Genomic DNA, 144,179 nt, shown 5'->3' on the forward strand with positions numbered 1-144,179 from the left:
TAAAACAATGGCTTGGCTGGTTTCCGGTGCGCTGCGACAGCGCAGCGCAGTCAGTGACGTCATAACTGATTGCCGCTCGATCGCTCTGTTTGGCAGCGTCCCACACCGGAACACAGACCATCGCACGCCCAAAACACTGACGAGACCAGACAACATCAAACAATGAACAGTGTGAGTGTGTGAAATGTCCGGGGTTATGAATATTGACGGACGTGGAGGGGAAGATGATATAATGTCCAACGCGTATGTGCCATGGGGACCGCGTGTGCACCCGCGCTGCTGACGGCGGAACAGCAGGAGGGAAACGAGCATGAGTTATTACAAAGGTAAGTATTTCTGCTTAAGTGTAGGTGTGTGTGTGTGTGCCAGTGTTGCCCAGCAGTGACAATTAGGTCAGCTTTGTCACATTACCTCCCCCCTCTCCAAGCCACGCACTAACTGGGAACCGGGACAGGTAGTCGGCGACAACATTCTGTTTGCCAGGTCGATGTCGTATCTTGAAGTTGTATGGTTGCAGGGACAAGTACCATCTTGTAACTCTGGCATTATGGTCTTTCATCGATTGGATCCAGGTCAATGCTCTGTGGTCAGTTTCAAGATTGAATTCTCGCCCAAGGAGGTAGTACCGTAAGCTGTCCACTTGTAAGGGCCCACTTGATGGCAAGACATTCCTTTTCTATGGTAGAGTATCGGGTTTCCCTGGGCAACAGCTTACGGCTAAGGTAAACAACTGGTTTTTCTTCTCCTGAACTTCCTTGTGCCAACACTGCACCAATTCCTGTCGCTGAAGCATCCACTTGTACAAGGAACCGTTATGAGAAATCTGGACTCTGTAGGACTGGGCTGGAACACGTCTTTTCTTTCAGAGTGTTGAATGCTGTCTCACAATCCTCAGTCCAAGGAACTGGATTGCTTACTGACTTACTCAGTAAGTCCGTCAAGTGTACTGTAATTGAGGCAAAGTTTGGCACAAATCTTCTGTACCAGCCCACTAACCCTAGGAAAGACCTCACCTCCTTCTTTGTTCTGGGTCTTGGGCTCCGCCGAATTGCCTCCACCTTGTCCACCTGTGGTCGCAGCTGGCCATTGCCTAGGTGGTATCCAAGGTATCCAGCTTCTTGACGCGCCCACTCAAATTTATTTACATTCAGTGTCAACCCAGCTGCCTGTATCTTCTCCAAGGTTTGTCGCACATGCTGAAGATGCTTAGGCCAGGAGTTACTGTGGATCACCACATTGTCCAAATAAGCAGCAGACCATTCCTCGCAGCCCTGGAGAACTCGATCCATTAACCTCTGGAACGTGGCAGGTGCCTCATGCAGGCCGAACGGAAGGACCGTAAACTGGTATAACCCCAGTGGGGTCCGGAACGCTGTGTATGGTCTGGAGGCTGGATCGAGGGGCACCTGCCAGTAGCCCTTGCACAGATCCAAGGTGGTGATAAACTGAGCCTGTCCAATTTTCTCCAATAAATCATCCACTCGTGGCATTGCGTAGTCATCAAACTTTGATTGCGCATTCAGTCTACGAAAGTCGATGCAGACACGCAGTGTCCCATCCTTCTTTGGTACGATGACCATGGGACTACTCCATTCACTCACCGAGGGCTCAATTAATCCTAGTTCCTTCATCATCTTGATCTCTCCCTTTAGAGGTTCCACCAACCTTTCAGGAACACGGTAAGGCTGCTGTCTTGAGGGTGCTGGGTCGGTCAGGTGTATGGTGTGTTGCCACATTTCAGTCCGCCCAGGTCTCTGGCGGAACAAAGCAGGAAATTGGTTCACCAGCTGCTGTAGCTCTTCCTTTTTCACGTCATCTAGGTGATCCAAGCTCACCACTGACGCCTGTCTCTGAGCTCCTGCCTCTGAACCTTCATCCTCCACATCCTCCACCTTCCGTACTAGAAGTGACGTCTCTGTTGCCTTACCGGTCGACTCTCTCCACTCCTTCAACAGGTTTATGTGGTAAGTTTGTTTAGCTTTCCCTTTGTCAGGGTGGTGGAGCTCATAGGTCACTGGCCCCATCTTGCGGACTACGGTTTATGGCCCTTGCCACTTGGCCAACAGCTTATACGATGATGTTGGCAATAGGAGTAGAACTTTCTGCCCCGGCTGGAACTGTCGAAGTCTTGCATGCTGGTCATACCATCGTTTTTGGCCAGTTCCCTATACCGCTCAAGTCGATCTCTCATCTCTAGAACATACTGCAATATGCCTTTCTCCTCAGTTCTGGAGGCAGGGTCTTCCCACCCTCTTCTCAGTAGGTCCAATGATCCCTGCACTTGCCATCCATAGAGCAGTTTGAATGGTGAGAACCCAGTTGAGGCTTGAGGTACTTCTCTGTAGGCAAAAAGCACAAAAGGCAGCCACTTGTCCCAATCCCGCCCTGTGTCGGCAACAAACTTACGTAACATGTTCTTAAGGGTTTGATTAAAACGCTCCACCAGACCATCTGTCTGAGGGTGGTATGGAGTCGTTTTGATGGCGTTAAGACCCAGCTGCTGGTATAGTTGCCCCATTAACCGTGAGGTGAAGTTAGTTCCCTGGTCTGTCAGGATCTCCTCTGGAATGCCTACTCTGGAGTACATTTGGACGAGGGCATGGATGATTTTCGCCGTTGTGATGGATCGGAGTGGAAACACTTCTGGATATCTTGTAGCGTAGTCGCTGACCACCAGGATGTACCGATGTCCTGCACTACTTCTTTCAAGTGGGCCTATGATGTCCATGGCGATGCATCTGAAAGGAGAAGAGATCACAGGGAGAGGATGCAGGGGTGCTTTGCCCCGCTGGGAAACAACACTGGTCTTTTGACAGATGGCACATGTATTGCAATATGTCTGAACATCTGTGTATAGTGTAGGCCAGTGGAACCGTGAACTAATGCGTGCATATGTTTTCTGCTGTCCTAGGTGGCCAGCCCAGAAAACAGTGTGTGCTAAATGTAAGACATTATGGCAGCAACATGTTGGAACAACTAAACGTGTCACATCATTTGTCTGCAAATACAACACTCCATTCAACATATTTTTCATTGCACAGATTAGCTGCATTTTCACACCCTGCCTTCTCAAAGAGTGATTTTAAAGACTCATCGTCCCTTTGTAATTTCGCAATGTCCTCCGGAATCCTCCAGCCACTAACATGAAGACCATCCACAGAGGTCTTAGAGACTGGGGTGGCCATGTACTTATCTAGACGCCGCTGTCGGCGTGACTTCCTAGGGCCCTTAGTGCCGCCCTGCAACAGACTACTGTCCAAGTCCGGCAGTGGCTGCAGACCTGCCTTGGCTTGTGCCCGGGTGACAACAGGACATGACACTTCAACAGTGGGAGAGGGAGTAGCAGTTTCAGAGTTTTTGGTGGTTTGTAACAGATCATTTAGTACTGGTAAGTCTTGACCCAAAATCATGTCAGCTGGTAAGTTATCAATTATGGCAACATTTAACAAGTACAATTGATCATACACCTCAACAACGACTTCAGCTCTAGGGTACTGCTTTACATCCCCATGTACACATTGAACAGCGGTAGTGTTTACATAATTTACATTTGGCACAAAACATGGTTTTAACAGAGAAAGAGTGCTACCAGTGTCCAAAATAGCTTGTAAAGAATGTCCATTAACTGTCACCTTACACATATTTTGACTCTCTTCTACAGAGTCTCTAACATTGTCTTCATCTCTGGGAACATAACAAAATTCAGTCAATTTTGCTTTCCACACAGGACACACTGATGCTTTGTGTCCGGGCTGTTGGCAATAAAAACAAATTAGTCCCTTGCCCACAGATGATTTTTGTCCTTGTGCATGGTCTATACGATCAGCACGACTTTCTCAGCTTCAGCCCCAGAGTGATCAGAAACAGAACGTACAGTACCTCTTGGTGGTAGAGTGCGCAGGCCTCCCCCGTGAGCATTCATGTATTGTTGAGCCAGCTTTGCTGCCGCCAGGCCTGTCATCGGCTCATGCTCCTGTACCCATGTGCGAGTATCATACGGCAGTACACGAAGAAGCTGCTCCAGGATAATAGCCTCACCGATCTCCTCTTTAGTATGCTCCTCAGGTCGTATCAATCATCGATACAGATTCCTCAAGCGATGGTAAGTTTCTGTTGGTGACTCTCCCGCTGGAACAGAGGACACTCGGAAGCGCTGGCGGTAAGTTTCTGGTGAGATGTTAAATTTCTCCAGCAGTGCCTCCCTTAGATCAGCATACACCTCCGCCTTCTCCTCATCCATCGCTAAGTATGCCTCCAGTGCCTGCCCTGTCAGCAACGGGACAAGTCGAAAGCTCCACTCCTGCTCAGGTCACCCCCAGGTCCTGGCAAACCGCTTGAACTGCTGAAGATAGTTTTCGATGTCTTCCCCCTGCTGGAAGGCTGGCATCTTTGGTTCAGACCGCTGCATTGGCTGACTTGGTGCTGGGACATTTGTGGAGTCTAGGACATGTGCTTGCCTGTCTCGTGTAGGCCCTCTTTGTGCTGCCGGAGTTGGTAGGTCCATCCGCAGATCATCCATGTCATACGAGGTCGTACGATGGATTCTCGTAGACCACGGAACTCTCGCAGATATCTCTCTTCCCTCTCCTCTTGTGTGTCCAGGAATTTGCGCATCAAAGACACCATTCCTTCACCAGACATTTCACCGGCTGTGAAGGGCTTGGTCTGTGGTGAACTGGCCTTTGCTGATGCTTCAAGAAGCCTTGTGGCTGCCTCTTCATCCTCCATAGATTCCATTGAATCCCAGGCCACATCCTTTTCAGCCATCACCTTCCCCTGGGACCGCAAACCCGTCCTGGGTTTTTTACCTTTTGGCGCTGTCTTTCGGGTTGCCATCCCACTGCTGCCACCAAATGTGATAAAGCGAGAACCACCACTCACTAGGATACGTTGCAAATGTCCGTAAAAGATGTTAAATGATGGCTCAGCCCACAATAGCACTTATGTGCAAGCGAAATTTATTTACAGTGCCAAAAATAAATACATTCCAATAATGAAAAAAAAAATATATATATAGGTGCACAAAGTACCAAAGAAACAACAAACAGAAAATAAAGAGGGAATAATCCAAATGGAAAAAAGTCAATATACCGGTAAGTATCTACAATATGCAGGAGTTGGAAAGATCGCTTGAGGCAGCACAGTTGCTCTCTCTCTCCGGCTTGGTAAAACAAGTCATGAGTTTTAATCTGGCCTGCCCTTATATAGGCCAGACTCCACCCCCTTCACATGGGACTTCTCAAATGGGTGATAACAGATAGTAAAAACCCACTACTTCAGGCATTTCTACTTCTTTTACACAAATAATTAATACTAAACACAAACTCCAACACATAATCAACAAATAAAACATTAAACACAAAAATAATACATTTAACCATTTAATTTATATACACACAAAAACAAGGTACCCCCTACTAATATAAAACAATGGCTTGGCTGGTTTCTGGTGCGCTGCGATAGCGCGGCGCAGTCAGTGACGTCATAACTGATCGCCGCTCGATCGCTTTGTTTGGCAGCATCCCACACCAGAACACAGACCATCTCACGCCCAAAACACTGACGAGACCAGACAACATCAAACAATGCGCAGTGTGAGTGTGTGAAATGTCCGGGGTTATGAATATTGACGGATGTGGAGGGGAAGATGAAATAATGTCCAACGCGTATGTGCCATCGGGACCACGTGTGCACCCGCGCTGCCGACGGCGGAACAGCAGGAGGGAAACGAGCGTGAGTTATTACAAAGGTAAGTATTTCTGCTTAAGTGAAGATGTGTGTGTGTGTGTGTGTGTGTGTGTGCCAGTGTTGCCCAGCAGTGACAATTAGGTCAGCTTTGTCACAGACATAAATTCAACTAAACTGAACAGACTGGGGCTTATAAACAAAGGGAAATGAGGATAATAAACTAAACACAGCTGGGGAAAAAATGCAGAACTAATCGGGGAACATAATGGGAACTGGAAGGACTAAATAAGGGCAGCATAAGGGAACACTTGGGGAGCAAAACAGGGAACAGGGTCTGACCATAGTCTGTATAAAAACAGGGGTCTGACACGTGTTCCATTATGCACAAAAACATACAAATTATGCTTAAAAAATTTGGTTCAAAAGAATCTCAAACTGAACTGAGTCAGTGCAAAGTAAATGATCAATCAACAGAAATGTTAACATAAAAGCAACCAAGAATATATTATTGATTACTGGGGTTCAAAAGTTGCTTATATACCAACAGAAAAAAAGTGATGCAAATGTTTTTATAATCTATTTCCAAACCATTGTATTTTTATGTCAGTCATCAGTCTTCAGGGGCGCTGCTAAGGATTTTGGGCCCCATGAAAAGAATCTTGACAGGGCCCCAACACAGCTGAGAGTTTTTTCATATTAATTTACATAAAATCATGCGCTTTTATGGTATTTTGACTATCATTCTCATATATTTAAGTCAGTCAGACAATTGAACTCCATCCCATGTCCACACCTGTAATTTGTTCCTCTGTAATACTGTCACGCTGTCTAGTCTCTGTTTCCCTGGGTGTCCACTAGTGGGCTCACTTCCCCTTAGGCACTTCACCGTAGGCACTAGAATTCCTCTAGTCTGGTCCTGTCTTCACAGTAATTGCACTCCGGTTAATTGCACCAGGTGCAGTCACTTGATTGTCATTAGCCTCCTTATTAATACCTGTCTTTCCCTGTTGTTTGTATGGAGTCCTTACCCTTCGTGTATGCAGCATTTCTCGTCATCCGAGTTTCCCCTTCATCTTCTCGTCTCCCGAAATTGACCCTAACCTCTCGTCTTCCGAGTTCCCTTTTCTGTTCCCTCCTTTGTTTATTTGTTTTGTTTATTTTTTGGACTGTCAGTTTGGCTTTGACCTCTGCTTATATTGACAACGATTTGGATTACCCCTTTAATAAACATCTGCTATTGGATCTCGCTCTCTCCCTGTGTCTCTCTGCTGCGCGAATCGTCACAAATACTGCACTACTTCAGTACTGTATAATGTATATACTGTGCATAGCTGTACATGTGTCATATAGTGTATTCACATATATTTATATTTGTATGAATGTACTGTACATATTTGTACTGTACACTGGCAATGACAATAAAGATAATCTAATCTAATCTAATATTTTTAACATGACAGTTGAAATGTGAAATGAAATGAGGCATCTCAGGAACCACACTTCAATGGTTTGAGTCTTATCTATCATATAGGTCCTTCAAAGTATCTTGGAGAGGTGAGGTGTCCAAGTCACAACATCTAACTACTGGGTGCCTCAGGGCTCAGTTCTTGGACCACTTCTCTTCTCTGTCTACATGGCCTCATTAGGTTCTGTCATTCAGAAACATGTCTTTTCATACCACTGCTATGCTGATGACACTCAACTCTACCTCTCATTCCATCCTGATGATCCGACGGTAGCTATTCGTATCTCAGCTTGTCTAACAGACATTTCTTGCTGGATGATGGACCATCACCTTCAAATCAACCTTGTCAAGACAGAACTGCCTGTGATTCCAGCAAACCCATCATTTCAATTCAATTCAATTCAATTCAATTCAAGTTTATTTGTATAGCGCTTTTTACAATACAAATCGTTACAAAGCAACTTTACAGAAAATTATGTTTCTACAATATTTAGTAGTAGCTAGTAGTTTGTGCACGTTTGACAGGATTTTAGAAAAATAAAAATAATAATAATAATACAAGACGTAGTCAGCTAGATGATGAACTATCAATTTTATTAATTAATTGTAATTATAGGATGCAGTCACACATGTAGCAATAATTGTTAGTTCTGTTTGTTGATTCAAGATTTCATCACAATTTCACCATCAAGTTAGGCACATCAACCATAACTCCTTCAAAAACACACTGTTAAAAATATTCCGTAAAATATACGGTAAAAAACCGGCAGCTGTGGTTGCCAGAATTATACCTTAAAAAATACGGGAAAACCGTTTTTGGTTTAACGGTTTTATACTGTAAAAAATACAGTTACACTGGTGTAGGTTTAACGGTTTTACTTTATATTTACAGTTTAATACCATAATTTAACTGATATAATATTAATATACGAACTTATTGAAGCACTGAAATCAGTTTTGTACCTTTGTATTACACTGGTAACCACCAAAACCAGGTGGTGATGAGAGAGTCATGTGGTGAAACAAAGCCCATCACAAAGCAGCTTTTAAATAATAAGATACATAGAAGGTGCACAGTGGTTTGGGGAGGTGCTCTCTCGCCTTGGGCACCAAATAACCTAGAGCCGGCCCTGCTTATCAGTCACTTGACAAAATTGGCTGTTTGCAATTAGGTATAACTGTAGACCGGTATAACTGGCGTGAACACCAAAATTGGGCAGATCCTCCTTCGCAAAGACTTTCACCATTGGCTGTGGCTTCAGCCAATCGTTACTGACTTACATGTACATTTCAAAATAAAACTTTTTTAAAATCTTTTTTTTTTAATTATTTTTTTTTTTTAATTAAACATTGTTTATACTATATCTAAAATAAAATATGCTATATAAATAAATGTTCTCCATGAGAGCAGAGCCCAAAGCTTGTGGCCAGTGGTGTTTGGACCCAAGTTTGAACCTCTGCTATGTAAACGGGAATCACTCAGGAGCCGTCCCAGCAGAGGGGAAAGATAATAATAATAGTAATAATATGATTAATTAATATAGCGCATTTCAGAGCTCAAGGACGCTGAACATTGTACACCAAAACAACAAAAATTGATAACAAGGAACAATTTCATTGGACATTTGCGAAATGCAAATAATGCAGTTGCATATAACACAGATTACGTAGTGAAGACAAAAATAGAAAACAAAACGGACAAATACACATGTAAATTAGTGATAGTGTTGATTAAACAAATAAGTTTTAAATTTTGAGTTGAATTTACTAAAAGAGGTGACTGTTCTGAGTGCCAGGGGAAAATGACCTGCCGCCAATTAAAGATAGGCGGAACCTAGGTACAGAAAGAAGTTCAGAATTAGAAGACCGGAGTGTGCAAGAAGGTATATAAGAAGAAAGTAGGTTGGAAAGAAAGGCTTAAAGGTGAGCAGAAGAATTTTGTATTGCACACGAATAGATACAGGTAACCAGTGAAGATTAAATAAAATAGGGGTGAACCCCACCAGGGCGGTGCCGAAGAACACCACATCCGTGCGGTCGAGACAGAAGCCCACCAGGGCGGCGCAGAAGACCACCACAGCCGTGCGGTCGAGACAGAAGCCCTCCAGGGCGGCGCAGAAGACCACCACAGCCGTGCGGTCGAGACAGAAGCCCACCAGGGCGGTGCCGAAGACCACCACAGTGGGATCGATGACACAGGAGAGCAAGTCTGGTTAGGCAAGTCTGAAACAGAGAACATGAACAAGTTAAGGGTGGTCTCCGTGGCCAAGACAGGATCAGTCGAGAGCGCTCAGAGAGTTCGGCTGAGACGTGGCTCTGGAAGTTCCGCAGAGACGAGGAGAGGCTCTGGTAGTTCAGCCGAGACATGAAGAGGCTCTGACAGTTCAACAGAGGCGTGGAGAGGCTCTGGTAGTTCCGTGGTGTTTAGACTGGATTTAGGAAGATCAATGGTGACTTGAGTATGCTCATGAAGATCATTGGTGACTTGCCTTTGCCCATGAAGATAGTCAGTGACTTGACTTTGCCCATGAAGAACACTGGTGACTTGCCCTTGCCCATGAACAGCAATGGTGACTTGCCTTTGCCCATGAAGATAGTTGGTGACTTGCCTTTGCCCATGAAGATAGTTGGTGACTTGACTTTGCCCATGAAGAACACTGGTGACTTGACTTTGTCCATGAAGAACACTGGTGACTTGACTTTGTCCTTGAAGATCACCGAAGACTTGACTTTACTCCTGAGGTCTAACTGTGGTAGTGTCAATGGTGACTTGACCTGACTCTGGAGTGTCAACGGTGACTTGACCTGACTCTGGCGTGTCAACGGTGACTTGACCTGACTCTGGAGTGTCAAAGGTGATTTGACCTGACTCTGGAGTGTCAACGGTGACTTGACCTGACTCTGGAGTGTCAACGGTGACTTGACCTGACTCTGGAGTGTCAACGGTGACCTGACCTGACTCTGGAGGGTCAACGGTGACCTGACCTGACTCTGGAGGGTCAACGGGAACCTGACTCAATTCTGGAGGGTCAACGGGAACCTGACTCGACTCTGGAGGGTCAACGGGAACCTGACTTGACTCTGGAGGGTCAACGGAAACCTGACTTGACTCTGGAGGGTCAACAGGAACCTGACTCGACTCTGGAGGGTCAACTGTCACTGTCATCTTGTGCAGAGGCGCTGGACAGGTGGCCATCTTGTGCCATGACTCTGGACCGGCGGCCATCTTGTGCAGTGGTGTTGGGTCGGCGGCCATCTTGTGCAGTGGCGTTAGGCCGGCAGCCATCTTGTGCAGTGGCGTTGGGCCGGCAGCCATCTTGTGCTGTGGCGCTGGGCTGGCGGCCACCTTGTGCTGTGGCACTGGGCTTGCATTCACCTCTTGGCGGAGGGTGGTTAATTTGATGAATTTCGCCCTCCGCTCCACCATACTGGCTGGGGAACGGGAATGAAGTCCCACACCGCTGGATCTCGACATGATGGAGTCCTTCTGTTACGTTCAGGAACACAGGAGACGAGAGATCCAAACACAGTGTGAGTTTAATGGGTAATCCAAAATCTGAATCCAACAAGCAGAGGGTCAAAACCAAAAATCAATCCAATTACAGTGATGAAGGGACAAGGCTTAGTGGGAATTGTAGTGCCTGCGGTGAGGTGCCTATGGGGAAGTGAGACCACTAGTGGAGACCCAGGGAAACAGAGACCAGACACCGTGACACCCACACCAAGAGTAATATCTTATGATAAATAGTATCAAAAGCTGAGCTAAGGTCAAGTAATACAATAAATGATAAACTGCCTGAATCGCCAGAAAGTAATAAATCATTGACTTCCTTTACTAGCGCAGTTTCTTTACTGTGCTGTGTGCGAAAACCAGACTGAAAAATATCAAAGAGATTGTTGCGAGCTAGAAATGACTGCAGCTTAGAGGCAACAGTCTTTTCGATGATTTCAGATACAAATGGCAGGTTAGAGATTGGATGATAGTTGGTTAGATTTACAGGATCCAGATTCGTTTTTTTAAGAATAGGAGTAACAGCAGCAGTCTTGAGTGAGATAGGAACAGTGGAAGAAATGAATGACATGTTTATGAATTGTGAGATATGGGCAGAAATAACTGGGATACAGTGCTTCAGGAGAAAAGTAGGTGCAGGGTCTAGTCGGCTTAAAGAGGAATTCGATTTCTGTATTACATCAGCAATTAGACATGGATTATTTAAGTCAAGGTAGTCAATGATTGGGTAGACTGAGTTTGACTGAGAAAGATTTTGCTCTATCGTTCTATTCCAAGCAACGGGGCCGTCCCGGGGCATGGCATTCGCAAGCTAGGAGGGGGTAGTGATGCTGGGTGTATCATGGATGCATAATCTTATTAACTGTTTATCTCCTGAACTTCAACTTTCTTTACCACACTATTCAGCGCCAATCCCGCCATCCAGTCAATTTCAGTAGTTAAGGTAAGGTGTGGGGTAGGTTTAGGGGTAAGCTTTTTTTGTTGCATAGTGTAGGAAACACTTTAACTGATACAACCAATAAAAACTTCAGAATGAGCTGTGGGGGGGAGTTTGCACTGAAGTGGACTGGGGGGGAAATTGTGCATGCGTGTCATGTCTCTCAAATGGGAGGAAGCCATGCCCTATTTTGGAGCTCCCACCCCACTTTGGAGTTCCTGCCCCTATTTGGAGATCTCCAGGCTGCAGTTATACCCTTCTCGCTGTTTAGCCCTAAGTGTCAGAAGTTAACGAAAATTGGCATGTTGAAATTGGGATTTCAAGATATATAAAAAAAATATATATATTTGTCATGAGGGACGATGCATGCAATTTTTTGTTCAATCTGGACGAGGGGCCTTGGGAATAAGGCTCTGAGAAATTAATAAATAATAATTAATAATAATAATAATAATAATTATTATTATTATTAGTAGTAGTAATATTAGCATTTTAATATGAAGAAAAGGCTCAAGAGCATGTATTTTATTTAACTGACTGATGAGGTAGTAGAATGACGTCAGTTCTATGGTGAATGAGGTAGTGAGCAGACCAATGCTGCACAAAGTGACTGGTGCATGCCATCGTATATTAGTGGGGGGGGGGGGTGGAAGGACCTGGGGATCTGGTATCTGGATGGGGGGTCTTGGGGGGGTTTATAGTTCAGTGGTGCCTGGGGCAGAAGAGGGAGGGGGGGGGGGCAAATTAGGGAGCGAGTTCAGCTTCTTGACAGCCTGATGGATGAAGCTGTCCTTCAGTCTGCTGGTCCTGACCTGGAGATTCCGCAGTCTCCTCCCTGATGGCAGCAGACTGAAGCAGCTGTGTGATGGGTGGGTGGGATCATCTGCGATGCAGAGGGCTTTGCGAGTGAGACGGGTTCCATAAATGTCCTGGAGGGAGGGGAGATTGACACCAATGAGGAGGGGAGAGTGACACAAATTATCTTTCGAGTCTTTCGGCAGGATGCATTGCAGGCGCCATACCACACAGTGATGCAGCTCGTCAGGATGCTCTCGATGGTGCCTCTGTAGAAAGTGTACATGATGCACCATCCGGCCAGGCGGCTCACCTCGATCCTGTAGTTTGTCTCATCTCTGTTGCTAATGATGTCACAGTCTTCTGTCTTTTTGTCACTGTCTTCTGTGAGTGTATGTTTGTTTGGTGCCATGTGCTCTCTCCTGTCTTTTTCTGACCCCACCCACCTTGTCACCTCATTATTGTTTAGTTGCTCCACCTGTGTTTCTCAATTGCTCCCGGACTCATTCCCCTTCACTCCGCACACCTGTTTCACCCATTAACACACACACACACACCTGGGGCCCATTGCCCTTGGCTATATATTCTCAATATATGCAGTTGAGTTGCTCAGCCGTCAGGGTGGGGGTGTCTACCCAGGAGGTTCCCTACGAGGCGGCGGTGTCCGCTCGCGAGTCCCCCGAGGTGGCGGTGTCCGTTCGAGAGTCCCCCGAGGTGTCGGTGGCTCCTCAGAGAGCTCCAGAGGCGGCTTTGTCCGCTCACGATGTCCCCGAGGCGGCTGTGTCCGCACAGGATTCCCCCGAGATGGTAATGTCCACTCAGGATTCCCCCGGGGCGCCAGTGGCCGCTCAGGATTCCCACAAGGTGCCGGTGGCCGCTCACCTTTCCCACGAGGCACCGGTGGCCGCTCAGGATTCCCACGAGCTGCCGGTGGCCGCTCACCTTTCCCACGAGGCGCAGGTGGCCACTCAGGATTCCCACGAGGCGCCGGTGGCCGCTCAGGATTCCCACAAGGTGGCGGTGTCCACTCACGATGTCCCAGAGGCGGCGATGTCTGCTCACGATGTCCCCGAGGCGGTGGTGTCCACTCAGGATGTCCCCGAGGTGGCGGTGTCTGTTCAGGATTCCCCCGAGGCACCGGTGGCCGCTCAGGATTCCCACGAGGCGGCGGTGTTCGCTCACGATGTCCCCGAGGCGGCGGAGTCCGCTCACCATGTCCCCGAGGTGGCGGTGTCCTTTCACAGGCCGCTTACCATTCCCACGAGGTGCCGGCATCCACTCACTACCCTCTCGGGCGGCAACGTCCGCTCTCAGTTCCCCCAAGGTGGTGGAGGCATCCGCTCACAGTTCCCCCGAGGTAGCGGCCGCGGCTGCTCACAGTCCCTCTGAGGCGGTGGCGGCGTCTGCTCACAGTTCCCCCGATGCGGCGGCGGCATCTCATGTAAATTCCCCGAGGCGGCGTCCTCTCACATTTCCCCCGAAGTGCCCCACATTGTCACCTCATTATTGTTTAGTTGCTCCACCTGTGTTTCTCCCTTGCTCCCGGACTCATTACCTTCACTCCGCACACCTGTTTCACCCACTCACACACACACCTGGTGCCCATTGCCCTTGGCTATATATTCTCCCCTCTCACACCACTCTGTCAGCCTGTTTAATGTTAATCTTAGTTGTGTTGGTTTATTGTGTTTTTTGGATTCCTACTGCTCTTGTTCCTGTGATTTGCTTTTGTTTTTGCCGTGTTGGCTTTTTTGTTCTCTTTTATTAAAAAGTTATAATTTCCCTGCATTTGGACCCAGACCCTGTTTCTTCCTCTGCACGTCCTACCGCGTCTAGACAAATGAGACCCACCACAGTCGTGTCATCCACAAACTTAATAAAGAGGTTGGAGCTGTGTGACGGTGTGCAGTCGTGGGTCAGCAGAGTGAAGAGGAGGTGGCTCAGCACACATCCTTGGGGGGCCACAGTGTTCAGTGTGATGGTGCTGGATGTGTTGTTGCCGACCTGTACTGCCTGAGGTCTTCCAGTCAGAAAGTCCAACAGCCAGTTGCACAGCGAAGTGTTGAGCCCCAGCTGGACCAGTTTGTAAATGAGCTGTTGAGGGATGATTATGTTGAATGCTGAACTGAAGTCTATGAACAGCACTCTAAAGTATGAGTCCTTTTTGTCCAGATGTGTGAGTGCTGAGTGGATGGCAGTGGAGATGGCATCATCGGTCGACCGGTTGGACCAATATGCAAACTGGAAGGAGTCCAGGGAGGGGGGGGGGGGGGGTAGACTTGATGTGGCGCATGACTAGCCGTTCAAAGCACTTCATGAGGATGGGAGTAAGTGCAACAGGACGGTAGTCATTGAAGCAGGATGGAGATGGCTTCTGCAGAACTGGAATGATGGTGGTAGTTTTGAAACATGTGGGAACAACAGCCGGACTAAGTGAGATGTGGAAAATGTCTGTGAAGACATCATTGAGTTCTGCTGCAAAGTCTCTCAGTACACACCCAGGGATGTTGTCAGGACCCGGAGCTTTGCGTGCATTGATCCTGCTGAAGGATCTCCTGACACTCTCAGGGGTCAGCGTTATCACCTGGTCGCCAGGAGAAGGTAGAGTCTTCAGTGCAGTGGTTCTGTTTTGTTGCTTAAAGCAAAATGTTCAGCTCATTCAGCAGAGAGATGTTGCTGTCACAGGTCCTTGGTGGGGGCTTGTAGTCCGTAATGGTCTGTATCCCCTGCCACAGGCTCCTAGTGTCTCTGCTGTCGCTGAATTGATGGGCTATCCTCCCGGAGTGCTGTCTCTTAGCCTCTCTAATGCCGCAGGACAGGTTGGTCCTGGCTGTTCTCAGACCCACCTCATCTCCAGCTCCGAAGGCAGCATTCCGTGTCTTCAGGAGTCTGTAGACCTCCCCTGTCATCCACAGCTTCTGATTGGCCCGGACAGTGATGGTTTTTGTGACTGTTACATCATTAATACACTTGTTGATGTAGGCAGTGACAGTCTAGGAGTACTCCTGGAGGTCAGTGGAGTTATTGTATGTTGCAGCCTGCTTAAACATGTCCCAGTCAGTTGTGTTGAAGCAGTCTTGAAGAACCTCTGATGATCCTTCTGGCCACACTTGAATCTGTTTTTGAACTGGTTTGGTGACTTTAAAGGTGGAGGTGTTGCAAAGGTGGAGGTGTTGCTTCAATTTATAACAACGTTTTCAGGATTTCTCAGAGGGCAGGCTACAAGTATAACTCGTTTGAAGTAATGGTACTTCATATAACATTATCCAAAGAAACAAATGTTAATGATAAATCCCCTGTTATGTTTGTACTGGCTACTGTATACAGGCCACCAGGGCACCATACAGACTTTATTAAAGAGTTTGGTGATTTTACATCCGAGTGAGTTCTGGCTGCAGATAAAGTTTTAATAGTTGGTGATTTTAATATCCATGTTGATAATGAAAACGATGCATTGGGATCAGCATTTATAGACATTCTGAACTCTATTGGTGTTAGACAACACGTTTCAGGACCTACTCATTGTCGAAATCATACTCTAGATTTAATACTGTCACATGGAATTGATGTTGATGGTGTTGAAATTATTCAGCCAAGTGATGATATCTCAGATCATTATTTAGTTCTTTGCAAAATTCATATAGCCAAAATTGTAAATTCTACTTCTTTTTACAAGTATGGAAGAACCATCACTTCTAACACAAAAGACTGCTTTTTAAGTTATCTTCCTGATGTATCCAAATTCCTTAGCATATCCAAAACCTCAGAACAACTTGATGATGTAACAGAAACTATGGACTCTCTCTTTTCTAGCACTTTAAATAAAGTTGCTCCTTTACGCTTAAGGAAGGTTAAGGAAAACAGTTTGACACCATGGTATAATGAGCATACTCGCACCCTAAAGAGAGCAGCCCGAAAAATGGAGCGCAGCTGGAGGAAAACAAAATTAGAGGTATTTCGTATTGCTTGGCGGGAAAGTAACATATCCTACAGAAAAGCATTAAAAACTGCTAGATCCGATTACTTTTCTTCTCTTTTAGAAGAAAACAAACATAACCCCAGGTATTTATTCAATACAGTGGCTAAATTAACGAAAAATAAAGCCTCAACAAGTGTTGACATTTCCCAACACCACAGCAGTAATGACTTTATGAACTACTTTACTTCTAAAATCGATACTATAAGAGATAAAATTGCAACCATTCAGCCGTCAGCTACAGTATCACATCAGACAGTGCACTATAGACCCCCTGAGGAACAGTTCCACTCATTCTCTACCATAGGAGAGGAAGAATTGTATAAACTTGTTAAATCATCTAAACCAACAACATGTATGTTAGACCCTATACCATCTAAGCTCCTAAAAGAGGTGCTTCCAGAAGTCATAGATCCTCTTCTGACTATTATTAATTCCTCATTGTCATTAGGATATGTCCCCAAAACCTTCAAACTGGCTGTTATTAAGCCTCTCATCAAAAAACCACAACTTGACCCCAAAGAACTAGTTAATTATAGACCAATCTCGAATCTCCCTTTTCTGTCCAAGATACTAGAAAAGGTGGTATCCACACAATTATATTCCTTCTTAGAGAAAAATGGTATATGTGAGGATTTCCAGTCAGGATTTAGACCGTATCATAGTACTGAGACTGCTCTCCTTAGAGTTACAAATGATCTGCTCTTATCATCTGATCGTGGGTGTATCTCTCTATTAGTTTTATTGGATCTTAGTGCTGCGTTTGACACAATTGACCACAACATTCTTTTGCATAGATTTGAACACTTGTTGGCATCAGTGGAAGTGCATTAGCATGGTTTAAATCGTACTTATATGACCGCCATCAGTTCGTAGCAGTGAATGAAGATGTATCCTATCGATCACAAGTGCAGTATGGAGTACCTCAAGGCTCAGTACTAGGGCCGCTACTCTTCACGCTTTATATGTTACCCTTGGGAGATATCATCAGGAAACATGGTGTTAGCTTTCACTGTTATGCTGATGATACTCAGCTCTATATTTCTTCGCAGCCCGGTGAAACACACCAATTTGAAAAACTAATGGATTGCATAGTCGATATAAAAAACTGGATGACAAGTAATTTCTTACTGCTAAATTCTGAAAAAACAGAGGTGTTAATTATAGGACCTAAAAACTCTGCTTGTAATAAACTAGAACACTGTCTAAGACTTGATGGTTGCTCTGTCAATTCTTTGTCATCAGTTAGGAACCTAGGTGTGCTATTTGATCGCAATCTTTCCTTAGAAAGCCACGTTTCTAGCATTTGTAAAACTGCATTTTTCCATCTCAAAAATATATCTAAATTACGGCCTATGCTCTCAATGTCAAATGCAGAAATGTTAATCCATGCATTTATGACCTCAAGGTTAGATTATTGTAATTCTTTATTGGGTGGTTGTTCTGTATGCTTAGTAAACAAACTACAGCTAGTCCAAAATGCAGCAGCAAGAGTTCTTACTAGAACCAGGAAGTATGACCATATTAGCCCGGTCCTGTCAACACTGCACTGGCTCCCTATCAAGCATCGCATAGATTTTAAAATATTGCTTATTACTTATAAAGCCCTGAATGGTTTAGCACCTCAGTATTTGAATGAGCTCCTTTTACATTATAATCCTCTACGTCCGCTACGTTCTCAAAACTCAGGCAATTTGATAATACCTAGAATATCAAAATCAACTGCAGGCGGCAGATCCTTTTCCTATTTGGCGCCCAAACTCTGGAATAACCTACCTAACATTGTTCGGGAGGCAGACACACTCTTGCAGTTTAAATCTAGATTAAAGACCCATCTCTGTAACCTGGCATACACATAACATACTAATATGCTTTTATTATCCAAATCCGTTAAAGGATTTTTAGGCTGCATTAATTAGGTAAACCGGAACCGGAAACACTTCCCATAACACCCTATGTACTTGCTACATCATTAGAAGAATGGCATCTACGCTAATATTTGTCTGTTTCTCTCTTGTTCCGAGGTCAACGTGGCCACCAGATCCAGTCTGTGTCCAGATCAGAGGGTCACTGCAGTCACCCGGATCCAGTACGTATCGAGACCAGATGCTGGATCAGCACCTAGAAAGGACCTCTACATCCCTGAAAGACAGTGGAGACCAGGACAACTAGAGCCCCAGATACAGATCCCCTGTAAAGACCTTGTCTCAGAGGAGCACCAGGACAAGACCACAGGAAACAGATGATTCTTCTGCACAATCTGACTTTGCTGCAGCCTTGAATTGAACTACTGGTTTCGTCTGGTCAGAGGAGAACTGGCCCCCCAACTGAGCTTGGTTTCTCCCAAGGTTTTTTTCTCCATTCTGTCACCGATGGAGTTTCGGTTCCTTGCCGCTGTCGCCTCTGGCTTGCTTAGTTGGGGACACTTCATCTACAGCGATATCGTTGACTTGATTGCAAATAAATGCACAGACACTATTTAACTGAACAGAGATGACATAACTGAATCCAATGATGAACTGCCTTTAACTATCATTTTTGCATTATTGACACTGTTTTCCTAATGAATGTTGTTCAGTTGCTTTGACGCAATGTATTTTGTTTAAAGCGCTATATAAATAAAGGTGACATTGACATTGACATTGACTTTAATGAGTGGTCTGCATGCAGGCATTAGCATGTCAGTGATGTGGTCTGAGGCTCTGAGGTGGGGGAGGGCTTTGTAAGGTCCTCTCTGTGTGGTGTAAACAAAGTCCAAAATGTTATTACCTCGTGTTGGAAAGTTAATGTGTTGGTGTATTTTTGGAAACACACTCTTTAAGTCAGCATGGCTGAAATCCCCAGCTATGATGAGAAAAGCATCAGGGTGTGCTGTCTGCTGCTCTCTGATATGCTGGTACAGTTAATTTAGTGCATCGTTCCTGTTGCAGTTGATGTTGATTGGGCCAAATGTAAACCAAAATGAGCAGTATGGCAGTATATTCCCTCGGCAGATAGAACGGTTGGCACTTAATAATCATAAACTCCACCAGGAGTGAGCAGTGTTTGCAGATCACAACATCATCACAGCACCATGCATCGTTGATGTAAACACAAAGCCCGCAGCTCCGGGTTTTTCCTCTGGTGGCGAGAGCTCTGTCCGCTCAAAAGCACGTCAGCTGGTCGAGCTGAATAGCGCAGTCTGGAACACTGTTGCTAAGCCATGTTTCCGTGAACACAAAAGCACAACAGTCTCTTACAGTCCTCTGAGTTGAACGTAATAATTGAATGTAGTCCAGTTTTTTGTCCAACGAGCGTACTTAGCCAGTACAATTGTGGGGATAGATGGCTTGTGTGGGTTAGCTGTTAGCCCTATTCCGGATACCTCCGCGCTTACCCCTCTTCTACTTCCTCTCACACCGCTTGTGGCGCCTCTGCTGTGGGCGAGATGCAGTAGTGTGGGTCGGTGATGGTGTAGGCCTCCGTAGCAGACCGAGATCCCACAGCTGTTCCACGTGCACGGAGTATAACTGTAAAAATGCAGTTCTTCCGACATCGAGCAGAAACTCGCGACTGTTTGCACGCTTACAGACAGGTAGACGCCATGACGACGTACAAAAACACTGTGACTCACCAGACAAAAAAACACGAAAACACCATTCTGTCGGGACAGAGAGAAGCCGATGCGTGTGGACGCGCCGCCCTTGTGTCCCACTACATTGACACTATGTTGATACTGGACTATAATTTTCTACTAAATTCAACTTTATTCCTTGTAAACTGTTTCACATTTTAAATAATTGATTTCATAAGTTCTTAAGTTATCACAATTTTATGTGTACTTTAACATTGCCTATTTAATAACTTTATAGAATATGACTGGCGATAGGAAACAAAAGGCAGCAAAGGACCTGTGGGCTTTAGCAGGAGGTTTCAGTGTTGTTGTGAAAGAGTTCTCAAAACAGAAAAGTAGGACATACCATTCCATATAATTCTGAGATCTGGACCAATCTGTCTCTGTCCATTTTTGGAAATGACAACAAACAATACAAACATTGGTAGTGGGTTATTTGGCATGACAACCGCAGGGGACTTAAAGACCAAGTGCTGCTATCAAGGAAACTAAAAAGGAGCCATCTGAGCCAGCCTCCAGATCCTGGGTTAAGATGGTCTGATACTGAAGAAAAACTCCATGGTGACACCAACATGACAAAGGAAAGGCCTACAGAAAGTGGAACACTTTGCACTTCACAAGACTCAACACACAGTAACAGTCAAATACATGTCAGTGAAGATGACGTTGATGATACATCATGGGAGATTATATTGAAAAACCATTGTTACAGGGGATTGACATTGACAAAACAAGCATCAAGAAGGCTGCTCAATCTTGTGCTGTTGTTCAGGAAACTGTTGGGACTCCAGTAAATGAAAGTGAAATTCTTGAAGAACTACTCAGCGAAGAAAGTGGCATACATACTACTACGATAGAGTTGATTGAAATGGTGACAGATTTTGCCAAGTAAAGTACGGATAATGAACATGTGTCAGTAACAGTCAAATATTATTTTGACTCATTGGTTACAGCAACATAAAATGTTGAATATGACAGTCAACCACAAAGAAATACAAAGATTAGAAAGGTTTATTCAGTTCCAAAAACCATTAAGATTTCACTCAACAAAAAGAAATGGCTGAGCAATAAAACCAAAAATAGGTTCAGTGCAATTAGTGTCACGGTTCGTGAATGCACCGTCTCCAGCTGTAGTCATGTTATGTCATGTTGATTGGTTCATGTGGGTGTTGCCACTGATCGCCTGATCAGCGGCAGGTGCATCTCATTCCAACCGCCTATTTAACGCCCTGTCTTTCGTCTCCTGTTTGTCAGATCGTTGTTTGAGGTCCATGTGTTGATGTCTGTTCGTGCTCCTGTGTTCCTGTCCTTGCCCTGTTTCGGTCTCCTTTGGATTATCACAGTCACTCACGGATTATCACCACGGATCACCGATCTACCACCACCGTCATCGCTACCAACGCACTCAAATCACCTACCCACCTGTCTGTGCTGCCATCGTGGTTCCTGCGTCACTCACCAGCATTCATCTATCACAACTCCTGTCAATAAACTACCTTTACTTGCATCTGCCTCCTGTCCTCCATTGTTAGCGTCACAATTAGGGAAACCATGGACTCGTATCATAAATGAGGCATTCAGCAAAGCGAACCCTAACTGTGTACTTGCCTTCAAGTACCAACATGTCAGATTGATGCATGGCAGGAAAAGGAGTTCTGCTTTTGTTAAAATCTGTGCAGTTTGCACATTTCCAACATGCAATGCTCACTACATCTTTCTGATGAAGAGAAACTTCAAACATGCAGAGAAAGGTTTTCATGACTGTTTATCGCCATGGACAAATCTGCCATTTAAAAGAACACACTCGAAAACGCCAGGCATCCAATATCCATAGAGGAAAAATTGCAAAAGTCATCCATAAAGGAGTGAGCCAAGTTTACTACAGTAAACTCAGGAGGACTCCTGTGGAAGAAATTATGGCAGGAAATGTAACGAGGTCTCTTAAAAGAGATATCTTAAAAGTAATTTCCTCTGAGGTAAAAAAGGCAGCATCACTACATGACAATGTCTTGTTAGAAATGCGTTTAACACTAAAAATTATGAAGGAATGTGACACCAGTTAACAGACACTTGCCAGGTTACATTCAGAACTTCCAGGTGGATCCTTTCAGCTGTCACATGTACACTGAAAAGGGAATTTCAATCTTAGTGACACATATGAGAAAAAAGTCAACAGTAACCCTCTATTTGGATGCCTCTGGTAGTGTGGTGTCTAAAATACCAGAACAGAAAAAGAGAGTTTTGTACTATGGCCTTGTTTTGGCAGGTCAGGGCCATGGCACAACACCTTTGCCCATTGCTGAAATGCTGTCAAATGACCACACTGTGTCATTTGTTTCTTTCTGGCTGATGCAGTTTGTGCACAACCTGTCAAAGTTCACTACACTGACAATCAGGTATTTGGAAACAGATTATAGTTGCCCACTTATACAAGCTGTTCTATTGGCTTTCAATAAAGAGAGCGTTCTGTCATACCTTGACAGATGTTTTGATGTTTGCCAGGGCAAGAATGATGTGATGGACAGCAAAAGCTTCACACCTTTGTTCAGCCCATGTGCTTAAAGCTGTATCCCAGGCAATTTGCAGACATGTGACAGACAAGGGACACAGAGAGTTTGTGATTTTTGTGTTCGCAAGATTGCAAAATAGCCAGACTCTAGATGAAGCAATTAGGATCTTTCAGGCTCTTTGCATTGTCCTTAATACAAGGACAAATACTGCTTCTGTAAAGGACAGTATTAAGGCTCTTTAAGGACTCATTCAGTTCTTCATCCTGGACATACCCATGCCTGATAACAGAGTCCAGATGAACACTGCAGATGATAAGAATGAGCAGTCTAGAACAACTGTGGGAAGGTCTCGCTTCTCAACTGTGTTTAGAAGAGCGTTTGATGAGACAACCAAAGCAGTCACCGAAAGCTCGTAGACTGCGGCCAAACAACTTTTTTCGCAAAATGTACTCTTCTTTGCAAGGAAGATACATTGAGCATATAATTAAGCATGGCTTTTCTCTAAAACTTCTCCAAAAACCTCTGAATTTAAAGGATTTTAATTTGCAGAGGAATGATGGGCCAAAAAAGAGAAACTACTATGTTACGTTATGTTTGTTTAGGATTTAGTGTTTGTAGTACTGATTAGACTACTCTGCACATTAAATATGTTACTACAGCCTGTTAATCTGCAAATGTATAACTGCTTGTATTTCATTCACTGTAAATGTTTAAACTGCTTTACAGGAAAACTTAGAAAATTATGATGGTGGAGTGGGATTTGTAAATGTAAATAGCAATCACTGGAAGTTTGTGCTAAGCAAAACCAGTTGTAAGTTGAACATTTTAGTCATTCCTTAGTTTTAGTAATGTTAATTCAATGCTAACAAAAAAACTATAACAATAACAAAATACTGTAGAGAACAGATGAAAATTGTGTCATTTAGGATTGACTATGTGGCAAAAAAATAATACATTAACATATTTTTCCTTCTAACTTTCTGTTATGGGACCAACCTGGGAAATGAATCTGTAGTTCCTTCATGCCATGTCAAAGAAAATATCTGTTGTTGACCCAGCTGATGTCTCGAATGACCCTCAAGGACTCAAAACTAGCCGCCACACGTTTTCGGTACGATAAATGAGACAAAAAACATCATGTTTCCACATATGACACATTTCTTTTTTCATTTTTCCTTTAAAAATGTTTTCCTTTTAGACAATATTTCAAGACACGGTTCAGTCTACATGGCAAAAGGGACTGGTTGAAAATAAAATGGAAACGAAGCACCATTGTCCACACAGTGCAACAAGATGCAAAAAATTGTCGGGTGTTTGTTGCACAGGTGATTTTTATTGTTTTGTAAATGCAATTATGAAGTCAATACAAATGATTTATTATTTACATTAACAACATTTTTATGATGAAATTTAAATGTTTTATTTGTCTACAAACAATATGAAACTTCCCCCCAAAAAAGCTACAAGGTATATTTAACCTGGTACACCAAAGTTGACCATTTTTCATTTAACATTTGCTGATTTTAAGATGGCAAGAGAGGTGATTGAAATATTTCCAGCAATCCCTGATGCTTTCAACATTGATCCAAATCAAGATAGCTGAGATGACAGATGGCCACAATATTCTTAATGGATCAGGTAATGTATACATGCATACATAAATGCATGCAACATGCATAACTAAATAAATAAATATAATCTGGTGTAGAATCCAAGGAGGAGTACTGTTGTTCGTACTGTGGATGTAAGGAAGCCAAATCCAACATCAACACATTTGAACTAAAATTTGATTAAACGTACTAGCAATCAACTGTCCATGTGTTTACTTTTTAATGGTACATTTCTGTTAACTTTTGAAGATACAATGTGAACAGTGCCAATGATGGTTTCATGCATGCTGCTTTGGATCTCAGGACATTATACTTGAACAGGATGCCCAGTGGTATTGCGCAATGTGTGTCTAGTTAAAAAAAAAAATCCACTTAAATATTTGTGATGTGTAACAATATGGATATTTGAAAGGTAACTTAAACATTGTGTGTATATATATATATATATATGTGTGTGTGTGTGTGTGTGTGTAATTTCGTTCTTAAAAACTTGAAAAGGGTGTTATAGAGTATTGTTTTTGTGTATCAATTAAAGAAATTTGTAGAAGCAACAGCAGTTCCAATACCTACTTGTGCCTAATGTATTTACCAAAAAATATTCAGTAGAGTGGCCAATAGACAGTATACAGTATATACAGTATACAGTACGTGTGATACTGGCAAAATTTCACCTGTAGTAAGTCTGTCTGGTGACTAGGAATGTACTACAAACTTTGGGACATGAAAATCCCTTTTGGTGAATTCGTTTTTCAAAGAATAATGATGTACTGTATGTTTAAATGTATGTACTGTATGGACTCAAGTTCAAATGCAGTCAGCTTTGCTTATAGTTTAAGACATGGTTTTGGGACATTCTAAAATGCTTAATGTGGATGTAGCTACTATAACAGTGACATTGAAGGCCCAATTCGGTAAGGCCTAGTAAATACTATTAATGCTAATAACAATGATTGAGATATTAATATTACAATTGTTATTAGCATTAATAGTATTTACTAGGCCTTACCGAAAAACAAGCCAAAACCTAATGTAAAGCAAAACTGAAAGTATGGGCTCACGTACCGATCTCATTCATCACAAATCCAAATGTTTCCATATTCGCAATGTATCTGAAGCTAAACCATTATTGATGAAATTAACTCAGTTTGAAGATTCAATAATATAGACGGTTTTATCAGGCGCATGCGCCTGGCCCCAAGTTAACTTCCGGTCTGTGTTGTGTATATCGGTCTGGCTGCGGTGCCTTCTACAATGCCTGATAATGCAGAATTTGTGAGCGTAGCTCTGCTTTGTTTATAGCTGTTACTGGGGAAACCTCTATTTCTCGCGCTTTATGCATCTCCTGCTCGGAAATAATTAATTTGCATTTTCATTAAGTCCACCTGATTTACGCAGCAAACATATTTTGTTTGTTATCAAAAAAAATATCTACTCTAGAGCGACTTGGCTGTTGTTATTGATTCTATTTGGAAGTCTACCGGTGTTCTGTCTACCTATCGATATAGCCTACTTCATCGAAAAATCCTACTGCGTACTACTGCTTCGCTCCTGTGACTATACGTAAAGTAACTTTATCGAAGATTCTTATTAGGCAATGGTATAGGCTATTTAGTACCAAGAACATCATCAGATTGTCCTACCACTATAAAATAAACATGTAGGATGATTTTACAGTGCAAAATACCTTATTAAAATAAACAGGATGATTTTACAGTGCATAATACCTCATCAGATTGTCCTACCACTATAAAATAAACATGTAGGATGATTTTACAGTGCAAAATACCTTATTAAAGGTTCTGCCTTTTTGGATCTATCATACCCTGATGGGTACGATCCCACTGACAGGAGATTACACAGTGATTCATGAGAGGGAGTGTCAGCCACATTAAAAAAAGTTAACAGCTTAAGTCATTTGTGGATTAATGCGTATTAGAGATGCGAACCGTTTAAAACGATTCAGTTCGATTTGGTGAACTGAATGATTCGTTCGTGAACCGGATATCCAGCTGCTTTGTTTTGAACTCTCTCTCTCACAACAGACACGGAAGAGAAGACAATGCTGAATAAAGTCGTAGTTTTTGCTATTTTTGGACCAAAATGTATTTTCGATGCTTCAAAAAATTCTAACCGACCCTCTGATGTCACATGGACTACTTTGATGATGTTTTTCTCACCTTTCTGGACATGGACAGTATACCGTTCACACAGCTTCAATGGAGGGACTGAAAGCTCTCGGACTAAATCTAAATCTCGGACTATATCTTAAACTGTGTTCCAAAGATAAACGGAGGTTTTACGGGTTTAAAACAACATCAGGGTAAGTTATTAATCACATAAATTTGCTATCTGGGAGAACTAACCCTTTAAGTTAATTTAAGTTGATCGAGTTCAATAGGTTGTCTATTTATTTATTTATTTATGTTAGGTAAACTGTTTGTTTGATTTTGCAGTGTAACTATAATGGAGAAATTATTCTTTACATAAACATTTTTCGAAATGGTTTACTAATCAGATTATCATATAACCTAACATATAGCCTAACTTTTCAATGAAAAATGATCCCTGGTGCTAGCTGGTTACGTAATGTGACATTAATCAGTTCTCATTACTACTAGCTGTCTTGGTATAATCAATACTAACAGAAATAGTCAAAAACTTACCTTACATGAAGAAATCCACGCGCGAGTAGTAAAAAAATTATCGGCATGTTGTTCAGCGTGACAAAAATGACGCAATATCGATGTGCGCATGCGCGGTAAGCCCTTGTAGAAAAATGTGATGGGTAGGATAAAATGTTTTTTTTTAATTGCAAAAAAACAGATATACAATAAGGCAATACAAGATAGTAATGAGATTCACCAGAACAGAGTACCAAAACAAAAGATGAAGAAATAAGAAAACAGAATAATAATAATAAAAAAAAAATTTAAAAAAAGGAATTTTACAATAGGGTCTTCTAATAGATTAAATTTCTGCAATAAACCAAACAGTCTTCTTCCTGGTTTAGATTTTAACTGTCTCACAGATTTAAAGTACATCCAAAATTCCTTTTGAAAAACAGAAAACAATGGCTTTGTTTTAAGGCACTTAAATTTATGAATATAAAATTTGCCCAAAATGAGAATATTATTCAGAACGACATGAGTATGTACATCTTCAATTATTAAACCAAAAATTATGTCATTTTTAGAAAATTGAGAAGACAGTTTGATTGAAACTTTAAGCCATTCGAATGTATCAGACCAAAAGGCTCTACTGAATGAACAGTCAAAGAATAAATGTACAGTTGTTTCAATATTAACATCACAAAAGGTACAATTATTGTTATCAATATTGAATCTATATCTAAGAAACTCTAAAGATGTCTAAAAATTTTAAAGTGTACTTCCTTGGCTTTGCGGGGTATAGGAAAGGAGATATACATGGTTCTTAATTTAAAAATAGAGCTCTTGGGAAAAAGATTATTAACATTATTTCGACTAGCTTGATTTGGAAATTTATCTTGGGTCAATAAAGTCCTTATTAACTTATTTGGCAGGCGGTTACTAATAAAATCTTGCCCATTTATTTTCAAAGAAGGTAAATGAAGAGCTTCGGTTACATTAGGCAATGTGTTACTTACCAACAATACAAAGGCCTTTGGAATACAGTTCAATACTCTGTTATATTGCTTGTAATCACAATCAGTGTTGGGAAGGTTACTTTGGAAATGTAATAGGTTACAGATTACAAGTTACCCTATTTAAAATGTAATAGTAGTGTAACTTTTTTAATTACTTTAATAAAGTAATGTAACTAATTACTTTTGAGTACATTTTGATTACTTTTATAAATTTATAATGAATGTTAATTTGCAACTGTTAATCATCTTCAACCATTTTACACCATGCAGGTTTAACCTTACAGTAGTGCTCAATACTGTCAGACTTTCATCATTCTTCATCACCTGAATTAAGATGATCACATTTGAACACATCCACCACACAATCAGACTTTAGTACTGCCTTTTACTTAGAGATTGATCTGAAGTTCAAAGCAGATTTAAAATCAAAAGAAATAGTTTATAGATACTGTTTTTAAACCAAATCTTTGCATAACTACAGGCATCTAACTGCATCTAACAATGGTTTGGGGAAAAATAGTTAATAAAAAAATAAAAGCATATACATCAACTCAAATACGGTTATCTAATAAGCATGTGTCCTATTTTGTGTACTAAACTCCTGAAACATTGGTGTCTTTTTGAAACACTGCTGTCTCTTTGTATATGATATGATGATAGTTTCTCAAAATAAGTAAAAAATGCTCATGAAGTGACTGTTCTAGAGATTAATTTCCATGAGGGGCGGACTGGGAAAAAAATAGGCTGGGAAATCTCCCACTCATACACCCACAACCCATTCTGAAACATGGACAACCCTATTATTATTTTTTTGGACCTGACATGAAAAAATGTGAATCCTTAGGTTGGGGGACTTGCAACGTAATTAAGAGTTCTCTCCTGAACTGCACCTTCACTTCCATTATCCATCCATCTCTCTCATGACTTTAATACTGAAGATTTTTATTTGACTTTTACCATGTTTTGTAAGTGCAATTTTGTTTTTTTGGCAAATGAATTACCACTTGTATTTATTTTTACTACAAATTCCATAGTTAAACCACGGTTAGTGCCATACCATAGGCTATATTAATTTTCCTAAGGGTTGTGTTTTTGTATCCACTAGCTCCCCCTAAACCTACGATAAAATATGATGATTTATCTGCTAACTTACTACTGTAACATTACAAAAGATAATAATGACGTCGTTTATACAGTATTTTGAGTGATTGCGAGCAATGTGCTGCTGCTGCTTGACTAAGTAAACAAAGACAAAACTACATTAGCATATTTACAGATGAAACTGACCTGCACCTGAAACCCTGAACAGAAGTGTCGCTTCTCTGCTCCAGCTGTGCGCTTACACAGTTCACTCCAGTCTCTCTCACTCGCATTGATTACTCGGAGTCTGATCCAAACCGCTCGGCGGAGGCGCAGAGAGCGCGCGAGCCCAACCATTGCCAGTCACGACTAACCGATTCATGATTTATTAGAGATTTAATTATCGAATGGCGGATTCGGAAATAATCGCTTTAGTATATTCGGCCTGCAATTATACAATAACAATATTAAAGTAGAAGGCCAAATCGTCTGCCAGGCCACCGGGAATAGTCCCGGTTCTCCCGGTGTCCAGTCAGCGCCTGATTTCCACAGACACGCAGAACGTGCAGGATTCATATTCAGTCTTTTTGCGGATTAATATTCACAGACATCAGTCCATATCGGGTTTTGATTCAAGTGTACTGACCTACTTTTGATTTATTCGTCCTAAATGTGGCATATTGCGTCCGCGTTATAGGCTGAATTCCATTTTTATGACTGGATTCTACGAATGTGTTTTCCGCGTCTCGGAGATTATGGGTCATATGTCTTAGTGCAATTTGGTAAAGAAATAAGCTGTATGTGGATGTGTGTAAATATTCAAATGTAATCCTCTTTGTAATCGTTACAATTTTCATAAGTAACTGTAATTTAATTACTCATTTTTTCTTAGTAACTGTAACTGATTACTGTTACATTTATTTTGTAATTAAATTACGTAACGCCGTTACATGTAACTAGTTACTCCCCAACACTGATCACAATGTATACTATTTTTTCACAGAAAGTACTGTGATCCAAAAAATAACCATCTTTCCCAAGCAGGTGAGCAACAGACCAGACACCTCTCTTCCACCAATCTCCTATAAAAAGTGACTAATTCCTAAATAAAATGTTAATAACTATTATTCCAAATAGGTGAATTATGTGGGGAAAATTATGTATATAAATCATCTTCCAATATAAAAGAACCTGTTTGTGATATTCTGATAATTTGAGAGGAAGTTTTGGTATTGAAAAATCACATCTTAATAAGAATTCTATTCCACCAACACTTTCAAAGATATTTCTAGGGGCGCAACACCAGAAACTATCATACTTTGTTAGAAAATTTTTGAGCCAGTTTATCTTGAAAGTTCCATTCATACAGTCAAAGTCTATGGCCTGCAAACCCCCTTCTTTGTAATCCTTCACTAGTTTCCCTTTTTTAACATAATGAGCCTTACTCTTCCAAATGTAATTAAAATGAGTTTGATTAATTAACTTAATTTTCTTATTAGAAATGGGAAGGGATCCTGCAGGGTAAATCCATCTAGATAGAGATTCCACTTGTCAATAAAATTCTTCCAAATATAGAAATATCTCTCTGCATCCATCTATCCAATCTGGCCTTACATTCATCAATTCTATTAGATATATTAAGTGATTCACTTAGGTTACGTTCACACTGCAGGCTGAAACGACCCAATTCCGATTTTTTTGCCCCTATGCGACCTGTATCTGATCTTTTCATGACAGTCTGAACAACACAGATCCGATCTTTTCAAATGCGACCCAGGCCACTTGGGTATGTGGTCCTAAATCCGATACGTATCCAATCTTTTGAAATGCGACCTCCGTCTGAACGGCCAGGTCACATGTATCCGACCTGTACATCATTGATACGCTACAAATGTCATAATTCTGCGTTGAAGTAGGCGGGAATGAAAAGATAAACAACAACCATGGCGGACAATGCTGCTTAAATAACTTTAATATTGCTAAACGAGCTCCGCTGTTGACTAAACTGTTGTTATGACATCCATGTTTAGCTACTTCCGCAAACAATGAGTGACGTCGTTGCCCGTTGAGTACTCTTCTGCGCATGCGGATCACTTCTGGGTCATTTCACGTTCACACAGGAGATCACAAAAGGTCGCATTTAATTGGAAATGTGAACAGCCTTGCAAAAAAATCGAATTTTTTCAAAAAATCAGAATTGAGCATTAAGCCCTTCAGTGTGAACGTAGCCTTAGTTCTTTCTCTTTGGTAATTAGAATACCAGGATATTTGATCCTCGATTTAACTGGTACATTGCAAATTTGTGTGTGCTGAGATTCTTTAAATGTCAATATTTCACATTTACTTAGATTAAGACATAAGCCTGAGGCATTAGAAAAATGATTAATAACTTTGAGAGTTTTTGGAACCTAATCAGAATTCTTTAGAAATAAGACTGTGTCATCAGCTAATTGACTGATCACTATGGAATCATCAAAAACCTTCAAATGCTCAATGTCAGAATTTTTAATTGCAAGAGCAAGCATTTCAGCAGCCAAAATAAAAAGTAAAGGCGAAATTGGACAGCATTGTTTAATACCTCGGCTTATATTAAAGCGTGAAGTGGTCCCTTCAGTCAATGAAACAGAACGATTTGTATCCCGATATAAACTACCAATTATACTTCTAAATTGTTTCCTAAACCCATACAATTCTAAAGCCGCAAAGATAAAAGGGTGTTCAACCGTGTCGAACGCTTTGTAGAAATCAAGAAAAAACATGATACTGTCGTCGTTAATCTTGTCTTTATAATCAATCAGATCAAGGATCAAACGTAAATTATTATGAATCGATCTACCCCTCATAAACCCTGACTGCGTATTACTTATAATCTGAGATAATCCGGTTTTCAAACGATTAGAATAAATGTGTGGTAACAATTTATAATCATTATTTAATAATGTAATGGGCCAAAAAATATCTAAAAATTTAGGATCTTTGCCTGGTTTAGGAATGAGAATTATAACCCCTGGCTTCATAGTATGGGAAAGTGAAAGACATTCAGTAACCTCTGTTAAAGCCTTGAATAAAATACATTTTATAGAATCCCAAAAAAATTTGTAAAAGTTGTCCGTTAAACCATCGGAGCCAGGAGATTTGTCAGAGGGTAAAGATTGCAAAGCATTCTCCAACTCCTGTAACAAGATTTTTGCATCACAAATCTCTTTAAACTGATTTGTGGAATAAATGGCTTAATACTCTCAAAAAAAGCATCTGCATTAATTTTAGAAAATTTCGATTTATATAAGTTACTATAAAAGGAAAATATTTTTTGTGCAATATCATGAGCGTTCGAAGATTCATTGCCATCGATAATTAAGGATCATATATTATTTTTCTCCTGCCTGCTCTTTTCCAATCTGCAGAAGTACGCTGAATTTCTCTCCCCCTCTTCTATCCATTTGGCCCTTGAACGAATATAAGCAACATTCACTTGTCTCTCTAATAAGATTAACTTCTTCTAAATGGATCGATTTTTTTAGCTGTTTACCAAAGGAAATAGAATAACTACGAACTCTAAATTTAAAATATTCCCATTTACTAATATTTGAGGAGAATGAACAATCTTCACTCACTTCTGTAACAATATTTTTTAACTCCTTGACAAAAGGCCTCCGAATTAAGAAGATTGGCGTTTAATTTCCAATATCCCTTATTACGCCGCCGTGCAGTCAGAGACTTTAAATTTAAACCAATCATGCAATGATCAGAAATTGGTGCGGGGGATATTAAACAATCTAAAATATGTTCCTTAATGTGGAATGAGATAATCCAGAAGTCCAATCTTGATTTGCTTGACCCATTTGGTTTTAACCAAGAATACTGACATAAATTGGGATTCAAATCTCTCCATGGATCAAACAGGTCAAAAGAATTACAAAAATTACATAAAATAGGATTGTAGTGATGGCTATTAAATTTAGATGGAAAACGGTCCAACCAATCATCCTGCACCATGTTAAAATCCCCTCCTAATATAATATTGTCTGTGGAATATGCAAGTTTCAGGCCCATTATAACTTCAGAAACTTCTGATATCATTACCCTGTTTTGATTAGTATTATTGTAACAATATATGTTCCCTATTATAATAAACATGACATCAATGGAAAGCACACAAATTAGCCAGTGACCATTGTCACTGGATTTATATACAATTACTTTTCTGGGGCAATTATAAAACAAAATGGCAACTCCCGCTGAACGAGTAGTTCCATGACCAAATAAAATTTTGTCCCCCCACTGATTAGTCCAAAATTTCTCATCTAAAACACTTGAGTGAGTTTTTTGCAACATATAACAGTGTGCCTTTTTTACCTTTACAGAATAAGAAAAGAGCTTTGCGTTTCATGCTATCTCGAAGACCCCTAACATTGAAAGAAGAAAAACAGAAATCCGATTTTAAAGAGAACATTTGAACAATAATAAAGTAAATAAGAACGAATTAACTTTGCTGTGAAAGAAATGCTTAACGTCCCTTAAACAGACTTTATAGAGTCCTTCTTAAGTTCCTTATTAAAGACATAGGCCTGCCGCAAAAATCTTAAGTAGCAGAGATTCTTTTGCCGTTGATGTAGCCATATGGACCTCTAAAATAAGCTCGGTGACCTGCTTCTCTTGCCTGCCTTATCTGCGGCCACAGTAGTGCTCTTGCCTCCCTGTCCACTGGAAGGATGTGCTCGGCGAAACCGATGCTCAGATCTTTACATACTGAGGAATTCTTCGTAAGACGCCCGAACTCATCTCTGTAGTGCCTCATTGTGAATTGGATAACCACCTGTCGGTTTCGCACCATCTCCAACTTTCCAACGCGATGTACCGAATCCACCATACTTTCCAATTTTGTGGACCACTGTGGATTGATCTTCGCCATGATACCAAGTACCTCGTCCCATGTTCTTTCTTCTGTTTTCTCTTTTAAACCACGAAGCTTGAGATTCCAGCGTCGCTTATAACGCTCCAATTCCTGAACCCGTTCCTTAAGCTCTGCATTATCCTTTGCCATCTTAGACAGTTCTTTTCCAAGGTTACTTGACGCAGATTTGCAGTCTCTAATCTCCTTTGCATTAAAGTCAACACCTTTTGCCAGTTCAGTAATCATTACCGTATTCTGCTTTTGTTGCGTCCCGAAACACTCCATCATGGCTGTCAGATTATTTATGGCATCAAGAATGGCGGCGTTGGAAACCTCAGGCTGACCATCCCCTTTTACTTTTTTTTGAGGTACTGGAATTTTAGTAGGTGTAGATTCCAGCGGTCTCCTTATACTCACTGATTGAGTTTCCATCATCTCTTCACTAGTAGGGACAGCGTAGTCATGAGACATTAATGTGTGTGCACCCAAAGAAGCATCATATTCGGCATATTTTTTGTTTAAACAGTCCTAAAAAAAACTACCCAACAATATGCAGTTATGCACCTTAATTACACATGCAGCCGAATCAACTAAATAAACTAAACCAGAAGGACATTCAATGCAAAAATTTGGGACTAATGATCAGAGTCACAACAAAATACGTGTGCTCAGTTCGCCATTTTGCCGAACCCCCCCGGGTAGGATAAAAGGACACCGGACGTTAAGTTAGGGCCACAAAAGCATGCATGTGCAGTAAAATTTGTTTATGTTGTTGCCGTTGAAACCGTCTATAAAAGTTAAGTTCTCATTTCGACTGGAACATATACGAGAATGCAATTTTCCCTGAATATCCAAATTATTGCATATGTGGCATTGATTTTATATAGGCCTAAGGCCAGTGACAAACTGGCTGCGTGGCATGAGCGTGGCAGCTGCCTCGCATTTTCTTTGTCTTTACACACCAGAATCGTGCCGGACGCTGCGCTGGCAAACTGCTGCTGTAGGTGATAGAGGGAGGCCGCCGACAGACCAGGCTCTTGTCTTCATGACAACAATATCTATATTTCATGTTGAGCATAAATATAAAGCCTACTGATAAAGGACACCGTTGACAGTATTGACGGCAAAATAGACTATGTTTGACAGGTGCAATATTTGAAAATCGATAATTATTTATTTTTTAAATTACATTTATATCTGAATTTATGTCAACCTATAGACTTTCAAACATCAAAATGTCATGAATTAATATGTATTTATGTACAAAATGACGTATAAACATATTTTCCTATTCTATTTTGCCTGGAAACGCTTCCAACACGCTTGCGTGTTGCGTGAAAAATAGGTGTCACGGGCCGAGCCGGGGATGTGGAGGCACTCCCTGTCGGCCGACACCCCCACCACCACCCTCCTTGAGGAGCTACCCCGCAACAGAGAAAAGGCGGACCACAGGAATTCAGAGTTAACACGTTTATTTAATTAAAAGAAATGGCTCTAAAAGCGGTACGAGCTTCCTCCCTCGAGATCGAGTGACAGTGTGTGTGGCTCTAGTTCCCCACCTCCACTCACGACACAGTAAGGTGAATACAGCACGAATGGCTATGGCGCCAGATGGCGATGGCTTGGTGGTAACTCCGTTCAGTGGCTCAGTGGGGTTTCAACACCAGTTCAGTGTCTCTGCAGGACTTCAGCACAGATTCAATATGAATGGTTGAGTCAGTAGATACTCAATTCCATATGTCCCGGGGTCCTACAATGGTAGCAGATCGACAACGGCAGATAACTCACTTCAGTAACTCTGCAGACTTTTCACTAAACTCAGACAGAGAGAAAGGAGGTGCATATAGGTCACGGCTTTAACAGGCTCTTCACTGGGTTCAGACAGAGAGAAGATGGTAATTATACTTCACCGCTTCAGCAGGTCCTTTACTGGATTCAGACAGAATGGAGGGTACATATACTTCACTGCTTCAGCAGGTTCTTCGCTGGATTCCGACAGAGAATAGAGAGCAATATGTACACTTCACAGCTTTAACAGGCTCGTCTTTGGATTCAGACAGAGGATAGAGAGAGCCAAGTACACTTCACAGCTTTCACAGTTTTAACAAGCTCTTCAACTTCACAGCTTTAACAGGCTCTTCACTGGATTCAGACAGAGAGAACAGAGGTAAATACACTTCACCGCTTTAGCGGATTCTTCATTCACAGCTTTAGCTGATGCTTCATTCAGGGCTCAGACAGAGAGTAGAAGGTATATATACTTCAACACTTTGCAGGTTCTTCATTCACAGCTTTAGCTGATGCTTCATTCAGGGCTCAGACAGAGAGTGGAGGGTACATATACTTCACCACTTTGCAGCTTCTTCATTCACAGCTTTAGCTGATGCTTCATTCAGGACTCAGACAGAGAGAAGAGAGGTAAATACACTTCACCGCTTTAGCGGATCCTTCATTCACCGATTAAGTTTATCATCACTTGATTATAAGGATTTCATTGCTTTTCATAAAACTGTGAACTGATTCTATGTATTCTTTTTTCTTCCCTTTTAGCAATTTGCAAACAGGACAAAGACAGCCTTAAGGAAAGCTGTTCTCTGCATTTCCAAGAGACAAGACTATACCTCCCTAGACTAGTGTTGTGTTTGTACTAAACCCAGAGCAGCCCTGAATGAATCGACAGAATGACCCATCTCATATTCTAAAACTATAGACTGCATTTAAAAAGCTTTGCACAGGCTGTTTAATGCTGATCATGTACTGCGTGTCTTTACACAAAAACTACATGATGTAAATAGCCTAGAAATGAAAAACACAGGAACTCATAGTGACTCCAGCGGCAATATCAATATGAACTCATTGTGATGTTGTTATAATGATTATTAATTTTGATTAATCTAAAGTTTTTTGGGGGGAGCATCTCATATTCTGGTCTGTGATAAACATAACTATACTTTGAGATTTTGTTGTGCAAGGTAAACCTCACACACTCACACCCAAACATTCATATGTGTTAACATACATGGAAAAATAAACCACTGTTTCAAAATCTGTGTGTTTTCTGCATGAGTGTGTGTAATGTGCATTATAGAACAAAATGTCAAGCATCATCAAGTTTTTAACATTATTTGACTCATTAATTGAATAAAATAGAAAATCTTGAGGGAAGCGGCGAATAATTAATCTTTATTAGTCTGGTTTTGTCTTCACAACTAAACCACTCTATTCCAAGAGAAAGACAGAGTGTTTCTTGAGCTGAGATTGATTCAGAGGATTTTTATTTTTATATATATATATATATATATATATATATATATATAATGTATGTGTGTGTACATGTATATATTATACTTAAGGAGCTCATTAATTAAACACAATTTGGAACTCATGTCAACAATTTTTTTGTGTTGTGTCATAAATTGTGTCTTAATTTGATTAATAATTATTACACAAATAATATTTTAAAATTACATTTCAAAATATTTTATTTTACTCTTTAATTTACTATTAATTTATTCTTCATTTTTGTCTATTCTGTATTATTCCACCCTTGATATTACATATTCTTCTTGCTATTATTAACCTATTGTTGTTCAGTTATTTATTATGGTATTATACATATAATTGTATGCCATTATAAATCTATTATATCACATACCGGTATGTTATTGTACCGTTGTACTCGCTTTTCATATTATTCACTTTACTTTAAGTTGTACTACATATACTTTTTAATATAACATCACTTTTACTAAATTTCTACTGTGCACTGTATCAGTGCATATTTTAATTTTCACTGAATCCATAAAGCCTCATCAGTTACATGTGTTATTATTTGTTCATCTTCATCTGTAGACTATAGTGCTATCAAAATGAAAAGCAGACTACAAGTGTGTCACTTTTTTATTTGTATTTACTTGTTTTAATCAATTTTCTCAACGATAGTAAATTATTAGTATTTAAAGATGTATTAGACATTATCCCAGTATTTCAAAGGGAATGAGCTGTGTTCTGACCTGAGACACAAGAAAGAGAGAGAAAAAAGAAAGAAAAATGTTGGGATTGAACACAGAGAAAGCAATAAAACAACTACATTTAATCTAATGTACATTCAAATTACATTACATGCATGTGTCACAGTTATACTAAATTAACATTAGAATTGTAAACCCGAAAAAAATCAACGAAATCAACAAGTGAGACAAAAGTTAGCTTTCACAATTCCTTACGAAAATTAATAATTTTCCAAACCTAACTAAATAAGGAGGCAAAGTTTTTTTTAACTGCACGTAGATCACAAACCTCTGAAATCGGTTGATAAATGTGAACGTTATCTGTAGCTAACGCCTTAGCCAACACTTGTGATGCTGATCGCCCGACACTCATTTTAAAACTTTTAAAACTGCATCTTAGACAACTAACGTTAGGCTAACTGAATCATAACATAATTGTTTTCACATGTAAAAGTACATGTAAAAACAATTATGTTATGATTCAGTTAGAAAATATGTAACGTTAATGTTAACCTACGTTTATGTATATTAGAAAACTCATTCTAATTCATTCCCACTCTTCTTCGGTGGTAACTTAACCCAACTCCGTACTTCCTGTAATGAGAGCTGTCAATCAAGGTGCAAGGATGTCCCTGTGTGAAAGTGACCAATCATAAGAGGGTCAGTGCCCTCCTTGGTTTCCGCCCCCAAATTGTCAAAAGTCATGTAGACTCGATGGAGCAGAAATCAGCTGAGCGAGCAGAAATCCACTGCGCGAGCAAAACAGCACTTCGCGAGCAGAAGCCCGCTGCGCGCGAGCAGGATTCCACTGTACACGCAGAGTTAACCTATGATAGTATGCCAGGCGCTCGCTCGCAGCTACCTGTACACCTCTCGGTTGTTGAATTTGTGCGCGAGTACTTTTATCATGCCAGCTGAAGGTTCATTTTTGCGCGTGTGAAATAACATAATGTGCTCGTGAGCATGTCTTACACGCTCATAACTTTTGACTAAAATATAACGCCATACCATTCGTTTGCACGCTGTTTCAAGGACACGCCCACAATAAGGGAACTAATGAATATTCATGTTAATTCCACCCACGGGAACAGTTTTTCACGGGAACCGAATATTACACAACACCGGGAACCCACTCGTCACAACGACATAGCCCACCAACACTAATAACGAACTGCAATATCCTTAGTGAGATTTTCGAATTGCAATACAGTACGCGTGCTTTGCGTGTTTTGAAGCGCAGACGCGCACGAGTTGTAATAACTGTGTCATTAAAAGGTTCAATTGGTCCGCATTATTAAAAGAGAAAAAAACTTGCTCACTTCAATACACTATATTCTGCATGAGATTGCATACACCAGAAAGTTCAGGTTTCAGGTAAGCCATGTTCATTCATTTCTATCGTCCGTTTTAACTATGCACTTTTGTCGTTCGGGAAACGGTTTGTAAAAAGCATTTCACATGTAGGTACAGGGTGAGCAGGGCACAAACGCAGGGTTAATTGTAACTATACAAGATGTAAACATTTCCACATAAAATGTACAAAAGTTTCCTTGATATATCATCTCTGTTTAGAGAAAAAAACTGCCAAAGTTCAGAAATCTTTTGAAGATATTTCTGAACATTTCTTTAACCATCGCAAAAATATATCTGACTGAACTACACGTCATCCATTTTTTTTTAAACGAGACACATCTGTTTATTATATTTTTTTTAACTATTTCATAATTATTTTCATCTCCAAACTGTTTTAGATAGTTCTGCTTTGTTTCTTATGCTTTTCTAAAAAAAAAAAGTGTTGGATTGCAGCGCAGATTACAGTTCACTGGAGTGAGCCTGTTTCACGTTTTTATATTTCTACATATTTTAACGTCTGTAAGCAAATATTAATATTAAATATTAGTAGTGAAATTTTTCAAATAAAATGCTTATTTTTCTTAAATACTTAATTTCTGTCATCAAACTTTTGCGTTTCAAGCATGAGCCCCGTCAGACTGGTCGTGGCGGAGGTGTTGCAACAATATATAGTGATATTCTCAATGTTACCCAGAAAACAGGATACAGGTTTAACTCATTCGAAATACTTCTGCTTAATGTTACACTGTCAGACATGCAAAAGAAATCTAATGTATCTCTTGCTCTGGCTACTGTGTATAGACCACCAGGGCCGTATACAGAATTCCTAAAATAATTTGCAGATTTCCTCTCAGACCTTCTGGTTACAGTTGATAAGGCGCTAATCATGGGAGATTTTAATATTCACGTTGATAATACAAATGATGCATTAGGACTTGCGTTTACTGACCTAATAAACTCTTTTGGAGTCAAGCAAAATGTCACCGGACCCACTCATCGTTTTAATCATACACTAGATTTAATTATATCGCATGGAATCGTTCTTACTGCTATAGATATCGTACCTCAATGTGATGATGTTACAGACCATTTCCTTGTATTGTGCATGCTGCATGTCACTGATATTAACTATATGTCTCAGCATTACCGTCTGGGCAGCACTATTGTTCCAGTCACCAAAGACAGATTCACAAATAAGCTGCCTGATCTATCTCAACTGCTATTTTTACCCAAAAATACACATGAATTACACGAAATGACTGACAACATGGGCACTATTTTCTCTAATACATTAGAAGCTGTTGCCCCCATCAAATTGAAAAAGGTTAGAGAAAAACGTACTGTGCCATGGTATAACAGTAATACTCACTCTCTCAAGAAAGTAACGCGTAGTCTTGAACCAAAATGTAGAAAAACTAACATGGAAGTTTTTAGAATTGTATGCAAAAACAGTATGTCCAACTATAGACAGGCTCTAAAAACTGCTAGGGCAGACCATATACACAAACTCATAGAAAATAACCAAAACAATCCAAGGTTTTTATTTAGCACAGTGGCTAAATTAACAAATTACCAGACGCCACCTGATTCAAATATTCCACCAACATTTAATAGTAATGACTTTATGAATTCCTTCACTGATAAAATAGATAACATTAGAAATACAATAGTGAATGTAGATTCTACAGCGTCTAACACTTCAGTTCGCATACACCCAAAGATAAACTGCAGTGTTTTGTTTAATTTTTTAAGATTAAATTTTTGTAACCTACCTAACATTGTTCGGGAGGCAGACACACTCTTGCAGTTTAAATCTAGATTAAAGACCCATCTCTTTAACCTGGTTTACACATAACATACTAATATGCTTTTAATATCCAAATCCGTTTAAGGATTTTTAGGCTGCATTAATTAGGTAAACTGGAATCGGGAACACTTCCCATACCACCCGATGTACCGTATTTTCCGGACTATAAGTCGCACTTTTTTTCATAGTTTGGCTGGTCCTGCGACTTATAGTCAGGTGCAACTTATTTATCAAAATTAATCTGAAATGAACCGAGAGAAATGAACCAAGAGAAATGAACCAATAGAAAACATTACCGTCTCCAGCCACGAGAGGGCGCTCTATGCTGCTCAGTGCTCCTGTAGTCTACACTGAAGACATTGAGCGCCCTCTCGTGGCTGTAGACGGTAATGTTTTCTCTTGGTTCTACATAAATGCGATTTATAGTCCAGTGCGACTTATATATGTTTTTTTCCTCATCATGACGTATTTTTGGGCTGATGCGACTTATACACAGGTGCGACTTGTAGTCCGAAAAATAAGGTACTTGCTACATCATTAGAAGAATGGCATCTACGCTAATATTAGTCTGTTTCTCTCTTATTCCGAGGTCACCGTAGCCACCAGATCCAGTCTGTATCCAGATCAGAGGGTCACTGCAGTCACCCTGATCCAGTACGTATCGAGACCAGATGGTGGATCAGCACCTAGAAAGGACCTCTACCCCCCTGAAAGACAGCGGAGACCAGGACAACTAGAGCCCCAGATACAGATCCCCTGTAAAGACCTTGTCTCAGATGACCACCAGGACAAGACCACAGGAAACAGATGATTCTTCTACACAATCTGACTTTGCTGCAGCCTGGAATTGAACTACTGGTTTCGTCTGGTCAGAGGAGAACTGGCCTCCCAACAGAGCCTGGTTTTTCCCAAGGTTTTTTTCTCCATTCTGTCACCGATGGAGTTTCGGTTCCTTGCCGCTGTCGCCTCTGGCTTGCTTAGTTGGGGACACTTCATCTACAGCGATATCGTTGACTTGATTGCAAATAAATGCACAGACACTATTTAAACTGAACAGAGATGACATCACTGAATTCAATGATGAACTGCCTTTAACTGTCATTTTGCATATTGACACTGTTTTCCTAATGAATGTTGTTCAGTTGCTTTGACGCAATGTATTTTGTTTAAAGCGCTATATAAATAAAGGTGACTTGACTTGACTTTACAAATATAGGACAGGAAGATCTAAATAAACTTATCACTGTATCTAAACCAATAATGTAACAGACTTTAATTAGAGTTATCTTTAATTTCTCTATTTGTTTTGTGTTGCCTTTGATATATTTTGTATGTTTAAAATTGTCTAAGGATTGTATTATTTCCGTTCTTTATGGGGGACTTTTATTTTGAATCGGAATGTGCTTTCAGTGCTCAGAGTGCGTTAGGAGAAATGTTACTGAGAGCGAACGCTTCATGACGGCTTAACTGAACTCATGCACGAAAGGACTGTTTATAAGTTTATTCAGCACCCCCCCCGAAAAGGCATAAGGTTTGTGTATTTGTATACTGTTAGTTAAAACAAGTATTTGTGAAAATCGCTGAATATGTCTAGTGTTAATTTATATTATATTCTAGACTAATGGACAAGTAATAAAGCTTCAGATCATCAGTAAAGTTTCGGCCATCATTCGGACGGGGTCCGCTACAGTAAGAGCTTCACTTTCGCTGGTTCAGATCCTCGATGCACGTGCATGCTCACGATGGCAACGTGACGGATTGCTGCACGTCAGAATCAGCATGATGGTCTACGGAGCAGAGTCGCTGTAGTTAACGAGTTCACTAGGTAAATGGATACGGACAAACCGGATTCTGAAAGCCTGCTTCAGATGGATATAGAAGCAGAAAAGGATAAAAATGGAGCAGTTAAATGTAAGGATAAAGATAAACCTGAATCTCAGTGTCAAAAGCAAGACAGTAAAGAACTCACTCGACGTTCAGAACGTCCGCATATGCCCACGGAGAAAATGCTTGCTTATCAGAAAGATGAATGCTGTAAGAAAGAAAAAAGATTAACCACTTTGTATGAGCAATGGAAGTTAGAAGCTTGTAAAGCAAGACAGAACTTAAAAACTGACATAACTGATAAACAGCTGGCTGATAAACTCTATTTGAAAGGTTCAACAAAGCAATGTTTCAGAATTCGTATTCCTCGTGTGGAGAGGCGAATAGGTGAATAAACTTAGTAATGGAAAGAAACGAAAACAACGAGATAAAAGCTCCCGAAGGAGCCATGTGAATGGCTGTTCTCTCAGCCGCCGTGCTGAGAGGGACCAGACAGCGCAGGCTGCACGGAGAAGAGCGTAAGAGTTAGAGTAAGATGGTAAGAGAGGGAGGAACTTCCTGGGTCAGTCCTTATAGCTCGACTGGTTCACGCCTCTGTTCGCGTGAGCAACCAATGAACGTCCACGATCTGAAGCGGGAAAAAGTTCCTTTGTCTCTGGGGAAACACCCACTCTAATAAGTTCTGGCTTATCAGATTTCAGCAGTGATATTCTAGCAATTTCATAATTCCAGATTAATACATTTTACACACCTTTCACATAGGTGGATAGTTGGGTCACAACATGACAATTCCAAAGATACCAAAAATTACATATATAATTGATAGAAACACGACGTTACATTCATATGCAGAATTACACACATTTAAAGTTTGATTAACACATGATAAAACTGCAGATACTCCAATTTATATGGGGAAACATCTACTGCACAAAAAGGCAATACTCAATACATTTAGAATACATTGAGAAAACAAAAGGGTACTATTCTCTTTTCTAAGAGTTAGCTTTCCTGTCCTGTTTGTTAGGTCATAAAGTTTTACGACCTGGGCAGGGGGGTAGGATTACAACTTATGATTCTATTTAAGAACATTAAAATTAGGAGAAACATTTCCAATTTATAAATTAGCAACTTGTGATCCTCACATAACAAGGATTAACCATTTTATGCAAAGCAAATCTATTCAAGATACATATTATTAAGGACTTATGACGCGTTTCCACCGCAGGAACTTTACCCAGGAACTAGGGACTTTGGGCTGGTACTCGGTGTGTTTCCACCGCAGGAACCAGGAACTAAATAAAGTTCCGGGTAAAAAAATGCCCCTCAGAATGTCCCTGCTGGCAAGGTGGTACTTTTTCAAAGTTCCGGAACTTTCGGGGGCGGGACTTGGGCGCTAAACATCCTGATTGGTTGAGTTCACGCAGCATTGGTAAAGTTCAACCACCATTTTACTCGGATCATTTTCAAAATATTACTGTTATTGTGTCATGAAATGTAATTTTAAAAGTATTTCAGGCGAGAATGTAGTTTTTTAAAATTCAAATCTGTGGCTTATTTATAAAGACAGAGCCTATTTAAAAATGTGTTTTGCCGATCTCTGAGAAGGTGAGCTCCACACGATCAGCGGGAGCTCAGTGCTTATGTATCTGCCTAGAGCACTCTCAACTCGGCTAGACCTTCTGATATGTGCCACTGGCTTTGATGTCTCTTTAGTGGTTAAACATAAACTATAATTCGTTTTGGGTAAATCTAACAGGTTATCTTTGGTCTGTATTCAATTTATCTATATGTTAAAATGAAAATAAAAAAGGCAAATTTATATAATATTTCGTTTCATTGTAATTGCTGTATATACACATATCTCTGAACTAAGTACATTTCTGCAGCTCATTCATTATGTTTAAATGAAAAAGAAAGGAGGCAGTGGTATTTGATATCCTATTTCGTTTTATTGTAAATATACAGAGAGGAAAACTGCAGTAGCCATGGTCAGCTGACTGAAGTTATCAAGTATGCTGCTGTTTGCAGATTTACCAGACTTGCGTCGTCGCGGACATCACACTCCCAAGTCGAATGCGCAAAGTCTGAACTACCGAGGATGCACGTCCAAAATCAGCGTACTTTGTATTGAGAAACGCGCGCAGACCTACATCACCAGTCTATTTGCCTAATCTTCCCGGTACTTTACACCACGGTGGAAACGCAGAAAGCAACAGGTCTGGGGGGAAAAAAGTTCCTGGGAAAAAAGTTCCTGGTACAAATGTTCCGGGTAATTTCGGTGGAAACGCGGCATTATATCTTTAGGTCACGTCTCAAAACCAATCAAGCTGGCGGTTATTAAGAAAACAAAACTAGATCCTAGTGAACTGTGGCAAATTATAGGCCTATTTCAAATCTTCCATGTATGTCTAAAATTTTAGAAAGAGTTGTGTCTGCTCAATTGAGCACCTTCTTGCACAAAAATTATCTGTATGAAGAATTTCAGTCAGGTTTCAGGCCCCACCATAGCACAGAAACTGCACTTTCAAAAATTACAAATGACCTGCTTCTTGCGTCAGATCAAGGCTGCATCTCATTTCTAGTTTTACTTGATCTTAGTGCTGCTTTCGACACCATAGATCATGACATACTCATAGATCGATTACAAAACTATACAGGTATTCAAGGGCAGGCTCAAAGATGGTTTAGATCCTACCTGTCCGATCACTACCATTTTGTTTACTTAAATGGGGAGTCATCTAATTTATCATCAGTAAAATATGGAGTGCCACAAGGATCCGTCCTAGGTCCCCTTTTATTTTCAATATAAATGTTGTCCCTTTGGTAATATTATTAGAAAATACGGAATTAGATTCCACTGTTATGCTGATGATAATCAGCTATGTATCTCAACGAGACCAGATGAAACGTCTAAATTATCTAAGCTAACAGAGTGTGTTAAAAATGTAAAAGATTGGATGACCAATAATTTTCTCCAATTAAATTTGGATAAGACAGAGATATTAATTATTGGACCAAAAAACACTACACAGAATCTTGTAGATTACAATCTGCAACTAGACGGATGTACTGTTACTTCCTCTACAGTCAAAAATCTGGGTGTTATATTAGACAGCAACTTGTTTTTTGAAAATCATATTTCCCATGTTACAAAAACTGCATTCTTCCATCTTAGAAACATTTCCAAGCTACGAAACATATTATCTGTTTCTGATGCAGAAAAGCTAGTTCATGCAGTCATGACCTCTAGACTGTACTATTGTAGTGCACTTCTAGGTGGTTGTCCTGCTTCTTCAATAAACAAGCTACAGGTAGTCCAAAATGCAGCAGCTAGAGTCCTTACCAGGTCAAAAAAATATGATCATATTACCCCAATTTTACAGTCTCTGCACTGGCTACCTATTAAGTTCCATGTCAGTTACAAATTATAATTACTTACCTATAAGGCCCTAAATGGTTTAGCTTCTGCGTACCTAACTAGCATTCTACCACGTTACAATCCATCACGCTCCCTAAGGTCACAAAACGCTGGACTTTTGCTAGTTCCTAGGATAGCAAAGTCCACTAAAGGAGGTAGCGCTTTTTCACATTTGGCTCCCAAACTCTGGAATAGCCTTCCTGATAATGTTCAGGGTTCAGACACACTCTCTCTGTTTAAATCTAGATTAAAACACATCTTTTTCACCAAGCATTCAAATAATGTATCTTAAATTGTGAGTGTAATTGCATCTGATCAAATGCGCATTTTTAATCTTTAGCTTGGGTTAAACTAATTAATTTTACTTTGTTGGATCAGCAGCTATGCTAATGATGTCTCTATTTGTTTCTATGTTTTGCCACAGGATTTACATCCTGTGGTAACTAGGATTTACACAAGCTCCAGTCTGGATCCAGAAAACCTGAGAAGAGATGATGCTGACCCTCAGAGGACCTCAGATGATGCTAACCCTGAATCAACAAATATAACTAACAAATATTGCTACAAGTGTGACTGCATCATATAATAATTATTAATTATTGATTAAATTAATAATGTTCATGGTCTTGCTGACGTCTTGTATAAATTTTTCAAAAAATCCTGTCATACGTGCACAAACTGACAGTCACCACTTATAAGCTATTACTAAATATTGTAGAAACATAATTTTCTGTAAAGTTGCTTTGTAAAGATTTGTATTGTAAAAAGCGCTATACAAATAAACTTGAATTCAATTGAATTGAATTGAATCAAACTTTTAAGTAAGATTAGGCTTAAAGTAATGTCAACCGTTTTTTTTTTCCTCAAATATTTTGGTGGGTCGTGAAATAGATTACACTTGTCTAGGTCGGTCGTGGAATGGAAAAGTTTGGGAACCACTGGCCTACACCATGTAAAAGGTTTAAAAAAACCACTGGCTTAATTGATTACAGTGTTGATTGCCTGTAGTAGCCTATATTTTTAATACACTATATATATATACATATATATTTCTTATATTATGCCTCTTTAAGCGTGTTTTCTATGGGGAAGAAACCCTATTGTTCCATAAGGTGGATCCATGAGGAGAAAAGTTATGGGTAAATATCATTTTCCAATATTGGAGAATTTGTTTGTGGAAGTTTGATAATTTAACAGGAATTTTGGTCACCTCAAAATCGCATTGCAAAAGAAAATCAAGCCCTCCTACTTTTTTTAAATAGATGTCTAGGAATGTGAAACCACATAGAATCTGGTTGTAATAGATATGTTCCTCTTCAGGAACTCGAGCTGCGTCGAAGCGCTTTGGGGAACGCGTTCAGCGTACACGACTCTGAATATCGTGTGTAATCAGTCCAATGGAAGGGCGTGACGTCACCGACGTGGTGACGTAAGCGACCAGGAAGCTATTAAAGCACGTGCCACGCAGCTGGCCTCAGCTTCGCGTCTTTCAGCAAGCGCTCTGTGTGTGAATGTCATTTGTCCGTCTTGTGAGTCTTATTTACTGTTGTCTGTCCAGTTAAAAGAGCTCCTAGACATGCCAAAAAGCAAGGCGAAAGTTAAGCACTCAGATGGCGATTCCAAATCGCGTTATAGGCTGTGTGTTCCTCCCTGCCCGAGATATATAACGGGTGGGGATACACACAACCTGTGCATGGTTTGCCTGGTCCTGCTTCTACCGAGGCAGAACGGCGGCTGCACTCGTGGGGTTCGCAAGTCGATCTGGTAGAGGGAATGGAGACGGGCCAGTCTCTATCTCCTTCCACTTCTGCCAGATCCGGCACCCAATCCCTAGAGTCGGAAGCACGCACAGCGGTTCCTTCCACTCAGGGTGAGGGATCGACGCTCCGCCTCTCTTCCTCCGAGGAGGTCGATGTGGAGTCGCTCGATAGGGATTCGCCACCCCACTCGCTACAGTATGAGGAGCTCTTAGAGGTGGTTACTCGCGCGGTGGCCAAATTAAGTATCGATTGGCCCGCCGAAAAGTCTACCGAACCGCAGAGAAGCAAGCTGGATGAACGCTTCCTGCGCGCGAGTCAGCCACCTCCCAGCCGGGGCCTTCCATTCTTTCCCGACCTGCATGATGAGATCGCCAGGTCGTGGAAACGTCCATTCTCGGCCCGCCTCTACATCCCCTCGTCTGATTACTACGGAAATGTAGTGGGGATGGGAGAGCACGGTTATAGAGCGATGCCCCGGGTGGAACAGACGCTTGCGAGCTATCTGTCCCCTGGCGCGGCATCGTCTCTGAAGGCCCCGGCATTGCCCTCAAAGCCACTAAGAACAACTTCGGCTTTGGTGGGCAAAGGGTATGCGGCTGCACGTCAGGCTGGTGCGTGTCTGCACACCATGGCGGTGTTACAGGCGTACCAGGCCGACCTGCTTAAGGAGCTAGACGAGGGAGAGGAGATCAAGTCCCATGATATTTCTGAATTAAGAAGGACCGCTGATCTCTCCCTCCGCGCCACCAAGGAGACCGCCCGAGCGATTGGGCGGTCCATGGCAGCTATGGTGGCCGCGGAGAGGCTATTATGGTTGACCCTGTCCGATATGAAAGAACGGGACAGGGTCTGCCTCATGGACGCCCCGATCCAGCCGACTGGCCTGTTCGGCGACGCAGTTAATTCTGTCGTCGACAGGTTCCAGGAGGCCCGCAAACAGGCGGCGGCGTTCCATAAGTTCCTCCCTCGTCGCTCCCTCGGGGCATCTGGGAAGGAGATGCCCCAGCCGCACCTTAGCTCCTCACACCCCGAGGCCTAGAAACAGAGCGTCGCCTCTCGTGCTCCTCCGCATCGGGAACGAGAGTCTCAGCGACGCTCTAGGCCGAGGTCTTCTAAGCCCAAATTAGATTTAAGGGCGGTTATCGAAGCTAAGAAGTCCTCGGCCAAGAAACCCTGACGCCAATGGCCCGGGGTTTCAGAGGGCAGCCTCCGCTGGGGTAGAACGGTACACACCGCAGTCCACGGTGCCCGACCCACCTCAGTGCCCTCTAGGGGTCGTTCTGCCAACCCTGCCAGTGCTCCAGGGCGCAGCGGCCCCGGGCGAGCATCGTTCTCAGTATCCTCCGCCCGTGCGCGTAGCGGGGCTGGGACGCTCGCCGCCCCTGCGGGGGTCTCTTACACCAGAGGTCAGTCTCGAGAGACTGATTCCCTTAGTAGATTACTTAGCAGCGTGGAAACTACTGCCAAATGTATCTCGTTGGGTCCTGCATATAGTAAAAAAAGGCTACCGCATTCAGTTCGGCTCCGTGCCGCCTATATTCAACGGGGTCGTTCACACGATAGTGGGCCCTGGGCAGGGTCTGGTTATGGAACAGGAAGTGAAAACCCTATTTGAGAAGGGGGCCATCGAGGTGGCCCCTCCTCAGGACAGGGAGTCCGGATTTTACAGCCGGTATTTCATAGTTCCAAAGAAGGATGGGGGGCTGCGTCCGATTATAGACTTGAGGGTCTTAAATCGTTCAGTTATGAGACTGAAGTTCAGAATGCTCACAATCAAGCATGTTGTAGCTCAGATCAGGTCAGAGGACTGGTTTGTCACGATAGATCTCAAAGACGCATATTTTCATATCTCCATCCTTCCTCAACACAGGAAGTTTCTGAGGTTCGCTTTCGGGGGCGAAGCCTACCAATATCGAGTACTTCCCTTTGGCCTCGCACTCTCACCCCGCACGTTCACAAAGTGTGTAGATGCGGCTCTGGCCCCCCTGCGCATGCAGGGCATCCGCATTCTCAATTATATCGACGATTGGTTGATTTTAGCTCAGTCAGAGCAGATTGCGGTTCGACATTGAGATGTCGTTCTCGCACATATGGGGGAGCTGGGTTTGAGACTGAACGTCAAGAAGAGTGTACTTTCTCCGGCTCAGAGAACCACCTATCTAGGCGTAGTATGGGATTCGACCGCGATGCAGGCACGATTGTCCCCTGCTCGTATCGAGTCGATCCTCATCTCAGTCAAGAGAGTCAGAGAAGGCCAGTCACTCACTGTCAAACAATTTCAGAGATTGTTGGGTCTGATGGCAGCTGCGTCCAACGTGATACCTCTTGGCCTGCTGTACATGAGACCCCTACAGTGGTGGCTCAAGACCAAGGGATTTTCACCGAGGGGCAATCCGCTTCGCACTATCAAGGTCACGCGGCATTGCCTCCGTGCCTTAGACATGTGGAAGAAACCTTGGTTCTTGAATCAGGGCCCGGTGCTGGGAGCTCCTTGTCACCGTGTGACACTAGCGACGGACGCGTCCCTCACCGGCTGGGGTGCGGTCATGAGTGGCCACCCTGCCCGTGGTCTGTGGAGCGATCGCCATCTAACGTGGCATATCAATTGTCTAGAAATGCTAGCAGTTTATCGTGCACTGAAGCACTTCCTCCCAGACCTGAGAGGTCACCATGTGTTGGTGCGCACCGACAACACATCAGTGGTCTCTTACATCAACCACCAGGGCGGTCTGCGTTCGCGCCCTTTGTACAAGCTGGCGCACCAGATCCTGGTGTGGTCCCAGAACAAACTCCTCTCATTAAGAGCAGTATATATTCCTGGGAAGTTAAATATGGGAGCAGACATACTGTCGAGGCAGGGGCCGAGGCCCGGGGAATGGAGACTTCACCCACGGGTGGTAGATCAGATATGGAGAGTGTTTGGCAGGGCTCAAGTAGACCTTTTTGCAACTCAGGAGACGTCACAATGTCCCCTCTGGTTCTCTCTAGTTCATCCAGCTCCTCTGGGACTGGACGCTATGGTACAGACCTGGCCGAGGCTTCGTCTGTACGCTTTCCCCCCTATCGCTCTGCTTCCGGGAGTTCTGGCGAGAGTACGCCGGGACGGGGTCCGTCTGTTATTAGTAGCCCCGTTCTGGCCGGGCCGAGTATGGTTCTCAGATCTAGTCTCGCTCCTCGACGGCTCTCCGTGGGAGATACTGATCAGGACAGACCTACTCTCACAGGCGCAGGGCACGATAATTCACCCTCGCCTGGAGTTGTGGAAGCTGTGGGTGTGGCCCCTGAGGGGGCACAACTGGTAGCAGCTGGTCTCTCAACTGAGGTTGTGGAGACCCTACTCCAATCCAGAGCTCCCTCTACGAGGAAACTGTACGCCCTGAAGTGGAAGCTTTTCACTTAATGGTGCAGAGACCGCCAGCTAGACCCAGCAAACTGCCCAGTTGGTACAGTTCTGGAGTTTCTACAGGCTAGACTCTCTGCAGGGTTGACCCACTCTACTCTGAAGGTCTACGTGGCGGCCATTGCGGCCTACCACACCCTTCTCGACGGTCAGTCTCTGGGAAGACACCCCCTAGTTACACGTTTCCTCCGCGGTGCACTGAGGCTGAGACCTCCAGTATGGTCCCGTATTCCCCCGTGGGACTTGGTTGTGGTGTTAGAGGCTATGTGCAAACCCCCGTTTGAACCTATTCAAGATATCTCAGACAGACATCTCACACTTAAAACCTCTTTTCTGTTGGCTATTACCTCTCTGCGGAGAGTAGGAGATTTTCAGGCCCTCTCGGTGGCCCCTTCTTATCTTGAGTTTGCACCAGGCATGACTAAAGCGTTCATATACCCTCGAGCGGGATATGTTCCCAAGGTTCCCTCTGTTACACCACGACCTGTAGTGCTGCAGGCCTTCTGTCCTCCTCCCTTTCGGGAGCCCGACCAGGCGAAGCTAAACTGTATGTGTCCGGTTCGAGCACTGGACGCATACGTCCACAGAGCTGCCCTGTGGAGAAAAACTGACCAATTGCTTGTGTGCTACGGTCCCCCCAAGAGGGGTTCTCCTGCTTCTAAGCAGACTATTAGTCGTTGGATAGTCGAGGCTATCAACGTCACCTATGAGTCCTCTGGTCGTCCCCCGCTGTCGGGAGCCAAGGCTCACTCTACTCGGGGTATGGCGGCCTCTAAGGCCTTCTTAGCAGGTGTATCCATGCTGGACATCTGCAACGCTGCGGGGTGGTCCACGCCCTCTACATTTGTTAGGTTCTATGGCCTAGATATGCCAGTCACTCCAGGCGCTTCTGTCCTCCTGTCCTGAGCTGTGCTCTTCGGATACACACCAGGCAGGGGTTTGGTAGTCTGGCGGTGTTAGGACTCGTTCCCCAAAGCACTTCGACGCAGCTCGAGTTCCTGAAGAGGAACGTCTCTAGGTTACGTATGTAACCCTAGTTCCTCGAGGGAATGAGACGCTGCGTCTCAGAGCCATACCCCTGCCGGCGCTTGCTGGTACTCGAAGCTGACGCCAGCTGCTTGGCACGTGCTTTTATAGCTTCCTGGTCGCTTACGTCACCACGTCGGTGACGTCACGCCCTTCCATTGGACTGATTACACACGATATTCAGAGTCGCGTACGCTGAACGCGTTCCCCAAAGCGCTTCGACGCAGCATCTCGTTCCCTCGAGGAACTAGGGTTACATACGTAACCTAGAGACGTTTTCAACCAGTTAATCTTAAAGGTCCCAAACATTGATTCAAAGTCCAAGGCTTTGATACCACCCATATCATATTCTTTAACAAGCTGAGATTTCCTTATATAATGGGTTTTATTTTTCCACAGGAATTGGAAAATAATTGAGTTGATTTTCTTAATATTACTGGAAGAAACATACAGGGAATGACATGGATAAATTACTTTGGAAATACCTTCTGCTTTAGATAGAATAACTCTACCAAAGATAGTGAGGTCTCTGGTAAGCCAACGACTCAAAGATTTTTTCATATCTATTAATCGGTTAGAAAAATTAGCATCTTCCCTTCTGATAGCATTTTTAGATTAAACTATTCCTAGATATTTCACTTCAGATTTAACCTCGATTGAGGAGATGATGGAATCCGTTGAAGAGTGAATGAGAAGTAGCTCTCATTTTTTAACATTGAGGGTTAATCGTGAAGCATTAGAGAAAATCAAGACTGAATCAAGGGCAACATCAACCATTAATTTATTCCTTAAAAGGATTGCTGTGTCATCTGCAAATTGACTAATTTTAAATTCCTTGTCAAATACAGAGATCCCATGCAAATCGGGGTTGTAATTAATGAGCATGATAAGCGATTGGGTGGCTAGAATAAAAAGTTTGGGAGAAATCGGGCACCCTTGTCTAATACCTCGGAGAATCTCAAACTTAGGAGTCATACCAGGATTCAGGGACACAGAACTATATACCATACCAGGGAAGTACATACCATTTTAGATGACCCATTGCACATATTGCACACAGAGTATCAATTGTTGTCCTCTGGAAGATGATACAAATTACCATTTTGCATATACAATTGTTTTATAAAAATCAAATGTTACACAATAAATGTAAAACTAATGGTATCTTAGTACAAGGGTAGGTATAGGGAGTTTTTATTATGTACTGTTATGTATTGTTGTATTTATGGATTCAATGTATTGCTATTTTAAATGCTCTTTGAGTCAAGGGCAAATTTCCCCTTCGGGATAATACAATTTATTTTCAATGCCTGATATTTTTATAGATTAAGTCTATGCCTTCAATATTACAAACTTAAAACTCTATTCTTTGAGAGTGCTTACAGTCTAAACATTTATCAATGAGAACAATGCACAAGTTCATACTGTCAGTTTGTTTTATTGTTTCTTTCATTTTCTTTCTTCCATTCATTTTTTTCCCCACAAAATCTTTATTCATTCAGTTCAGTTTCCAGGCATTAAATTAAATAACATGAAAATGTTTATTTGAAGACTTCACAATTCTATTTAACGATTTCAATTCCTCCACTTCTCACTCTAAATCCAGCCCTTTTCTCTACTCAGCTGCACGGAAGAATTAAATATTGTAGCACCGTAGAGAGACAGTCTACTCAAAAACAGAGTTTCTTACAAAAAAAAAAAAAGATAAAAGAAAATCAACAACACAGAAGGTCTGCTAGTCAAGGTTTTAGCAACAGATATCTAAACAATCTAAAATTGTTGTTATCTATAGCACTACCTGTACAAACGTTTTCCAGTTTATTTACTCTAGTTTGGATTGTAAACACTGAAGCAACAAAGATAATCATAGTGCATACTGAAATTTTATATATATATATATATATATATATATATATATATATATATATATATATAAAACATTCTGTCCAAACTTCTGTGAAACTTCTGCATGTTGGGACAAAGTCACACTCATATTTCAGGTCTCAGATTTTTGACTTTGCAAGCTTGTTAAACATATGAGCATTGATATGATATCTAGATATTCTCATGACAGTAGTTTTCACTAATACTAAACAGATAAAACCCTTGAAGAATGTATTCCTACTGTATCTTAAATACGTTTTTTTTTTTCTGTTATTACCAATTCGTTGTTAATGAAAATATGTGTGTGTGTGTGTAGTGGGGGGTGATATATGATAGTTACATCTATCTATCTAGCTAATTTGCAAATTTGCTGTCAATTGTAACAACACCTTAACCATTTAGATGTAGAAGATAAGATATAGTAAAATAAATCAATTAATCCCTAATCAGTCCAAGAACATAAATTAGAAAAAAAAAGAAAAAATAATGAAGACCTAGAATTTGCAGAATAGTTTACCATAGTATCTATATAATTACACAAATCACAATAGGTTTAGATAATTGTTTGTAAAGCTAGATCCTAGTTGGTGACTCTTTTTCAAAACAGGTCTTAACTGGGTGCAGAAAATGTTAAGGAGTGCAGATCTGTGATCACCTATAACACCGGGGTGTCCATTGGTTCATATCTCTTTTGATGTTTGAAGTCATTCCAACCTTGTGAAACAAAACACAGCTGGAAAGTGTAGTGAACCTTAGGAAAGGTTCTACTAATAATTGTAGAATTAATTTGTATTTAATGTTTTCAGCTTCTTATTTTGACCAGAAACTAATGGCTGCCGTTTTTTTTTTTTTACTCATATTTCTACTCTTCTTTATCTACTACGATTTCTCCATGAAGTACCCTCCTCCTCTGACGTAGCATGTGGAAGTACAGCTGAGGAAACACTAAAAGAGAAACAGACAAAAAAGTAAAGTAAAATATATTTGCAAACTATTATAATCAGAGGCTGTTTCATTAGCCTCTCAATTTCCAAAGTTTTAACACCATCCCAAAAGATATTATACACACAAATGTAACTATTACATAAAGCAATATTGACAGAAAAGATTACATTTGAATTACAAAGAGAAAATGTATTTTGCAGTGCAGTCTGCAGACAGTTTTTTTGATTATAACAGGAGTTTGTGTGTGTGAGAGAGAGTGTCATTGGTCATTGGCCACTTTAAAGGGAGAGGGAATGCTCACTTTCCTTTACAGTATATCATTTATTTTCAGGTCATAGGACTCTAAGTTGGGGTAACTTTAAATATTTATAATATTAAACATTTCATTTTTCCTCTAAACAATATTTTTTTAGGTATCAAGATCATAGACACCCTATGTAATTATATTTATACACTTTTATTATTATTATTATAACAACACATTCAATTTAGAATAATGAGACACAATTAGGAAACACAAGTTGCCAATCAAATTAAATAAACAAAATTTATCTTTGCACTATAGATGAACAGAAGAACACCTAAGTTGCATTTAGTTACACAAATAAAAATAATAAAAATATACATTTTACCATATGACTATAAATGACAGAGTATTAAGTTATGTCCCCTCGATGGGGAAAAAACTCTAAGTGGACATCAGTCAGTACTCATTATTAATTTAAACTGCGTATTTAAACTGCTTTAAATATGACTGCTGCTTATTTCCTGTACACTTCGATATTGGTCTACACTTGACTGTAGTCGCGTCTATCTGCTAATTATTCAGTTTATTTAACCCATCGCAATGTATTGGAACTGTGTGGACTAGACTACTCATGTTAATGTTGCTCTAAAGGCTTATTACTTAATAACACACAAAAAAATGTCTTGCTCGCAGAAATGTATATTAATGGCACAAATAGTAAATTATTTAAATGAACTAAAATTATACTTTAAAAATGAAACAAAAATGGCTCAAAAGTCATTGTCAATGAATCATACATTCATTTGGTTCGTTCAAGCTGATTTATTTAGGAACGAAGCAATACTGTTAAAAAATGCACATTCATTTATAAATGAAACACTGTGTTTGTTTGGAGATGTGCAGTGGCTCAGCTGTGAATTTGTTTAGAACTGCTGGACTAGAGTGAAATGAGATGACTATGTTCCTAAAATGTCACTCAATATTAATTTATTGTTTATTGAACTGTTTTATAACATCAATATAACATACACAAACTCCCTTTATGATCATTAAAATGCTGTCAATCTTCATTGCAATCTCACAAACTATTGTTGCAATCTAAGAAAATCTTATTTACATCGTCTCTACTCTAAATCATTTTAAAAAATATATAAATTAAATTAAATAAAAAAATCTAACCAAGCGTCCCCCTCGAAATTCACAACCTGGACATGGTCCACCTACCCACCCACCCACCCTCATTCCACACCCCCAGCCCCCCATAATTCCAGCCCTGCCAATGCCTCTGTAGACATGAGCTATAGAGTGGTGCACACACCCATGCCGAAAACACACATTTTTAAAGCAGTTGTGTTTACTTTTGAAAATACAGTGGCATGTGAGAGTTTGGGAACCCCGTGCAGAATCTGTGAAAATATGAATAATTTTAACAAAATAAGAGAGATCATACTAAATGCATGTTATTTTTTATTTAGTACTGCCCTGAGTAAGATATTTTACATAAAAGATGTTTGCATAAAGACAACAAGACAAAAAAATTGCTGAAATTATTAAAATAACCTCATTCCCCACCAAACCCCAAAAGTTTGGGAACCCTTAGTTCTTAATACTGTGTGCTGTTACCTGGATGATCCACGACTGTCTTTCTGTTTTGTGATGGTTGTGCATGAGTCCCTTGTTTGTTGAAACAGTTAAACCGAAATCTGTTCTTCAGAAAAATCTTTATGGTCCTGCAGGTTCTTCTGTTTTCCAGCATCTTTGCATATTTGAACCCTTTCCAGCAGTGACTGTATGATTTTGAGATTCCAATTTTATTTTTACACTGAGGACAATTGAGGGACTCGAACACAACCATTAAAAAAGGTTCAAACATTCACTGATGCCCCAGAAGGAAACAAGATGCATTAAGTTTTTGAAAACTTTTGGAATTTGAAGATGAAGGTAAATTGTACTTAATTTGTGTTCCAGGAAACATAAGTATAACATAAGTATCTTCTGTTGCTTACGAAGGGAAGAACTTAATGGAAAAAAATAAGAAAAATTTGGACATCTTCATAATGTTCAAAAGTTTTCTTCAAAACTCTTAATGCATCTTGTTTCCTTCTGGAGCATCAGTGAACGTTTTAACCTTTTTTAATAGTTGTGTTTGAGTGCCTCTATTGTCCTCAGTGTGAAAATATGTATCTCAAAATCATACAGTCACTGCTGGAAAGGGTTCAAATATGCGAAAGAAGCTGGAAAACCTGAAGGACTTTTCTGAAGAACAGTGCTCAGTTTAACTGTTCAGAACAAACAAGGGACTCATGCCCAACCATTACAAAACAGAAAGACAGTCGTGGACCATCCAGGTAACCACACACAGTATTAAGAACCAAGGATTCTAGAACCAACTTTTGAATGGGGTTATTATAATAATTTCAGCAATTTTTTTGTGTTGTGGACTAAATGTAAACATCTTTTATGTACAATATCTTACTCAGGGCAGTACTAAATAAAAAATAGTATGCATTTAGTATGATCTCTCTTATTTTGTTAAAATTGTTAAAATTTTCACAGATTCTGCAAGGGGTTCCCAAACTTTCGCATGCCACTGTATATGTATCTAATAACTGATTAGACAGGACAGTTTGGGATATCAGTGTGTCCATTTTATATTTACACCACTATATTATATTTACCACTATTAGCAGTCAGACATGGTCAGTTTATTACTTCAAACAGTAGAGCAAGGATTACATGATAAAGACGGATTCAGCTGATCTTGTGACAGAAATGTAGCAACCCCCAACGAGGAAATGGTAACATGCAAGTAAACGTTTTATTGTGAGTTGAGTGCTTACATGGGATGTAAGACAGCATGACGATGATCAAGAAGTAGTAATAGTCAAAGGAAACATTGTATTTATTGGGGAGCCTCAGGGAATACATGCCAGATCTCCGCACATACGGTAAGGAGGCATGTATGGTCAGCAGTTCTCCAATTACTCCCAGGGGGTACATGACAATAAACATGTTATACCTGAGGAACACAGGAGAAAAGAAAAAAAGACAAAAAGAAAAATAATTAAGACTCAACATGACATGAGACATCACATATTATAAAATACATGTACCAACAGTTATGATGTAGCACAAGGCTAACTTTAGTTACCATGCATTACTTCACAAGATACAACCCGAATTCCGGAAAAGTTGGGACGTTTTTTAAATTTTAATAAAATGAAAACTAAAAGACTTTCAAATCACATGAGCCAATATTTTATTCACAATAGAACATAGATAACATAGCAAATGTTTAAATTGAGAAAGTTTACAATTTTATGCACAAAATGAGCTCATTTCAATTTTGATTTCTGCTACAGGTCTCAAAATAGTTGGGACGGGGCATGTTTACCATGGTGTAGCATCTCCTTTTCTTTTCAAAACAGTTTGAAGACGTCTGGGCATTGAGGCTATGAGTTGCTGGAGTTTTGCTGTTGGAATTTAGTCCCATTCTTGCCTTATATAGATTTCCAGCTGCTGAAGAGTTTGTGGTCGTCTTGGACGTATTTTTCGTTTAATGATGCGCCAAATGTTCTCTATAGGTGAAAGATCTGGACTGCAGGCAGGCCAGGTTAGCACCCGGACTCTTCTACGACGAAGCCATGCTGTTGTTATAGCTGCAGTATGTGGTTTTGCATTGTCCTGCTGAAATAAACAAGGCCTTCCCTGAAATAGACATTGTTTGGAGGGAAGCATATGTTGCTCTAAAACCTTTATATACCTTTCAGCATTCACAGAGCCTTCCAAAACATGCAAGCTGCCCATACCGTATGCACTTATGCACCCCCATACCATCAGAGATGCTGGGTTTTGAACTGAACGCTGATAACATGCTGGAAGGTCTCCCTCCTCTTTAGCCCGGAGGACACGGCGTCCGTGATTTCCAACAAGAATGTCAAATTTGGACTCGTCTGACCTTAAAACACTATTCCACTTTGAAATAGTCCATTTTAAATGAGCCTTGGCCCACAGGACACGACGGCGCTTCTGGACCATGTTCACATATGGCTTCCTTTTTGCATGATAGAGCTTTAGTTGGCATCTGCTGATGGCACGGCGGATTGTGTTTACCGACAGTGGTTTCTGAAAGTATTCCTGGGCCCATTTAGTAATGTCATTGACACAATCATGCCGATGAGTGATGCAGTGTCGTCTGAGAGCCTGAAGACCACGGGCATCCAATAAAGGTCTCCGGCCTTGTCCCTTACACACAGAGATTTCTCCAGTTTCTCTGAATCTTTTGATGATGTTATGCACTGTAGATGATGAGATTTGCAAAGCCTTTGCAATTTGACGTTGAGGAACATTGTTTTTAAAGTTTTCCCCAATTTTTTTACGCAGTCTTTCACAGATTGGAGAGCCTCTGCCCATCTTTACTTCTGAGAGACTCTGCTTCTCTAAGACAAAGCTTTTACAGCTAATCATGTTACAGACCTGATATCAATTAACTTAATTAACCCTATCAAGTCGATTAACGCGGATACGCGTTTTGAGTCATTTTCTCCTGATAACCCCGAAAAGAACTTAAATTACACTTTCAGTTTTAATCGTACAGATAAGAGCAATACATCAATCGAATCTGTAAAGGGTCTACTTTTTTGGATACAGACATAATAACAACAAAACTTTGTGCACTTATAAAATAAAGATAACAAACAAGGTGCGCTGTCTGCAGCCTTTGTCTGCGCTGATCTTCTTTTACAAACACGTCATTTAAATGAACTGTAACTCCGTGAATACTCAACGAAAATACATGAGAGAGATATCTATAGAAAGCTTGACATGTCTATTTTTAAACTAAACAAGTGCCGCCGAAAAAAGATATTCTGTGATAAAGTAATCCATATGAAAACAACGCGATGTCTGTTTTTCATGTCTCCCTTCATTATATCTAATGTGACCACGCCCCCGCGCCGAACGCGCTATTCAGATTCAAACTGAAGCGCGCAGCTTGAATACGCCCATAACAGAAGAAAAAGCAGCGAGACTGTTCAAGTTTTTTTTATTTTACTGTTTGCTTCGCGATGAGAGGAATAACACATAATTCACCCCAAAAAGATGTGATGTGGTTGAGGATTTGAGAAATGGATTTCCTCAGAAAAAAAGAATGAAGCACTTTATTCAGCAGAGATCATAAACATGAGTAAGTCTCTTTTTATTTATTTATATACTTGTACTAGTTTTCACATAACGTGTAAACGTTTTACTAGTTAGACTTTTTCCAAACTATAATTCCTGACTAAACGTATAATCAAGTGAAACATTATGAAGTTTCAATAACAATATACAACACTATACCCTTCAAAAGCTTGATGTAAATAATATAAATGTAACAAATAGATAACTGTAACAAATGTAAAAACAATGCTTTTCTTTCCATTTATTCCCCCTAAAAACCCAGAAAAATATTCTCAGCTCTTTTCAACATTAATAATAATGATGATAATAATAACAACAAACGTTTTTTTTTTTTTTTGTAGAAAATAAGATTGTTAAAAGTATTTCTGAAGGATTGTGTGACTGGAGTAAGCATGCCAAACAATTTGTTTGAAAGTCAGCTTTGATTGTTTCTAATAAACTGTTTAACTGCTCCCCCAAGTGGATATTAAATTATGTTGTGGGATAATTAAATATATTCTTAATAAACTACAAACATAAAATTATATAGATTTATTTTGTTCTCACATTCTCTCTTGTAACTCCTCACTCACAGTGGCACAGATGACTGAATGGCTCATTATGCAGCTCATTATGCGGCCCTTTGTCTTCTCAGGTGTAAATCACAATGATATTCATGGTAGTTGACGCCTACTCGCATATGACTTTTACCAACAAAAAGTGTCTTAGAAAATTTAAATCAATATATTGTTTTCTGTGAGTGAGTAAACAAGATGATTTTCACATCATTTAGAAAGAAAAATTCTAGGCTACAAGCTCCAGTTCTCAAAAATCCCGGGAACCATTGTTCTTTATGTGTTTTTTTGCCTTATTCAAGCGTTTTAACATTTTTAGTTTTTCACTAACCACGCATAATATTTTTTTTCTCAAAAACACAATCATGTACATACATGCATTTCACATATTATTACAGCCTAGTTTGTGCTGATTACAGTGAGATTAGTCTTTACCCATTTAGATATTTATAAGAAACTGAAAAAAGCACAAATGTCAAGGCATGACAAAACTTCTCCAGGCCCCAAAAATACCCTTAGACTCCAGAGGGTTAATCACTAGATGTTCTCCCAGCTGAATCTTTTCAAAACTGCTTGCTTTTTTAGCAATTTGTTGCCCCCGTGCCAACTTTTTTGAGACCTGTAGCAGGCATTAAATTTTAAATGAGCTAATTAAGTGGATAAAAGTGTAAAATTTCTCAGTTTAAACATTTGCTACGTTATCTATGTTCTATTGTGAATAAAATATTGGCTAATGTGATTTGAAATTTCTTTTCAAAAAACTAATGAAATTAGTTTTCATTTTATTAAAATTTAAAAAACGTCCCAACTTTTCCGGAATTCGGGTTGTATTACATAATTATTATGTGGTTAATTACAATCATGTTGAAGAGGTACAATATGCAGGAACTGTGAATTAGACCAACTTAATTTTGGTCATACCTTTTTTATTCATACTGAATTCATTTTCATTGCTGGTGGGGTTAAAAATATCCCTACTGGTGATGCTACTTCACAAACAGACAGTATGAATTTCCAAAAATAAAGATACTTTCAAAATATTGGCAAGAATAAAACTGCAATGTGATACTGGCAGAACATTTGCAATGGGCTGTATTGGAAAGTTCTAAGCACATTATTATTTGGAATCTGTTATGGAGTTAATTTATTATTTACATATTTTCCCTTACAAATTTGCTTGATGCAGCATTTTGTATGAATATAAGAATGTTATGTGTATAAGAATGGGTGATTCGGGTTTCCTGTGTCTGCCTCGCCCTTCCTCTGGAGCTGCCTACTCTGTGCTTGAGCCTGGGGTCATCTCGGACTGTCTCAGTGGTCATCCCTCCTGCCCGTATTGTTGTCTGCCCTGCCCATTTGTTTGAACTGTTTCACTGCAAATTCCCCCAGCTGTTCCAGTCTACGTTTTGTTAATAAAATACCCTTGTCTGCTCATTCTGCATTTGGGTCCCATTTCTTGCAGATCCCTGACAAATAATGTCATAAATGCCATCGGCCTGAATAAATTTTTACCATTATAGAATTGGGGTAGTAATTTAGGTAAGTAATTTTATGAAATGTTAGTAAATAAAGTAATTTTTAAACAATGGCACTTAAAGTTTTGAACTAAAATATTATTTCAACCATAAAGCCAAATGTTGGGCTCATGATCAATAAGTTATATTCGCTCAAACTGATTTTGTAAAATCAAACCGCGGATGGTGAAGCTGAGGATGGTGAAGCTGAGTCAGTCAGCAGGAGCAACTGACGGAGGATTCCGCTTAGTCTTAAAGCCTTCCTCAAACGCCTACGATGACCAATAACAATGATTTTCTCAAAAATAATGATTAATTGATAATTTGTTATTATTTTGGTCTAGTAAAAATAATAATATGGGCTGCGAGAAAATAATGAATAAAAAGAGTACGGCTGCTGTGAGTGCTGGCATGTTTCAACCCAGTAACATGACAACACACTGTTCCTCGCAGCCAAAAAACAGACTGAATTCAGTTCAGCTGGAGGGGGTTGTTGTTTTTTGGGGGTAATTCTGTATAGCTTGTGGGGATCGAAATAAAGTTGTGAATTTTTTGCTCTTTCATATGGACAGTGTCTTATGAACATCCGTCTATGAACATGTTTTATAGGCTTGCGTTACATGCGTTACAGACGTGACAAAAACACTAGTGTTTTGGAATACATTATATTTTGTAGACTTTATTTGATATAAAATGCACAAACCAGAAGCACAATATCTGCAGAGAAGGGTTGGCCATTCTCAAAACATAAAATATCATTTTTTTTTCAATTTTTGTTTTTTTTGTTTCAGAGGAAAAAATAATGTTTACACATCTCTCCATTACAGACCATTTTGAAATGCATATAAATTGCCTTAAAAACTTCAACAGAGATTTCTAGAGGGTATTTAATAGGTCTGCCCCCATGTAAGATTTTTCTAGCTACTAGTCATTCATTTGTCATTATTCATTGCATTATTCAACTAATCACAGGTTTATATTAAATTTACATCTATAATCCATAATGAGCCTTAATTTATTCCGCACTCAAGCACATGCATTACGTTTCGCCACAAAGCACAGGCAGAAGTGGCCTAATTGTGAAAAAGGAGACATTTTAATTATTTATTAATAAACAAATGTTTTCTTGTCTGTTGCAATATGAAATTCATAGTGCTGGCTCTCTCCACATGGACAGGCCTTTAGAGAGAAATGCAACCTTCACAGATTAGCCAACATAATGATTTCGTTTTAAACTAATACATTAAAAGACATTTCAAGCTTTCTGTAGATATATTTCTCATGTATGGGAGACACCCCAATTTTAAGTTATTTCATTATCAGGAAAAAATTCAAGTGATCCAGAGAGCGCCTCCCTGTCATGCATGCGCATTAATAATTTTCACACAAACACTTGAATATGAATAATAATTCACATTTTGCATATGCATTACAAGTAAATCACTGTTTTTACATGCAATTATCCAAAATGAAACCAAACAAGATTTGTAATGAAGATAAAATATGTAGACAAATAAGAATAAATGCTGCACGTTAGAGTAGAGGTCTTCACAGTGCACCCGAGACTCGTCGACCTGGGACCCAACCCGGGACCCGTACGTGTTTGGGTCTGTATATATATATATATATATATATATATATATATACGTATGTATATATATATATGTATATATATATATATATATATACATATGTATATATATATATATATATATATATATATATATATATATATATATATATTCACTTTTATGGAGGCAGAAAAACAAAGTTCATTAAGACCCGTGGGATTGCTTGTGATAAAGATTTAAATGCAAAAGGCATAAGACTGTGGGGTTTTAATTTTAAATATTTTAACAAGAAAAGTAGGCTAATTATTATTCATCATTCTAATATAAAAAAAATACTGGGGTTTTAAATATATTATATGTACACTACCAGTCAAAAGTTTTTGAACCATAAGATGTTAATGTTTTTAAAAAGTCTCTTCTGCTCACCAAACCTGCATTTATTTGATCCAAAGTACATGAAAAACAGTAAAGTTTTGAAATATTTTTACAATTTAAAATAACTGCTTTCTACTTGAATGTATTTTAAATTAGTAATTTATTTCTGTGATGCACAGCTGTATTTTCAGCATCGTTACTCCAGTCTTCAGTGTCACATGATCTTCAGAAATTATTTTAATATTCTGGTTTGCTGTTCAAAAAAACATTTATTATTATTATTATTATTATTATTATTATGTTGAAAACAGATGAGTAGATTTTTTGATAGAAAGTTCAGAAGAACAAAATTTATGTGAAATAGAAATATTTTGTTATAAATATCTATTAGACTTGATCAATTTAAAGAATCCTTGCAAAATAAAAGTATAAATTTATATACTTGTCATAATGATAATAGTAATAATAATAATAAAAAAGAATCACAGGAGAATCGTGATCTGTATATGTGACCAAAAAATCGTGATTCTCAATTTATCCAGAATCATGCTGCCCTACTGCACATGCACTCAGCATCATGCTCGCCGATCAAATCTTGCACTGATATTTTATGGAATATTATACACACCTGCATTTAAATGCAGCTGCATTTTTTTACTTTACTTAAATTATAAGAAAGCAAGTAAAGAAGACTCCCTTTAAAATCACTGAAGTTGTCAATTAATGAAGCTCTTTTTTTACACTGTGTGCATTTTATTGATTATAAACTTGTGTTTAAACGTGAGGACGTTTTATTATTAACGGGTTTCAATGATTTTCGCTAAATCGTACAGGTTTAATTGATTAATTTCTTGTTTTAATTAGGCCTGAATAATGGGAGCAAGATTATACAGTGCCTCACGTTTTACTAAAATAAAGAAAAATAATAATTTATAAAACACGCAAGCCTAGCTCATTAAAATAGACTATCACTTTTAATGCTCCGATGCAAAGTGAACCACAATTTATTTTGAATAATATAACACATAATTCATATTACCGTATTTTCCATACTATAAGGCGCACCGGATTATAAAGCGCACCTTCAATGAATGGCCTATTTTAGAACTGTTTTCATATATAGGGCGCACCGGATTATAAGGCGCATAGAATAGAAGATACTGCTGTCAAACGTTTGACTGGGTTTGCGTTATGCATCCACTAGATGGAGCTGTGCTAAAGGGAATGTCAACATTGTGACAGAGCGCCTTGATCCATATATAAGGCGCTCCGGATTATAAGGCGCACTGTCATTTTTTGAGAAAATTAAAGGCTTTTAAGTGCGCCATATAGTGCGGAAAATACAGTATATAAATAATACTTCACACTATTTAAATGTGTCAAATCTAAAATATGGTATAGATAAAATATAAGCACAGGCTCATAGGCTTGACATTCATCCTGCTTGAATTCGTTCTAAGAAACGCACGTATCTTCCTAAGGACTAAACTTTCATCTGTGAATATTAAATGTTTTTCTTTCAGTTTCCCCAACTGCAGCAGTCAAATGTAACACATCGGTGAGGCAAAACTGACGGCTATTTGCAAAAATGTACTTTGATGCACTTGTTTGATAACTTGAGGTTAAAGCACCACTCAGCGGTCAAAAATTGCAAATGCACTTTGCAGATGCGGCGGCGGCGGCGGCGGCGGTGGCACGCGCGGCAGTAGAACCATCATTTTGGATGGCCACCTACTGCAGCTAATTGTTGTTTGGCTAAAAGTTGACAAAAAAGCAATTACTTTTCTTGGACTAAAACTAGACTAAAACTATGAAAGACTTAAATGACTAAAATGTGACTGAGACTATTAAGCATTTTCGTCTCAAGATAAAGACTAAATCAAAAAGACCTGTCAAAATTAACACTGTTGCAAGCACCCTTCTGAGAGCTAAAATGACAAATGGTACAACCTATAGTCTCGTGGACTTAATGAACACATGCACGCGGCAGCCATTGTAAGTCCGTAAGTCCAAAAGTGAACATGACGTGTTCCATTTGGGACAGGGCCACGGATGCCATTCCTGTGTTCCCGGTCATTGTGAAAATTGCACTTGGAGGCACTTAGGCATTTAAAAGACATCTGGGGCTGATCTCTAATTTGGCAGATCGACCACTGTTTTCGGCCAGAGCAGCTGGTTTCTCAAGAGCCTCAGCACTAGTGATCACAGAGACTGTTCCATTCCATGGGTTCACTCAAGAACATGCTCCAGTTCGGAAGCCTTCAGAGTCCGCTCCAGTTCGGGAGTTCTCAGAGTCCACTCAATAGTCTGCTTTAATCCAAGAGCCCTCAGAGTCCACTCATGAATCCACTCCAGTCTGGTAGCCCTCAGAGTCCACCCATGAACCCACTCCAGTCGGAGAACTCTCAGTGTCCTCTCATGAACCCAAAAAGACTTTTTAGACTACAATGACAAAAATGCACATTGACAAGACAGTCAATGTATTATATTTGTTACTACAATTTTATGTAAATCCTCATAAAGATCCTGGCCAATACAAGGCCAAAAGTGTTCTTAAAATTCAGAATGCAAACCATCAATGCCTGGAGATTTTCCTGAACTAAGCTGAAACAACAGAAGTTACTTCTTTATAGGATATATATCTATATCCAAAGCAGGCTTTGAAACAGAGTCAAATTGAGTCTTGGAATAATTGTCCAGGCCAATGTGCATCACAGTACAGTACACAGTAATAAAATTCCCCTGCGTGACAACTGGTACCATATGTCCTCCTATCAGGAAGATACAAGTGGAATTTTTTGTACTTTGCCACTTTACATTCTAAATAAATGAATTAATTAATTTGTCACGTTTATGAACTTGTTTCCTTATTTGGTCCTCTTCCTTTTCTTGTTTTAGTTAATTGATTGACCCTCACCTGTCTCCTGTTCCCTCATTACCTTCTGTGTGTATAAATACCCGTTCTGTTCAGTTCCTCCTCGTCCGTGATTGTTGATCGTTGTTGAATGTGAATGTATGCTAAATGTAATCTTGTTAATATAGTCTGTACCCCCTTCTTCATCAGTAAACTCCTTATTTGTTCCAGTTCCTCTTCTCTCACTTTGTTTTACGTTTAACACTACCCCAATCTGTAACAGAATCACGGACCTTAACAGTATAGTTAATTTAGCTGCGTTTTTTCTTTCATTTATTTTTTGCTTTTTTTTCCTCCTCTCCCGGAATGGCCATCCCAGCAGTCCGTCTTTTATGCCTGGAGCAACTGGACCGTTTGCTGGAGGACCACACCAGGGACTTTTTAGATCGTTTTGGCGTGCCTTACTCACTTCCCCGACCGCTCGCTCTCTAACTTTTTCTATACCGGCCTGAGCGAGCGGAGTAAGGCACGCCTACCAGCGAACGGTCCCCGAGAGGATTTCGCCGCTTTTGTGGAGTGGGTGCTGGAGAAAAATGGATCTTCGTGGACCATCAGCACTGCCGAAGAGGATATCTCCAGCCCCACTCCCGACCCAGAGACCAGCCAGCCACCATCAAGCCACACGGAGCCAGAGCCCACCGCAGCCGCAGAGCCCGAGCCAAAGCAGGACCTCGAGAGCGCGACTGACAAGGTGTGTGAGCCGGCACCACCGTGCATCGTGGGAGTCCTCATGGAGATCGAGGGCGTGGAGGAAAGCCCTGCCCACACTCCTGCTACTGAGGGTGAGCTGTATGCGATCTCGGGAAATATGGAGCAACTTATGGATCTAATGGACTGGTCTATGGAGGTAATCCCTAATCTTCCTGTTTCTCCGCTGGTTCCGTCCAGCCCGGATTCCCCTGTATACCCTCTCAGTCTCCCACTCCTACCTCCTCCAGTCAGTTCCTATGCTCAATTTCCGCTGGTTCTGTCCAGCTATGAATTTTCTGTTTCTCCGCTGGTTCCGCCCAGCCCTGAATTTTCTGTTTCTCCGCTGGTTCCGCCCAGCTATGAATTTTCTGTTTCTCCGCTGGTTCCACCCAGCCCTGAGTTTTCTGTTTCTCCGCTGGTTCTGCCCAGCCCTGAGTTTTCTGTTTCTCCGCTGGTTCCGCCCAGCCCTGAATTTTCTGTTTCTCCGCTGGTTCCGCCCAGCCCTGAATCTTCTGTCTCTCCGCTGGTTCCGCCCAGCTCTGAATTTCCTGTCTCTCCACTGGTTACGCCCAGCCCTGAATTTTCTGTGTCTCCGCTGGTTCCGCCCAGCTCTGAATCTTCTGTGTCTCCGCTGGTTCCGCCCAGCTCTGAATCTTCTGTGTCTCCTGTATTCCCTCCCAGCCTCCCTCTCCCACCTCCTCCTAGACCTGCCAGTCCCTCTGCTCCACTTCCGCTGGTTCCGTCCAGCCCTGATCCTCCTGTGTTTCCTCCCATCCTTCCTCTCTCTCCTCCTCCTAGACCAGCCCATTCATCGACCTCATCTCCGCTGGTGCCAGTCAGTCCCGCAGCTCACTCTCAGTCCGCTCCATCTGGGTGCGATGGTTCGCCGCTGGACTGCCAGTCTCCAGCTCCGCCTTGGCGTGTTAAGGCCCTGTCTCCGCCTCCAGCCTCCGAGCTCTGGACTCCTCCTCGGTCCTTCGACCCAGCGGCTCCGCCTTGGCTCTTAGCTCCCTCGTCTCCACCGTGGCCTGTCATCCCACCTGCTCCACCGGGCTCCCTCGTCCCTCTGGCTCCACCTTGGTCAGTCGTCGACCATCCGCCGCCTCGGGACTCCACTCCTCTGGTTCCACCTCGTCACTCCATCCCTCCGGCTCTGTCAGGCTCCTCCTTCCCTCTGGTTCCACCATCATCCTCAGTCACTCCGGCTCCAAAGCGGTCTTCCAGGACCCCGCCTCCGCCTTGGTCGCCAGAGCCTTCTGCTCCACCTAGGCCTTCCGGATCCTCGACGTCACCCTGGCTCTGCGGCTGTGCTGCTCCATCTTGGGCTCCTCACCGTGCCGGCACCACCGTGCATCGTGGGAGTCCTCATGGAGATCGAGGGCGTGGAGGAAAGCCCTGCCCACACTCCTGCTACTGAGGGTGAGCTGTATGCGATCTCGGGAAATATGGAGCAACTTATGGATCTAATGGACTGGTCTATGGAGGTAATCCCTAATCTTCCTGTTTCTCCGCTGGTTCCGTCCAGCCCGGATTCCCCTGTATACCCTCTCAGTCTCCCACTCCTACCTCCTCCAGTCAGTTCCTATGCTCAATTTCCGCTGGTTCTGTCCAGCTATGAATTTTCTGTTTCTCCGCTGGTTCCGCCCAGCCCTGAATTTTCTGTTTCTCCGCTGGTTCCGCCCAGCTATGAATTTTCTGTTTCTCCGCTGGTTCCACCCAGCCCTGAGTTTTCTGTTTCTCCGCTGGTTCTGCCCAGCCCTGAGTTTTCTGTTTCTCCGCTGGTTCCGCCCAGCCCTGAATTTTCTGTTTCTCCGCTGGTTCCGCCCAGCCCTGAATCTTCTGTCTCTCCGCTGGTTCCGCCCAGCTCTGAATTTCCTGTCTCTCCACTGGTTACGCCCAGCCCTGAATTTTCTGTGTCTCCGCTGGTTCCGCCCAGCTCTGAATCTTCTGTGTCTCCGCTGGTTCCGCCCAGCTCTGAATCTTCTGTGTCTCCTGTATTCCCTCCCAGCCTCCCTCTCCCACCTCCTCCTAGACCTGCCAGTCCCTCTGCTCCACTTCCGCTGGTTCCGTCCAGCCCTGATCCTCCTGTGTTTCCTCCCATCCTTCCTCTCTCTCCTCCTCCTAGACCAGCCCATTCATCGACCTCATCTCCGCTGGTGCCAGTCAGTCCCGCAGCTCACTCTCAGTCCGCTCCATCTGGGTGCGATGGTTCGCCGCTGGACTGCCAGTCTCCAGCTCCGCCTTGGCGTGTTAAGGCCCTGTCTCCGCCTCCAGCCTCCGAGCTCTGGACTCCTCCTCGGTCCTTCGACCCAGCGGCTCCGCCTTGGCTCTTAGCTCCCTCGTCTCCACCGTGGCCTGTCATCCCACCTGCTCCACCGGGCTCCCTCGTCCCTCTGGCTCCACCTTGGTCAGTCGTCGACCATCCGCCGCCTCGGGACTCCACTCCTCTGGTTCCACCTCGTCACTCCATCCCTCCGGCTCTGTCAGGCTCCTCCTTCCCTCTGGTTCCACCATCATCCTCAGTCACTCCGGCTCCAAAGCGGTCTTCCAGGACCCCGCCTCCGCCTTGGTCGCCAGAGCCTTCTGCTCCACCTAGGCCTTCCGGATCCTCGACGTCACCCTGGCTCTGCGGCTGTGCTGCTCCATCTTGGGCTCCTCACCCACCGGTGCAGTCTCCGCCTGTCGGCCCCCTGGTGTCGTCGACCCCTTCACCATGGCTCCTCCCGCTGTCGACTCCACCGTGGATCTCCGTCCTGGCTGGTCTCTGGTGGACCATCTGGCTCCTCCTGCTCCGGGCTCCTCCCTGGCTTCTCCCTCCATCCACTCCGCCCTGGTCCCTACCTCCATGCTCCCTCGTCACCTGCTCCTGGCCTGCTCGTCACCCGGCTCCAGAACCCCCACCCTCCCTCCGCTGGTATTCCTCTTGCGGTGCGAGGACGCACCGTTCCAGGAGGGGGCGAACTGTCACGTTTATGAACTTGTTTCCTTATTTGGTCCTCTTCCTTTTCTTGTTTTAGTTAATTGATTGACCCTCACCTGTCTCCTGTTCCCTCATTACCTTCTGTGTGTATAAATACCCGTTCTGTTCAGTTCCTCCTTGTCCGTGATTGTTGATCGTTGTTGAATGTGAATGTATGCTAAATGTAATCTTGTTAATATAGTCTGTACCCCCTTCTTCATCAGTAAACTCCTTATTTGTTCCAGTTCCTCTTCTCTCACTTTGTTTTACGTTTAGCACTACCACAATCTGTAACATAATTAATGAATGAATTAATTAAAATATATAATTTATAATTGATAGCCTGTAATGTTTCCTAGTATTCCTTGTTTCACTGCTTCGAAGTGAATCAACAAAGTTGCTGAAAACTGCCAGAAGAAAGCCCGGAAGGGGAGTCCCAATGTGTCCAAGGTGATGGGTGTCTACAGGGAACTGCAAGTTAAGAGAAGCCTTTTTGGGTGTGGAAGAGGTTTTATCTGGTTTCCCCCTTTTGGTTGGATTGACCAATAACAAGCTATATAGTTTCAGCGGGAAAGTGTTTCTTTGTCTTAATGACACCTGATTTGCATATTTTATGAATGGCGTGATGAACTGGTTATCTGGTAACCCAAACTATGGTACAAATAGTATGATGCATATTAGGCTCACATAGTAGAGATATTTAGCTAAGGCAAACCGAGAGGTTTAATAAGGTACCAAGAAAGATATGCAAGAAAGACAGAAACATAAAGATACATTCTTATGCTTGAAATATAGGCACTTAGAGGTCAACTAACACGACTAGAGAATCATAAGTATGCTAATATGAGCTGGGAAACATACAAACACACAGGAATATATCTTATACATTTGGAATGGCTTACATTCTGAGTTTACCCTCTGGAGTCGATTAACGCATATACGCGTTATGAGTCATTTTCTCCTGATAACCCCGAAAAGAACTTAAATTACACTTTCAGTTTTGATCATACAGATAAGAGCAATACAATCAATCGAATCTGTAAAGGGTCTATTTTTTTTTGTATACAGACCAGTGCTTTTAGTGGGCCGGTACGCACCGGTACTCAGTACCGCCACTTCCAAATATAGCTCTTGAGCGTACCGCCACCTCTCCGTGCATCCAGAACTTGCTTTTAGCGTACCGGTACACTCATTTGCACATTTGTTTTAATAGAGCTTTTAATCCTTTGCCGGCGCTGCCGCTTTTCAGAGCGCCCTTCACAATACATGCTTCCTAATTCGTCCCACCGAGAGCAGAGACTACATTACCCATACACCCTTGAGTTTTACAAGTGAAAAGTGCATGCGTCGCTTTTTCCGCTGTCAGCAACTCAACGTGTCCGGAGAGGGTGTGTGAAACGCGCACACTCGGCTCGGTAAAAATACAAATACAGTGAACAACACTTAATATGCTCTCCTATACCTTTTGAATGGTATAGTAGTGTATATTGTTATTGAAACTTCATAATGTTTCACTTGATTATACATTTAGTCAGGAATTCTAGTTTGGAAAAATTCTAACTAGTAAAATGTTTACATGTTATGTAAAAACTAGTACAAGTATATAAATAAATAAAAAGAGATTTACTCATGTTTATGATCTCTGCTGAATAAAGCACTTCATTCTTTTTTTTCTGAGGAAATCTCAAATCCTGAGGTAATCCACATCACATTTTTTTGGGGTGAATTATGTCTTATTCCTCTCACTGCGAAGTAAACAGTAAAATAAAAAAACTTGAACAGTCTCGCTGCATTGTTTTCTGTTGTGTGGGCGTATTCAAGCCGTGTGTTTCAGTGAAACATTGTAATCTCAAAAGCGCGTTCAGCACGTGGGTGTGGTCGTATTAGAGATAATGAAGGGAGATGTGAAAAACAGACATCGCATTGTTTTTATATGGATTTCTTTATCACAGAATATTTGTTTTCGGCAGCACTTGTTTAGTTTAAAAGACATGTCAAGTGTAGGACCTTGAACAGTCCATTTCATTAAATGAACCCAACACCGCATTCCACAGTTCGGAACGATTCCCCATTGAACCATTAGTGCATGATAAAACACAGTCATGGTGCCGAGATGGCTAAAGGAGATGTCACCCCCCCTTTCCCTTTTTGCCTGTCTAATCTCATACCAGCCATGCCAGGACAGCAGGAAAATATTTCTCTTTGTTCCCCAAACTTAAGACCAAATGGCCAAGAACCCTGTTGTGACCCCAATGCATAAATCCACAGCCTTATCAGGAAACGAAGGATGCTAAGGCATTCATATGGCCCAAACCTTAAACCAGGGAACACCTCTTTTCTGCAGCTGTAAATTCCAGAAACTTTTGTCTCCAAAACCAATAGACTGAAATTAACCCACTCGTGGTTTAATACAAACAACTTTTTAACTGATTACCAGTATTTACCTCACATATATCTTAAGTATCATGCATGTTTTATATAACCTGTGGAATTCTTTCTGTGTGTTTAACTTTCATTAAAGCCTAGTCGTAGGGTTTTCTACCTCAGTTATAGGAACTAATCACCAGAAGTTGCCTCATACATGTGTATTCTCTGTATTATGCATGCTTTATATTACTCAAGTTAATTTTGTGTGTTAAACACTTATCACTGCTAAATCCTTATTTACTTCCACCTCAACTATGGGAAGTATATGTATTTTGGTACCTACTTGATGGGTAAATGATTTCTAGAATTTTGATATAAAGTAGATGTGTGTAGGATGCACCATATTTAAACTATTAAGTTTGCTTATTAAAGTGTTTAACTAAAGTCTCAGGAGTTTGGACACATGCGATCACATGGACATTACGCTAATTACATGCAAGAACCGGAGACCGGGGCGTAGGTCCCACCCAAGACAATATCTGATTGGCTGTTGCACTAGGAAGGACGGGTCAGATGGACACACTTATAACCCAATGACAAGCAGTTATGCTTGCTTTTTGCCTTGCTTTTGCAGTGACTTTTGCTCTTGCCTATGTTTTGTGCTGACCTTTCCATCGTCCAGTGTGTATGCTTACATACTTTTCAAACCACCAAGAGCTCACTCAAAACTCATCAACTCTTCCTTAAGATACTTCGTTGAACTTTGTCAAAGAAAACCCTCTCAGGGTCGCTCCAGACTCAGAGGAAACTCCGTTGCATAGCAAGCCGCAATCCAGGAAGTCTCAAGAACGGAGTGCCACCGGGCAAAGCCAACCAACCACTCACCATCGAGTGCTGTCCCTCAGAACGCATCATTTACTGACTGCCATCCAATCAGCACCAGAGATTCCCTCTCCAGCAACTTCGTTACAGAAGGGAACGCACGTGCCCACAGGAGCATCCAAACGCAAGTACACAATATCTCCTAATTCTGGCTGAACTGGGGCAAATCTTATTAAGAAAACGAACTAAGATTAAAGTGCTAGTAGATTGATTCTCTCAGGTTGCGGTCAAGAAATAGTGTCTAACGCTAGACACTTGGGACTCCATTCACCCTCCATTAATAACATCACTTTTCTCTGTCACTGTTTGAATGAATGTTTGTGTGTTTTCGTTAGTTTAGTTTGTGTGTATTGGAGTAGTTCAATAAAACCTTGGTTGATTTTACATACCAGCGTCTTGTGTTGTGTGCTTACAAGTTACTGCCTTAAACTGTAGATTCTGTTACCTTGCTTATAATCAGTTATCATAATTTTATAATATTATTACCGTAGGCCATGGGATAATATTTTGTCCAGAATTGATACAATACCCTAATCTCAATTTATCTGTGGGTGAATAGTTCATAAAGTGTTAAATATTAATTCTGAATAATTTGCATACTAATTTGGTTCTTATTCACTGTAATTCAGTCGCCTTTGAGTTATATTGATCTTAATTCCCTTATTAATCTTACACAAGCTTTCAACAGATATATCTCTCATGTCTCTTCGGTGAGTATTCACGGAGTTACAGTTCATTTTAATGACACGTCTAAATGAAGATCACCGCAAAGGCTGCAGACAGCACACCTTGTATGTTTTCTTTATTTTATAAATGCACAAAGTTTTTTTTATTATGTCTGTATACAAAAAAGTAGACCCTTTACAGATTCGATTGATGTATTGCTCTTATCTGTACTATCAAAACTGAAAGTGTAATTTAAATTCTTTCGGGATTATCAGGAGAAAATTCCTCATTTCGCTTTTATTATATGATCACAAAAATAAAATAAATACAATCTTGTTTCGTATATGTCACGCTGCGGTGGAATGAACACACTAAGAAGATGAAGGTAAATGCAAATAGTCTTATAATAGTCAAATAGTCTAATAGTCAAATAGTCCACAAGAGGATAAAAACAGGCCGGAGACACACATAGGGACGTAGTAGACTGGATGAGGGAACACAGGACAGAGGTAAATGGAGATAATTAACAAGACACACCTGAACCAAATGACATAATCAGACATACACAGTAAACTAGGTCAAACTGAGCACATGGGTAATGAAAACACAACAAAACAGTCCGGGGTGTGATAGTTTCTTAGAACTTAGGAGGATGACAAAATAATTGGATATGGGATGGTGACAGGGGAAGGCAAAGGGCTGGCAGAAAGGCAGGCTGACTTTACAGGTGGAGGTTCAGGCATAGGACAGACAAATGGTAGGAGAATGACGAACAGAGTCCAGGGGGGAGACGGAAGAGGGAGAAGCCATGAAAGGAAACAGGAGGAACCAGGGCGGATCAGATGGAGGGAGGAGCCAGGATAGAAACAGAAGGAGCCAAGGTGGATCAGACAGAGGGAGGAGCCAGGGAGAAGAGGGAAGGAAACAGGAGGAGCCAGGTGGGACTCAGACCCCAGCCAGGATGGTGGCCCACCGGGGAACTGACAGAGAGAGGAGCCATGGTGGAGGAAGGGCTGATAGCTCCAGGGGGCAGAACGATGGCAGCGGAGCAAGTGGTGGTGGAGCCCAAAGAGGAGACAGGGAGTTCCTTGTTCCCCGAGAGGAGCCATAGCTCCCTCCATGACCTTTGTAAAGATTAGATTTGGGTATCGATTGGGTTTTATTTAATACCGGTGAGATTACCATACTTTTAAAATGGTACCGGTGCCTAAACGGTGCCTGAACCGATACTTTTTAGAGGCACCAAAATCTGCGTGCTGATTCGGTTCGGTGCATACCGGTTCCATAGGTACTGTTGCCATATTGGTACCGGGTTTTGGTACCCAACCCTAGTAAAGATGCGGGGAGACAGGGCCAACCCGAATGGGAGAACTTTGTACTGATATGCCTGCCCCTCAAAAGCAAACAGAAGAAACGGTCTGTGACGAGGAAGAATGGAGGCATGTAAGTATGCGTCCTTCAGGTCGATCGCTGCAAACCATCGGACAAATGCATTCAAAAATGCGCTTGGGCATTAACATCTTTAACAGTAGTCTGTGAAGAACTCGGTTCAAGGCATACAAGTCCAGTATTGGATGTAACCCACCTGTTTTCTTGGGTACTATGAAGTAGGGGGTGTAGAAGCTGGACTTCATGTCGGCTGGAGGGACCGGCACTATCACGCCCTTGTGGATGTACTCCCAAATTCTCTGAAATGCCTTTGGAGATGTTCAACATTCAATTAATGGGCAACAGCTCTGGTGGACATTCCTGCAGTTAGCATGCCAATAGCATACTCCCTCAAAACTTCCGACATCTGTGGCATTGTGCTGTGTGATAAAACTGCATATTTTAGAGTGGCCTTTTATTGTGGCCAGATGCGAATGAAGAATTAAGCACGAGTGATTTACATGTTAAGTCAATGAGGCAAATAAACATCCTGCGGCAGGATTGGTGTGAATTAAGCATTTCGGGCGTTTTAAAAAATCTGAACTTTGGCGAAAATTTGCACCACGTTAACCAATCAGGAGCTTGCTGTAGTAGTGACGTGATGACGACGTAGTGAGCGGAGGCAAAATCCGAAACAACAATGGAGGACAAAATCACTTCTTCATACTTTTACAGAAACAGGAATAAAAAGGATCTTGCTTGGAAGAGAGTGAGTGAAAAGGTCGGACAATCTGGTAAGTTCTAAAAAACTCTCTTTACTCAATATGAGCTATATATACATATTGAGTCAATGTGTTTATTCAGAGGAAGTGTGCAGAAAGAAGAGGAAGGGTCTGAGGGACACATATTTAAAGATATTCAAGATATTTGATTGTGGTTTAATGGGGTGCAGTCTAATGTGTTAATGCTTAGTTATTTTCTTATTGCATTATTTTTTCACATAATTTACCATTATTCTGCGACTTTACCTTTGCGACGTTAACAGAGCAATGAAACCGGCAACACACTTAAGTATTATTTTTATCTTCCCTTTACACACTCTGCTGTCCTATTTTACACCTCTATCATGTGTTTCCAAAACATTTGGTTGTCTCTCGACAATGCTCTAATATCACACGCAGACGGCAATGCAATGTTGCTAACCTGCATCCTATCCCTACATCATCTACTGCACCTCTTTCTTTTATTGTGGGTCTCTGGAATTGTCAGTCAGCTGTCAACAAAGCAAGACTTCATTTCTGCTTTTTCCTTAAACTCCACACTCAGCATCTTGAGCTTGACTGAGACATGAATTTATCCAGAAGACCCCAGCTGCTCTCTCTAACAATTTCCCTTTTCTCACTCCCCCCCTGTCAGGCTGGCTGGGGTGGGGCACTGTTCTTCTCATTTCTAACAATTGGAAATATTCAACCCACTCTCCCCTATGCAATTATAACGCATTTGAATCTCATGTGATCACTGTAACCGCTCCTATAAAACTCCAGGTTGTGGTAATTTAGCACCCTCCTGGGCAAATTCAAGGCACCTTCCAAAAAGAGCTGGATGGCCTGCTGTCCTTATTCCTGGAGGATGGCAGTCCACTTTTAGTCTTTGGCGACTTCAACATTCATATGGACAAGCCTTATGCTTCAGGCTTCCATTCACTCCTTGCTTAATTTGATCCCAAATGACTTACCACCACAAGCACACACAAATCATGCAACCAACTTGACTTAATTTTACACACGCAATTGTATTGCAGATAACATTCTGGTAAAACCCCTACATATCTCTGACCATTTCTTCATTACATTTAAACTACATTTTGCTACATGTGTACCCCCCCCACCCCATACAGGTTCCTTTTAGACGAACCCTTCTCTGTCTTTCCCCCTCCCATCTTTACTCTGTAGTATCTTCCTCTCTTCCCTCACCCACTCATCTCTCATCTCCGGATGTGAATGCAGCAACTTTACACTTACCACTTAACTTAACACTTTATGCTCTACTTTAACCTCTTGTCTAGACAATATTTGTCCTCTCTCCTCCAGGCCAGCACGGGCTGCCCCTTCTAACCCCTGGTTATCCGATGTTCTCCATGAGCACCGAATCAAACTCAGGGCAGCAGAGAGAAAATGGTGCAAATGAAAAGATTTTCGGTAAGAAATCTTGATGTAACCTTTAATGACGAGCTGACCTTTAATGACCACATTGCAAAGACTGATAGATCTTGCAGGTTTGCACTGCACAATATCAGAAAGATCAGGCCCTTTCTAATGGAGCATGCTGCACAACTTCTTGTCCAGGTCCTTGTTATGGAAATTTTTAGTTTTGTTAATTTGGCATTGATTGCATTAATCTCATTTAAGTATCTTTTTAAAACATACAATGAATAAGGTAGTATATATAGTCCATAGGGACATTGCCAGACATTGTGGGTTCTGCTTCTTGTTGCAGGTGTGGGGGAACCATCACTTCTACCACAGAAGACTGCTTTTTAAGTTATCTTCCTGATGTATCCAAATTCCTTAGTATATGCAAAACCTCAGAACAACTTGATGATGTAACAGAAACCACGCACTCTCTCTTTTCTAGCATTTTAAATACAGTTGCTCCTTTACACTTAAGGAAGGTTAAGGAAACCAGTATGACACCCTGGTATAATGAGCATACTCTAAAGAGAGCAGCCCGGAAAATGGAACGCAGCTGGAGGAAAATAAAACTAGAGGTATTTCGTATTCCTTGGCGGGAAAGTAACCTATCCTACAGAAAAGCATTAAAAACTGCTAGATCCGATTACTTTTCTTCTCTTTTAGAAGAAAACAAACATAACCCCAGGTATTTATTCAATACAGTGGCTAAAGTAACGAAAAATAGAGTGAAAGTGAAAGTGACGTGACATTCAGCCAAGTATGGTGACCCATACTCAGAATTTGTGCTCTGCGTTTAACCCATCCGAAATGCACACACACAGAGCAGTGAACACACACACACACACACTGTGAGCACACACCCAGAGCAGTGGGCAGCCATTTATGCTGCGGCGCCCGGGGAGCAGTTGGGGGTTCGATGCCTTGCTCAAGGGCACCTAAGTCGTGGTATTATAGGTGGAAAGAGAACTGTACATGCTGAGCCTCAGCAAGTGTTGACATTTCACAACATCACAGCAGTAATGACTTTATGAACTATTTTACTTCTAAAATCGATACTATTAGAGATAAAATTGCAACCATTCAGCCATCGGCTACAGTATCCTATCAGACAGTGCACTATAGACCCCCTGAGTAACAGTTCCACTCATTCTCTACTATAGGAGAAGAAGAATTGTATAAACTTGTTAAATCATCTTAACCAACAACATGTATGTTAGACCCTATACCATCTAAGCTCCTAAAAGAGGTGCTTCCAGAAGTCATAGATCCTCTTCTGACTATTATTAATTCCTCATTGTCATTAGGATATGTCACCAAAACCTTCAAACTGGCTGTTATTAAGCCTCTCATCAAAAAACCACAACTTGACCACAAAGAACTAGTTAATTATAGACCAATCTCGAATCTCCCTTTTCTGTTCAAGATACTAGAAAAGGTGGTATCCTCACAATTATATTCCTTCTTAGAGAAAAATGGTATATGTGAGGATTTCCAGTCAGGATTTAGACCGTATCATAGTACTGAGACTGCTCTCCTTAGAGTTACAAATGATCTGCTCTTATCATCTGATCGTGGTTGTATCTCTCTATTAGTTTTATAGGATCTTAGTGCTGCGTTTGACACAATTGACCACAACATTCTTTTGCATAGACTTGAACACTTTGTTGGCATTAATGGAAGTGCATTAGCATGGTTTAAATCGTACTTATATGACCGCCATCAGTTCGTAGCAGTGAATGAAGATGTATCATATTGATCACAAGTGAAGTATGGAGTACCTCAAGGCTCAGTACTAGGGCCGCTACTCTTCACGCTTTATATGTTACCCTTGGGAGATATCATCAGGAAACATGGTGTTAGCTTTCACTGTTATGCTGATGATACTCAGCTCTATATTTCTTGGCGGCCCGGTGAAACACACCAATTTGAAAAACTAATGGAATGCATAGTCGATATAAAAAACTGGATGACGAGTAATTTCTTACTGCTAAATTCTGAAAAAACAGAGGTGTTAATTATAGGACCTAAAAACTCCGCTTGTAATAACCTAGAACACTGTCTAAGACTTGATGGTTGCTCTGTCAATTCTTCGTCATCTGTTAGGAACCCAGGTGTGCTATTTGATCGCAATCTTTCCTTAGAAAGCCACGATTCTAGCATTTGTAAAACTGCATTTTTCCATCTCAAAAATATATATAAATTATGGCCTATGCTCTCAATGTCAAATGCAGAAATGTTAATCCATGCATTTATGACCTCAAGGTTAGATTATTGTAATTCTTTATTGGGTGGTTGTTCTGTATGCTTAGTAAACAAACTACAGCTAGTCCAAAATGCAGCAGCAAGAGTTCTTACTAGAACCAGGAAGTATGACCATATTAGCCCGGTCCTGTCAACACTGCACTGGCTCCCTATCAAACATTGTATAGATTTTAAAATATTGCTTATTACTTATAAAGCCCTGAATGGTTTAGCACCTCAGTATTTGAATGAGCTCCTTTTACATTATAATCCTCTACGTCCTCTACGTTCTCAAAACTCAATTTGATAATACCTAGAATATCAAAATCAACTGTGGGCAGCAGATCCTTTTCCTATTTGGCGCCTAAACTCTGGAATAACCTAACATTGTACCTAACATTGTTCAGGAGGCAGACAGACTCTTGCAGTTTAAATCTAGATTAAAGACCCATCTCTTTAACCTGGCTTACACATAACATACCAATATGCTTTTAATATCCAAATCCGTTAAAGGATTTTTAGGCTGCATTAATTAGGTAAACCGGAACCGGGAACACTTCCCATAACACCAGATGTACTTGCTACATCATTAGAAGAATGGCATCTACGCTAATATTAGTCTGTTTCTCTCTTATTCCGAGGTCACCGTAGCCACCAGATCCAGTCTGTATCCAGATCAGAGGGTCACTGCAGTCACCCGGATCCAGTACGTATCCAGACCAGATGGTGGATCAGCACCTAGAAAGGACCTCTACAGCCCTGAAAGACAGCGGAGACCAGGACAACTAGAGCCTCAGATACAGATCCCCTGTAAATACCTTGTCTCAGAGGACCACCAGGACAAGAACACAGGAAACAGATAATTCTTCTGCACAATATGAATCTGTCGCCTCTGGCTTGCTTAGTTGGGGTCACTTCATCTACAGCGATATCGTTGACTTGATTGCAAATAAGTGTACAGACACTATTTAAACTGAACAGAGATGACATCACTGAATTCAGTGATGAACTGCCTTTAACTATCATTTTGCATTGTTGACACACTGTTTTCCTAATGAATGTTGTTCAGTTGCTTTGACGCAAAGTATTTTGTTTAAAACGCTATATAAATAAAGGTGACTTGACTTGACTTGACTTGACATTGAGTTATTTTATGTAACTTGTGCACGCAACTGCTTTAGGTTGAAAAACAACATTTGAGGGGAAACTGTGTACCAGGGACGGGCAGTTTTTGAGAGTAACCACGCATCTAAATTCACCTGATTCTGAATTATGCCATTCTCTGATTTATATTGCTCGACACATATATCATTTGGAAAAGATTCAGTTTTAGAACAAAAATGGTTTCATGTATAGAAACAAGAGACCTGAAATGGTTAATCGAGACATAAATTAGATGCGCTGTTTCTGTTGTTTTGAGAAATGAACAGCAAATGTTGTTTGATGTTGTCTGATTCACTTCCACATGTTTCATTGTCCAAAAAGAACAATGACCATAGGGAAGACATTGGTTTATTTGTAAAAATATGTATTTTTTTATGTGAATTGGGTGGAGACAGCAGAGGAAAAGGTTGAATACAATCCAACACTGTCTGCATACCGAATGTGTTTGCACGGGACTGCTGTTAAAGCTGTACATACAGTCTATGTGATTGATTACACAATGACAACAACCTTTCTCTCAGCAGAGGAAGTAAAGAATCACCCAGTGCTCAAAGAATTCCCTAAAACACTTTGGGCTTTATCAAAATTTGACTTGGGGCTGGTTAAAAATTGTGAACCAGTTCAAGTCACTCCAAAGTCTGATTACAGACTCTGTGAACACCAGTTTTTGAATCATTAAGAGCAGCTGGGGTAATTGTGCTCTGTGAAAATTCTCCTGTGCGTACACCTATTTTCCCTGTTACAAAGATGAAGAAACATACAAACAAGACACTGTAAAAATGTAAGAACTTTTGGCTGCTGAGGGTCATAAGCCAGTTTGTCAAAACTGCAGTTTGTAAAAAGGGAGGTGACATTATGCTAAAAATGGCAAATATTTGTCTGAGAAACAAAAAGAGACAATTCAAAAGATTCTAAAGCTTATCATGAAAAAGCAACTAATGTCATTTTTGGGCATGTGTTCGTATTGTCGAACGTTCATTCCAAATTATGTTATCAAAGAATCGCCCCTGAGCGCTTTGGCTCATGGGAAGGGCTTGCAACCCCATGACAAACTGACCTGGATTCCAGAAGCAGAGAAAGCATTTAAGAATATATTATTGCTACAAACATCACCAACACTGGGACTCCCAGACCCAGAGCGAAATTTTGTACAAACTGTTGATGAGAGAATGGGTTTCTGACTTCTGTTCTGTTACAGGATCATGGGGGAGACCTGTGGCCTATTTTTCGAGTAAGCTCGATCCGGTAGCGTCAGGCATGCCAAAATTGCCTGAGAGCTGTTGCATCTGCAGAAAAAGCTATTTTAGCTTCAAGAGAAATTGTGGGGTACTCTGATGTGACTTTGCTCGTGCCACGTACTGTCTCTGTGATCCTGTTGGAACAGAAACATCCCATTTGTCAAGGGCCAGGTGTCTCAGGTACAATGCAATTCTATTAGAAATGCCAAACATCACAATTAAAAGATGCACATTGTTAAATCCAGCTACACTGCTCCCTACAAAACAGAATGGGGAAGAACATGATTGTAATGCCACATTTGAACAGGTGTGTCAACCAAGACCAGATTTTAAAAGAAACCCCCTTAGAAAATGCTGACTTAATTTTATTCATTGATGGTTCAGCATCTAGAGACCCAAATAATTGGCAAAAACAGAGCAAATTAAGCCGTAACCACTGCATATGCAACAGTAACATCTGGAGTGCTCCACGCGCATTGCTCTGCGCAAGCGGCTGAATTGATAGCATTGACGGAAGCTTGCAAAATTGCTGATGGACAAACAGTTACCATTTACACAAATTATTGTTACTCTTTTGGGGTTTGATTTTGGGGCATTGTGGAAACACAGGAAATTTCTAAAGTCTAATGGTAAGCCTGATTTAAACCATGATAAAAGAGCAGCATTGTTAGAAGCAATTTTGCTACCAAAGTTAGTTGCTATCTGCAAATGCGTCACATTCCAAAAGTTATGATTTTGTGATTTTAGGTAACAAGTAAGCTGATACCACAGCGAAGGACGCAGCTATGAGAACAGAACCTTCTTTTACCTGTGTAACATTTAACAATGATGAATTCACACTCCCTTCTGATTAACTTACAGCTATGCAAGCTTTTGCCACAGCAGATGACAAGAAACAATGGGTGAAGGCCGAGTGCAATCTGAAAACAGGCAGAGTACTGAAGACAGACCATGTCTGCCAAAACACTTTTTCAAACACTATGCGAAACTTGTACATGGCCTAGATTACGAGTGAAGGGGGAATGTTTGATTTGCCAAATTAATATTGGTTCACAAAGGGATTAACTTTCTTTGCGGACAGGTATTGTCAATCATGTATGATCTGTACCACAAGCAAAGGTGACAGAGGGCAAATAATGTCTCAAGTGGCACATCCACTTCCAAATCAGAGAATTGATAATATAAATGTACAATTGAAAGCATAATTGATAATGCAAATAAAATATCAGTCAGGTGTGACATTAAAGAGCAAATTAATGAAGTGTTGTGTGCAGACAGAATTGTCTTGGGTAAAAGCACTCCCCATTGTGTTAATGTATATGAGAATGACAAAAAGAACAGTCTAACTTGAGTCCATTTGAAATTTTGTTTGACAGGCCAACTTCCAATGGAGTTGGACCAGAACCACAACCACTTGTCTCTACAGCCTTGTGTGAAGATGACATGCTAAAGTGTAGTAGAAAGTTGTCTCTTGTTCTCTCTCAGATACCTTAGCAGGTCAAGGACACTCTGCCCAAGCCAGCGGAAGGAGTCTTGCATGATTTTAGGTCTTGCTGATAACACACATAACTGAGGTGAAAGTGGTAGAGAGAGCTATGTGGCTACATGCAAGTCATTGCAGGAAGGTTCCAGCGCCACCAGAGGGCTTGTGGGAACTGTATTCAAAACATGACTAATTCAATTCACAGGTTAACAGCTAAAGAAGAAAATGTCAATGATGATTGGGAATGGAATTGGTTTGAGGGTTTATGGCAAAAAGAATACAATGGGTTGATTGCCATTTCAGCACTGGCCATGAAATGATTTTTTGCTGTGTATGTGGCCTTGTGTAGTGGGAATGATTAGAAGGGCTGAAAATTCAATCAAGAAATCTTTAGTAGTTCATCAGATGTTAATGTACAATGTCTTGTGTGAAAGTAAGAATAATGTGAGTGCTTGTGATGAAAATGATGAAGACAATGAGATGCACCTGCAGCAGCTCTACAGAAGAAGAGTAGTAGTCAGCATTACATGCTGTAGAATAAAGAGGGTCTAAAACAGGTAATGGTCCATGTTACGAGATGATGCAACTGGAAGGAAAGTTAAGAAAGTTTTTTTCTGTTTAAATATCACATTTAGATTGTTACATATAATCAAATATAAGAGTTATTGTTTTCTTTATGGCTTGCTTATATGTTAGGAATGACTATGTTCCATAAAAACAATGCAGATGCTTTTTTCCCCCTTATGAGAGTAATGGTGTTTAAAATCTTGAATTTACATGATTGATGTAAACTATAAGGGTAATGTGCTCACAAACTTTTCCACATTTAATCAATATAAGTGATCAAAAATTATCAAAAGGGAGGAGTGTTATGGAAATTTTTAGTTTTGTTAATTTGGCATTGATTGCATTAATCTCATTTAAGTATCTTTTTAAAACATACAATGAATAAGGTAGAACAATATATATAGTCCATAGGGACATTTTATGTAACTTGTGCACGCAACTGCTTTAGGTTGAAAAACAACATTTGAGGGGAAACTGTGTACCAGGGACAGGCAGATTTTGAGAGTAACCAAGTATCTGCGATGTAATGTGCATGAGATGTGCATGTGTTATGGGGTGATGTGCACTGAGCAGCATGATTGGCTCAAAGGTCCTAGTCTGTCTTTCAATGTATCTTTTTACATACTATAAAAAGTGGGCTGTGAGTCTGTGTGTTATCTCTTTGCACACAGACTCAGAAGCTGTGTGTAAACCAGATCATCCTCTGCAGAGAATTAAAGCAATACAAAGACAAAACTCTGTTTGTTTTTTCATTCTCAGTCTCTACAAATTGTTATTGAATTAGAATTTCCACGACACCCTTTTAATTTCTAGGCTGGACTATTGCAATGCTCTTCTGGCTGGATTTACATCAACAGAGATGGGTCTCATTAAAGTTCCATTGCATCAGATTCACCTAGAATCAGAACTGTGTACAGGCTTTGTGAAAGTAGCCGTTCGTGAACGATTGCCTGTGAATTGGGTTGAATTTATTCTTGGCAATGATTTAGCCGGTGGGAAAATCATGCCTTTGTCGGAAGTTTTTGATAATCCAGTTGCGACAGATCAGCCTCATGAACTGTTGAGGTCTTATCCTGACACTTTTCCAGTTTGTGTGGTTACGCTGGCTCAGGCTTGTAAAGATAAATGCCGTTGATGATTAGGCTACATCTTTTATGGCACCTGTTTTTATCAATGATGTTTTAGCTGATGAGAGTAAAACTGTAGAAAAATCACTTGTTCCGAGTTCCTTGAGTATAAATCTGTGCGTGACGCGAGAGATAATTATTTCTGCCCAAAAGGAGGATAAAAGCCTTCAAAAGTGTTTTTGTTGCTGCTGTTTCTTCAAAGACAGCTCAAGAGAGAAAAGCTACATATTATGTGGAGAACGACTTGATGCGTAAGTGGTGCCCTGATATTGCAGATGATTCTGAATGGGGTAGTGTGTTATCAGATTGTGATTCCTTCCTGTTACCGACAGCAAGTTATATCTTTAGCTCATGTTCACGATTTGGCTGGACATCTAGGAATTAAGAAAACTTATCATCGAATTTTGAGACATTTGTTTTGGCCTAGATTAAAAACTGATGTCACACAATTTTATCACACCTGCCGCACCTGTCAGATCACTGGCAAATCGAATCAAGTCATTCTGTGTGCTCCACTTGTTCCTACTCCAGTGATAGGAGAACCATTTGAGCACGTTATCATCGATTGTGTTGGTCCTTTGGCTAAGTCTAAGACCGGTAACCAGTTTTTATTGACGGTAATGTGTACTGCGACCAGATTCCCGGAGGCAATTCCATTGAGGAAGATTACAGCACCTGTTGTAACTAGAGCACTGGTGAAGTTTTTTCCTACGTTTGGTTTATCAAAAATTGTGCAGACATATCAAGGCACTAATTTTCTTTCGAAGATCATTTCTTAAGTGTTTTCCAGTTTAAATATTTCCCACAGGGTCGCAAGTGCCTATCACGCTGAAAGCCAGGGAGAGCTTGAGCGTTTCTGTCAGGAGAAAGTAGGCTGGATTCAGATGCGGGTAAACTCAAGGCTTTATTCAAAACAGAGGAGTCAGAGAAGAAGAGTCACAGTTCACAGGTTTCACTCGCAGTGACAGGATGAGTAGCAGATGAGTCACGTTTCACAGGTTTCACTCGCAGTGACAGGATGAGTAGCAGATGAGTCACGTTTCACAGAAGTACGTATAACCGCCGAACCGGAGGGATGAACAGCTGGAAGCTACTAGGAGCTCTAGGCTTGTAAGAACAAGGGCAGAGGAATCAGCTAAACACACTGGAGCCTGAGGACAAGACACGACAAGGTGAGTACAAAGAGCTGCTAGATGATCGGAGCTATTGGTACGAATAACAACAGTCTGACAATAGACAGAGAAACACAGGGAATAATAAAGGGGAAACAATTAGAAGGACATAGAGAACAGGTGGCGAGCAATTAAGGTTAACAACGGGGAAACAAGGGAGGCGGGGAAAACACAAACAGGCAGACGCGGTGAGCTGTCAAACCATCCCAACACACACACACCCACACACACACACCAAAAAGACAGGTGATTAGCCCCGAGACCCGACAGTACCCCCCCTCCCAGGAGCGTCACCTGGCACTCTAGGAAGGGGCCTACCTCGATGCCGCCGGAAGTCCTCAATCAACGAGCGGTCCAGAATGTCCCGGGACGGCACCCAACACCTCTCCTCTGGACCATACACCTCCCAGTCCACAAGATACTGAAACCCCCTGCCGCGGCGCCGCTCATCGAGTAATCTCTTAACCGTATAGGTAGGAGATCAATCCAAAAGTCGAGGAGGTGGGGGTGTGGGGCGACTGCAAGCAGGATTAAGGGGGGAAGAGAACACAGGCTTGACCCTGGAAACATGAAACACCGGGTGAACCCGACCAAGAGTAGGAGGAAGCTTGAGCCTGATCGCCACCGGACTAACCACCTTGGTGATGCGGAATGGCCCAATGAATCTGGGTGCCAGCTTACGAGAAGGCGCCCGGAGAGGCAGATCCTTGGTAGAGAGCCAAACCCGTTGACCACACACATAGGCAGGAGGAGAGGACCGGCGACGATCAGCTGCAGCCTTGGTTCTGCCAGAGGTTTGGACCAAAATCCTCCTGACTTTCTCCCAGGTGCGATGGCAGCGCTGGACGAAAGCCAGGGCTTTCGCTGCGTCGGGTTCCTGTGATGGGAACAGAGGTGGATTATAACCAACAGCACACTCAAAAGGGGACATACCTGATGCGGGCGCAGGAAGGGTGTTATGAGCGTATTCTGCCCAGGAGAGCTGCTGACACCAGGAACTCGGATTGTTGGATGCTAGACAGCGGAGCATTCTTCCTAGATCCTGGTTGGCCCGCTCACACTGCCCATTGGTCTGAGGATGAAAACCAGAAGACAGACTTGCAGAGGCCCCAATCTGTCTACAAAATTCCCTCCAGAACCGGGAGACGAACTGGGGACCCCTATCTGAAACCACATCCACCGGTAACCCGTGGAGACGGAAGACGTGATCCACCACCAGTTGGGCGGTCTCCCGGGGGGAGGGCAGCTTGGGCAGGGGAATAAAATGAACTGCTTTGGAAAAGCGATCCACCACCGTGAGAACTACAGTGTTTCCCTTCGACGGAGGAAGCCCAGAGACGAAATCAAGGGCAATGTGTGACCAAGGACGGGAAGGGATAGGGAGAGGATGCAGTAGACCATCAGGAGGGCGATTGACAGGCTTACTTTGGGCACATGTGGGGCAGGCCAACACAAACTGTCTAACACCTGCGGCCATAGTAGGCCACCAAAAATACTGTCGGATGGCAGACAACGTTCTCCGAATACCTGGATGGCAGACTAACCTGGATGAGTGACCCCACTCAAGGACCTCAGAGCGCAGCGCAGCCGGCACCGGCAACCTGCCCGCCGGGCACTCTCCCGGCACCTGCACCCCTCGACCGGCCTCCTCAACTCGCTGCTCGATACCCCACGAAAGAGCCCCGACCACCACCCCCTCAGGAAGGATGGCCTCGGCCGCAAACTCCCCTGAGCACCGAACAGGTGAAAGAGGGCATCGGGCTTGGTGTTCTTAGATCCCGGCCGGTACGAGAGGGTGAAGTTGAATCTGGCAAAGAAGAGTGCCCAGCGGGCCTGACGCGAGCTCAGCCTCTTGGCCGAACGGATGTATTCCAGGTTCTTGTGATCCGTCCAGACCAAGAAGGGCTGCGCTGACCCCTCCAACCAATGACGCCACTCACCCAAGGCCAATCGTACCGCCAGCAGCTCTCTGTTGCCGATGTCATAGTTACGTTCTGCAGGGCTGAGACGACGAGAGAAGAACGCACAAGGATGAACCTTCCCATCACGGAGGGAATGCTGAGATAGAACTGCGCCAACCCCAACGTCCGAAGCATCAACCTCAACAATGAACTGGGCCTCCGGATCTGGAACCATCAGAACAGGTGCAGAGACAAAACGTGACATTAAAATGTCAAAGGCTACCTGCGCCTCCCGGTTCCACCTGAAGGACACCTTAGTGGAGGTTAAGGCTGTCAGCGGTGCAGCGATCTGACCAAAATTCTGGATGTATCGCCGGTAGAAGTTGGCAAAACCCAGGAAACGCTGCAGAGCCTTCCGGGAGTCAGGAACCGGCCACTGAGAGACAGCTTCAATCTTAGCGGGATCAGGCTTGATCCCCTCCGTAGAAATAATGTGGCCAAGGAACGTAACTGACTCAGCATGGAATACGCACTTCTCCGCCTTGACAAACAACTGGTTCTCTAGTAACCGCTGGAGAACCCGTCTGACATGCTGGGTGTGTAATTGGAGAGAAGAGGAGAAAATCAAATTATCATCCAAATACACAAAGACAAATTGATTAATCATGTCACCTAACACGCTGTTGACGAGTCCCTGGAAAACGGCTGGAGCATTGGTAAGACCAAACGGAAGAACCAAGTACTCGTAGTGTCCCGAAGGGGTGTTAAATGCCATCTTCCACTCATCCCCCTCCCGAATGCGCACCAAGTGGTAGGCGTTGCGCAGGTCTAACTTGGTGAAGACCCGAGCTCCCTGCAATAATTCAAAAGCAGAAGACATTAAAGGTAGGGGGTACCTGTTCTTGATAGTAATGTCATTCAAACCTCTGTAATCAATACAGGGGCGCAGGGAGCCGTCCTTCTTCTGAACAAAGAAAAAACCTGCACCAGCGAGATCCGCAATCCGCTCATGATGGCTGCCAGCAATCTGAAGATCTATCTTGGGAGTGACGTGGGTGATTGTGGTAAGGGGACGGCCAGCTAATGACCATGCTGATACGGGACTAACCAAAGGAAGAAGCGGTATTCTCCAACGTAGAGCAGAGGCAGCGTCAAGGAAGTTCCCCTCAGCCCCTGAGTCCACAAGGGCGAGTCCAGTGTGTGAACGACTCTGGAAGGAGAGTTGGAACGGCAGCTGAGTGCGTGTTGCAGGAGAGCTTGAGCTGAGAACCGTGCCCACCAGGACTCTCCGCCTCACTGGTGGACCCTGGCCCTTTAACGGGCACTGAAGGGCGAAGTGGCCTCCCTTGCCGCAGTATAGACACGCCCCCGACAACAGACGCTCCTGCTTCTGCCGTGGTGTAAGCCGTAGACGACCAAACTGCATGGGCTCCTCCTCCGAGGGCTGTCGGCTGGCTGAACTGGCTGAAGAGGACTCTAGGTGGCACCACGGGGCGGGTGTTTGCCGTTGTTTGCGGCGCTGGCTGAGACGACCCTCAATACGGAACGCGAGATTAATGAGTTGATCCAATTCCCGCGGGAGCTCTATGGCCGCGAGTTCATCAGAAATGGCGAAATCCAACCCCTCAAGAAAACGAGCGCACAGCGCGCTCTCATTCCAGCCGCATGCCGCAGCTAAAGTCTGGAACTGGATGGAATAATCAGTGACGGAGCTCCTCCCCTGTGACAGTCGTGATAACTGGGCCGCCGCCTCGTCCCCCTGAGCAGAGCGATCAAACAATTTGGCCATCTCTTGACTGAAATCCGCGAAGGAGGCACAACAGGAAGCCCGCAATCTTTATACGGCAATTCCCCATTCGCGGGCACGGCCCGAGAGAAGTGTAAGGACGTAAGCCACTTTGGTCTCCTCATTAGCGTAACGCCGGGGCTGCAGAGAAAACACCAGCGAGCATTGGGAGAGAAACGCTTGACAGGCGTTAGGATCGCCATCGTAGACCGGCGGGTTGTTTGCATGGGGTTCGGGCTCGTGGGACATACTGGTGTGAAGAACGGACCCCCGGCTCGTTGCCTCTCGCTGAAGGTCGTCCACCCGTGTGAGGAGTTCGGATACTCGGGCACTAAGAACGTCCACATCCTGCACGGTGGTGTTGAGCTGGATGGCATGCTGCCCTAACAAAACTCCCTGTTGAACGAGAGCCGAGCGAAGCGGATCAGATCCCGCTGAATCCATATGTGGTCAGACTGTTCTGTCAGGAGAAAGCAGGCTGGATTCAGATGCGGGTAAACTCAAGGCTTTATTCAAAACAGAGGAGTAAGAGAAGAAGAGTCACGGTTCACAGGTTACACTCGCAGTGACAGGATGAGTAGCAGATGAGTCATGTTTCACAGGTTTCACTCGCAGTGACAGGATGAGTAGCAGATGAGTCACGTTTCACAGAAGTACGTATAACCGCCGAACCGGAGGGATGAACAGCTGGAAGCTACTAGGAGCTCTAGGCTTGTAAGAACAAGGGCAGAGGAATCAGCTAAACACACTGGAGCCTGAGGACAAGACACGACAAGGTGAGTACAAAGAGCTGCTAGATGATCGGAGCTATTGGTACGAATAACAACAGTCTGACAATAGACAGAGAAACACAGGGAATAATGAAGGGGAAAAAATTTGAAGGACATAGAGAACAGGTGGCGAGCAATTAAGGTTAACAACGGGGAAACAAGGGAGGCGGGGAAAACACAAACAGGCAGACGCGGTGAGCTGTCAAACCATCCCAACACACACACACCCACACACCAAAAAGACAGGTGATTAGCCCCGAGACCCGACACGTTTCCACCAAACACTGAAGGCAATGCTCAGAAAGTACTTGCAGAGGAAATTACTGTCCCTGTGTCATCTCCTGTTTTAGTAGCTTGTGCTGCTGTAGAGATTGCTGATCCAGAGGATGATGGTGTAATCTTACGTCACACTTATCAACAAGTGCTCGATTTACGAATTCTGAGGTATTAACTGATTTTGCATTTCATGTGTCTCATTTATCTGAACAAAAAGGATGTGATATGCAATTGGTTAATGATTTTCCTGCTTTGTTTAAGGATGTACCTTCTCACACTATAGTGCTAGAGCATGATATTGATGTGGGTGATGCTGCTCTGATCAAACAACAGCAACTTATCAATATTTTGTTGGCTGGGGTGCCTAAGTGCAATGCATATTTAGATTAGGGATGTGCACTTCAAGCAAAAGTAATAATCGATAATCGCTGGGTACTATTTGATTAGTAGTCGATAATCGCCCCCCTCCCACACATAAACCCATGCACTCACGCACGCATAAACACACACCCATAAAAAGAGAGAGGGAGAGAGACTATTCAGGCTCTCAATCTGTATGATAACAAACTGTTTAATATATTAGAGAATAGTCTATCCTAACCCAATCCAATTAATGGTTGTATGATTGCTGAAACACATGAATATAACAACCGAATGATGGCAATTATTAACATAACAGTCCGTCTATTATTAACAGCTCACAAGGTTCTAGGAGCCTATGACATTTCTATTTTTTTAAATGAGCATGAACAATCATAAATTTTTTAAAAAAGATTTACAGATTAAGATTAGAACAGATTAATTCAGACATGAATATTAGGCTAAAAACACATTAGACGCTAAATTAGAATATCATAAAACACAGTAGGCTACGCGCTAAAACATATTGTGAACAGCCTGAATGAGGGCACTAATTTGAACATAAATTTTAATGTCTGTATTTATAACAATTACCTATTTCACATTTTTATTTGAAAAAAAAATGTGCATGTCCACAGTTCTAGTTATTGGTGGTACCCTCTGGCATGGTCTCCCTTCCCCTGCTGGCCTGTACTCAGACTGCACTTCACACTCCGGACAGGTGTTCTGTCGATCTCTAATACCCTGTCAGATTTTGCTACCTCCCATGAAAAAAGTAGGTAGTACTTATAAGGACCCACCAAACCGAGTGAGAGCTTTTAATTGAAGCGAGGGAACTAATATAGAGCCTTACACGGCCCAGCCCGGGCTAATCAGATTTCTCTGCCCGTGTCGCTGTCTTCATTAAACAGCTGCTGTTGCGGCCATTATAATAGTTTAGTTATTGGTTTTTAATGGCAAAGTGGTCATATTTCGTTTCGATTCTTTATTCATTTAATTCAGAAATACGATTGGAACATTTTATGTTTGTTAAATTCCAGTTTGTTTGATTTTTAAATAGCCTACACAGCGGCCAGCTCAAGACCGTGAGTTGAGCATTTATGTCAATTTATCCTTCTCAAAAAAAAATAATAATACAAAAAAAAAAATAATAATAATAATAATAAAAAGATTAGAGTCATAATATTTTAGGAATTAAGTCACAATTACGACAGTGAAATCATGTTACATTGCATGAAGTAAAATTTAATATATTACACCTGTACTCCGCCAAAAAGAAATTATAAAAAAAGTATGTGGCACCTGTCATTCTTCACTTTTTAAATGAAAAACAGCAATAGGCTTACTGACGATTTTTTAAACACGAATTGATTTATTTCACGAGAAATTCATTTGTATTCAATTGTTCAGTTTTTTTTTTTCAACATGCACTCAAATATTTATTTATTCATTATTATTTTCATGCTGCAAATATTAAACAGGAGAATATAATTGATTCACATGCCGCATGAAAGGAGGCGTATATCTCACTACAGATTAAAGACCGTAAAAAAACATTTATTCTTTGTATTTAATCTTAAAATTGACAGAAACCTGACATTTTATTCCTTCAAAAAATAAGCTTGCAGCTTAATGCAGCTTGCTCGTAATCACGATTTAATACATAAGAAACAGGAAGCTTCTCGCTCCGCACAATAGAGTGCATTGTTCTGTTAACTTTGGGGTTCGTTATTTTGAGTCGTTTGGGACACGGTGACACAGAAGACCCTTTCACAACATATTGCTTTATAAATCCATTGCGTTTGCCGCTCAGAAACATTCACATAATTATGCTGCACGTATCTGTAGTTCTCTGCTCCGGTGTTAGTGCTCACACTGCATGCATACCGCACCCTGATTAAACTGAAGCGTTCTGGTCCACTTCTTATAACCAACCGTGTCTGGGCGCAGCATGGAGCTATCACAGTCAACCAAACCAGTCTTTGGGGGTAAGACGCGCTCGTTCATGGTTCACATCCTTAGAAAATAATCGCACAACCTAATCGATAATCGGTCATTAAATCGACTAGTCGAATATTCGAAAATCGTGACCCATCCCTAATTTAGATGACCAAGTAGTTTATTCTACTGACTGGTCAGAACATGTGTCTTCACTGCGAACTGTTTTTGAGCGTCTTGAGAAAGCGTCGCTGACCTTAAATCTAGCTAAATGTGAATTTGGGCAGGCCACCATCACGTATCTTGGGAAGGAAGTCGCTCAAGGTCAAGTGCGCCCAGTAGAAGCAAAAGTTACGGCTATAGTTGAGTTCCCTGCTCCAACCACCCGACGTGAACTCCGTCGATTTTTAGGGACGGCTGGCTATTATCGTGTTTTCTGTAAAAACTTCTTAACGATTGCGCACCCGCTGACTTCACGTCTTAGTCCATCCTGAATGTTTTTATGGTCTGATGAATGTCAGCATGCTTTCAACTCAATCAAAGGTCTTCTGTGTAATACACAATCATGGGGAAGATTGCTGATTTGACAGTTGTACAAAAGACGACCATTGACACCTTGCACAAGGAGGGCAAGACACAAAATGTCATTGCAAAAGAGGCTGGCTGTTCACAGCTCTGTGTCTAAGCACATTAATAGAGAGGCGAAGGGTACAAAAAAGTGTACAAGCAATAGGGATAACCACACCCTGGAGAGGATTGTGAAAGAAAACCCATTCAAAAATGTGTGGGAGATTCACAAAGAGTGGACTGCAGCTGGAGTCAGTGCTTCAAGAACCACTACACACAGACGTATGCAAGACGTGGGTTTCAGCTGTCGCATTCCTTGTGTCAAGCCACTCTTGAACAACAGACAGCGTCAGAAGCGTCTAAAGACAAAAAGGACTGGACTGCTGCTGAGTGGTCCAAAGTTATGTAAACTTTGTATTTCCTTTGGAAATCCGGGTCCAGGAGTCTGGAGGAAGAGAGGAGAGGCACAAAATCCATGTTGCTTGAGGTCCAGTGTAAAGTTTCCACAGTTAGTGATGGTTTGGGGTGCCATGCCATCTGCTGGTGTTGGTCCACTGTGTTTTCTGAGCTCTGCTGACCAAATTTATGGAGATGCAGATTTCATTTTCCAACAGGACTTGGCACCTGCACACAGTGTCAAAGCTACCAGTACCTGGTTTAAGGACCATGGTATCCCTGTTCTTAATTGACCAGCAAACTCATCTAACCTTAACCCCATAGAAAATCTGTGGGGTATTGTTAAGAGGAAGATGCGATATACCAGAACCAACAGTGCAGAAGAGCTGAAGGCCACTATCAGAGCAACCTGGGCTCTCATAACACCTGAGCAGTGCCACAGACTGATCGACTCCATGCAATGCCTAATTGCAGCAGTAATTCAGGCGAAAAGGAGCCCCAACTAAGTATTTAGTGCTGCACATCCTCATACTTTCAAGTTCATACTTTTCAGTTGGCCAAGATTTCAAAAAATCCTTTTTTTTTGTATTGGTCGTAAGTAATATTCTAATTTTCTGATATAATGAATTTGGGATTTTCCTTAGTTGTCAGTTATAATCATCAAAAATTAAAAGAAATAAACATTTGAAAGATATCAGTCTGTGTGTAATGAATGAATATAATATACAAGTTTCACTTTTTTATGGAATTAGTGAAATAAATCAACTTTTTGATGATATTCTAATTATATGACCAGCACCTGTATAGTTAACGGGCACAAGTTCAGAGAGTGAGCAGGTGTCCACCGGATCCAGCCATGTCTCAGTAAAAAACAGAAAATCCAAATTCTGAGAAGTAGTAAAATCAGAATAAACATTTCCTACTGACATCACATTCAGCAGTACGGCTCTAACTGTGCAGAAATCCTGGTACTGTGGATGCACTATCGCCAAGTATATCAGCTCCTTTAGAAGACAGAAATCTGACCAGACACTCAGACTATGCGTTTTTCACCGCAAAATCCGAAGTACTGGCACAGACTGCACAGAGTACACCGGAAGGATCCACATCCATAGACGCTGATAGTTTGCATACTTCATGTCCATTACTCACATTTTCCACTAACCTTCCACCACTTCTTCTTGATGAGCGAGCCACATTTCAGACAAGATAGCTCTAGCGGTATGTACCTCAGGTGTTTAGGGAAATTATGGTCACCAGAACCATACTGATAATCCACACAGTTTACTGAGGCTTGAATTTCCAGAAGTGTTGAGAAATCATACCTCAGCACAGATAAAACAGAGTTCAAAAACATGGACAGAACCAGTATAACAGCACAAATAGTTATAAAGCCAGGAATGCGACGGCTTGCCGTGCAATATGCTGGCACCTTTTTTAATTTTTAAAATCCCTTCACTATGAATGTATTACTAATCAAACTGAATGCCTTGGGTTTTTTCTGTCTACATGGACAGACAATGCATCCTAGAGGCTTTCTGCCTGCAGAAATCTGATCAGTTTCCAGCTTCCATTAAGCTGGATTTACTCAAGGACATAGCATCAAGAAGACTTTCAATAGTTTCAAAATGACCCCCAATGTTTCCCAGTCGGGTACTAAACAAAATATTTCATTCAAATGTGTTTTTGCTGAAGACGAGGAAAATTTCTGCTGATGCAGTTTGTTTCTTCTTTTTCTTTTATCACAAAGATGCAAAAAGGTTCAATAAAATTACTCAAAATGTACTGACAAACTGTTATGCATGTAAACTACAGTGCCTTGCGAAAGTATTCGGCCCCCTTGAACTTTGCAACCTTTTGCCACATTTCATGCTTCAAACATAAGGATATGAAACTGTATTTTTTTGTGAAGAATCAACAAGTGGGACACAATCATGAAGTGGAACGAAATTTACTGGATATTTCAAACTTTTTTAACAAATAAAAAACTGAAAAATTGGGCATGCAAAATAATTTAGACCCTTTACTTTCAGTGCAGCAAACTCTCTGCAGAAGTTCATGATGATCCAATGTTGACCTAAATGACTAATGATGATAAATAGAATCCACCTGTGTGTAATCAAGTCTCCGTATAAATGCACCTGCACTGTGATAGTCTCAGAGGTCCGTTTAAAGCGCAGAGAGCATCATGAAGAACAAGGAACACACCAGGCAGGTCCGAGATACTGTTGAGGAGAAGTTTAAAGCCAGATTTGGATACAAAAAGATTTCCCAAGCTTTAAACATCCCAAGGAGCACTGTGCAAGCGATAATATTGAAATGGAAGGAGTATCAGACCACTGAAAATCTACCAAGACCTGGCCGTCCCTCTTAACTTTCAGCTCATACAAGGAGAAGACTGATCAGAGATGCAGCCAAGAGGCCCATGATCACTCTGGATGAACTGCAGAGATCTACAGCTGAGGTGGGAGACTCAGTCGTATACTGCACAAATCTGGCCTTTATGGAAGAAAGAAGGAAGAAAGAAGAAGAAAGAAGCAAGAAGAAAGCCATTTCTTAAAGATATCCATAAAAAGTGTTGTTTAAAGTTTGCCACAAGCCACCTGGGAGACACACCAAGCATGTGGAAGAAGGTGCTCTGGTCAGATGAAACCAAAATCGAACTTTTTGGCAACAATGCAAAACGTTATGTTTGGCGTAAAAGCAACACCGCTCATCACCCTGAACACACCATCCCCACTGTCAAACATGGTGGTGGCAGCATCATGGTTTGGGCCTGCTTTTCTTCAGCAGGGACAGGGAAGATGGTTAAAATTGATGGAAAGATGGATGGAGCCAAATACAGGACCATTCTGGAAGAAAACCTGATGGAGTCTGCAAAAGACCTGGGACGAGAAAAAGAAAAAGAGACTGGGACGGAGATTTGTCTTCCAACAAGACACTGAAACAAAACATAAAGCAAAATCTACAATGGAATGGTTCACAAATAAACATATCCAGGTGTTAGAATGGCCAAGTCAAAGTCCAGACCTGAATCCAATCGCGAATCTGTGGAAAGAACTGAAAACTGCTGTTCACAAATGCTCTCCATCCAACCTCACTGAGCTCGAGCTGTTTTGCAAGGAGGAATGGGCAAAAATTTCAGTCTCTCGATGTGCAAAACTGATAGAGACATACCACAAGCAACTTACAGCTGTAATCGCAGCAAAAGGTGGTGCTACAAATTATTAACTTAATTAACTTAAAAATAATTTTGCACGCCCAATTTTTCAGTTTTTTATTTGTTAAAAAAGTTTGAAATATCCAATAAATTTCGTTCCACTTCATGATTGTGTCCAACTTTTGTTGATTCTTCACAAAAAATTAGTTTTATATCTTTATGTTTGAAGCCTGAAATGTGGCAAAAGGTCACAAGGTTCAAGGGGGCCGAATACTTTCGCAAGGCACTGTATATACTGTATATTTTTTTTTGTAAAAAAAAAAAAAAAAAGAAATCTTGTTTGCAAAAGCCGTTTTTTTTATTATTTTTTTTACTTCTCAATCATTTAACAATTTGATTTACATCAGTGGTTCTAGAGGAAATGTTATGAATTATATTATGAATATTGTGCATATGTACATAAAAAAAGAGCAAATTACAATCATTTTCTGCCTTCAAAAATGCAAAAAAAACTAGGTCTAGTTCGCAAAAGTATGTTTTTCAGAAATTTCAAAATACCTGATTATTTGAGATGTCCATTTTGTCTGGCGTCAGCCACTGATTCCAACGACATAAGACACTTGAGGCTGTGACTAAGTTATGAGTGATTTCGTATTTTGAACACTGCAGCGCCCTGTTAAAGCCAACTGGGGTTGAACCTTGATTACGTGGTAGGCAGTAGGAGTACTACCTTCCCTGTAAATTTCCAGTCTCTATGACTTATAGTTTGGTCTGCTCAATAAGGTTTTACATGGAGATTGCTGATCTTTGGTCATTCTAACAATTACAGTAGGGTTTTAGTGTTACGTGCTTGAACTCCTAAAAACCATTGCTATGGTCATCACTATCCTCTTGCAATAGGACCAGCTGGATGGCAAAAAAGTACTATTAGTAACTGGAATCAAATAACAACTATACATTTAGCAATACTACTACTAATTTTACAGAAAACTGTAAAATTACAATACAGATACCGATTTATGACTGTGTGAATCATGGGGATATTATATTGGTGGAAAATCGCTGGTCTGTGTTGCGTTTTCAAATGCAAAGCACTTGTAGAGATGGATTTTGTGTGGAGAAATGTACTGTAAAAAAATAAGACATGTTGAAACCACACCATGCAGAGTAAACAAGTGAAACCAAGCCATGCAATTTTGCTGTTGGGAAATTACATTTAGTGACATGCCACATTTGTACCTGGCCCACTTGATGAAGTATGGCAGATGATTGAGCAAGTTGAAAGTGTAGAAAGAGTAGCGAGTGATCTCTGTAATCGTCCAAACTACTACGAACAATATCACACTCTCCTCATTCTGAATCTTAGCGTATGTTTAAAAGAAAAGAAAAAAAAATAGTAAAATGTAAAAGCCAATTTAGAGACTGTACACAGGTTAACAGTGAATAGTTTCCATAATTCACACTGACATGCACACTTACCTGTCTGATGCTGTTTGTAACAAACCAAACCATGAATATCCGAGAACATACTTGGACACCAGTCACAATTACAGATGTCCGCACAATTCCTTTAGCAAACCAAATATATTACATAAATATAACTCTATATATATGGAATTAAATTCTTATATAACACTTTAAAATGCAGTACATACCAATAGCACAGTGTCCAACCTGAAATAAAAACAGAAGTAATGAGCTAAGGAAATTTATTTTATAAAAAGAATGAGCACAAGAAATTAAGACAGATTCAGAACACAGATGCAAGCATGCTAAAAGACATAATTCTTCAATGAACCCCCGTTTTGATGTGGCATGCCATTCTACCCAGTCCCATAAGTTAATAAATATCATTGACATTTAAGTCACCATATTTTAGCCAAGTTGTGCGTAATTTGCCTTATAATATTGCTTTTGGGACAGTTCCTCATTTTTTACAAAGTCTTATTCTGAGTACAAAAATGCAGTCCATACTATTGTACACCACCAGCATGTACTATTGAATGTTACCTCAGATATGACATTACACAGCCGCCACATGACCGACATTCAATGATGAAATATGGTTGAAATAAGGTCAGTTTTTTGTTTTAACGTTGAAACAACATTGATACAACATTTAAAGCTGAATGATTGAAAAACAGTCGGCACCTGACCAACCTTCAACGTTGAAATATGGTTCAAATAAGGTCAGTTGTTGTTTTAACATTGAAACATCATTAATACAACGTTTAATTTTAAACGGTTGAAAAACAGCCGCACATGACCTAGACATATGCAAGTATGCGATATATCATGGTAATGAATATGCACAACATTGTTATCGTGGGTACATCTAAATAAAGTGAATAATTACGAATTTGGAATGCAAATTAAGAATAGGTTTTCCATCAACTGGTCAAAATGCACAACACCGCTGTATGCTGCTTGAAAGACGCGTGTGTGCTCTGATGTAAACAAGCACGCATGAGAAGCACATGGGGGACCACGTGAGAGACTACTAAATGAAAACACATTCATTCTCTGACAACAGATGGCGCTGCAGAAAATGCGGCCCTTTCCCTGTAAACCCCATAAATAAAGCAGCTGCTCTACTTTCTACTTTCTACTCTACTTTCTAAAACATATTTAAATTATTTTAAATTGTCATTCAGATTTGTGTATTCGCTATGATTTTCATCAAAGTGCCAAATACTTAAGTATTTAAAATTAATAGGCTATTTGTTTTTAACATTTTTTTTTTTTTTTTCATTTTAATCCGGGACTACAACATTCCCTAGATATTGTTTGAAAGTGTTTTGATTCTTTATTGTTCATTCACACTTTACATTAGGGCTTCATTAGTAAACAGTAGTTAATTCAGTGGTTAACATAAATTGCCAATGAAAAATTCTTCTGAACATTCATTAATTTCAATTCATTTTTCAAATCGTCATATCGTCAGCCCGTGAGATCGACGATACATGATATTATCTTACATGGGTGGGGCAAGAGTGAGACTCTTTGTTCTTGTCAAAGAATAACTATTTGGTGTTTTAAACTGCACAGGTGCCAGAGAGAGAGCCTACTAATCACCAATAATCAAAAAAATATACTTTCAAACATACTGATAAACTAACGTTAAATATAAAAATACTGTATTTAAAAAAGCTAGTTCATAAATAGTCAGACGCAACTGTCATAGCGCGCATCCTGTCACAAATTTGCCGCATCTGTGCACGAAAGTTATCAGTATAAATGTTCTTCAAAATCAGTCAACGGTGAAAATCAGTAGATTTCATTTAAAGTTCAACAGTTTTACAGTAATATTGGACATAAATGAACACGTTTAATATAAAGTATTCAAAAAAAAGGTAAGTTCATTGTGACGAGTGGGACGGGGCCGAGAGCCGTGGGAACGGAGCGAGGCCGGTGGAGTAATTGGAAATGAGCGACACCTCATAGACCCACCGGTCTCTAGTCCCATGGAGGAGATGGAAGGATATAAAACAGGAGCGACTACAGTGAAGGATGAGAGAGGACCAGGCCTGGATTTTATTTTGTGTTTTGATTTTGTTTGTGCGCGGCAGTCATCCGTGAGGGGCTGCTGCGCTGTTTTGTGTTTATTTTGATTATTAAAATGTGATTTGATTTTCCGCCGGTTCCCGCCTCCTTCTTCCCGATGATTATGAAGTTTTATTGTTACATTGGTGCCGAAACCTGGGAGAAGGAGGGACGTGCTGCTGAAGATCCCTCGCCGCTGTGGTTAATCCGCAGTGCCATCGAGCAGGGGAGGAAGTGTGCCGCCATGGACGCTCGAGGCGGTGGGCTGGAGTGAGTTGCCGGGGACAGACGAGCTCGCTGCCGGCCGCCCGCGATGTGGAGGGGTGGCTGCCGTCCGTGAGGGAGTGGAGGAGTCAGCGCCGTTCGCCAGGGGGCCGGAGCCTGCTGCCATCCTGGAAGGAATCCGGAGGAGCAGGGAACGGGGGACTCCCACCGGCTGCCCAAAATCGGAGGAGCTGTCGCCGTCCACCAGGCGGTGGAGGATTGTCGAGCCTTCCACCAAGGGCCGTCCAGTGCCACCGCCAGGTGGAACGGGGCCCGAGAGCCGTGGGAACGGAGCATGGTCTCGAGTCCCACAGAGGAGATGGAACGGAGGAGATGGAAGGATATAAAACAGGAGCAACGACAGTGAAGGACGAGAGAGGACCAGGCCTGGATTTATTTTGTGTTTTGGTTTTGTTTGTGCACGGCAGTCGTCCGTGAGGGGCGACTTTTTGACTTTTTGTTTTTGTCTTTATTTTATTATTAAAGTGATTTGATTCTCCACCGGTTCCCGCCTCCTTCTTCCCACGAAAGAACATTGTTACATTCATATATTTGGAGTAAAGTTGAATTGAACTGATGCATCAGTTATACAGCGCTCCGGACCGTGTGTCCCATGACGAGCTCGACACACCACCAATGAAACAAGAATGAGAAGCATTCTAACATAACTGTGGCATTAAACTCAGTGAGGCGTCGTTTAAAATATTGCACATATATAGGCCATTCAGATTACTTGTTAAAGTGCAATGAAATACCTTCTATCTGCAGACAATGTACGTCTGTTTATGGATGGAGACTTTGTAGTGGTCAAAACTATGTATATGCATCACATTATAGTGCATATCACAATTCTATAATGCATCACATTATAGTGCTGTGTGCATGAAAATAATAACAAGGTGGCAGAGCAAACTTACGTAGTCCTTCTACATCATCACCACATAGTGAGTGTTATAAGTTAAGTGATCAGTCTTTAAGAGAAGGACTACATGAGAACCACTATGGATGATAAGTTCGCTCTGCTGACTTGTTATTATTTTGTCTATACTTTAGTTGTAATGCCAAGAAAGAGTTAATCTTAATCATGAATGAGAAGAGTGCGTTGCCGTGTACCAGCCATTAAATGTGTGGGTCACCAACTCCTCGTTTTCTATCTCTTTCATTTCATGGATTTAACGAGTTATCCAAGTCAAAGCGTTACAACTTCTTCAGCGACTACAGGCTCTAATCCCCCTTTGCGCGCGCATGTGTGTGTGTGAAATGCAGTGCTGAAGTGAAATAGCTGGGCAGTTTGAGAGCTGAATTATAATAGGCCGCTTAATAAAAAAAAAAAAAAATAGTTATTATTATTATTATTTAATACATTCATAGGAGAATGAGCCTAATATCGTCTTGACTATCAACAGAGACATCTGCTTACGTTGATATCTCTGACTATCATCGATACACGATACAATCGTCTATCAGCACAACCCTAATTCCAATATTTAATGAAAGTTGCAACTGTGTTATTTAATGAGCTAACATGAACTAAGACTTGTAATTTTAACAAAGATGAATAACTTCTGTAGGAAATGTATCTACTGCTCTTTGTGAATGTTAATGCATTAACTAAGGTTACCTAATGAGGTCTTAGTGTAAAGTTATACCTATGGGTCTTTATAGTTTTTATAGTGTACATTTTATAGTGTAGTTTTTATACTTTAATCTTGGTAAAACTTTTAACTTCATATATTTTTCAGTATTGCTTTATTTTATTTAAATGTTCCATATTTTTGTTATAAGAAAAATGTTATTTAACCTGTTATACTGTATTATAACCACTTTTTTAAAACTAAATAGCAATACCTTGATAATACCATATACCGTGATGAAAGCATTAGCAATTAACAATCAACATTGAAACAACATTGAAAAATGTTAAATGGTTGAAAAAGGTTAACAAAAACATTTGTAAATCAACATAATATATTATTTTATAAGATCTTTATGTTGAATCAACTTAATGTCTTCAACAGCATACAAAATAAATGCCCTTTAAATTATTCATATTAAATTATTTAAGATTATTATTATTATTGTAATAGCATTTTACAATATTTTAATTATGATACCTATTCTAAAATTTAAAGGCATATTTTAAATATTATCATCATTAACAACAATATACATTTCGCTGCATCACACTGAAACAATTCCTATTGGTTGTTTTACTTTATTGCTCTGATTGTGATTGGTTAATCTCACTGTCATCTAAGAAACTGGACAATGAAACTAAATTTGAAAATATGATCGCTATTATTGTTTCTCTGTAAATGAGGCGGTTGACTGTGAGCAGCAGCTCATTGTAACTGTTTGGTCGGTCCTGAATGATTTAATATTTGCCTGTTAATTTTTTTTTTTTTTTTTTTTTTTTTTTGAGCGAATTTGAGTCGAGACATGTCAATGGAGAACAAATACTGTAATGTGAACACAAGAAGGGTCAGGTGTGTCTTGCCCTGCAAACATACTGGCAAAATGAGGTAAGAAAATAGCTATCTTTATTATCTTTCCAAAATAGTAAAGTATAACGTTTCCAGAGTTTACGAAAGGACATGTAACCTGCAGAAGATAAATACCTGTGTATGTATTTTTGTATTACGTTATCACAGATGCTCAAGTTAGATGCTCATCTGATGTTGTTGTGTTGCTGGTAAGTTTTTTGTTAATGTCTGTCTTTTAGAGATTTTTCCACATTTTCCTGATATGAATCCCATGCATTAGGTGTGTTATATATGCTAATTTTTATTTTATTTTATTTTTTTACAATAGTCTCAAAGATAACACTCTTTTCGTGTTTTCTGAAATATATAATTGCAAGTGTCAGTACAATTTAAATCAGTGGTTCTCAAAGTTTCAGGCTCCCTCTAGTGGTTACACAGAGGAATCAGTAAAATAAATATAAATTAATGTTAATACATTTTAATTTAATCTGAGGAAGGTTTTTTATATATATATATATATATATATATATATATATATATATATATATATATATTTACATACAGTAATATAACTTTTGTTACAACACATTTTAATCTAATCTTTATTTAAGTTTTTCATTTACCTGTATGTAATCCCATTGCAGTGTTAATGTTCAAACTTTGTATTTACAATGTTAAAGTGTCTGACAACTATAAATATTCTTATTAGGAATAAAACTGCCTAATTTTTTAACTGTGCAGAGCTGTAGCTGAATAGTTAGGCCTACTACGCTGCTGAAATTTAATGTTGGTCATTATGATGGTACTTAGAGAGCCAAATATTTTCTGAAGTGGTACTTTGTGTAAAGATTTTGAGAACCACTGGTTTAAAAAATTGAATAAAATGAAATCCTGCTTTTTAAGTACTTTTCAGTAAACCATTTCTCCTTTCCCCTTGTAGAGTCATCAAGGATCCAGTTTATTATTGGCAAATTGGTAAGAAATTGTTCATCTGCTACATTGCACTGTCAATTCTGGTAATGATTCACTGACCTTTTGTGATAGGTTGTGATTTTATTTAGTTTAATAAAAATGTACTTAATTTGATTTTACTTGTTTTACTAAATACACTGTATAGCTAGAGTTCTGATTGTAACTGGGGGCTCTGAAAACACTGCTTGTGAATAATTTGTTAATATTGTAAACCTTCATTTAAATACATTAAATAAGTGTTTAAAGAATTGTGTTGTGCACTTTGTTTCCAACCCCACTGTTATTAAACTATAAAAATATAAAGTGAACATATTGTGTGATTTGGTTTTTGCATTAAGTTTTCAGTTAAAAATATTCCAGAATATCAAAGTTGATATTTTATAAGGATTTATTTTTGGTGTTTTTGTTTATACAGGACAGTACAGAATGCACACAAGTGGGAGAGAGTGGAGGGGATGGCGTTAGAAAGGACCTATAGCTGGGACACTTTCAAGGATCACCCGAAGCACAACCACTCTATATGCAGAAGGCTGTTGGTTCTAACATTTTAAGGTCCCCCTGGGTAGAAATCACATTCTGCATTCCCCACGGTAAAAAAAGACACAGTCCCGGGAGGGTTCCCTCGTTACAAAATGTTTCCCCCCTCGGGGGGCCCCCGGAATTGTCCTAACCTTCCCTCCTGTTACAGGTTCCATTCTTGAACTGTTCAACACATTTTCACTGCACAAATGTACAAATCTCTTGTAATGAGACACATTAGTAAAACATGTTTTTTTACAGAAACTATAGTCTTCCACCAAAATAAAAGATAAAAGTACAAGAGTTTCTCTTGCAAGTGCAGCACAAAATATGTATATTATTTTACAAAAACCTTTAAAAATGATTGTATTTTGATTGTTCTTCTACAGGTTTTTAACAATACATCCATGCACAAACACTGCAAGCTAAAGTTTGGGGTTATTTTCATCTGTTTTATACAGTATGTTTCTAAAATAGAACTAGCCTACTGTTTTACCATTTTGAGCATGTGGTAGTTTATTGAAGTTGATTGTAAAGCTATTGCTGCCAGTCATTTGATTTTTAACCTTTATAATGTACAGTGTTGATCTAAATGCAAACTAGGTTCTAAATGAACATACAGTTGTGTATTCACCCATGTTGAAAGGTACGATGGTGAAACAACATTGTGTTATCAACGTTGATTCACTTTGCAAAATCAACACCTAATTCAACGTTAAATCCAACATCTACAGAAGGACCATAATTCACCCATGATGAAGGTAAGACAGTGAAACAATGTCGCAAATTCAATGGTGAAACAACGTCACAATTTCAACAGTGAATCAATGTCACAATTGATCCAAATTTGCAAAATCGAAAGGTAATTCAACGTTGATTCAACCATGGTACCGAGGTTGTTTCAATTTTTAAATGCCAGCTGGGTATGCTATGGAATTATCCTTACTCTTTATTCCATAGGTTCAGAACACAGAACAGTACAACTGGAAGTAAACAACAGTCTGTCTTCTATATCTACTTCTATATATGCCTAGGCTGACTCAGAGGTAAGGTTACAATACTTGAATGACAAGCACCATCTAATGGTCACACTTAACATACCACTTACATTCAATGCAGTGAACTAGTGCTACTGCACAAACCACTGGATAGGCAATTCACTTGTCCAACAATTTACAGTGAGTTGAGTGTTCATACACATAACTTACTTTATTTAAAACATCCACGGAGCTCATAATGAATGGTGAATACCATTCAAAGGTAAGAATTACTATGCACTGCTCTCTTTAAATGACAGAGGACTTAAAGTTAACACTCTGAAGGGTGCATGCCATTACTGTCTCAAATATGGCTATTTGCAATATCACACACAAAACCAAATGCTACTGCACCTGTATTTTTGAAGAATCTATATTTTTGAGAAAAAAAAAAAAAAAACTAATGATTTGCTTGCTTGCTTGAATGTTCATTTGAGCACCCACATATACGTGTGTAGCTGTTCAGATGTAGCAAAATGCATAAATTAAAAAAAAAAAGAAAATCTAATATCTGTGTCACATTTATTTGAATGTATCTGTGTCTTTTGTGGGGGGGCTAAAACACAATAATTCTCATTGGGTTTAAAGCCCAAATTTTTTTCTTAAAAAAATAAAATAAATAAATGATATATATATATATATATATATATATATATATATATATATATATATATATATATATATATATATATATATATATATATATACTTTTTTTTTTTTTTTTATGAATGATGAGGATGCAGCACTATGTGATCGTAAATGCCAAAGTCCACTTGTGTGAGGAGTTTTTTTTTTTTTTTTTCACTTTCTTGTAAGTGTGCAAAAATGCAGTTTGGAATTAACATTTAAAAAAAATTAAGATGCAGATTGAGGAACTCCAACTTTTCTAAAATATTAAAATAACATTATAACTAAATAAAATAATATAATGTTCTCCCAATGATTAACCCACTGGACTAAGGGACAAGCCAATAAGTTTGAGAAAGACCACATGATTGATTTTTTTAAATTCAGGAATTAATCCCACATTATTACCTGAGAGTAACTCATTCAACAACTATAGATACAAAGAGTTAAAAAAAATCATAGGAGAAGGTTTTCGTTTTCCTTCAAGGTGGTGTCCATTAAACAATACATAGAATTATGCTACAAAATTGGAGTAAAATAAAGTGCATGTTTATATCACAATGGGGGTTAAAGGCAGCTGATCTTACCTCTAGCAGTGCAAATGTCTGGAAGAATTTAAGTGTCCTGGCAATATTTCTGTACAAGCCTTTATGGGTGCCTTTCTGGAGGTAATACCGGACCATGGCAACAGCCAATACAAGCCACCTGCAATAAAAGACAATAAAAATAAAAATAAATTAATTAATAAAAACGAATAAAAACACCAAAACTAATTAAAAAGCCTATAATGTAAGGTTGTGCTTTTCACCTTATTTCCAAGTTAAGATACAGTTCATACACATTATAAAGTAGTTAGTCACTTAAAAGTATGAAAGTCCTTGCACATGAAAAAAAAAATCAAAGTGAGGTTGCGATTCTGAACATTTTAAATGCATTAACTGTAAAAGTAAAATTCACATACTACAGTTAAAATTAAAGAGTAGCCTACTTAACATGTTTTGGGACGTTGGTCAACACTTCTTTTTCACAAGAATATGCCCTTTTAAGTCCACACCCGTTTAGGGCACGTAGCCTACGTTATGTTAAATTGAAAAACGGGTTCACTGCGCTTTCATTACAATTATCCCGTCTTTTTCTTTTCCTAGCTGCATTTTGTCTGTCGAGCATTTCGCCATGCCGGGCCAGAGTTTCAGTGTCAGCGCTAAACATATCACTGCGACAGTTGAGGAGAAGGGGACGACACGTGCAGTACAGTCAACCGTATTAGGAAAAGCTGAGCATGCTTCGGTAGCTGTGAAGAATATTCCTGTTACTCTGTAACAGCTGACCCTTTATAAATCAAAACTAACAATTATGTACAAGCACTGTGAGTGTTTAGCCCAACAGACTATCGTGAACGCTTTTAAAGTTGTCTTTGGTAACTTAACAATCGAATGATTTACAATGGTCCCACTATAAACAGACACACGGCTGCATTCAGCAAGTGAATTAAATAAAAGTAACTGTTAGTTCAGACTTAAACTTTAACCAGCAAGTACCCGGCTGTCATGGCGATATTGTAGAACGTGAGCCATGCCGTTGCGATGGCGCCTTTCGTCCGCTTCTTGTTGTTGGTTTCTTTCTCCTCAACTGTTCCGTCCTCCTCGCCAGACGCCATGGTACCGTGTACAGACTGCGAAAGTCACAAAAACGTTGCGCCAGCACAGCTGTCGGCGGGGGCTGGTCATCCTTCCACGGGACCCTTTTTGGAGGCTTCATTGGCTACTTCATGAGTGTCAACGGAGGAAAACAACTCGCTTGACAGATCATGATCGTCGGTCAAATACACCTCCAAAATGTCATAAGGATTAATTTAATCACAATTAACTAGAATAAAATAACATCTAAAATGAAATAAAAATAAAATAAACAAATACATACATGCATAATATGTCACAAGGTGGATGTTTTATATTATGTATTTGCAGTGATGGACTAAGTATAGTTAGTACTCGAGAAAACTTAACCAAGGTAAGTAACACCTTGTGAAAACTGTTATGTTGTAATAAATGAGTGTCTTATTATGTTATGCACTCAACTTTTCGTGTTTTTATTGCTCCTTAAATCGATGTTGGATTGTTAGCAGAGGACTTGCTAACATGAATACGATCATTAATTGTTCAAATAGCATTTCAGTAAGTTGGCTTTCTCAAACCAACTTAAGTTTAAATAGGATAACTTGTGTCAAGCCAACAAAATAATGATGATAATAAGTTTAAATAGCATTACAGTATGTTGGCTTGTGCAATGCCTACATAATAATAGTAATAATAATTTTGAAAAAGCATAACAGTATGCTGGCTTGTGCTATTAGTAGCATGCTTCTAGCATGATAAGCAAGTTACTATTATGTTGTTAACATGATTAGCAATTTACAAGCATTATGTTATGATTTAGCATGATTAGCATGTTACTTGCATGTTGTTAGCATGATTAGCAAGTTACTAGCATATGCTAGCACGTTTTGTAGCATGATCAACATGTTACTAACACGCTGTTAGCATAAGTAAGTTACTAGCATTTTATTAGCATGTTTCTAGCATGATTGGCAAGTTACTAGCATGTTGTTAGCATGTTTCTATGCTAATTCAGCTAAACCAGTTGATTCAGTAAAAGAAAAAAAAAACAGATAAGACCAGCCTAATCTGCTAAAAAAAAGTGTCCAAAACCACTTTAAAACACATTGTAACTTCGCAATCTGCTGGAGTCACCTTTTTGTTTAATCAAATGGACCAGCTGCAAAGTGTTGCAAATTTAAGCGATAGTGAGGGTCACTTGATTATGGTGGTTCTTGAATTTGAATTGAATTCAAAGAATGTAAATATGTTGATAAATATTTATGGTTACACTAAGGCCACTAATATTTTTATTTTATTTTATTTTTTTAGAAAATGGCTACCACATGGCTTACAGATAAAATTATTATTGGAAGAGATTTTAATACTTTTACAAGTGAATGGCAGGATATATATCCTACTCCTTTTAACACATTTTCATTTAATCCCCTAATTTACAATCTATCGCAATTTCCCGATCCAATTGCTTTTTGGCGTTTGAGAACTATGGAAGCCCATTTCCGCCACAGTTGAGAAAAATATAATTCTGTATGTCATAATAATGAGAAACTTTCTCATAATTATGACTTAGTATCTTGTTTTACTGAAAACCTTCTTGTAATAATGACTTATTTTCTCATAATAATGACTTATTTTCTCATAAAAATAAGAAACTTTCTCATAATAATGACTTAATTCACAAAAAAAAAAAAAAAAGTGAGAGAGAGAGAGAGACCTAATCGACAAATGTGCAATGCAAGAGTGACTGCAAGCTAGCGACATCTGTTGGTCAAAGCCATACAGGAACAGCACAAACATTGCTTTGTTCTGTAATCTAAAGTATAATGCGGTAATCTGTCATTAAATAACGATTTCAGATAGTTTATCTGCATGTAGTCACTTGTTAATTTTTAGCACTTACCAAGTTACTCTGCCAGACAATGACAGGTATATTCCAACAAAAATCACACACATTTTATGTAAAAAATGAAAGCCATTACACATATAAACTAAATGAATAGATGATAATATGGATGATTTGTTAGTTTTATTAACTGTCACTTTCATGCATCACAAGCAACCACAATGTTTAAACAGTTGATCTCATCTAGCTAACATAAAGCGTAGTTACAAGCGTAGTTCTGCGCATATGTATACATACAAAAAATGATAAACGTTGCTGTTTTGTGTTGCATTCATATTTTGGGTCCGCCCTAATGCCTGTCTATACAATATGCTTGATCATTAAGTTGTGTACTGAATTTGGTTCAGTCTGTCTCTGTTTGTTCGTTAAGCATTTTTCCTGCAAAAGTGGGATGCTAAAGATCAAGAGGTTGCTATGGTAATGAACAACGATAATTTGTGCTTTTCAAATGAGATATCTTACTGTATGAACACTGTATGCATGTGATGCATACATCTAGAAATAAAGTTTATATGTGTAATGGTTTTCATTTCTTCATAAAATGCCTGGATTTTTTTAACTGAAATATTAGTCTGGAATGTTTGTAGCCATAACTATCTGGAAGAGTAACAGTGCTAAAAAATAACGAAAGACTACATGCAGATAATTTCTCTAAATTCATTATTTAATGACAGTTTATATTATTATACACTATAGATAACAGAACAAGTTTGCGCTTACATCAATTAAGATTTGTTATTTTGTATTTTTTTAATGGATTGTCATTATTCCGAGAAAGTTTCTCATTATTACAAGAAAGTTTCTCATTATTACGAGAAGCTTAGTCATTATTACGAGAAAGATTCTCATTATTATGAGAAAGTTTCTCATTATTATGAGAAACTAAGTCATTATTACGAGAAACTAAGTCGTTATTACGATAAAATTTTTTCAATATAACGAGATACTAAGTCATAATTATGAAAAATTTTCTCATCATTATGACTTACAGAATTGTATTTTTCTCAACTGTGGCGGAAACGGGCTTCCATAGAGAACCCCAGAACATTCTTGATTAGATTTTTGGTTGATAACTAGTAATCTTCTTTCTTCCTCAAAAATAATCCATGTCCAGGCACTCACATAGCAGGCAAAATATAAAAAGCCTTTATTGTAAGACAGGCCTATATGTTAAAAAACACCAAGGCGTATCAGCACAAACAGGCCTTTGTCAGGGTGTTAGGCAATAGAGAATTAGAGTTAGTTAAATATAGACACCTGTGACTACATTTTCAAAATCTAACTGAATTTTTAAAAGTGTGAAATAATGGCTATCCATAATTGTGCTTCAAAAGAAATAGAGGGAATTCCAGTACAGAGGTAGTTAAGTACTTGGGGGTTAAAATAATCAAGAATTCTGTCAATAGAGAACATTCACATTTTAATCCAAAAATAGAAGGTATGGAAAAATCCTTAAACCATTGGTTATCCAGAGACTTTTCTATGTTGGGCAGAATCCTCTTATCAAAAACTGAGGTATCCAAACTTAACTAATTATCTTATGCTCTTTTATACCACAGAAGTAATTCAATCTGTGATTTCAATATTATTTACATTTATATGGAAGAATAAAACACATTAATTACGTAAATTCCATTTGGTTAAAGAGTATGAAAAGGAGGTTTGAAAGCCATTGATTTTGATCTTGGTACATTCAGAATAAAATGGCTTAAAGAGTGAAAGTCATGACATTTGTCAAGTAACCCATACTGAGAATTGGTGCTCTGCATTTCACCCATACAAGTGCACACACAGCAGTGAGAAGTGAACACACCCTGAACATGCACCCAGAGCAGTGGCCAGATATCCAGTGCCTGGGGAGCAACTGGGGGTTCAGTGCCTTGCTCAAGGGCACTTCAGCCATGGGTATTGAGGATGGAAGAGAGCACTGTTCATTCACCCCCCTACCTATAACTCCTGCCAGCAGCAAGCCTTACTCAATATGGTCAAGTCAAGTCACCTTTATTTATATAGCGCTTTAAACGAAATACATTGCGTCAAAGCAACTGAACAACATTCATTTGGAAAACAGTGTGTCAATAATGCAAAATGATAGTTAAAGGCAGTTCATCATTTAATTCAGTGATGTCATCTCTGTTCAGTTAAATAGTGTCTGTGCATTTATTTGCAATCAAGTCAACGATATCGCTGTAGATGAAGTGACCCCAACTAAGCAAGCCAGAGGCGACAGCGGCAAGGAACCGAAACTCCATCGGTGACAGAATGGAGAAAAAAACCTTGGGAGAAACCAGGCTCAGTTGGGGGGCCAGTTCTCCTCTGACCAGACGAAACCAGTAGTTCAATTCCAGGCTGCAGCAAAGTCAGATTGTGCAGAAGAATCATCTGTTTCCTGTGGTCTTGTCCTGGTGGTCCTCTGAGACAAGGTCTTTACAGGGGATCTGTATCTGGGGCTCTAGTTGTCCTGGTCTCGGCTGTCTTTCAGGGCAGTAGAGGTACTTTCTAGGTGCTGATCCACCATCTGGTCTGGATATGTACTGGATCCGGGTGACTGCAGTGACCCTCTGATCTGGATACAGACTGGATCTGGTGGCTATGGTGACCTCGGAATAAGAGAGAAACAGACAAATATTAGCGTAGATGCCATTCTTCTAATGATGTAGCAAGTACATAGGGTGTTATGGGAAGTCTTTCCGGTTCCGGTTAACCTAATTAATGCAGCCTAAAAATCCTTTAACGGATTTGGATATTAAAAGCATATTGGTATGTTATGTGTAAGCCAGGTTAAAGAGATGGGTCTTTAATCTAGATTCTGCCTCCCGAACAATGTTAGGTAGGTTATTCCAGAGTTTAGGCGCCAAATAGGAAAATGATCTGCCGCCCGCAGTTTATTTTGATATTCTAGGTATTATCAAATTGCCTGAGTTTTGAGAACGTAGCGGACGTAGAGGATTATAATGTAAAAGGAGCTCATTCAAATACTGAGGTGCAAAACCATTCAGGGCTTTATAAGTAATAAGCAATATTTTAAAATCTATACGATGTTTGATAGGGAGCCAGTGCAGTGTTGACAGGACCGGGCTAATATGGTCATACTTCCTGGTACTAGTAAGAACTCTTGCTACTGCATTTTGGACTAGCTGTAGTTTGTTTACTAAGCATGCAGAACAACCACCCAATAAAGCATTACAATAATCTAACCTTGAGGTCATAAATGCATGGATTAACATTCCTGCATTTGACATTGAGAGCATAGGCCATAATTTAGATATATTTTTGAGATGGAAAAATGCAGTTTTACAAATGCTAGAAATGTGGCTTTCTAAGGAAAGATTGCGATCAAATAGCACACCTAGGTTCCTAACTGATGACGAAGAATTGACAGAGCAACCATCAAGTCTTAGACAGTGTTCTAGGTTATTACAAGCAGAGTTTTTAGGTCCTATAATTAACACCTCTGTTTTTTCAGAATTTAGCAGTAAGAAATTACTCGTCATCCAGTTTTTTATATCGACTATGCATTCCATTCGTTTTTCAAATTGGTGTGTTTCACCGGGCCGCGAAGAAATATAGAGCTGAGAAATATGGTACCATATTCTTAATCATATTTTCAAAAATATTGGTGACCTTGAATTTGTCTCAAGATGTGATCTTGATATTTCTATTATTCGTTTGAAGGTTTCTAATTTTAAAATAAACAAGTACTGCCTTTTTGGAAAATTATATTTACCCCAAATTTCCCGTCACAACACCACTCTTAGGAACAATATGGCTATAGTTATAAACGGAAAGTTTAAAGATGATTGGTGTAGTAAAGGCATTATATTTATTTATGATCTATTAGATGCAAATGGGTTTTTCTTATCTTCTAATGATTTTAATAATAAATATGGAGTTATAATTACAATAAAAGACTATGATAAAGTATGCAATGCCAGTGGTTTGTTAAGAATAATCCAAAGCAGTTTTTTCTGATCCATTATCTAGGACTGTATAGTTTTTCTTCCTTCTTTAAAAACATGTAATGTAGATCACTTCAATAGTAAGTGTAATAACACCTATTTATAAAGAATTGAAACATATTATCACTGGGGATTACCAGTGCTATTTTCTTGGGGATGTTAAAGCCCCAGTAAGGGATAAAGCTTTTACATTTTATCTTACATATCCAGTTGCTCTGAAGGTTAAGGAGACACATTAAAGAATTATGTTTAAGATTCACCCTGTTATTGATTTTATACAGAAAATATTACATTTTGAGGTGGACCCGTGTGTTTTTTCTTTTTCTTTTCTGAATCACTTGATCACATATTCTTTTAGGCAACGCAAGTTTATTTATATAGCACATTTCATTCACAATGGTTATTCAAAAAGCTTTACGTAAAAGAAAGTAAAATAATCATGAAAAAAAAAAACTAGGAATTAAAAAACTTTGAAAATGAATTAAAAGTTTATTTAAAATACAATGCAATCATTTCGGGTTGCGTAAAATAAAATTCAAAAGAGAAAGTTTCTCATTATTACGAGAAGCTTAGTCATTATTACGAGAAAGATTCTCATTATTATGAGAAACTATGTCGTAATAATGAGAAATGTTCTCATTATTATGAGAAAGTTTCTCATTATTATGAGAAACTAAGTCATTATTACGAGAAACTAAATCGTTATTACGATAAAATTTTTTCAATATAACGAGATACATGATAATTATGAAAAATTTTCTCATCATTATGACTTACAGAATCATATTTTTCTAAACTGTGGCGGAAACGGGCTTCCATAGAGAACCCCAGAACCCCAGAACATTCTTGATTAGATTTTTGGTTGATAACTAGTAATCTTCTTTCTTCCTCAAAAATAATCCATGTCCAGGCACTCACATAGCGGGCAGCATAGTAACTATAAGAGCAGATCCCCCTTGTTTTGTGTGAAACCTTGTTATTTCTAACTGACTCAATCCTAATCTGTATGGTCTGTTATAGAGTCCTGCAACGGGTCGGGGACCCGCGGATACCCGCAAAAAAAGTTGCTGGAACAGGTGAATTTTGACATTCCTAAAATTCACGGACGGGGATCGGGCAGATAATTAAATCCTTGCTGGCGGGTAGTAGCGCGGATTAAAAATATGTGCAATATTTGTATGTCTAAATTACCATTACACATATGCAACAATGATATGACATTTGACCCATCACGTCATCACCACTGCATCAGCGCTGCTAGAGAGACTTTTCCACAGCTGGATTTGTAATTCAAGAATGGAGAACACAACTTAAACCTGGGACTGTGGACAATATCCTTTTCCTCCACAGTAACCTTAAGGGAAAGTAAAAGCATAGTTTATGAGCGACAGGCTCAGGTTGTATTTTTTCTTGTTCTTTTTTTTTCATTAATAGGTCTATTTGCATATAGTTATCAGGTTCCATAGCCTATTTAGGTGCCGATGGTAGGCCACTTGAATGGCGCAAAACAAAGTGAACTTTCGTTTCTATAGCACATTTATGACACTGTCGTGATGTTGAGAGAGGTGCAAGATAAAAAATAAAGCACTTTAATTGGAATGATTTTAGCATGTGTGATTTATCGCGGGTGCAAATCGGGTAACGGGCCAAATATTAACGGATCTGGGTGGGTGCAGATTTAATTTTTATATTATTATGGGTGACGGTCAGATCTGGTGCTGAACTTTGTGGGTACGGGCGGGTGCAGGTCTCCAAAAATGGACCCGTGCAGGACTCTAGTCTGTTAGGTTTACAGGTGTATTTCAATTAATTCGAATGCCGTGGAAAGTTAATTTATTTCAGTAATTTAACTCAAATTGTGAAACTCGTGTATTAAATTCAATGCACAGGTCTTTGGTTATTTTAATTGTGATGATTTTGGCTCACATTTAACAAAAACCCACCAATTCACTATCTCAACAAATTAGAATATGGTGGCATGCCAATCGGCTAATCAACTCAAAATACCTGCAAAGGTTTCCTGAGCCTTCAAAATGATCTCTTAGTTTGGTTAACTAGGCTACACAATCATGGTTAAGACTGCTGATCTGACAGTTGTCCAGAAGACAATCATTGACATGACAATTGACAAGAAGGGTAAACCACAAACATTCATTGCCAAGGAAGCTGGCTGTTCACAGGGTGCTGTATCCAAGCATGTCAACAGAAAGTTGAGTGGAAGGAAAAAGTGTTGAAGAAAAACACGCAGAAGCTCATAGCACAAGTTGCTTGAAGTAAAGTGTTACGTTTCCACAGTCTGTGATGATTTGGGGTGCAATGTCATCTGCTGGAGTTGGTCCATTGTGTTTTTTTAAAACAAGTCACTGCACCCATTTACCAAGACATTTTGGAGCACTTCATGCTTCCTTCTGCTGACCAGATTTCATTTTCCAGCAGGATTTGGCACCTGTCCACACTGCCAAAAGTACCAAAAGTTGGTTAAATGACCATGGTGTTGGTGTACTTGACTGGCCAGCAAAATGAGCTGCAGCTGTCTAATGATTGTCTTGGGAAGGCCGGTGAGGAGACCATTACAATAGTCTGGTGATATGGTGATAAAGGCATGAACAAGTTTCTCCAAGTCTTGACTGGAAACAAAATATCTAATTCTTGCAATGTTTTTTAAATGCTGATTTAGTTAGTGATTTGACATGACTACTGAAACTAAGGTCTGTCTCCAGAATCACACCAAGATTCCTGACTTGATTTTTTGTTGTTAGACACTCAGATTCAAGGTATGTGTTCACCTTGAGAACTTCAACTTTGTTTCCAAATGCAAAGACTATTCTGGCATAATTTCATTAGTGCGTTGGCAGAGTCAGTGGGGCTGTAGTCATTTGGAGATAAGTCTAGGTAAATCTGGGTAATCATCAGCATAGCTGTGAAAGGCAATTTTTTCCCATTATTTGACTTAATAGGAGCATATACAGGCTAAACAAGAGCGGTTCAAGAATTGAGCCTTGTGGGACTCCGCATGTCATGGACGTCCACTTAGACTTATGCTCTCCTATACTCACATAATAACAGCTCCCTTCTAAGTATGAACTGAAAAATTTGAGTTCCATCCCAGTTTTCCAGTCTCTGAAGAAGAATTTTATGATCGACAGTGTCAAATGCAGCACTGAGATCTAGTAATACCAGCACTGATATTTAGCTAGAATCAGAATTTATGCAAATATCATTTATTACCTTAATGAGCGCTGTCCCTTTCCTGTGATGTGGTCGGATTGAAAATTGTTCAGGTATCGATTTGAGTATAATTAGTTGTTCAGCTGATTAAAAACTACCTTTTCTATAATTTTGCCTATAAAAGGAAGATTTGATATTGGTCTATAATTGCTCAAAATGGTGTTATCAAGATTACTCTTTTTCAGAAGGGGTTTAAAAACTGCAGTTTTCAGCAAGCTTGGAAAAGTCCCAGAAAGAAGTGAGGCATTCACCACTTCTAAGAGATCTGCTTTTAAACAGTTTAGCACACTTTTGAAAAAGATGTGGGAAGTGTGTCAAGATAGCAGGTTGTCGATTTTAGGTGCTGCACTATTTCTTTCAAAATTTTGCTATCAGTTGCTTTAAAAATAGACATAGTATCTTCTTTTTGATATTGTGTTCAAATCTGTCTGACCTCTGTATAACTAGAGGATGTGCTAATAGCCTTCCTGATATTAATGATCTTAAGAAGGAAGCAAACTCATTGCATTTGCTGTCGGAGAGCATTTCACTGGGAATCTGACTTGGTCATGGTGCAAGATGGCCGCCAGCTCAGCGCCAACACCCAAGATAGCCGCTGAGACGTTTTTGGATTATTTCTCTATGCTGTCAAAGATCCTAGAGATTCCCAGGAGTGTTCACATCACGTCTGCTTATCCAGAGACTGTTCACGTCACGTCTGCTGAGCCAGCATCACACTACAAGATGGCCACCAACCCAGTGCCACTGCACAAGATGGCCGCCAGCCCGGAGCCACTGCGAAGGATGGCAGCTACAGTGGGCTTTCCTGAGTTGAGTCAGGTTCCCGTTGACTCTCCAGAGTTGAGTCAGGTTCCTGTTGACCCTCCAAAGTTGAGTCAGGTTCCCGTTGACCCTCCAGAGTTGAGTCAGGTTCTGGTTGACCCTCCAGAGTCGGGTCATATTCCCGTTGACCCTCCAGAGTTGAGTCAGGTTCCAGTTGACTATCCAGAGTCGAGTCAGGTTCCTGTTGACCATCCAGAGTCGAGTCACGTTCCAGTTGATCCTCCAGAATCAAGTCAGATTCCTGTTGACCTTCCAGAGTCGAGTCAGGGGCTCATTGACTTTCCAGAGTTGAGTCAGGTTCCTGTTGACCCTCCAGAGTCGAGTCAGGTGCTCATGGACCTTCCAAAGTCAGGGTTGGTCACCGTTGACCTTCCAGAGTCAGGGCTAGTTCCTGTTGACCTTCCAGAGTCGAGTCAGGTGCCCGTTGAATTTCCAGAGTTGAGTCAGTTTCCGGTTGACCCTCCAGAGTCGAGTCAGATGCTCGTGAACCCTCCAGAATAGAGTCAGGTGCTTGTGGACCCTCCAGAGTCAGGGTTAGTCACCGTCGACCTTCCAGAGTCAGGGCTAGTCACCATTGACTTTCCAGAGTCAGGGTCAGTCACTGATGACCTTCCAGAGTCAGGGCTAGTTCCTGTTGACCTTTCAGAGTCGAGTCAGGTGCTCATGGACCCTCCAGAGTCGAGTCAGGTGCTCGTGGACCCTCCAGAGTCAGGGTTAGTCACCGTTGACCTTCCAGAGTCAGGGCTAGTCACCGTTGACCTTCCAGAGTCAGGGCTAGTCACCGTTGACCTTCCAGAGTCAGGACTAGTCACCATTGACCTTCCAGAGTCAGGGCTAGTCACAGTGGACCTTCCAGAGTCCAGGCTAGTCACCGTTGACCTTCCAGAGTCAAGTCAAGTCACTGGTGATCTTCAAGGACAGAGTCAAGTCACTGGTGATCTTCAAGGACAGAGTCAAGTCCCTGGTGAACTTCAAGGACAGAGTCAAGTAACTGGTGATCTTCAAGGACAGAGTCAAATCACCGGTGATCTTCAAGGACCAAGTCCAGTCACCGGGGATCTTCATGAACAAAGGCAAGTCACCATTGATCTTCATGAACAAATACAAGTCACCAATGATCTTCATGAACAAATGCAAGTCACCAATAATCTTCATGAGCAGAGTCAAGTCAGCAGTGATCTTCTGGAAACCAGTAGAAACACCATGGGAGTACCAGAGTCTCGTCATTTCTCTGTTGAACTATCGGAGCCTCTCCACGTATCTGCTGATCTACCAGAGTCTCTCCTCGCCTCTGCGAAACTTCCAGAGCCTGGTCACGTCTCAGTCGAACTCTCTGAGCATCCGACTGATCCTGTTGTGGCCACGGAGGCTACCCTTAACTTGTTCATGTTCTTTGTTTCAGACTTGCCCAATCAGACTTGTCCTTCTGTTCATTCGACCACATGGATGTGGTGGTCTTCTGCTCTGCCCTGGGGGGCGTCTGGTTCGGCTGCACGGATGTGGTGGTTTTCTGCTCCGCCCTGGGGGGCGTCTGGTTCGGCCGCACGGATGTGGTGGTCTTCTGCTCCGCCCTGGGGGGCGTCTGGTTCGGCCGCTCGGAGGTGGTGGTCTTCTGCTCCGCCCTGGGGGGCGTCTGGTTCGGACGCTCGGATATGGTGGTCTTCTGCTCCGCCCTGGGGGGCGTCCATCCCAACCACACGGTTGTGGTGGTCTTCTGCTCCGCCCTGGGGGGTTTCCTTCCTGACCACACAGTTGTGGTGGTCTTCTGCTCCACCCTGGGGTCCTGCCCGTTTGGCGTCATCCGGGGTTCCTGGACGCCCCGATCCACCCTGATCTCCCGTTTTGTTCTTGTTGTTGTTTTTTTTGTGTTCACTTCCTGTCCCTGTTCCTCTCTGTTAGCCTGGCCCTCCATCCCTCCCCCTGGACCTCCTCCGGTCCACCTCCCTCCTGGTCTCCCTGCTTTGTGTTTGCACTTCTGGTGTCTGTTCCCCATTTACATGTTCCTCTGGTCTCTGGTTTCCCCATTTTTTTTTTCTTGCCCTCCGTCCCTCCCCCTGAGCCTCCACCTGTCCGCCTCCCTCCTGGTCTCTGGTTTTGTAGTCTTGTCTTGGAGCGTCTGGGAGCCGCTCCGTAGAGGGGGGGTATTGTCACAGTGTCTGGTTTGTGTTCCCTGGGTATCCACTAGATGTCCTCCTTCCCCACGGTGTCTGTCACTTTATGAACCACATTCCTCACGTTCTCTCTCTAATCATTGCACTCAGCTGTCACTGGTCATTAATCATTGCACTCAGTCAATTCCCCATTAGCGTTTGTCTCTCCCTGTGTATTTATACCCGGTCTGTCTTAGTATGTGTCACGGAGTCCTTGTTTAATGTTTAATCCATAGTCTTGCTCTAGCCTTGTGTTTTTGTCTGTTTTCTAGTTTGTTTGATACTCTGGTTTTGACCCATGCCTGGACTGTTTACCCTTTTGGATTCCCCTCAATAAATGTCATACACGCACTTGGATCTCTCTCCGTGTTTCCTGTATTCCGGCCGTGACAGTTTTGGCCACTGTCACGGTGGTCTTAGCTGTTTTTTAGGGTTGTTTCTTTATTAACAGGTGCAGAACGGACAATGCATCTTGACACCTACTAACCCCGGAACAACACTCATCAGGAGAAAAGGTAACGTAAGTAAACCCATGCCGCCCTCTACTGGACAACTTTGTCAAATGCATCCCATTTACTACATCCCCTTCCCCCAGATAACACTAGCTTCAAATAGGTATCTACATTACTCTTTACAATATATCACGTTTTACAACTATTTTACATTTTACCCAGCTTTATATATAAACAAATATATATAAGGGAACAACACAAAACCATAACATTTGTGCATTTACAGTATAAACTAGGAACTTCGGGTGGACTACCTCCATCCCAGTGAGTTCCAGGACGCATTCTTGCCCTGTGGCAGGGGAACTCACTTCTAACTATTCATAGTCCTGTAAATAACTCAGAGTCTTCTTCTGTCTCGTCGACCTCCTTAACTCTAAATGGCCTTTCACCGGAGTTTCTGATCTTAACACCCCCTTGGTCATTTCCTCTGTCTGCTCCACATTAGTGTCTTTGGGAGGTGTAACACTCGCAATCGATGTTAACTCCTCCCCCTCTTTCATAGATGTTTCCTCCAACTCCAAAGTTTCTTCTGCAGGCACAACATGCCTGTTCCTCACTTGATCTATGTGCCGGCGCACTACCTGACCATTTCCAAGTGCAACAGTACAAGACACCGGTCCCGTCTGTTTCTGAACTGTTCCAGGAATCCAGATAGGCCCTGAACCAAAGTTCTTAGTGTACACTTGTTCACCTTCAGTCACATGTCTCTTTTTAGCATGTCGATCATGGTAAAATTTTAGCTTCATCTGTTTTTCCTGTATTTAACTTTTAAAGTCCTGGTGACTTAGGTCCGAGGTAGACCTTAGTTTTCAACAGTTCCGCAGGAGATTTCCCAGTAGTCTACTGTGGTGTGATCCTGTAACTGAACATCTCTCTAGCCAGCTTTGTCTCAATGGAATCTCCTTTGCTCTTCTTCATTACACTTTTGAACGTTTGCACCGCCTGTTCAGCCAGTCCATTAGAAGCTGCATGATACAGTGCTGTGGTGATGTGTTTGATGTGATGTGAACTCTTGGAACTCTTCACTTGTGAAACAACTGCCATTATCTGACACCACCATTTCAGGCATCCCATGTTGGCTAAAACTTTGTCACAGGCATTGAATAGTTACTGTAGAGGTAGACTTATTTAACGGGTACACGTCTAGCCATTTAGAGTAGGCATCCACTACGATCAAAAACATTCTCCCTAACCACGGACCAGCATAATCAATGTGGATTCTTCTCCATGGCAGATTCGGCACCTCCCACGGATTTAAAAGGTGCACAGGGTGGTCAATTTCTATTATCTTGGCATGTGGCACAAGTTTTTACCTTCTATTTCCGCATCCATCTGTGGCCACCACATTTAACTTTGTGCCAAACCTTTAATTCGGGTTATTCCAGGTTGATTGATATGTAATTGTTTCAATAGATCAGCGCGCCCCAGCGGGGGAATCACCCCCCGCGCTCTCCACAGAACATTTTTTTTTACTGAATCAACTGGTTTTAGCTGGACTAGCATAGAATCATTCTAACAACATGTTAGTAACTTGCTAATTAGACTAGAAACATGCTTTTAACATGGATTTAAAGTGATTTTGGCCTCTGTCACGCTGGTCTTAACTGGGTTTTAGCATTTTTTTTACTGAATCAACTGGTTTAAATTGGTTTAAGCTGGATTAGCATAAAAAAATGTTAACAACACACTAGTTACTTGCTAATCAGGCTAGAAACGGGCTATTAACATGGTTTTAAAGTGGTGTTGGGCATCGTCACACTAGTCTTTGCTGTTTTTTCCCTGTTTTTATTTAATCAACTGGATTTAGCTGGATTAGCATAAAAACATGTTAACGACATGTTAGTAATTTTGCTAATCAGGCTACAAACATGCTAGTACCTTGTTAATCATGCTAAAAACATACTAATTACATGCTAGTCACTTGCTAATAATGTTAGCAACATGTTAGAAACTTGTTAACGACATGTTAGTGATGCTAATCATGCTAACTACATGCTAGTCACTTGTTAATCATTCTAGTGACATGCTAGTCACTTGCTAATCATGCTAATTACATGCTACTCATTTACTAATCATGCTAACAATATGGTAGAGGCATGCTAGTCACTTGCTAATCATTCTAGCAACATGCTACTCATTTGCTAATCATGCATTCTAGCAACATGCTACTCATTTGTTAATCGTGCTAACAATATGGTAGAGATATGTTAGTCACTTGCTAATCATTCTAATGACATATTAGTCACTTTGCTAATCTTGCTAATCATGGTAGTGACATGCTAGTCACTTGCTAATCATGTTAACAACATGCTAGTGACATGGTAGGCACTTGCTAATAATGCTTGAAACATGCTAGTAACATGCTAGTCACTTTCTAATCATGCTGGAAACATGCTAGCGACATGCTAGTAACTTGTTAATCATGCTAATGACATACTAGTAACTTAATCATGCTAATGACATGCTAGTCACTTGTTAATCATGTTAATGACATGCTAATCACTTGTTAATCATGCTAGATGCTTGCTAATCATGCTATGAACATGCTAGTGACTTAATTGTCATGCTTGCATAATGCTAGTCACTTATTGAATATCCTTGCGACATGCTAGTCACTTGTTAATCATTCTGGAAATACAACCCGAATTCCGGAAAAGTTGGGACGTTTTTTAAATTTTAATAAAATGAAAACTAAAGGAATTTCAAATCACATGAGCCAATATTTTATTCACAATAGAACATAGATAACGTAGCAAATGTTTAAACTGAGAAATTTTACACTTTTATCCACTTAATTAGCTCATTTAAAATTTAATGCCTGCTACAGGTCTCAAAAAAGTTGGCACGGGGGCAACAAATGGCTAAAAAAGCAAGCAGTTTTGAAAAGATTCAGCTGGGAAAACATCTAGTGATTAATTAAGTTAATTGATATCAGGTCTGTAACATGATTAGCTATAAAAGCTTTGTCTTAGAGAAGCAGAGTCTCTCAGAAGTAAAGATGGGCAGAGGCTCTCCAATCTGTGAAAGACTGCGTAAAAAAATTGTGGAAAACTTTAAAAACAATGTTCCTCAACGTCAAATTGCAAAGGCTTTGCAAATCTCATCATCTACAGTGCATAACATCATCAAAAGATTCAGAGAAACTGGAGAAATCTCTGTGCGTAAGGGACAAGGCCGGAGACCTTTATTGGATGCCCGTGGTCTTCGGGCTCTCAGACGACACTGCATCACTCATCGGCATGATTGTGTCAATGACATTACTAAATGGGCCCAGGAATACTTTCAGAAACCACTGTCGGTAAACACAATCCGCCGTGCCATCAGCAGATGCCAACTAAATCTCTATCATGCAAAAAGGAAGCCATATGTGAACATGGTCCAGAAGCGCTGTCGTGTCCTGTGGGCCAAGGCTCATTTAAAACGGACTATTTCAAAGTGAAATAGCGTTTTATGGTCAGACGAGTCCAAATTTGACATTCTTGTTGGAAATCACGGACGCCGTGTCCTCCGGGCTAAAGAGGAGGGAGACCTTCCAGCATGTTATCAGCGTTCAGTTCAAAAGCCAGCATCTCTGATGGTATGGGGGTGCATAAGTGCATACGGTATGGGCAGCTTGCATGTTTTGGAAGGCTCTGTGAATGCTGAAAGGTATATAAAGGTTTTAGAGCAACATATGCTTCCCTCCAAACAACGTCTATTTCAGGGAAGGCCTTGTTTATTTCAGCAGGACAATGCAAAACCACATACTGCAGCTATAACAACAGCATGGCTTCGTCGTAGAAGAGTCCGGGTGCTAACCTGGCCTGCCTGCAGTCCAGATCTTTCACCTATAGAGAACATTTGGTGCATCATTACACGAAAACTACGTCAAAGACGACCACGAACTCTTCAGCAGCTGGAAATCTATATAAGGCAAGAATGGGACCAAATTCCAACAGCAAAACTCCAGCAACTCATAGCCTCAATGCCCAGACGTCTTCAAACTGTTTTGAAAAGAAAAGGAGATGCTACACCATGGTAAACATGCCCCGTCCCAACTATTTTGAGACCTGTAGCAGAAATCAAAATTGAAATGAGCTCATTTTGTGCATAAAATTGTAAACTTTCTCAGTTTAAACATTTGCTATGTTATCTATGTTCTATTGTGAATAAAATATTGGCTCATGTGATTTGAAAGTCTTTTAGTTTTCATTTTATTAAAATTTAAAAAACGTCCCAACTTTTCCGGAATTCGGGTTGTATGTTAGTGACATGCTAGTCACTTGTTAATAATGTTAGCAACATGCTAAAGTCTTGTTAACTTCATGCTGCTGACTTGCTAGTCATGGCTAGCAACATGCTAGTCACTTGCTTATCATATTCTCGATACATGCTAGTGACATGCTAGTCCCCAGCTAGCAGGGAAAGTTCTCAGAACTTTGGCTAACATTCCGTAAAAGATATTTAAATGTTTGAAAGAAAACATTTGAATGTAATGTTTAAAAAATATTCTAAGAATGTTTATAATTGTAAAAAAATGTTCCTATAACGTTAAGGGAAAACAAAGTTAGAACATTCTTCCTGCAACATTTTGAGGATCTTGAGGAGTTTTTGTAATGTGACGGTCTAACAAAGATAGAACATTTTATCCGCAACATTTTGAGGATGTTGTTGAGGTAACATATTATAAAATGTTCTCAGAAACACATTGGGACAATGTTTCAAGACAACAAATGAAGAACATTCTCTCAGCCACATTAGTAGAACAGTATAAGAACATCATAGAGGCTTGAGGTCATGAAATGTTTTGTTTAAAATGTTCTTCTAATGTGACGGTTTAACAAAGATAGAACATTCTTCCTGTAACATTTTGAGGATGTTTTGAGGATGTTGTTGAGGTAACCGATTATAAAATGTTTTCAGAAACACATTGGCACAATGTTTCAAGATAACAAATGAAGAACATTCTCAGCTACATTACTAGAACGTTATAAAAACATCATTGAGGCTTGAGGTCATGAAATGTTTTAACAAAACGTTCTTCTAATGTGATGGTTTAACAAAGATAGAACATTTTATCCGTAACATTTTGAGGATGTTTTGTGGATGTCGTTGAGGTAACAAATTATAAAAATGTTCTCAAAAACTCATTGGCACAATGTTTCAAGACAACAAATGAAGAACATTCTCTCAGCCACATTAGCAGAACGTTCTAAGAACATCATTCATGCTTAACGTGATCAAATGTTTTGTTTAAAACGTTCTTCTAATGTGACGGTTTAACAAAGATAGAACATTTTATCTGTTACATTTTGAGGATGTTTTGAGGATGTTGTTGAGGTAACAAATTATGAAATGTTCTTAAAAACATATTGGGACTATTTTTCAAGTCAACAAATGAAGAACATTCCCTCAGCCACATTAGTAGAACGTTATACGAACATCATAGAGGCTTGAAGTGATCAAATGTTTTGTTTAAAATGTTCTTCTAATGTGACGGTTTAACAAAGATAGAACATTTTATACTTGAGATTGTGTAATATTTTTATAAAACGTTCTTTTAATGTGACGTACAAACCCGATTCCAAAAAAGTTGGGACACTATACAAATTGTGAATAAAAATAGAATGCAATGATGTGGAAGTTTCAAATTTCAATATTTTATTCAGAATACAACATAGATGACATATCAAATGTCTAAACTGAGAAAAATTATCATTTTAAGGCAAAAACAAGTTGATTTTAAATTTCATGGCATCAACACATCTCAAAAAAGTTGGGACAAGGCCATGTTTACCACTATGTGGCATCACCTCTTCTTTTTATAAAAGTCTGCAAACGTCTGTGGACTGAGGAGACAAGTTGCTCAAGTTTAGGAATAGGAATGTTGTCCCATTCTTGTCTAATACAGGCTTCTAGTTAATCAACTGTCTTAGGTCTTCTTTGTCGCATCTTCCTCTTTATGATGCACCAAATGTTTTCTAAGGGTCTGGACTGCAAGCTGGCCATTTCAGTACCCGGATCCTTCTTCTATGCAGCCATGATGTTGTAATTGATGCAGTATGTGGTCTGGCATTGTCATGTTGGAAAATGCAAGGTCTTCCCTGAAAGAGACGACGTCTGGATGGGAGCATATGTTGTTCTAGAACTTGGATATATCTTTCAGCACTGATGGTGGCTTTCCAGATGTGTAAGCTGCCCATGCCACACACACTCATGCAACCCCGTACCATCAGAGATGCAGGCTTCTGAACGGAGCTCTGATCACCATTTGGGTTGCCCTTGTCCTCTTTAGTCCGGATGACATGGCATCCCAGTTTTCCAAAAAGAACTTCAAATTTTGATTTGTCTGACCACAGAACAGTTTTCAGAATCATAAAATTACATCTCCATAATAAACACGCCTCCTTTCACGTCAAAGACCCATACTTGTCTAATTTACAGAGAGAGAGAGAGAGATTCAGATTTATGTACAGCGAAATTCTCTGAGCAGCAGGCCACTGTATACAGTACGTTCACTTAAAACATAACCGACTGTGTTTACGAGAATACTTGCAGAGACAATTATTTTGAGATAATTGTGTGTGTATGTGTTCATTCAGAAGTTACGATACGCGAAAGATGAATTAATTCTGAATAAGCGCACTGTTTGAAATGCTGCTCTCAGCGCGTGTTTTGAATGAGTGCGCGCAAGCTCCGAATGCATGTGAATTGTTTAAAATGCTTGAATCGGCAAGATTTAGAAACAAGTGCAAACGATCAAGATCAAGGTTTCGTTCAACAAAATAAATTATTATTTTAAAAGATTGACTCAAAAGAATCATCTGTTGACGAATCGGATCATGAACTTGTATTACTGAACCAAAGATGATCTTGAACATTTCGAATGAATAAAGACTTCAAGTTCATCTGTAAAGCACATAAAGCTATCGTTTGACTTTATAAACTTCTATTTCATGCATGATTCGAATGGATCTGTTAACTGAATGCAAAGTGTGAGTTCTAGAAAAATGTTTCTGTCTTGATGAGCATGTATCACTCACTAGGAGTCGCTAAATGAACAGCTGCTGCACGCAGTTGTTTTGTTTGTTTGTTTGTTTCAACGGAGGATCAGTTGCCCTATTGGTTAAAATTCCCAAACTGTTTACTTAAATATTAAATTAATAAATGACATCAAAACAGGGGCGGATGCGTTATGATGTGGTGGGCTGCTGTGGGCCAGAAAGTCCAGGGCCACTTTTTGGTCCCAGTCCGCCCCTGCCTGAGCCCATGTTGTGATTTCCATTACAGTAGCATTCCTGTATTTGAAGGAGTGCCGTCTAAGGGCCCAAAGATCACGGGCATCCAGTATGGTTTTCCGGCCTTGACCCTTACGCACAGAGATTGTTCCAGATTCTCTAAATCTTTGGAAGATATTATGCACTGTAGATGATGATAACTTCAACCTCTTTGCAATTTTTCTCTGAGAAACTCCTTTCTGATATTGCACCCCTATTTTTCGCCGCAGCATTGGGGGAATTGGTGATCCTCTGCCCATCTGGACTTTTGAGAGACACTGCCACTCTGAGAGGCTTTTTTTTATACCCAATCATGTTGCCTGTTGACCTAATAAGTTGCAAATTGGTCCTCCAGCTGTTCCTTATATGTACATTTAACTTTTCCGGCCTCTTATTGCTACCTGTCCCAACTTTTTTGGAATGGTTAGCTCTCATGAAATCCAAAATGAGCCAATATTTGGCATGACATTTCAAAATGTCTCACTTTCAACATTTGATATGTTATCTATATTCAATTTTACTCACAATTTGTACAGTGTAACAACTTTTTTGGAATCAGGTTTGTATTAACAAAGCTAGAACATTTTATCCGTAACATTTTGAGGATGTTTTGTGGATGTTGTTGAGGTAACATAACATAAAATGTTATCAAAAACACATTGGCACAATGTTTCAAGACAACAAATGAAGAACATTCTCTCTGCCACATTAGCAGAACGTTCTAAGAACATCATTCATGCTTAAGGTGATCAAATGTTTTGTTTAAAACGTTCTTCTAATGTGACGGTTTAACAAACATAGAACATTTTATCCGCAACATTTTGAGGATATTTTGACGATTTTAAAGATGTTTTGAGAATGTTGTTGAGATAACAGATTATATAATGTTCTCAATAAAACACTGGCATGAGGTTTCAAGATAACAAAGGAAGAACATTCTCTCAGTCACATAAGGATAATTTTTTAAGGATGTCATTGAGGCCTGAGATTGTGTAATGTTTTGTAATGTGACTTAATAACAAAGCTAGAACATTATATCTGCATTTTTTAGGATGTTTTGTGAATGTTGTTGAGGTAACAGATTATGTAACGTTCTCAATAAAAAATTATTAAAATGTTTCAAGATAACAAAGTAAGAACATTCTCTCAGCCACATTAGGAGAACGTTATAGAAACATCACTGAGACTTGAGATTGTGTAATATTTTTATAAAACGTTCTTGTAATAAGATGTAATAACAAAGCTAGAACATTTTATCTGCAATATTTTGATGATGTTTTGAGGATGTTGTTGAGGTAACAGATTATATAATGTTGTCAATAAAACATTATTACTATGTTTCAAGATAACAAAGAAAGAACATTCTCACAGCCATGTAGGGGAACGTTATAAGGATGTCATTGAGTCCGGAGGTGATGACATGAACATGATGGTGAATGAAAAGAAATGTGATTGGTTGTTTCACATGTTGGTCAAACAGCCTCATGGGTGGGCCTTGGCCAATGAAAGCTGCCATGAATTCCAGACCTTCAGTCTGAAGGTCTGGCTACATGAGACTAGTGCATCTCAATAAATTAGAATGTCATGGAAAAGTTCATTTATTTCAGTAATTCAACTCAAACTGTGAAACTTGTGTATTAAATAAATTCAGCTCACAGACTGAAGTAATTTAAGTATTTGGTTATTTTAATTGTGATGATTTTGGCTCACATTTAACAAAAACCCACCAATTCACTATCTCAACAAATTAGAATAATTCATAAGTCATAGTTTCTCCCTGGGGTTCAGGTCTGGTGCTTTTTGCAGTGTGGGAAGGTGCAAAACCCTGTTGGAAAATAAAATTAGCATATTCAAAAAGCTGGTAAGCAGAAGGAAGCATGAAGTGCTCCAAAATTTATTAGTAAATGGGTGCAGTGACTTTGGTTTTCAAAAAACACATTGGACCAACACCAGCAGATGACATTGCACCCCAAATCATCACAGACTGTGGAAACTTAACACTGGACTTAAAGCAACTTGAGCTATGAGCTTCTCCAGCCTTCCTCCAGACTCTAAGACCTTGGTTTCCAAATAAAATACAAAACTTGCTCTCATCTGAAAAGAGGACTTTGGACCACTGGGCAACAGTCCAGTTCTTCTTATCCTTAGCCCAGGTAAGACGCCTCAGGAGTGGCTTAACAACAGGAATATGACAGCTGTAGCCAAATTCCTTGACACATCTGTGTGTGGTGCCTCTTGATGCCTTGAACCCAGCATCAGTGCATTCCTTGTGAAGTTCACTCATATTCTTGAATCAATTTTGCTTGACAATCCTCATAAGGCTGTGGTTCTCTCGGTTGGTTGTGCATCTTTTTCTTCTACACTTTTTCCTTCCACTCAACTTTCTGTTAACATTCTTGGATACAGCACTCTGTGAACAGCCAGCTTCTCTGGCAATTGATTTTTGTGATTTACACTCCTTGTGAAGGGTGTCAATGATTGTCTTCTGGACAACTGTCAGATCAGCAGCCTTCCTCATGATTGTGTAGCCTAGTGAACCAAACTGAGAGACCATTTTGAAGGCTCAGGAAACCTTTGCAGGTGTTTTGAGTTGATTAGCTGATTGGCATGTCACCATATTCTAATTTGTTGAGATAGTGAATTGGTGGGTTTTTGTTAAATGTGAACCAAAATCATCACAATTAAAAGAACCAAAGACTTAGACTACTTCAGTCTGTGTGCATTTAATTTATTTAATACACGAGTTTCACAATTTGGGATGAAATACTGAAATAAATGAACTTTTCCAAAACATTCTAATTTGAGATGCACCTGTATAACAATAAAACATTGTTACAATGTTTCAAGATAACAAAGAAAGAACATTCTCTCAGCCACATTAGGAGAACATTATAGGAACAGGCCTGAGATAGTGTATTATTGTTAATATTATTATTATTTTATCAAACTTTCTTGTAATGTGACATAATAACAAATCTAGAACATTTTACCTGCAAAATTTTAGGGATGTTTTGAGGATGTTGTTGAGGTACCCGGTTATACAATATTGTCAATAATACATCTTCATATTCTAATTTGTTGGGATCGTGAATTGGTGGGTTTTTGTTAAATGTGAACCAAAATCATCACAATTAAAAGAATCACAGACTTAAACTACAGTCTGTGTACAACAAATTTATTTTAATACACGAGTTTCACAATTTGTGTTGAATTACTAAAATAAATGAACTTTTCCTCGACATTCTAATTTATTGAGAAGCACCTGTATATTGGTTGTTCATAGGGGTGGGCGATATGGAAAAATTGTTTTTTGTTTTTTTTAGAAATATCACGAATCACGATTTTATCACAATTCTTTGTGATGTTGGTTTTACTATTTTGCAAGTTGTCTGAGAATTACATCCAAACAAATTTCCCTATATAAAGACAAATCCTTTCAAGGTAATAGAAAAAAAGAATGGCAGATATTTAGGCCAAGGAGGCCTATTTTTTTTTTTTATAATTTTGTTATTTTTTAATAACAAGGATAAAAGAATGACAAAGATATAAATTACAACTACACATGAAATAAAAATAAAACAAAGTGCTTTATTTTCAGGTGCAATAGGTGCATTTAGCAGGACCATTCAAGAAATTAAATGAACAAATATAAAAATAAAATACTATATGAACCGATTCCTAAAGCAACTGTTTTCAATGTATTCAATTTCTCCAGTCAAGAGCAGTGAGTGATTTTTTTTTTCTCTTTGTGTTTTGTTTTATTTTATTGTTTTTTTGACAGGCTTTAGCGCATGCCCTTTGGGTGTATGCGGCGCTCAGAAAAAGCACAGGTCAGACCAGCACGCGAATGAAACATTTAAAAGAACACGCTTAGCACATGAGTAACTTTACTGCTGAGTTAACACTGCTGTGAATGCATGTGGCATTGTACAGCCTATATGACAGAGGCTCCAGAACTGCAGCTGATAGAATGTGCACTGTAGCACGATACTACGATATTTCTTCAAAAGCAGATCGTGGAGACATTTTTATCATCCACGATCCAAAATTGTCATATCGCACACTTCTAGTTGTTCATTAGTATTTTGAACAATAATACTAATGACATACAATAAAGGGATACTCCACCCTACAATGAAATTTTTGTAATTAATCACTTACCCCATGTCGTTCCAAACCCGTAAAAGCTCCAATTGTCTTCCGAACACAATTTAAGATATTTTGGATGAAAACCTGGAGGCTTGAGACTGTCCCATAGACTGCCAAGTAAATAACCATGTCAAGGTCCATAAAAGTTATGAAATGTGTCTTCAGAATACTCCATCTGCCATCAGACTTGCAATCTGAGTTTTATGAAGCGACAAGAATACTTTTTGTAAGCGAAGAAAACAAAAATGACTTTATTCAGCAGTTCCTTTGTCAATCGTCTCCTCTGTGTCAATCCAGATCACTGTATGCTCTTTTGTGTCCTCTGCGCCACAAGGATGCGCTGTTTCTACTTGTATTTAGCTTCACCCAAAAATGAAAATTCAGTCATTAATTACTCATCCTAATTTCGTTCCAAACCCGTAACTTCATTCATCTTCAGAACACATGCGGAGGCAAAGAATTGTTGAAGAAAGTGGCTTATTTTATTTTTTTTTGTGCACAAAAAGTATTCTTTTAGCTTCGTAAATTTATGATTGAACCTGGACCATTTTAACAATGTCCTTACTATGTTTGTGTGCCTTGACCGTGGTGGTAGTACCGTTGCTGTCTATGGAGGGTCAGAGAGTTCTGGGATTTCATTGGTGGCCAATGTTGACTGTTTTGTTCTGTTTCACCAATGAAAATAGTTCCAAAGGAACATGACAGCAGAAGTATTTCTCATTACTGTGTTTTGAACCAACCAATCAGTGAATTCCCATCTTCTACTGGTGGTTTAATGTATTTTACAAATTATTTTTCCTCCGCATATCTTTTTTTTTTTTAAATTTTTTTTTTTTTTTTTTATAGGTCTATTAAAAATGTATTGCAGTTGTAATTTGGCACTGTACATTAAATTTGATTGGTAACAGCCCTATAGTGCATTTTTATTTTTTTATTTTTTTTTGTTAACTAATAATTTGACTTTAAAGATGATGCATACATTTTAATAAGATTAAAAAAATATTGGCCTTTATTAAAGTAAATAAAATCCTGGAGTAAATATATTTAAAAAACAAAACAAAAAAAAAGTTAAAGTCTTGGCTCAAGGTTCGGGCTTTTCAAGCCAATGTCAAGTTGTTTTATTCATGTATAATTGATTACGTAGATGTGTTTTAAATTTATTGAAGCAGTATATATACGCATAAGGTGTCATATGCATACTTTCAATAAATTAGTCTTTTCATAGTTTGTGAAGACTAATTAGGCTGGGTAGTTCAGAAAGTTTTCAATAATGTTTGTGATCTTAAGATGTAATAATTATTTGTATTCTTTCTGTTTACACTGTTGTATGCTCCTCTGTTATAGGCCACGAGGAAGAACTCTATCATGCACACAGTGAATAGAGCTCAGTGCTGCTAACTGGGAGAATAGCTGGAAAACTGGAGGAGGAGAACATTTGAACATACAGACAACTGTATTATTTTTCTGCAAGAACCACAACAAGCAAAGACGATGAGCACTCTGAGCAAACAACAGTCAGACGCTTAATTATGCACTGCACTTTATTGAGTTCTACAACATGTGATGCTGAGTTAGATTTTGATTTTTTTTTTTTCAGGTTAATAAAATTATATGTTTTTAAGAATGTAATAGCTAAGAATTTAAGAATTTTTAGTGTTTTTTTAAGAATGTTAGGGAAATATGTTCTAACAATGTTATCACTAAACATTTTTAGAATGTTTTTAAAGAATGTTAAACTATCTTTTGAGAGAATGTTCTGGGAACAAAAACAAAACTACCCGCTAAAACATTGTAAGAATGTTACAGCATACTGTTTTAACAATGTTGTCACTAAACAATTTTAGAATTATTTTAGAGAATGTTATCATGTCTTATAGGAAAATGTTCTGGGAACAAAAATAAAACTACCTGCTAAAAACTTTATAAGAATGTTACAGCATACTGTTTTTACAATGTTATCACTAAACATTTTTAGAATGTTTTTAGAGAATGTTATCCTAACTTTTGAGAGAATGTTCTGGGAACAAAAATAAAACTACCCGCTTAAAACTTTGTTAAAATGTTATGGATCGATGTTCTAACAATGTTAACATTAAACATTTTCAGAATGTTTTTTAGAGAATGTTATTCTAACATTTGAGAGAACGTTCTGGGAACCAAAATAAAACAACCCGCTAAAAACTTTGTAAGAATGTTAGGAAATGATGTTCTAACAATGTTATCATTAAACATTTTCAGAATGTTTTTAGAGAATGTTATCCGAACTTTTTGAGAGCACGTTCTGGGAACTAAAATAAAACTACCCGCTAAAAACTTTGTAAGAATATTATCACTGAACAATTTTTAGAATGTTTTTAGAGAATGTTATCCTAACTTTTGATAGAACGTTCTGGGAATTAAAATAAAACTACCCGCTAAAAACTTTGTAAGAATGTTAGGAAATGATGTTCTAAAAATGTTATCACTAAACATTTTCAGAATGGTTTTAGAGAATGTTATCCTAACTTTTGAGAGCACGTTCTAGTAACCAAAATAAAACTACCCGCTAAAAACTTTGTAAGAATGTTAGGGAACGATGTTCTTAACAATGTTATCACTAAACATTTTCAGAATGTTTTTAGAGAATGTTATCCTAACTTTTAAGAGAACATTCTGGGAACTTAAATAAAACTACCCGCTAAAGACTTTGCTAGAACACTGCATGGTAATGTTCTTAGAACATTTTTAGAACAAATTTGTTTTAGCTGGGGTCACTTCCTAATCACATGCTAGTCACTTGCTGGTCATGTTGGCAACATGCTAGTCACTTGCAAAACATGCTAGCAACATGCTAATAACTTTTCTGAAACATGCTAGCAACATGCTAGTTACTTGCTTATAATGTTAGCAACATGGTAGTAAACAATGTCTCATCTATTTATCTATATGTCTATTTATCTATTTATTTTTCTGATAGGTTGTATTGCCTTCAAAACTTGTTAACGACGCTAGTCACTTGCTAATCATGCTAGCAACATGGTAGCAGACAATTTCTTATCTATTTATCTATCTGTCCATTTATCTATTTTTTTTTTTTATATGTTGTATTGTCTTCGAAACTTTAAAACTACTTTTATTACTTTAAACTGAAAACCCTCAAACTTTAATCTTTTAAAACTACTTCAAACTTTCTAGCTAGGCTTTTTCAAGCCAACTTGAAGTTTTTCTACAAGCTTTACTATTTAGTTTTTTTTTTATGTTGATTATTTGTATTATTAAGTTGGCTTGAAAAAGCCAATTGACCGAAATCCTATTTCTTCTTCTTCTTTTTCTTCATCTTTTTCTTTTTCTTCTTCCTCTTCTGAGAGTAAATTTGTAAGTGTATCTCCTCCTAGACCTTTAAAGTTACAACCACCAGACTCAGGTCAGACCTTCAGACTGGTCTGACTCAAGTTGCTATATCTTTTCTAACTGATCCAACTTACTGTTTTCGTAAACCAGACTATCAAATCTACCTAAATTTAGGTTTCAGAAGTAGCCATTCAACTGAAACTGCACTACTGTCCCTGCGGTATTGCGGTATTCCGCCAGGAAGCCCTGTGGATTGCAAAAGGTGATTCCAAATCATCAGTTGTTATTACTCTTGATCTATCTGCTGCTATTGACTCTGTCAATCATCAGATCCTTCAGTCTGCCCTCTCATCACTGGGCATTACAGGGATTCCTCTTCGCTGGTTTGGAGAAGGTATCGAAAACACATCAACTGGTCACTGGTGTTCCTCAGGGATCAGTTCTTGGACTCCTCATCTTCTCCATAAACAAAACATCAATGGGTCCCATCATACAGGCAACTTTGGTCAGAAATCTTGGTGTAACCTTTGATGATCAGCTGACCTTCAAAGACCACATTGCAAAGTATGCTCGATCTTGCAGGTTTGCATTAAACAACATCAGAAAGATCAGGCTCTTTCTAACAGATCATGCTGCACAACTTTTTTCCAGGCCTTTGTCATTTCTAAACTGGACTACTGCAATGCTTTTCTGGCTGGACTTCCATCAAGCACAATCAAACCTCTACAAATGATTCAGAATGCAGCGGCATAAACTGAAGGGTAGGACAGTGAATTGGTATGCTATCCCCTCAAATGCAAATCTCAGGAAACGTCTGTGGCAAGGGGCGACCTGAATGTGAAAATAAACATCCTTTAAATCCACAGAGATCTCTCAGTCTGATGTGTGAGAGGATTTGTCTCAGCGTAATCATTTTGAACGAGCGATTTGAAACCACACAATTCATCGGTCTCAGGTCCAAGATTGGGCAGAGTCCGCCCTAATTCTTTGGTACCAGAAAATAGCAACTGTAGAAGCCACTCTTGTGGTCTTTTAGGGGTAGGGCTGGCCGATATACAGTATATAAAAAATGTATATCTCGATATTGTCAAAATTTTTACTATTATATTATATTTGATATATATATTTAAATAATAAAAAAAAACATGATTTTCTTTTGTCCATTATAACAAATAAACAACAACAACAATTTAGATTAAACTGCTAATTTAAGCAGTTTTTTATTAAATGAACACATGAAGGCCTATATGTAACCGAAGTAGTGCAAAACAAGTACAGAAAGTACATTCTGTCAACTTTTAAGTGCATGCAATTGAAAATTTAAACTGTGCAACTGGGATAAGTATGTCATTGTAATTATTTATTTATTTTTTTTACATGATTTTTTGCAAAGAACACAAGTCTGTCAACTGTCTGTGGTTTTAAGAGAAGCTCTGTGGCATGTTCCCACTGGCACTTAAAATCCTCTTAGATGCTTAGATGGGAGCTTGTTGCTGAAGCACATAGCCATTTCTTATATATAAATATATATAAATTAATATCTGTCAGGGTGCGTGCAAGACAGATGACTCAGAAGCAGAGTAGATAAAAGGATCATTTTATTCTCGCCACAAAACACAAAATAACATAATCAATAATAAAATGCTCTGGCGCACACAGAGATCTCCGAGCTGGCCGGCACACTGCTGACCACTCACGCTGCCGGATCTCCGAACTATGGATCCTTAGACAGGAAAACAGAAGGTGAGACTGAAACTTGGATACCATACAAAACATGGGCAAAGACAAAACAATCTACTCACGATGACATACAGAAAAGCAGAGACATATAAGGGAGTGGGGGAACGAGCGACAGGTGGGGAAGAATCATCTCGTGACCTGCACAAGATTGCCCAGACCACGAGCTACCGAAGAGACAGGACAACACAGACCACAGGGAAAGCTGAGACGGCACCCTGCACCGTGACAGTACCCCCCACCTCATGGAGGACTCACCATGATGCTGATGAAATTGATCAATGAGAGCACGATCCAGAATTTCGCAAGCCGGAATCCAGCATCTCTCCTCCGGACCATAACCCTCCCAGTCTCCCATATATTGATGACCTCTACCCCTACGCCTCACATCAATGAGCCGTCGTACAGTATAGGCAGGCGACCCCTCGATGAGCCTAGGAGATGGAGGTCAGGGGCTGAAGGGAGGTGCGAAAGGCAGGTTTAATCTTCGAAACGTGGAAAACCCGGTGGATCCTTCTAAACTGAGGGGGCAATTTGAGCCTTACTGATACCGAACTAAGCACTTTGGCAATGATAAATGGTCCAACAAATTTGGGTCCCAGTTTACGTGAGGACAGTCTGAAGTTAATGTCCTTAGTAGACAACCAGACTCTCTGACCACACACGTAAAGTGGGGCCTTAGTACGGTGACGGTCCGCCGATGCCTCTTTCCTCTCGCCAGTCCGAGTGAGGGCTTCTCTGGCGATCCACATTCTCAGCACCGAAGAGAGGGGATTCCCCATGAACACGTCACCGGGGTCCTGTATGGAGCAGCATGTGACACGATGTCTCAACGCCGCATCCTCCCGGAGGAGGAGCCTATGCAGATTGGGAGAGCACGGCTGACAATAGGAGAGCGACACGGTCGCTTGGGTAATCAGCGGTGTCTGTACTGCGGTGAGGCAGGTCACGTGGTAGCGGCGTGCCCTGTGGCAGGGCGACGCTTTTCACGAAAGGGAGAGCGCATGGTGAGCGTCACTACTAATCGGGTCGTTGACCCGAATGACGAGGTCGATAAGCCCATCCAAACCAGAGGGCAGCTCAAGCGAATAGATCTCATCCTTCACATGCTCAGCCACGGCCTTCACATGCTCAGCCACGGCCTGGCTGAGCATGTGAAGGATGAGATCTATTCTCATCAAGATGAGATCTTCTCATTCCAGCCGCAGGATGCGGCTAGCATGCGGAACTGAATGGAGTAACCAGACACCGACTGCTCTCCCTGCTGAAGCAGTGACAATGCTCGTGCTGCTTCATTACCGCGTGCCGAGTGGTCAAACACCTTGAGCAGCTCCTTCGAGAATGCCTCAAACGGACGCACAACAGTCATGCTTGCTGTCCCACATGGCCGTTCCCCACTCTCTCGCCTGACCTACTAGGAGAGTGATGACGAATGCCACCCTGGATTGCTCCATGGGGAAACAGGAAGGCTGGAGAGTGAAAGTCAGTGAGCACCGGGACAGAAATGACCGACATGAGTTGGGCTCACCCGAGTATGGAGCGGGTGAATTAAGTCGCGGTTCCTCGTGACGAGGAGCAGGTGGGACAGACAGGGCAGCCGAAGGGCTGGCCTGCAGCTGGTCAAGCCATTCTGCTAGCTGGTTGAGTTGGAGAGGATCTCCGAGTCGGCGTGATGAGAAGCTGCGATTTCCTCCTGCTGTTGACCCAGAAGAGAGCCCTGCTGCAGAAGAGCTCGGCATAGCTCCGTTTCCTCTGCTGAATCCATTTATGGTGAGTAGATTCTGTCAGCCTGCATCTCTGATGGTATGGGGTTCCATGAGTGCGTGCATCTGGAAAGGCACCAGCAATGCTGAAATGTATATCCAAGTTCTAGAACAACATATGCTCCCATCCAAACATCTTATCTTTCAGGGAAGACCTTGCATTTTCCAACATGACAATGCCAGACCACATACTGCATCAATTACAACATCATGGCTGTGTAGAAGAAGGATCCGGGTACTGAAATGGCTAGCCTGCAGTCCAGATCTTTCACCCATAGAAAACATTTGGCGCATCATAAAGAGGAAATGTGACAAAGAAGACCTAAGAGAGTTGAAAAACTAGAAGCCTGTATTAGACAAAAATGGGACAACATTCCTATTCCTAAACTTGAGCAACTTGTCTCCTCAGAGATGGTAAATACACACAATGGTAAACATGGCCTTGTCCCAACTTTTTTGAGATGTGTTGATGCCATGAAATTTAAAATCAACCTATTGCCCCTTAACATTTCCTCAGTTTTTTATCTGTGTTGTATTCTGAATAAAATATTGAAATTTTAAACTTCCACATCAATGAGCCAATATTTGGCATGACATTTCAAAATGTCTCACTTTCAACATTTGATATGTCATCTATATTCTATTGTGAATAAAATATACATTTATGAGATTTGTAAATTATTCCATTCCTTTTTTATTCACAATTTGTACAGTGTCCCAACTTTTTTGGAATTCGGTTTGTATTCAATATTCCCAATATTTTCAAATTATAAATGTCGTCACAATCATTCCGATATTCCAGCATCTCCACCAGTTCTGGGAACCACGGCTTATTAGGCAATTTCAAGTGCCTCTAACAGAACAGATTACCTTTCCTCTCTGATCTTGCAAAGCACGCCAGGCAGATGTTTCACTGGAGGAACACCATACTTGCTTACTTTCGGCCAGCTCTGAGCTAGTGCATCCTCTCCCAGGGGAAGGTTGGTCAATAAATAAAATAGCAGGCAGTGAGTGTTCTCCGCTCATGCGAAGAGATTCACCTCCGCCCTGTCAAATACACTCCAAATCATATTGACTGTCAAAGTGTGAAATATACACTCCCCATAGATTACCGCGTCCCTCGACAGTAAGTTCCCGCTATAATTCAGGTGTCCGGAGACATGTACTGCCCTGCCCAAGGGGAGAGGAAGAGTCGATCTGCATCGAGGACTAGGTGTACAGCACGGAGCTCCAGACAGTTTATGTGCCACAACTTTTCAGTTTCTGTCCACGTCCCGAAGGCTGGTTTGCCATCGCATACGGCTCTCCAGCTCGTGTTCAATGCATCTGTTATAACAGTCTTTTTCCTGATCACTTGGCCAGTAAGAACACCCCAGTAAGAACACACACTTTGATGCGCAAGGTGCCCATGCGCCATGCTCTCTATTCACCCAGCCCTTTAGCCAGAGCTGGAACGGTCAAATATGTAAGAGCCCTAGTTTGCACAATGTCGAGGCAGCAGCCAGATGGCGAGCATCCTCTGAAAGCATATTAGCGGAGGAGAGTGACATAACTTGAAGACTGCGAGAGAGCTGATCAGTTTTTGTGAGTGCTCCTCCAACCAGCATGAGCTTGTCGCAGGCCTAACATTATAACTAGGGATATCATAAAGTAGAAAAAGGCATAATTGTGATTCTTTATAGGAAAATAAAGGACAGAATAAGGGATGCAAAAAATATTTGTACTGTACCACATCCTGTACTACATAATTGCCATGTCTGTGGTTAAGTATATGTCAATTCAATTCAAGTCACCTTTATTTTTATAGCGCTTAAAATAAAACAGATTGTGTCAAAGCAAATGAACAACATCATATAAAACAGTGTGTCAATAATGCAATATGACAGTAAAAGGAAATCACTGAATTCAGTGATGTCATCATCCAGCTCAGTTCAGTTTAAATAGTATCTGTGCAATCAAGTCAGTGATATCACTGTAAATGAAGTGTCCCCAACTAAGCAAGCCAGAGGCGACAGCGGTAAGGAACCAAAACTCCATTGTTGACAGAATGGAGAAAAAACCTTGGGAGAAACCAGGCTCATTCAGGGGGGCAATTCTCCTCTGGCCAGACGAAACCAGCATTTCAGTTCCAGGCAGCAGCAAAGTCAGATTGTGCAGAAGAATCATCTGTTTCCTGTGGTCTTGTCCCAGTGATTGTTTGAGACAACATCTTTACAGGGGATCTGTATCTGGGGCTTATCTAGTTGTCCTTGTCTTCGCTGTCTTTCAGGGCTGTAGAGGTCCTTTCTAGGTGCTGATCCACCATCTGGGCTGGATACGTACTGGATCCGGGTGACTGCAGTGACCATTTGATCTGGATGCAGACTGGATCTGGTGGCTATGATGACCTTGGAATAAGAGAAAAACAGACTAATATTAGCATAGATGCTATTCTTCTAATGATCTAACAAGTACATCAGGTGTTATGGGAAGTGTTCCTGGTTCTGGTTTACCTAATTAATGCAGCCTAAAAATCTTTTAACGGATTTGGATATTAGAAGCATATTAGTGTGTTATCTGTAAGCCAGGTTAAAGAGATAGGTATTTAATCTAGATTTAAACTGCAAGAGTGTGTCTGCCTCCCAGACAATGTTAGGTAGGTTATTCCTGAGTTTAGGCACTAAATAGGAAAAGGATCTGCCGTCCGCAGTTTATTTTGATATTATAGGTATTATCAAATTGCCAGAGTTTTGAGAATGCCGCGGACATGGAGGACTATAATGTAACAAGAGCACGTTCAAATACTGAGGTGCTAAACCATTCAGGGCTTTATAAGTAATGAGCAAGATTTTAAAATCTATACAATGTTTAATAGGTACCCAGCGCAGTGTTGACAGAACCAGGCGGATATGGTCATACTTCCTGGCTCTAGGAAGAACTCTTGCTGCTGCATTTTGGACTAGCTGGAGTTTGTTTATTAAGCGTGCAGAACACCCACCCAATAAAGCATTACAATATTCTAACCTTGAGGTCATAAACGCTTGGATTAACATTTCTGCATTTGACAGTGAGAGCACAGGTCGTAATTTAGATATATTTTTTGAGATGGAAAAATGCAGTTTTACAAATGATAGAAACGTGGCTTTGTCTTTGATTGCTATAAAAGAGCTCACCTAGGTTCCAAACTGATGATGAAGAATTGACAGAGCAGTCATCAAGTCTTAGTATTCTAGGTTATAAAATGCATAATTTTTAGGTCCTATAATTAACACCTGTGTTTTTTTCAGAATTTAGTAGTAAGAAATTACTCGTCATCCAGTATTTTATATCGACTATGCATTCTGCACATGCAATTTTTCAAATTGCTATGTTTCGCCAGGCCATGAAGAAATATAGAGCTGAGTACCATCAGCATAACAGTGAAAGCTAACACTCTGTTTTCTGATGATATCTCCCAAAGGTAACATGTAATACGTGAAGAGTAACGGCCCTAATACTGAGCCTTGAGGTACTCCATACTGCACTTGTGATCGATATGATACCTCTTCATTCACTGCTATGAATTTATGG

At 40.5% G+C, this 144,179-nt stretch overlaps 1 protein-coding gene across 1 annotated transcript; it reads right to left on the reverse strand.

The window, feature by feature from the left end:
* Nucleotides 1-53,727: 53,727 nt before the first annotated feature.
* Nucleotides 53,728-109,932, reverse strand: hacd1 (3-hydroxyacyl-CoA dehydratase 1). The gene is made up of 7 exons (XM_059536763.1): nt 109,744-109,932; nt 108,793-108,910; nt 100,416-100,434; nt 100,240-100,328; nt 100,000-100,121; nt 58,222-58,400; nt 53,728-55,134 (listed from the first exon to the last, which is right to left on the reverse strand). Exons 1-7 carry the CDS (start codon nt 109,860-109,862, stop codon nt 55,052-55,054), a joined length of 729 nt encoding a protein of 242 aa, XP_059392746.1. The 5' UTR covers nt 109,863-109,932; the 3' UTR covers nt 53,728-55,051.
* Nucleotides 109,933-144,179: the final 34,247 nt, after the last annotated feature.

Source organism: Carassius carassius, chromosome 3, assembly GCF_963082965.1.
Source record: "Carassius carassius chromosome 3, fCarCar2.1, whole genome shotgun sequence".
NCBI classification, from domain to species: Eukaryota; Metazoa; Chordata; class Actinopteri; order Cypriniformes; family Cyprinidae; genus Carassius; species Carassius carassius.

Excerpts from the sequence above, each read along its gene's own strand:
- hacd1 (XM_059536763.1), bottom strand. The coding sequence starts at position 109,862 with ATGGCGTCTGGCGAGGAGGACGGAACAGTTGAGGAGAAAGAAACCAAC. Across the intron at positions 108,911-109,743 it reads AATATCGCCATGACAGCCGG|GTGGCTTGTATTGGCTGTTG; the intron begins GTACTTGCTGGT and ends CTTTTATTGCAG. Across the intron at positions 58,401-99,999 it reads TACTTCATCAAGTGGGCCAG|GTATAACATGTTTATTGTCA; the intron begins GTACAAATGTGG and ends TGTGTTCCTCAG.